Source organism: Rhodamnia argentea, chromosome 3 (assembly GCF_020921035.1).
Source record: "Rhodamnia argentea isolate NSW1041297 chromosome 3, ASM2092103v1, whole genome shotgun sequence".
In the NCBI taxonomy this organism is placed as follows: Eukaryota; Viridiplantae; Streptophyta; class Magnoliopsida; order Myrtales; family Myrtaceae; genus Rhodamnia; species Rhodamnia argentea.
Window position 1 is genome coordinate 18,424,970 of NC_063152.1, and position 138,139 is coordinate 18,563,108.

Here is a 138,139-nt window from a genome sequence, read left to right on the forward strand (position 1 = left end):
TCAAAATCAAACTCTAATGGTGCAATACGAGTCCTCCTGAATCCATTCTTCAGCTAAAAAGTCAATTTAGCCGACATGGTGATACTATGGCAACTACATATTCTAAAAACAAGGTGGAATGGGTCCAGAAGAGCAAGACCCAACTACCTATGTATAAATATACAGTTTACTTACCGAAACAATTCCAAGTTCAACTGGCTTGAGTATCAATAGAGACAAGACATGCAAAGACACAACTGAAGAAGTGGTTTCCATTTTCCTCTCAGCTAAGTCGTGACAACATCTCACCATTCTCTTTGAAACATGTACTCTGAACTAAGTTCTTGTATTGAACAAACATAGCTAGCATCATCAGAAGGGGCGCATGATTCTCGCACCGAAAGGCAAGCATGAATTATTGATACATGCTCCGACAATCACATGATAACAGCATAGGAATGTAATTCAGCATAAGAATGAAGACTGCTCCTAGTCTTCACTGGCATAGAAAGCTTATCTGAGCACGCATGGCCATATAACATCATGCAACTGGATCCCTCGAAATAAGACTACAATCTAGTCTTCCAATAAAATCTCATTTCAACGGCAATCTGCAACAGCCGCAACTAAAAGGACCCGTCGAAGGAGCAGTAGTCAAAAGAATATCCTAAATAATAACACAGTATCACGAATTCGGCTCTTATTCGTAGCTTTGAACGGTATTCATTTCCAGGTATAACAGAGAAAACCGCAGAATGGAAAGAGCAGTTGCTGTCATTCCTCATATATCAAGAAGTAGCCTTCGAGGGTCCTCCACAACGTCTTTGATACGGCGCAAGAAAAAGACAGCCTCTCTCCCATCTATCAGTCTATGGTCATAAGTTAGAGCGATGTACATCATTGGCCTGGGGACGACATTTCCACCAACAACCATTGGACGGCTCACTATGGAGTGCATTCCCAATATTGCAGACTATCCCAAAGGGAAAATTTATGTTAGATCTCAACAAAATACCAGAACACTACATGTAAAAAGGAGGAAATTACACTCCCAGACATCCACCCATCAATGTGCAAACTGAGTCATAAAAATTGGAGGGAAAATGTTTCATTGCAGAATTTCAGCATGAGTCAGTAAGGTGGCAAACCTGAGGCGGGTTGATGATAGGAGTACTCAAAAGGCTCCCATAGACACCACCATTAGATATTGTAAAAGTACCTCCTGCCATTTCATCAATTGAGATGGAACCATCATTTGCCTTCTTTGCAAGAGTGTTGATTGCTTTCTCGACATCAGCAAAATTCATCTTCTCAGCATCGCGAATTACTGGAACAACCAGACCCTGTGGACAAAAAGGAATTAACCTCAACCAACAATCTCTCATTAAACCCTCTCTACCTGATGATCAGAAGGCTGAGAGAAAATTATAAAACGGATTGGAAAATTATGTGGCTACTTGGTCGCTTTCTAGGGATGAAGGGATATGAATTGGTTTTTAGGGGGAAAAGGGCTACTGATGCTCAAAAACTGCGGAATTTAGCACCTCTCATGACTAAAATCATTGAATGACAGAGGCATCAAAATTAAAGACCGAGAATCCTCGCTCTAAATCATTGATCTCCACCCAGGTTATTTTCAACAACTTAATAAAAATATCAGCAGAAAAACTATAATAAGGTTACGAAACATCAACATGAGTGTGTGCTGTGGTCTAATAGACAGGTTTGAACAATAAGCTGGTGATAAGCATATAAAAAATCCTCTTTCAACACAGTGAGGAACGGTAAACCACAACGTTAAAATTTTATGAAGCTTTACATCCTATTTAGCCCATTACATAAAATTCGCTTTTTACTGAATTATCAGAAATTAAGGAATCACCATACTCTTACATTCGACTAAAATAAATTTTCATGAAAGGAAATGTGAAGAATCTCCAAAAAAAAGAACTTACAAACACCAAACTAGTATTGAAATACATAAAAGCAAAACTTCATGCATATTCTAATAAGGAGAGTTGGCGTATTATTTGAAGGAGACAAAAGTCAAACCTTTGGAGTACCAACAGCTATACTGATATCTACATAATCCCTGTAGATGATGTCATCCCCATCAATAACTGCATTTATAATGGGTTGATTTTGGAGCCCACTAACAGCAGCCTGAAATGTAAGTGACAAGCTATCAAGCAAATGAATAAACTAGGATATATATGTATGTCTGCAATCCATTCCACTTCTGAACAATTGCAGGCAAAGCATACTTTCACAAATCCTGACATAAGTCCAAGCTTGACTCCATGTTTTTCCAAAAAGGCATCCTTGTAATCCGACCGGAGCTTCATCAAGTTTGTCCTAAAATAAGCAACCAAAAAAGAAAATAAATATAAATAAAGCACCTAAGAACGTGCAACAACTGCAATATGATTGAAAGCATGGGTTAGAGACCAATGCTGGATGCTTCCAATTTCTGAGGATCAACTGTCCTCCGGCAAAACCATGTGAGCACAAAAACTCTAAGTTCAGATACAGACTAGAATCTGCTATTCTGGTAAAACATTTTATCGGCAAAATCCAAGCCGAACTGTCGTTCAGTAAGAGGGAAAAAAAGTTGACACTGATGGAGATAGTTAAGCATCCCCATCATTGTCAAAGTTTGTAAATTGTATTCTTCTCTCAGAGTCACAATTTTCAAGTCAATTTCAGCAATATTTTTCCAGCATAGACCTTTTCAACATGTCAGAGAAGGCAAATCGGACAAAAGTAAGGAACATCAGAAATCTATGCCTGAAACCTCAGTGGAGAGCTTGAAGAAAGTATGATTCTTTTTGCATATGAAATGCCATAGCAAAAATATAAGGGAATTAAGGATCTGGAAGTTGTGAAAAGGTAAGCTATAATAGGAGCCATCAGGAAGAGGGGTTGTTTTGAAAAACTCAGATAAATCAAGTTCAACTTCTTCCAGTCTGTCTACCCTATGAGATAATAAATATTCAAACCATCTCGATCTGTAAATTATGTAAAACTGGGTGAATTATCTTCCCTCTTTCGAATGAAGACAAGCAATCTGAGAATGATAGATGGTTTGATGGACATCCAGTAAGGTCTTTCAAGGAGAATGAGCTTACATATCAACTTCATTGAATGTTGTCAGCAAAGCAAATGTATTCTGAGAGTCCTTCAATCTTGCTGCGACCCGCTTACGAAGCCTTGTCATGGGAATCTGCATTTGCAGGGCTCACACCAAGTTAAAAGCTAGAATATTAAAGTGGAAGAACTTTGGAGGACGAATATGAATCCTGGAAGACCTACACGTCTTTCTCTTTCCTTAGGAGGAAGCTGTGGTTCTGTTGCAGACCGCTTGGCAGGAGGCGGTGGTGGAAGACTTGCTTTCGGCTTTTCAGCCACTGGAGCAGGTTCCGCTTTGGGCTTTTGCTTCTCCTCAACCTTTTCAGCAGGACGAGGTGGAGGAGTAGCTTTCTCCCCTGCACTCTCAGATGGAGCCACGTGCGTAGCACCTTCACCAGACTGGGAAATCACGGCGATCTTTGTTCCTGGTTCCACAGTTTCGCCTTCCTTGGCCACAAACTATCACTCACCCGACAGAAAAACCAAACTGAGAAATAAGAATAAGAAATATTCCCCAAACATTTGAAGAAAAAGAATTAGCTAAAAGGAGAAGCACTGCCAGATTCACCTTCTGGATGACACCTGCTTCTGGACTGGCAACATCAATTGTCACCTGAGTGATAAAATGCATGACAGTGGAAAGTAAATATATAATTTTGTATGACTAGACCAAACTGAAAAATAGGCATTAGTACACACATAGGGAATCAAATAGCAACACCAAAATATGCTCCGACCAAATCTTTAGGTTATATTAAGCAGACCTTATCTGTTTCAATTTGAGCAATGGGTTCATCCACTTCAACCCTATCACCAGGATCTGTCTCAAAAAGTCAGACATATAAAAAAGATGGAGAAAGAAACAGAGGCAGGAATATTTTAGAACAGCAGAAGAACTGATAGACAAACATAGAAAACATACTCTTCAAGAATTTTGCTAGAGTGCCATCAGTGATTGATTCTCCCATAAAGGGCACAACAGCATCAACCAAATCACCTTCATTAAAGAAACACGCAATAGGCACCAATCAGGAAAACTCTTTCAATCAACACCAGTAAAAGATCAAAGATGATTAAATCTTACACCAAATATGAATTATCCAATATTCATCAAGTCAAAAGACACATAGAACACAGTAAATTTAGCCATTATTTCACAGCTCTGCACTTGGAACTGTAAGATGAAGGATACACTATAACATAATCCAACTGTTCCTAAACATCGCGTAACCATGCAGAAAAATGCTTGGACTGAAACTCCAGGAAATACATGAATTATAACGAGCCATAAGAAAACTGCAAAAAGACAGGCCCTCTCTGCTAAAACGTCTTACTATCCAGATTCACTAACTAAAAATTAGAAACTCACTGCCTATTTTAAATGATAATCAATCAAGCATTGAAATTGGACATGCTGATGCAGCTAACAAAATCATGCAAAAAGATATCTATTCCAACATTTATGTTTCTACCAACTGTTGGTGAAGATGGATTTTACAACTCAAATAAGAGTCGTAAAAGGTCAAGATTCTTCTTCATGTTTATTTAGTAAAGGTTTCGATGGAATTTGAGTATTATTATTTTTCTAAGTTTCCTTATATAGTTGTATTATTAGGATAATATGTTTTCTATTTGAATTGTGTTTCTTATTCAGAGGTTTCCTATTTCATGTAGGAGTAGAACTTTTAAAATCTATAAATACAGTTGCAATTCTTTCATTTCAATAGAGCTGGTTAATTTTTTAATTTTGCAAGTATTTGCTTTGGGGTATGTGATGCAATTCCTCTCTTAGGTTTGATACTTAAGAAACCCTTAGTGTTATAGCTTTGGGTGCGATGCCTCAAGTATTTATTTTGGATTATAAGTCATTGGAATTTCTCTTCATATCCACATTTGATTTGGCTCACTACCGTGGGACTCGTCATCCTACATAACATGCTTTAACAAATTTCTTAACACACAAAACAAGCAAAAACCCTCAAAAAAGGCCCTCAAGTACCAATATAGATTTATGAATATCCTAAAACTGTTCGGGGCACATAAACAATGACATGCCTATCATATGATCTACAAAACACTAATTGCTATACCATTCTTGGAGAAAGAGGTCTTTCACTTAATTCATATAGCTTTTGAAAGGAACTAAGCAGATTCTTCAATATCCTGGTTGTAAACTCTTCTCATGCAGCATGTGAAAACTACGAAAGCTAGAACGGACAAAGTTGTTCTCCAAGTCCTCCTTATCAATTGCTGAACAAAATTCAATTTACTTCAACTTGTCAAAAGACAATTTCAGAAATGCTATCATAATGGCTTCAGGAAAATTGAAGAGCTATATTTTTTACACACGACTTATGCAAAAGGACATGAAGAATAACATAAAAAGGATTTGGACATCGCACCACTTTCCGTGGAAAACAACCTCCATTGCGGTAAGATTTCCACTGCTGGGTTATTGAAAGCAACTACCCTGTGCATCAAGCAAGTCATCTGTTCAAGACGCTTCACAGTATAAAACAGGGGATCGGTGCCCTGCCCTTGGGAGGGCTGAGGGAGAAAAATTTCTCAGGGAACAAATGGACTGTAAAGGGAGCTGTTTCAGGTGCTCTCCCGAGCCCGCAGATAAAAAGTTCCCCAGGAATCAAACCGTCAATATCACGAGATATTTCTGGAGTGAAAATTCAATAAAATACGAACCGAAAGCCAAATCTGAAGCCACAACTTTACCCCAAATAGCATATAAATCAAAGCATATATCCTGTTAACAACTCTAACAAACCATCGCCCCCACCCAAAATAACAAAGGCAAGGAAAAGAGCTCCTAAATAAACAGAATAGACAACAGAAAAACTCGCGGCAATACGGAATGGATTTTCATCCTCAGTGCAAATTTTAGTTGCATTGCTCTGTCACAGATTGCAACAATTACAGCACCAGCAGAAAACTCAACAACAAATACTTCAAGAATTTTACAAGATGAATAACGTCACTGACCTCATTGACCTCGAACCCACTGAACATCCTGTCGGAACAGAAAAAGTTCACATCAACAAATATAAAATCCTATTTCACAAAACACAGACAAATGGCTAAGCTCAAAGTGAATACTCCTCATAGCGACGTGGCAAAAGTTGCGGACAGGTCCGCATCCTTGAAAAAGAACCACTCGTTCATCCCCAACTGAAGCAATCCTTCGCCCCGACGCTGCGGATCTGGATTTCAGCAGCGACTGTCCTAAACTCTGTGAACATGAACAGAGTACGGCCAATAAGGAATTCGCCGCCAAGGATCGCCAGCCCATGCAACACAACGAGAACTGAAATCGAGAGCTCTAAAGACTCCATTACCGAAGCTGATGATGAGCCTCCTCCAGAAGCTAACCTTCGCCTCACGACACCCAACATCATGAACTCGATCTTTCTGCTGAAACACGAACGAACCCAGAACAAAATGTTCAGACAACAAACGACCCAACAACATAAATGAACAGAAAACAAACAATCAAAGCATCAGCTCGTGATCTCGCACCAATCCAACACCTATGTCTTCCTCTCTCTCAATCAAGCTTCACCGAGACCCACTGCTGAGAAAGACCCGCGATTCGGGGCGCTCAACTCTTTCTTCTCTGATTCGCAGTCTCGTGGCCGATCGGAGATGAGCGGCTGTGCTTGAGGAATTCCTGTGTCCTCTCTAGGTTTTTCGAGAGGAAAGCACGTAGCAAGCGAAATTGGCTAGATTAACGTGCAGAAGCTTTTCAGGAAGCTGACTTTCAAATTAGGAAGAAAAATGAGATAAAAAGGGAATAAAAGGAGTCGTGCGAATATAAGCCAACCGAGCTGCGGTCTCAATGCGCAATTACGGGTCTGCCCCTTAACCTTTACGTTTCGATGATGATTCAGACAAAAGCCAAGACATAAATCACCCTCATTTCATTTGTACCGTAGGTATAGTTCAGCCAAGACCAGGTCGCTCAAACGAAAAATGATCATGGTTCAAATCCAACATATGTTCGACGACGATGACGGAACTCCTATGATGATGCTATAGGAGTTATCCGATCATTCCGTCTTATTTATTTGTCAAGTTAAGACGGAAATTTTCTTGTCAAATGGGCTTGGGGTTCCTTTGAATTGAAAAAACACAAAAGAAAAAGAAATAAAGACGGGATATGCTGATACTCTTTTGAGTAGAATTGACCAAATTACGTTATGAACGATGAATCCAATCAAGAATGTAATCAGTTCATTTTTTTATTTGAAGCGTAACGTAATTGGTTTACGTAAAGAGTGTGTTTTGGCTCTTTAGTGGGGACATATGATTCGTCGTTTGCTCTTGATAGGCATTTGGCACCATGACTAAGCATAACTTTTTTATGTTTGTGCCGCCTAAGACAAATACCAGTGTTTATCCTTATTGATTCAATAGAAATCCGGGAGAGAAACATTAAACTGAGAAAGCAAGTGATCCGAAGAGAGAGAATCGGCTACTGGGAGACATTAGCGTGAATAGTATGTCAATACTCATAGCATTGGAAGTTCATGGATCACGTAACTTGTTTTCTTGGTCCAAAAAGTTCTAAACCTATTGCAGTTCTACCAATTCAATCATAATATTTAAGTTGGTCAATCGAGTCCTAAACCTTTTCGGGTTTGCCAATTCAATCATAAACATTTAATTTGGTCAATCAAGTCCTCAACCTTTTAAGGTTTTGCCAATTGAGCCTTTTTTTTTGTCGAAAAGTTTTTCCAAATGAGTTCATCCGGTCAATTTCGGCAAAAAATTGCTAATATGGACGCGACCTTCTTACATGGCACTATCGATATTGACGTGAACAAAAAATAATAATATTTTAATGTTATTTTCGAATTATTTATTTATTTATTTTATTTTCGCTTTTCATCCTTTTCTTCTATTTTTCTTTATGTTTTTTTCTCTTTTCTTCCCTTCTTCCTTCTGCCTGACCATCGATGAGCCCAGCAATGGTTGTTGAAGGTTGTCGGTCTCAAGCAAGGGCCGCCTTACCTAGCCCTTGGCAAGGGTTGCCCTCACCTAGTTTGCATCGACCGTTCTCGCTTGGGCTAGCGTGTAACGACTTCGGGATCAACCCGTTAGTTTACCCAATTAGATACCACTTGTTTACCAAATTGAGAACTATCACGGAAACGCATAGGTGGGTTTGTGTGGTAATAGCAGATGTTGCAACTTTCAAGATATACATAAATACAAATAATCCGACGTCATCATTATATATAGACACACACATATCATTATATCTTATATCACGTATGTACACCTTGTACGACCTTCTGTTCACTCTTTTGCAAACAAAATTCAAAAGAGGTTACTTACTCTCATACTCTCTCGGCTATCACACGACTCCACACCCACATCACAAAGCTCCACTCCCTCAACGTCACGATGTACATATGCATATGGTTAGGCTAGCCGAACAGAGGAGATCATGGTGAAATCATTAGTTTCCTGAAAAATGAAGGATGAGCACATAGTCCAATAAGAAAAAGTATTAGTTCCAAGATAGAGTAGAAGTTATAACATCCGACGTCATGAACCACTAAACTATTATGTGATTCATTACTCAAATTCATCAAGCACGACATTAATTATAGTAACAAAGATACCCTTTAATGAATGCCATAACTTTTCTTTTTACTTTCGGGTTTTCATTTCCCGAACCTTTCACTAATCATAATTCAATAAAAGCAATATACATTCTTTTCTTTTCACTTTCTTGGGCATCCTTTTTCCTAAGGTTGTAACAGGACTTTTGATACCAAGCAATGTCGTCACTTTATGTATTGGAGGCACATTAGTTCAATCACTTGATAAATGATGTCTACGCCATCGCCTCAAGTAAACTTTAGCGGATGACGGCACTCAATTCCGTTGTCGCAAGCGACAGCCACTTTAAATTACATCGTTTACCCCCGACCCCTACCCGATAGCTTTTTGAGCTAATGTAGGCAATCATTGTTTTTTAATGCCAATCACGTACTTGCATACGCATAATCTCTTAATTATTTTTTATTAAGATTATCATGCCATCACACATTTTAAGAAAATTCATATACCGCGTGCAACAAGTACCGATACACACAAGAATGAGTTGTTTCTTAATCTTCCTTTAGTAAGTTCATACACACGTTCTGACATGCATTTCATCTAATGCATAAAGGAATAACCATGCATCCTCTTCAAGAGGCATTAACTTAACACCCCTATTTCAAAACTAGAAATCCCCTACCTTTTTCGACGTAGAATTACCCGAGAACACACAAGGGACGAGTGAGATCGTAGCCGAACAAGTAAGAACACGTGAGAAATGAGAGGGCTAGGCATGAGAGGGAAATGGCATAAGGGAGGGGCAGATGGCGTGAGAAAGGAAAGGGAGAGGGAGAGCACGTGAGAAGAGAGAAAAAGGAAGAGATAATGGTTGGCTATGGGAATTTAATGAGACCTTGCCTCTATTTATAGTAGTTTTCTAGCTTCTTCCGCAAGTTTCTAATATGAAATGTATTTATTACATCTTGAATTTTTGTAACTTCTTTTTCAAGTTTCACTAATGAGCTTGCTTCCCATTGGTCCACTTGTTTAAGCTAGTTATCTTATATTTCTAGGCTGGCTACTTATCCTCATTTGATTGGTCCACTTGTATGGTTAATAATGAACCCTTTCTTTTGCTTTAATACTTGAAAGTGACATTGATTTTATCCTAGCATTAATTACTTGAAAGTGACATTGATCTTATCCTATCAATAAATGCTTGAAAATGGCATTTAGGCCGCGCATGGTAACCATTCTAATTCTGAAAACCGATTTCGATTAAAATGATTTTTTCTGATTCTGTTCCTAAATGAGTTTTAGAGAATCGGAATGCATTTGATAACCGCTCAAAATTTTTATTCCTGGAATAGAAACTCGTTTGATAACCGCACAAAATTTCTGTTTCAAAAAACTGTTTCTCTTCCTAATTTTGTTCATTTAAGTCAAATGAAAAAAAAATTAATATACATTATTTTTTTTAGCATGTCATAAATGAAATACAAATTTGAATAGACGACGTTTGAAGTCGATTGAAAAGAATAATTTAATTTTTTCACTTAGATTTAATTTTTCACTAAAACTAATGAAATCAACATTATGTAAGCCAAGTCATTTGCTCGGCCGTTTCAAATGTGCATACGAATGAAGAATTTGACAAGTATAATGGAAGGTGGATCCATTCTTGCACTGAGTAATATGGAGGAGGCGTTTAAACCCAAACAAAAGTCAAACATATCAAAAACTTGAAGCAAAATCATTAAATGCGGGTTCTTTGTTTAGCTTATTCGGCTTTTGGCGTCGTCTAACTACGGTATTAGCTACGTGACGCACATATTGTCAATGCCATGTATAATCAATTTTTTGATTTTATAACTATTATGAACTACGTAACTAAATTTTCCACTACACGGTAAATTAACTATTTTCCGTATCCTATGTATTTCAACTTAGAGCAGTGGAAAAAGTAATTAAAAAAAAAGTTGGACAAAGACAAACTCCATGGAAGTATCCTAAATTGACTTTCGTCGACTTTTTATCTCCTTCCACATTTAGGCACTCTACTCTATAACTTGATGAAACCATAATTAGTGATTTCGACATGTCTTTAGAGATTGGTTGAAGTAAATGTTTGAATACCTTATCAAGTCAAAAACCAAAGAAAAGAAAACAACCCAAATACCAACTTCACACAAAACTGTTTGAATACCCAGGAAGTGTTTCCCCAATCGACAATAAGATGATGGAAGCTCCTTTGAGATGGTGTGATCATGTTGAAGGACATTTGAAAACCCCGGTGACAAGAGGTGAGCAAGATATGAAAACACTGTTATAAAGGGCGAGGGAAGACCAAGAAGGATGTGGAACTAAAAGCGTTTAGAGAGGATCTAATACAGGATTGAACACAAGGATTCATATAGCCGACTTTGCTTAGATGAGTAAGACTCGGTTTATTGTGGTTGTTGCTGGGTAGATTAGTAATAGCACTCACATGTTTAAAGTTGGAAGTGTGGTAAATATGCGTGCTTGACGAGGAATTTTGCACAGTAAGAAACAATTCATGGCTATGGCACACACAAGCCATTACATAATGACAGTGTCACCCCGCTTCTCCATTTGTCAAGTTACTATCAAGTGAATTTGACTGGAATTAAATCCTTGGTGCACATGCATTCAATATTTCCTAGGTGCTTAAAAGAGTAGACGTTAAAAAACATTTAAGAAAACAGAAAAGAAGAAAGCAGAGGAAAAAGTATAAGCAAATCATTGATGGAGATAGAGAAATGAAAACAAAGACAATTCAAGCTTCATAATAAATGTTTTGCTTGCTACAATAAACATAAATCTTGCAAAGTTCTACAAAAATAAGATTACAAAAATAAGAAACACAAAGTCATGGAATTTCATCCATATCGTTGTCTCTTGCCATTTGATTTGCAATACTTTTCCTTAGCATGTTTATCTCGGAGGCCTCCTCATGAAAAATATCATCTGCAACCTCTTCTTGTATAGGTCCACATGGGTAGTCCGGATCACCATATCGGGAAAAGTTTTTGTCCATCTTGTCTTGGTCACGAATGTAATTATGAAGAGCACAACATGCAATGACAATACGTGCTTGCTTACGAATTGTAAATGGAGACTTATGTCTCAAAATGGAAAAATGATTTTTCAATGCCCCAAATGACCTCTCAATGACATTCCTTAGTGAAGAGTGCCTATGGTTAAACAATTCTCTTGCTGTTACGGGTCGTCTCCCTCTACCCCTATAATCGTTGATATGATACCGTTCACCTTTAAATGGAGTTAAAAATCCCGGAAGTGCAGCATAACCAGAATCTAGCCCGTAGTATTTATCTATAATAAGGTATATGAACATTTGTTATGATATGCAGTTACAATATAAATGTAGAGAACATTACTCGTTATGGACAAAGCAAATACCTGGTGGTGGATGAGGAAATTGTAGCCGAGGAGTCTCTAGTGCTGCCGAGAGGACTCGACAATCGTTCGCGGATCCTTCCCACCCAAGATACACGAAAGTAAATTTCATATCAAATGAACAAACACACAGCACATTTTGGGTGGTAGTCCCTTTCCCGCCTCTATACGGGATTTGCTTCGACACAGGGACACAAGCATTAATGTGAGTGCCATCAATAGCACCTATGCAGCCCTGCGATTTCATGAAAGTCTACTATTATGCAAGATTATCAACTATATGTATTTGATGGTGTAACAAAGTTATGAAAATCATACCTTGAAGTAGCGTCTATGGTTACGATCCATAAGAATCTCCTCCGGAATATCATCAAATGAAGGTGGTTTGATAATCTCTTTTGTCAGTTTCAAAAATGCTTTCAGCACATTAGTGAAATACGTGCTGATTGTTTGTCCCGAATGTTGGAATCTCTAACATAAATCTCTATTAGAGTTACCATGACCAATCAAAGATAAGAAAATCCCAACTTGTTCATCTATCTTAATATAACGGCTATCTTTCAACCAACCTCTTGCCCTCATCAAATCACATAGATTCAGAAAAACATGTCTCTCCAATCTAAAGGCTTCATATACTTTATCGGAATGTCCACAAAGAATCTCCCTTACCCATCTGCTCCTAACAATTGATTGTCTCTAATAGGTTCTTTCGTATGCATGGACATGTCCATTACAACAATACCCAACCATGCTAATATTATGTCAATATCGGTCTCATCCAAGTAATGATCACCTGGTGTTACTTGGCCATTTGACTCACTATTTTGTCCCCCTTCCATAGTACCTATGCCATCACACAAATACAAGAACACTAATATAGATATCTAGGGAAAAAAAACTAATAACAACCAATAACATAAATCGGAAAGCGAAAGCAAATCAAATATAACAATCACGGAAGGAAAATATCATACCCATACCACCATACAAGTAAAAGAGTCTCAACATGAATATCTTTAAAAACCAAATAACATCGTAACATAAGTCATAAAGTAAATTAAAACCAAACATAGAAATCACATGCAATTCTTAATACATTTTCTAACATCTACTGAAGACGTTGGAGAAGTCCATTTCTCAATTCGGTTGGAGTTTGGATGAAAGCCTCCCTCCATGTGGCACTATCCATTGCTCGTTCTAGTGCTTTGTGGTAAAGATCCACATCCAACTCAAGTATGCTAAGTAGGACATTAATCACAGCAGATATGGAGAAGGGGTCTACGGGTGGTAATGTGACTTGTGAGGTGGCAGCAGATTCACTTTGTTGACTTGCCCTGGATTTAATCATTTCTTGTAAGGCTTTGCATGTGTTGGAAATTTCACATGCTTTACTCTTTCTTCTCCTCTTAGTATTTGGAGTTCTATACAAGTTGTGCTGTCCACTTGTAAAGACTTCCTCATCGATGGGGTGTTCACCAAAGTCGTTTGGATCATCGTCCGCATGACCACCACGATCGCCACCTTCCTCTGACTCCACCAAATCTTTGGCATTTCCTAGTGCTTGCTTGCCAGTAGCATACGTATCACCAAATACAATGGATAGCGCGGAATACCGAGGAAATCCATCCTTCTTGAACTTTGCCCGATCGGCATTATCCCGCAATTTTCACAATAATGATATACTTCAGCAACACAAACAAACCTCTTAAAATACACATATGTACTAGAACAATATAAACAAAAGTTAAATGATACCTTGATGTGAAGTTCCCATATACTTGGATCATCCACAATAACTGTTTTATTCACATTATCCCAGCCAAATCCAGATTGTGTCAGAAGCTTCTTAAAGCTGCCAAATAATCTTCTCAATTTGTTCATCTTGTTCTTCATTTGTGACGACTTATATTGGCGTCTTGCCCGACTATTAAATTCAGCAAGTATGGTTTTCCACCCTGCTATGTTGAAAGTACAAGAGGTACGATTTCCCTTTTTTACCTCTTCTACCATCAAACTTATAAAAATGTTGGTCACATGGTCGGTCCACTTTACATTATATGTATCTTTCTCGGATGCCATGACTACTGCCATGGCTACCACATGTAACCATAACATAGTCATAACATTGTAACATAAATACTAGAACAATTCTTTTAAGAAAAAGGTATAAAGATTCAGACTTTGGGTTTGTATCCACCCACATATGTATTCAGCATTTACAAATTAAAGAAAAAAACACATTATACTCGCTGCAAAAAAGATGTCACGTAACAAAACTAACTTTTGTAACAAATTCTCGAAAAGGGATACGAGCACAACCCACAGCAAACAGAGACGAACACAAAATATGAGCATCATCAAGTGTTTCTTCTCTCTCTCTAACATGATTCATATCTCCCGCTAAGGTAAATATCCCCACCCGTATTCCCCTATATCGATAGGTTGTTTGGTTCAACAAGTAAGAAGTCAAGGTACTTCCTTGCTTCTTCCACAATCAAAAAGTCATGAAAAAGTTATACACGAATTTAAACATCAAGATGTAGATTTCATAACAGATTTGATAAATTTATGTGTCAAATAAATGTCAACTTCCAGTCCTCAAGAATAGAAGTGTAATCGAAATAGAGCAAAATCCATTCCGGAATTCCGGAGGGGGAATGATGGGAGGTTTAGTGGAGGTAAAAGTCCATGAGAGTCAGGCCACTAGAAGCCCCTGTTAATAGCAAAACGAAAGCTCTCCGAAAATTTCCAGACACTTATCCCAAAATTTATTCAATCGGTTCGGGTACACCCATGTCTCTAATTAGCTCCATGTATAAGGATTCTGGTCTGACTTAGCTACTCCGCTTGAGAAATGTAGAAGTAGACCTCATCTAGTCTATTTTCTTTTCATTTACCACAAAACTTAGCAACTAATTGCTCGCAATATAAGCACATTGCCTACTCTCCAGAATAAATCCCAACAACGATTCCCGACCTTATTGCAATATCTTGGAACCGACGCAATCTCATCGCTCCGATCAACATGCCACTACAACCTCACGATGAAGACTTCTTACGTCATCCGTGTACGCAACAAACCAACAGTTTATTTTTAAAGCCAATCTCACCCAGTAGCCCTGAAAAAAAAATCAACCGGACTATTCATCTTAACATCTAGTTGACCTCCAAAAGAAAACCTTTCGCAAAATTCCAGCTCAAGACCATCAAAGCTAGCGAGATCGAGTAAAATTGCAGAATCAAACTCCCAACAAGGAAAAAAAAGAATGAATAGATGTGGACGAGCACGAGGAAAGCGCACGAATGAAGATAAATACGACCACGCAAATAAAAATAAAAACAACACGGAATGAGGGCAACACTCGGCCGAGCTCGATTAGGGCTACCCTTGCCCGGATCGGCGAGGGCTACGCTCGGCCGAGCCCGATTAGGGCCTAATCGAGCTTGGCCGAGCATCGCCCTCACCGATCTCGGGGAGGGATGCCCTTATTGGGCTTGGCAAGGAGACAAAGAGAAAATTGGGTCGTGCGGAACTCACCGAAATCGTGCTACGAAGAGGCGGACAACAGCGGTTGAGCTAAGGGGCGACAGTCGAGCCGAGGAGCAGCGGATGCGGGAGTGAGTTGAGAGCTGCGACGGACAAGAAAGAGGGAAGTGTTGTTTTAGGTTAGAGGAGTGACGAAGAGAAAGGGGTTATATTGTGTTTTATCCCATTTTCCTTAACGTTTTGTAAAAGTGGTTCTTTCTGAAGAACCAACTTTTTTTTGCTTCTTTTTTTTTGGCTTTAAAATTGATTATGGGACCGGAACCAGAATCAATTTTTTTTGCGTTACCAAACGCGATTCTCATCCTTTTTTGTTCCCGGAATCGGAATCGGAGAATGAGAATGGTTACCATCCGGACCCTTATTCTATCTTGACTTCGCTTTGACTTATCGAATATGACATTATTCTTAATTTTTAGAAAATTGAATTACCATTGACTTAATTGACTTTATTCTTATCCTTTAAAAAGTTGACTTAGCATTGACTCCTCTATTTTATTTTGATTTATAAATATCAATTCAAGAACTATTCCTTAATATTATATTTTCTAATACAATTTTTCTGGAAAACTTCTTAAATAAGTTAAGTAATAGTTTTCTTGAGAAAATTTGAAATAATTTTCTTGGATTAACCTCTTCTAAAAATTTCTTAAAGAAAGATCAAGAAAATTTATTTTACTTTCTAATTATTTCTAGTGTGGAAAAATTCGGAATGTCACATGGCGAGGGCAAGCCTTGCCCGATTTGGCAAAGGGAAGAAGAAATGAAAAAAAAGTAACGGAAAACAGCGAAAAGGGCAAAAAAAGAAAAAAAATAGATAAACAATAAAAAAATTCAAAAAATATTAAAATATTATTAAATTTGGTCCACGTCAATGCCGCGCTACATAGGACAGTTGACATCCACTTCAATTATTTCCAGTCAAAATTAATCGAAAAGACTTAATTGGCAAAACCTAAAAAGATGTAGAGCTCAAGCGCCAAAATTAAAAGGTTTAGAACTGTTTGAACAATCCTTCCATGTTCTCTGAATATTCTTGTTTTGCTCATTTTAGGTCTAACTCAAACATCATCCGTATATTAATCATGTTGCAACTTGGAATAATTCGATTTTCAACAGGAATCCAATCCAAACATTTATAAAGGGTTCATATAATCGTTTAAGCTTTATGGAAATACGCCTTACTATGTGTCATGGGTCTGTTTAGCGATTCCGTTTTGCATAAGCATAAACTGAATTAGATATTGACTGAACGGCATCACGTGCATCATACAAGGAACGATGTAAATGCACGGTGGTAACTAAGTGCCCCACAGGACAAAGTGTAACATCATGGGAGCGACCTCTTGAACTTGGGCAGCACAAAGTGCTCGATGTGGAAGCCACTTCTAGAATTCTAGTCTCACGTCCAACCTATGTAGTCCTTCGCAATTTTAGCTGTATGGCATACATTATGTAGCACCGACACGATATGTCGACGAGTGATTTTTTAAAAAAAATAGAGAATTTTGACACACTGGGACACGTTGTATAGTAAATATATATTTTTTACACAGTAAATTATAATTTTTATAATTCTACAAATAAATAAATAAATAAAAAGCCTAGAATAAAAGAATAAAATTATCATTTTTATATTTTTTCCCTCAAAAAAGAATAAAATAAAAATGAGAAAAGAAAACTAAAACAGGGTCCTCCCACTTCAAAACCTAATCCACCCGGGTCCCAGGCGCGGCTCGATGGTCCTCGGCCCCTACCCCCTACTTTTCCTTTTTTTATTCAAAAAAAAAAAAAAATCGAAACCTCCTGCTTTGAAACCCTAATCGTCCACTCTACTTTTCTTTTTAGCCCCCACCCCCTACTTTTCTTTTCATTCCAATAGGCACAGCGCAGTGCAGCTCGTGATAATTCGACCTCTTATCCCCGGCTAAGTCCCTCTTTAACCTCATCAACCAAACCGATCCCAACTTCCTCTCCCTCAAGCTTGGCCACCTCCTCCACAACTGCCCCCACAACGAGCTCCGCGCCATGTTCGCCATCCTCCTCCGTAAGATCTTTAAACGAGGCCACTTAAGCGAGGGGAGGCAATGCGAGGTGAGTCCGCGGTGTCGTCGTTGTCCAAACGAACACATGAAATTTGCACTCATAGGAGTGTCCACGCTGCATAAGGTATACATCATTTGATAAAATTTGAGAAAAATTCTAAATAAGAACTTGAAGTGCTTTTATTGTTTCAAATAAAGGCTTGAAATGAATATTGTTTCAAATGAGAGTATGAAATGGCCATATGATTAGGGGTATTTTTATCATTTACTATTATTTTGAATTATTTTGAATTATTTTGAATTATTTTGTTTGTTTATTCTTCTTTCTGTTTTCTAAAAAAAATTAAGAAAATATAAACATAGGTTGGAGGGGCTACCTCTCACCTGTGGATGCCGCCCCATTGCTTGGGGGCAGCGGCAATTGCTGTCGGGGTTGCTGGCGCCTCGGTAGATCGGGCGACCCCACCGATCAGCAGCGAGGGTCTACTAGCCCTCTCTCGGCTGTGGCAAGGGGGCATTGATCGGCGAGGTCGAGAGCCCCCGTCGAGACGCCGACAAACCTAACGGCAACCGTCGCTGCCCCACCGACAATGGGGTGGCAACCATAGGCGGGAGGGCTGCCATCCCGCATGTTTTCCTCTTTTTTGTATTTTATTTTTATTTTTTACTTTTTGAAGTTAATTTAACTTAAAATAGAGTTAAAATTGTATTCTAATGAAAATGGTCTTGACCGGCCAGAATATTTATCCGGACGGTTGGTGAGATGAAGCTCTTATTTGAAATAGACATGACCACTTCAAACTCTTGTTTGAAAAAATGAGGGCATATTAGGCCCGTATTTCAAACAAGGATCACTTTAGGCCTTTAATTGAGAAAATGAAGGCACTTCGGGTACTTAATTGGAATTTTCCCTAAAATATGTGTGAGCAATCGTATATATTTACCATATCTGATCCTTAGCTTAATTGATGGACTTACGAAGTGTGAGATCTGCTTATTTAGTATAGAGACCGACTCCCTTACAATGTTTACGAATTGATTGATTTGACCACATTATGGGAGATTGAATTCCTGGGATAAAAGCCCTCGACGAAAATTACGTGAATTTCGAGGCGTTACGATAAATTTTGGTATAAGAGCTAAGTGAGTTTTGGAATGTTAAAGAGTGCGTTTATTTAGCAAAGTAGACTGCTATAAATAACCCAAGGACAAGACAAGGCAAATTAATACAATTGAAAATTTGAATTTCGAGAGATACATGACCCAACACAAGCTTACAAACAAACTAATTCACGCGACAAGCGCAAACGATTAAATACCTTAGCTCTACCTTATTATCTTCGCTAGAACGTAGACTGAATTTGGCCGACAATATTCTTATCAACTTGGAATGCTTTGGCAAGGATGTCCATGGCAATATCCGGATTTGACCCAAAAACTGCATTTGCAACGGTGATGACACCTGGGTTTTAGCTACCGAGAGCCGCAATGGCGACAGCATTTACAGTACCGGTATTTCTCTGGAAATGGACAAGTCCCTGAGGGAAGACGAAGACATCACCCTTTTGCAAGACCTTGGAGATGAGGCGATTGTCCGGGTTGGAGGTGATGAACCCGACTTCGAGGGTCCCTTCCAAGACAACCAAAATTTCGGTGGCACGTGGGTGAGTATGGGGCGGGTTGATTCCCCATGGTGCGTAATCGAGGCGGGCCAAGGAGATGCCGAGGGTGTTGAGCCCCGGGAGATGAGCTGCAAAGACCGGGGTAACCCTCGAGCCGACCGCGTTGGATGTGTTGCCTGGAAGATGGAGTCCACTGAAGGTGAAGTCATTTGCCTGAACCGTTTTGGGGTCCTTGCAGGCCAGGCCATTCACAAGCACTGCAAAATTCGAAAGAGAATACAACTCATTAACATGACGAGAGCAGTACTACTATACAAATCTTTGCTCTTTTGCTCTGGCCTCTAAACAAGTTTTGTGCAACATGATGAGTTGCAGGATTTTACCTGCACTGCCAGCTTGAGCGACGCAGAAATCTTGCAGAGGACTATGATCTGCAGCTCCAAAGGTGATCTTTGTTTAACAAAACACAGAAGAGGCAAATCAAGAGGACACTCTTCGCCATCTCCGAAATCAAAATCTTCACGGGATGATCTTTGCTTAGTTTCCCAAGTGCAAGGAGATTAGTGCTTGTTGTGGGTCGATAATGAGCCCAAGTATTTGTACAAGTGCGAGAGCAGAAGCAGACAAAGATTCAGATCATTTTAGAGTAAAACAAGAAATATTCGCGTGAAATTAGCAGGCCCGTCACTCTGCTTATAGAGTTATGTATTAACTTAGCCGCCAAAGGAATCTATGTTGTCGCCGGGCAGAACACGGATGTCAAAGGAATCTATATTAGCGCCGGCAACTTCACGCGTAAGAACCGATCAGCGACGATATATCTTGACCAAGTTTTATTATTTTGGTAACTTGTTGCCGAAAACGAGAGGGATGTGTTTATTCTCTTTAGCTTAGTCCACAGGGAGGATTCTGTGAGGGAGTTGAGAAAGGGCGTCCGATTGAGAGGGCGCTTGAGGCTTCCGAGGGAGGGAAAGCGTTCTGAGGGAGAATTCTGCGAGAGGAAGAGGGAGAGCGTTCTGTTCTGAGGGAGTTCTGAGGGGGGGGAGAGTTTTCGACTTTGCTATTAAAGTCGAAGGTGCTGCAGCGCCTGATTAAAGGAAGGGGAGGAAGGGGAGCAAGGAAGGGAGGGAGGGGGGGGGGGTGCGGTGGGGAGTGGTGCGATACTGTAAATGCCGCGCAATCCTCGCGCGGCATATAGACTTCCGAACGGGTGTCGTGCGGTACGACACCCAAAACGGTAAATATTTTTTTAACCTAAATTGGTAAATTATTTTTTCTACACCTATTTTGGAAAAAAAAAACCCGTATAATATTCCATGTAATCAATTACTGTGACAAGGGCTAAAGATGAGGGAGGCTAGTCTGAAATGATCCGGTCGAACGAGCAAATTTGAATGCACCATAAGAAATCAAGCCAAAGGTGGTGTTATGTAATATACAATTTAATTATTATAATTACCAACTATTATTTATCTTTTCTAACTACGGCCTATTTTTAACTTTCTCACAAACACCTTAAATTTACCAATTACAATGTGAAATTGACAGCTTTAATCTAATTCATTTATCTATTTTTCTCCAATTAGATTATCAACTAGTTCTAGATCGCTAACTCTCATTTGAGTTTGTTACGAACGATTATGTGGTTTCTATGGTTTACCTTTTTCTTGGGTTAATTGGTAATAAAGTTGACAAGTCACCAAATAAAGGTTGGTAGATTGAAATAAAAGTTGGTAAATTAGGTCGTAATTACAAAAAGATAAATAATAGTTGATAATAGATCAGAAAAGTCAACAATTAAAGAAATTAAACTTGGTAAGTAGCTTAAATAAGAATTAGTAATCCAAAACTAGTTGGTACCTTAATTAAAAAAAGTTGGTTAGTCTCTTAATTAAGGTTAGTAATTAAGAAAAAAAAAGAGAGAGTAAGTTCAAGGCTTTACCAAGAAATGCATAGTGGTAAGTAATCTAAATGAGAATTGGCCATCAATTACTATGTAATTCCAATGAGATTTCCCAACTAAGACAAATAAAAATTGGCAACTCAATAGAATAGGTGGTAAATAAGAAAAAGCAATTGAACGCCGATAAGTAACTCAAATGAGAGTTGATTATGCAAATCTAGTTGGTAAATTAATCTAACAAAAGTTAATAAGTCACTCTAATTAGTTTGGTAATTGCATCTACCAGTTAGTAAATTCGAAGTATTGGTAAATTATGCAAATTAAAGTTTGTAAGTTAAGTATAAAAATTGCAAAATCTCAAACAATGATTTTTTTACTTTTATTTTACCAAAATATTGGTGAGCTAAGTTCCTGAAAAATGTCCCAATCATATTTCTACTAACAGTTTTTTTTTTTTGTTTGACACTTGTCAACAACTATTGAAAGTTACCAGCATGGAAAATTGCTATTGTGCTTGCTCACTCTTTTTAGGGTTGTGTGTTTTCTTTTCCCGTTTTGATAAGCAAGAAATCTGATTTCTTAAAATGTAGACTAAGTTAGCTACAAGCTCATAGCAATCAAGGCAAACCAAAATAATAGCCAATTAGAAAAAGCTTCTTCTCTGGGCCATACTTGCAACTCTTCCGGATAAACTCTCCAACGAGACCAGATAATTTCAAATATCAGCTGACATACCGCTGAAAACACACCCTAGAAGAAAGATCAGTATTATGCGAGCAGAAATTTCTTAGCTGCCAAATCGAAGTCTCATATAGCTCTCGCTTTTAAATTGCATTAAGCCCACATAAAAGCTCCATAAAAAATCACTAACGCGAACAGAAACATTCCGATCTTTAAGATGACACTGGTGGCGGTCAGAGGCAGGCTATGTCGACGATGGCAGCTGCACGAGGTTGAAGGTTTTCATTTGACAACTAGTAAAAAGATGTTAAAGAGATTTTCAAGTGGAAAATGAGCCTTTTCAATAACGACAACTAAATACAGTGCAAACAACTTAAAAAACGGATCACATCTATTAAATAATTCAAGGACAATCCACGTAAATAGATTGCAATTGAATTTTCAAGGATCCATGACTCAACGCAAGCTTAAACAGACGAACTAATGCACTTTGCTATCCCAAACATCAATCATTGAAACTTCTCCATCGATCTCATGTCTAGAATTTAGACTGAATCTGATTAACAACACTTTGATCAACTTGGAATGCTCCGGCAAGAATGTCTGCGGAAACATCAGGACTAGACCCAAACACGGCATTACCGATGGTGATGACCCCAGGGTTTTGGCTTCCGAGAGCTGCGATAGCGAAGGCATTTCCTGTGCCGATATTTCTTTGGAAATGAATGAGTCCTTGAGGGAAGACGAACACATCACCCTTTTGCAAGACCTTGGAGACGAGACGGTTGCCGGGGTTGGACGTTATGAACCCTACTTCCAGGGTTCCTTCTTGGACAACCAAAATCTCGCTGGCACGCGGGTGAATGTGGGGTGGGTTGATTCCCCATTGTCGCGACCTAAAAAAAATAAACGAGTTAAATTTTCGGGCTAATGGATTATCAGGTTAATTAATTAACTAACCTAACTCGGACTCTCCCAAGTTCATACCAAATCGCAACTTAAGGTTCAAATAATTAACATGCAATGTGATTTGAATTTGGAGTCGCCACTAATCATTTTCGGTAGGTTGATTAGAAACCTAAATAAAATAGCGGGAGCAAACTATCTTATTTCCGCGAACCGGAGATTTTGAATTCGGGGATTTGGTTACGTCGGATTTCTCTAACGCCCTTTCGGTACCATTTTCATGAAAAATATTTGATTTGGCAATTTTGATGGATTTTACTTGAAATTCAAAGATGCAATTTTTTGGTTTTTTATCTTCTTTTTTATGAGAATGTAAAACATTGAACTTTGTGCGGTATACACCATGGATGATTTAGAAAGAAAGAAAACGCATCCAAGCACGAGTATTTACAGAAATAAATTAACATGTAATAATGTTAAAATTTGGAACACGTGGCATGTCTAAAATAAACAAACAAATGTTCAAACCAAACGATTACATTTTTGTAGATCGAGATGGAAAGGATTACCTTCTATTACACAAAATCTTACTCACATACACGTTATAGTTCCCTTCAAGATCTCGGAGCTGGAAGAACGCGGCTGTCGTCGAAAATAGCAAGCAATGGCGTTGTTGGGTTGCGAGGGGCGAAATATGTGTCGGGACTCGTCGAAGATGATGCTCGACTAAAACTCTTTTCTTCACTCTCGAATTTTCTCTTCTGATTTTTCTCAAGAACTCTCTTTTTCCTCTCTAAAAATTCATCTCAAAAACTCTTTCAAAACTCTCTCAATTCTCTTCCACTTCCCCCACTCTAACTCTCTCAATTCTCTATCACCAAAATTCTCCTCCTCTTTTATAGGCAAAGTTCTCCATCCTTCATTCTTCATCTTCACTTCTTCACCTTCCATTTTCATCTTCTCTTCTTTATCTTCATTTCTTCACCTTCCATTTTCATCTTCTCTTCTCCATATTCATCTTCTCTTCTTCATCTTCCCTTCACCATCTTCCTTTCATTATCTTCTCTTCTTTATCTTCTCTTCATCACCTTCCCTTCATCATCTTCCCTTCTTCATCTTCTCTTGGTATTTGCAATGCAGTCCCTGAAGTTTCAAGTATTTGCAATACAGTCCCCGAAGTTTTAAGTATTTGCAATACAGTCCCTGAAGTTTCAAATCTTCTCGGTGTATTTTTCCATCCCGTGCCTAGTCTAGACGCATGCTAAATTAAGTGTTCTGCTTGCCCAATTATATGCCAATGCAATGTACGCTAAAAATAAATATGTGAGATGATTTTTTTATAATTTTTATGCAAAAAATAGATTAGTCAAAATTTAGGCGTCAACAGTTGGCCCTCTTTGAGTGGAAGCTCGTAGAGGTTCTGCTCAAAGACAAAATTGAATCCTAAATTTTGACAAGGCAAATTATGGATGAACTTTTTGGCGGGAGTTTTAATCCCATTTTTATGAAGTGATGCATGATATGCAAGACTGTAAATAACATGTGCTAAAACTTCTCCTCCTCTTTTTTTTGTTAAAGAAACCTGCACATGGATCGCATACGAGAATACATGTTTTATCAAATACCTCGTAAGCTGACGGTTCTCTTAATTTCCAAGCTTCTTTTTGCGGATGCAAGGATTTTAAGGTATTTGGCCTATCCGTTATCGGAGACTTCTCCCTAATGCAAGACAGCGCAAGATATGTGTGTCGTTTGAGATCACAAGAGCTACGTCGTTGTGAGTCGAAAGAAGTGAAATCAAGTTCACAAGAGTTACGTCGTTGTGAGTTGATTAAATGTCGAAATCGCCAATGCATATGTCTTCACGATTCGATAAAGGGGAACCAAAATCATAAGAGCTACGTCGTTATGATTTGGTTTGGATCAAAATCATGGGTGCTTATGTCTTCATGATTTGATAAAGGAGCCGGAAAATCATAAGAGCTATGTCATTATGAGCCGACTAAAGGTCAAGATCACCGGTGCATACGTCTTCGTGATTCGAGATCGAAATCATAAGAGCTACGTCGTTATGATTTGATAAGATGTCAAGATCGCCGGTGCATATGTCTTCACGACCTGAGATTGAAACCATAAGAGCTACGTCGTTATGATTTGATAAGATGTCAAGATCGCCAGTGCATATGTCTTCACGACCTGAGATTGAAACCATAAGAGCTACGTCGTTATGATTTGATAAGATGTCAAGATCGCCAGTGCATATGTCTACACGACCTGACAGGAGAGGCATATTGCCCGATTTGAACAATATTTGAGAGGAGTACCACCGAATGGAATCGATAAGTACAAAAGGGGCATATTGCTCGAATTGAATCATAACAACTATCATCAGAAGAGTTGTTAATTTGAAAAGGGGTTCGGAAAACTTACCCGGGTTCTCCAAACGATTAATCAAGGAACGAAACAGATTGCTCGTATCGTACCTGGTAGGCATTTGCCAGCAAATCTTGCTCATTCAATAATCCTTGGATGAATTTCGAGACCTTGGGAGGGAACTCGAACATCGGGAATGTATTACCTATCATAGAATGTCAGAGGTAACACACACAAACATATTCAACAATGAGTATAATGCAATCACTCATACTATGGTTCATGCATAACCATTCTGTCAAGTTTGCATTACCAATTTTGTCCAGGGAGGTTCTCACATTACGAATACCTCGAATGTGAGCTGAATGGGGGGACTTCGGTCCGAAAGGGCTTTCTCTCACTCTCGAGAAAAGCTATTTATCCTGTCTGCAGGATTCAAGAGAAATCACTCAATCTTTCCATCATCGTATTCGATAAGGATCCAAGTAATCTCGCAATTGATACGACCGAGCCGATCTGGAGGTCTTGATTAGGACCGTAATGAGAGCTAGGTCAAAGGTTTACAAATGGGACTCTAATTGAGTCAAGGCTGCTAAAATGAATTTCTTCATCATCTGCTCCAGATTTACAAGTCAAGAGCCCCGCAAAAATGAGAGAGAAATAATCTTGCTCGAACTTCTTCGAGTGATGCTTAAAATCATTTAACTCTACGTTAACTCAAGTACCCTAATCAGAAGAGACTTTGGAGGGTTATAACATAGGCTAGGATTGGGGACCGAGGAACGAAAAGGCTCGTTTTGGCTCGGAAATTAAATGAGAAGGGGCTTGACGTTGGTGATCATCGTCGACTAGTCACCGATCTTGGTCTTTCGGAAATGTCTTCTTAAAGAATACCATCATTGAATGAGGGATGGTAGTTTTCTACTGAAAATTGCACTTTGCAAACTAATTTCTTGGGGAGTCTTCTTCACAACAAGTGTCTGTCAAGGATTTGCAAGAGACACAATGCAAACATGTACATGGAATTTACAACTTAACATGCAAAAATGTACATTCAAAATTCAGAAGTACTTTACAAATGAATGTGCATTGGCCTTACTTTTGGTAGGCACTTTGCTTTTCCTATGCTTGAAATTTTCATATGAGATCAGCCTTTGCTTTTCTTACTCCCGACTCTCATTTTTTTTCTTCTTTTTTTCGAGAAGAGATTTCTTTTCCTTTTTCTTTGAGAGCTCTTCGACATCTCTTTATTTTGCTTTTTTTTTTCGAGAGCGGGCCTTTCTCCTTGAAGCTGAGTTTGCCTCTCCTTTTTTTACAATCCCATGATTTTGAACCAGGAATTACAACAAACATAAACATTTACAAAGAAAAATTATGTAAACATAAAAAATCTAGCATACAAGAAATGAGTCCATTCGGGAATTCTCTGTTGACCCGACCATCTCCAATTCTAATCCTTGGGAAAATGCTATCTTCGTCTTTGGAATGAGCAAATGATCACCAACGGGGGTTTAAGAAATGAATTTGCAGGCTCAAGTGGGCTATGCAAAGAATGAAGTGTATAGGATAGAGAAATGAATGCTCTTCATCATCCTAAGGCACTTGAATTAAAATTCGAGTATAAATGCAAAGAAACACCCGAAGATTAATGTTAGTCCCAACAAGAAAATTTCTAACCATTTACCTCATGTTGTTGCTGGAATTAACTCGCCTGGACCCCGATGTGGGGTGGTTCTTGGCAGGGGTAAAGAGATGAAACCACCGCTTAAAAGGGGTAATCAATGGATAACTTGTAGTGTTTGGGATAGAGAACTGAATGCCTCTGTCATTTCGGCTATCGTACCTTTTGCGAGAAAACCTTTTACCTTGTGAAATGCGGAACTTAGCCACCGTTCAACTCTCCTGAAAAAATGGGACGTGTTTGAGAAAGGATTGCCTTTCATCATCCCGCCCTGCCCCATTCCATACATTCGATGTATCTTATGTAGTTCATGTTCCTTATTCAGAGTTGGTAAATTAAACATGAGGAACAGTCATGCGCAAACTATGCAATGTATGAGTGTTTTTGAGCATATAAAATGCAGCAACTTTTTATCTTGGTGGACAGAATTCTCAAGCACATAAGAAACTTCTTAGGGGCGTGGATTGGGAGTTTCCCTTGCTCATGCAAATGAGTTGCAAAACTTCATTATCTGGTTCGAGACATGAGATTGTCAAAAGCTCCGAGAATTTCTTATTTCATTAATTTTTCGGGGAGAATGGATACTTCCTTATCCGGAAGGGCAGTGACCCCTATAAAAATCAAAAAGGAAAGCGTCAATGTACGTTCTCATATTCTAAACGAGTTGAAACGATACCGCTTTACCCTTGTACGAATTTCTTGTGAACTTTGAATTGAAAAGATCAACTCATCTGGATCGGATTGTATGTCCGGGATGTTATTTCTCCAGGTTACGTAACCATCTTGGCTGAGCTTCAATCGGCATTGAACTGCGAAGCAAAAAGGTTTTGATTAATCTTTGTACATTGATGCCAAATCCCGGGATCGAACCTAGGATGCCTCGGACCACTGTCATTCCCCCAACCACTAGGTCGTGGTGATGTTGGCGTCCATGGTTGGTTCGCTTTTTGTTATATTGTTCTCAAAGCAGTTGGCAATCCCCTGTTGAGAATGAAATAAGATTAAATTAGAGTTTGAAACGACTAAGAGCCAATTGGGACGATACGGAGTTACCCATCTTTGAGCCCGCTTGGCCTTTTACTCGTATTCTCCCAAGTAAGGCTATTCGGAATCTCTCTTTACGGGCGTTCAGGGGCGTCATCCACAAATTGATTTGCTACGGGCCTAGCTTAACAAGGAACTCACGCATTTGATAAGAGAGGAGAAAATTCGCCCTTTAACTCTATGCAAATTCTAGACAGCTAGAAAGTAAAAAAATATCCCACGCAGGGGAACTATACATGGAATTAAAGGAGTATTCCTGCAAGATTGGTTCCACCTCTTTTGCTGGCCATTCCAATGATCGATCGATTTTGTCTTGGATCATACACCAACGATCGTTGTTTGAGGATCCATAATCACTTGCTTCGGATCACAACTCGGGAGGTCCTTCGGCTCCGAACCGGCTAATCAAGGTGGTGAGCTCATCATCAAAGTAATCTTCTGATTTTTCGAGCAATTGATACTCGAATTGGGCATTGTTACTTGCTAACACTGCGGCGATGATTTCCCACTTTGTTTTCGCCGTGAGCGATCTGACTCCTTGAGCTTGAGCTTCCGCCGTTGCTCCGGAACTTGTAGGGATGATCAACTGGTTTGCTGCTAGAACCACCAGCGGAAGGTTGGTATGGCCTGTATTCTTGATTGGGAAGTGGCCGAGTACCTTTTGCTCGGTAGGTTTTCCCGGTATTGATCTTCCAATCAACTTTGGTTCGGTCGCCTTGGTCCCAACCCGCATCGTGCTTCCTCAGCTTATCTCTAACCCTTTGAAGGTGATTCGTGACACTTTGCATGGTGAGTCTGTCTATATTCATTATTCTGTGTACAGCCATTGGTCGTGCCGAATTGATTCCTAGTCGTCGAACCGCCTCAATGAATATAGAATGAAGCTTGGCGAACCAAATGGGCCTTTTCTTTTGGACAAAATCGTTGTCGTCGCCTTGGTCGTAGTCTTTTTGTTCGAGTAATTGCTTCCTTACAGCATGCTGCCAAATGTTTTGGAGCACTTGAACGCTGATCGGTTTTCGTAGGACGTCTCGAGCACCATGCAATGTGGCCCTCGTTATGAACTGCCGATCATTACTTGCTGATACTACGATGACCTGTATGTCTAACTCAGAATCAATGATCTTTAAGAGATCGAAACCGTCCATATCGATCCCTACCACGGCTGTGACGACGATGTCAAACTCCTCTTTGTATTGCCTCAGCACTTCTAAGGCATCCGTTGCCTTCGCATAAGCAAAAACCCCGTACATGCAACTTCTCAGCATAGCAATGAGGATTGAGAGGGAAACGGGGTTGCCATCAATGGCCATGACTCATGAGATCCTCGGGATAGGAAGGTTCCCATACTTCCGCTTGGAATGAACGTGTTTTTCTTTTAAAACCTTCCATATGTAGACCGAAAATGGCTGTTTCGACTAGAGAGCGAGCTTTAGATATTCTCGGACTTGCAAAACAATTTGCCCGAAAATCACAAAGTGATGGTGGTCTTTCGTGACGAGTTCCGGTGGTCATTAGGTGCATGGAGACTTTATAAACTTTTCTGATCCGTTAGTCTCGCATATAGGTTCTTGCTTTTTCTACGAAAGATGACAGCTCTTTCTCTCCTTTCCGGTCTTAGTGCCTTGGATCCATTTCGTAATAACTCTTACCTCTCACTCAATCTATCAACTTTTTCTTTTCTGATATGGAGGAGCCCTCAAATCTTTTCGCTTTCTCTACGAACGAGGCGGTTATTTCCCTCCTCAAATCTTTTCGCATTTACCTACGAACGAGGCGATTATTTCCCTCTTCAAATCTTTTCGCTTCCTCCCGAGGTAGTTATTTCCTCGAATCTTTTTGCATCTACCTATGTGAAGGCTTTTAATGCTTTTCCTTTCGGCGTTCAATCAAATCTGACAAGGAATTCACGCATTTAAGCATGATGATATTCGCGGATAGTACTGTTCTTTGCCCCTTGATTAACTCTAGGCGTAAAAAGAAGAATATCTCACATGGGGACTTTGTGACAAACAGTACATTCATTCACGCATGTCTCTACTCCTCTTGAGGATTCGTAAGGGCTAGCTAGTAATGCTCAAAAGAGCGATATTTTGAAAGCCCATAATAAAAACTCAAACTTCATGTAGGCTACGGACTCAGAGTTCCATCGGCGTTGAATTGGCTGATTGTGACACCTGGGAAACTCCAATTGTAGTGATGCATGTCTCTTCCCTCGAAGGGCATCGGTTTTGCCTCCGCAAAACCGACTTTCTGGGATGCATCCCCAACGAAATCTGATTGTGTGAGAACCTGCTCTGGGGGATGAATTGACAAATGAGCATTTTCAATGCTCGGATGTGGCTCATCAAGGAACATGTCACCAAAGGTTATGGGGCTGCTACAAACATGGCAAACAGCGGTGTTAAGAGCATCTCTATACCTCTTGTTCTCTGCTCGAAGCTTTTTGTTTTCATCCCTCAGAAACGCAAGTTCATGACTTTCACTTTGAACCTTCAATCGGGCCCGCTTGTTTTGAAACCAAAATTTGACCTTCAAGGGCTCCATTCCTAGCTTCCGGCTCAATTCATTTTTTCGTTTCCCGTTCACGTAAGGGCACTCCTTGAAGGCATCTTCGAGCACTTTGATTTGATGTTTTCGGGGTTGACTACGGCTGCTGCTGCTATTGTTGTTGCTGTTATCGAGATCTTGTACTTCATCGCCGAGGGGGTTGGATTTTATGGCTTTGGCACTGGGTTCGACCTCGAAATCTTCAATGCCTCTCAGGAGTTCACTCTCCGGGACATCCAGGTTGGTTGCCTCCAATAAGTGCTGGTTGCCTCTAAACATGTTGGATTGGAATACCTCTTACTACCTTCTACTCTTCTTTTTTCTTGTGAGTAATCGGGTATGTTCCAAAGCCTCCCTTTTAACGTGGATGAAAACCACCAAGCCGGCGCTTCTCCCAAGATTTCGTGTTTCCCGCTCTGTCCTCTTCTTTTCCTTTTGACATGGTGGGACCCTCAAATCTTTTCCGCAGGTGTAGACTTATCTCTCTCTTAATTTTTCAATTATGGCGGGACCTTTAAGTCGTTTCGCAACTTTTCCAGATTTGTGAGGCTTGAGATGGTAGATCCGTGATTCACGGACGAAACGTCCGTAGCTTTACCCGGATAATTAACTCGGCCCCCACCGCAATTATTGATATGACTTTTTCTGCCCTTTAAATTAGGATTTAACGCCGAGACGATCATCGCTTTCATATCTTCATCTCCAACCTTCTAAGCACTCTTTCGCATCCATTCTTTTTCGGTTGCTTCAATAACAATGGCCTCCCTCCCCGCACACGTCTTCTCGGCCGAAGTTTTGGCCAAATGGGAGAAACTTTACAATCTCCTAGGCCAGGGCTACTCTTATATAGCCAACCACCCGGAGACCGAAGCTGAAATCCGTCTTATGTTTACGGATATGGACATTGCTTCTATTGAAGGCACCAAGTTAGAAGAGGAATACATGATCTTTCCTACTCTCTTCACTAACTTCCTGGAGGCTTACCATCTTGCTCATCAAGATGTTACCTTGGCTCATCTTGTGAGAGCTCGCTATCGGGATCGATCGGACAGCTTGGTGTTGGCCGGTCTTATAGCCGACAATCATAAGAAGGCCCTTGACTACGGTAATGATCAAGTCTCACTGCTGATTCGTGAGAGGGGGAACTTGGTGGAACGTTTGGCCATGTCTCGGACCATCTTTGAGCGTGATCCGCTCAATATTGTTTTGAAATTCCAATGCACATGGCTGGAAGAAAGGATGGATAATCTGACCCTGGATATAGCCCGCGGGAGAATGCTGATCCATGACTTGGAATTTGCTGTCGAGTATCACGAGGACAAGGTAGCCAAGCTTAAAGAGAAATGTGAGCTCCTCCTCTTTAAGCTGGCGGATCTTGATTCTCGGAGCGATCGGTGTAGACGGGGTATCAACCGTATGGAGAGTCGGTTGAACTCCTTTGTGATGCTCATTAGGGATCGGTTTGGCTTTACGTTCCCACCCCGCTGATCTGTTTGTAAGGTTTTCCGCTGAATGAAATGGATGCAAGTTTTTGCTCATTCGCATGTTGCTTTCGCATTATTCCATCTTCTATATGCCGACTGATTTTATCTTGGTCGTCATATTTTTTGCAAGATAACCCCTTTACTTTGTGGATATGTAAATCTCACGCTCCCGATGGTCAATTCAATTGGGCCGGAGAAACCCCCATTTGAAACAATCTCTCAGCAAATGAATGCCCGAATGTGAACAACTCGTGAATCTGTCTTAATATTATAACTCGATTATGAAAACATGAGAGTAAATCAAGTATAATATTTTTTTACAGCATCAGAATTGACTGGATTGGTAAAGACACGACCATCCATCTCGGCTAGAATCAAAGCACCACCAGGGAGCACCTTCGTTACTATATATGGACCACCACAGTTTGGAGCAAACTTCCCTTCCGGGAGTGGGACTATTGGCAACAATTTTCGCAAGACCAGGTCATTGATCCGAAAATATCGAGGCCGAACTTTTTTGTTGAATGAATTAGCAACCCTCTGCTGATAACACTGGCCATGACATATAACCTTAAATCTCTTTTCATCGATCAGATTCAATTGGCTCGTCCTCTGCTGGATCCATTCAGCTTCCGTCAAGATAGCTTGAGACAGTATACGTAAGGAAGGAATTTCCACTTCAACCGGTAGAACAGCCTCCATTCCATATACAAGAGAATACGGGGTTGCCCCCGTAGATGTCCGGATCGAGGTCCGATACGCCATAAGTGCAAATGGCAACCTCTCATGCCAATCGCGATAATTTTCAGCCGTCTTTGCTAAGATTTTCTTAATGTTCTTATTGGCGGCTTCTACTGCTCCATTCATCCGAGGACGATATGGGGAAGAGTTCAGATGCTTGATCTTGAATTCCTTGAACAATTCGTCCATTAGCTTGTTGTTCAAGTTCGAGCCATTGTCGGTGATTATGGCTTCGGGTGAACCGTATCGAGCAATGATATCCCGACGGATAAATTTCACGATATTTCGTGCCGTGATCGCTAAATAGGATGCGGCTTCGATCCATTTAGAGAAATAGTCAATTGCCACCAAGATGAATCGATGCCCATTGGATGCTTTAGGGTTAATAGGGCCGATAACATCAATGCCCCACATAGAAAACGGCCATGGTTCGGATAAGCGATGCGGCTCGTTCGGCGGGACACTAATCTTGTCACAATGAATCTGACATTTGTGACAACTCCGGACATGCTGAACCGGGTTGGAAGTCCCATCATACTTCTCGAAGTCGGGCATCTTGAACTTCTCCGGCACCGTGACCTTTGAAAAGATAGATAAGTCAATCTGGGGTATGTTGTGAGTCCCCTCGACCTCTCGGATCCTCTGTTCTATTTGGGCCAATTGCTTGGCCGTATCACCATTCAATCCGGGGGCCACGGGGCTGGCTTGGGGGATTGGGACTATGGGCGGCGTGTCCGAGCTCACACCTGTGAAGATCACATCTTCTAGCGGCATTGTCTGATAGGGAGCAGTTTCCGGGGCTTTACCGGAGTTGTCCATAGGAGGAATTAGAGCATGAACGGTTAGCGGTGAGCTGGAGGTGGATGATTGAAGTTTGGCGGTGAAGGCAGCCTTCATCTCCTCCATCTTTCGGGACATCATCCCTTCAAAGCGCTCGGTCAAGGAACCAAGTTTCTCGTCCGGGGCAGCACCGACGGTGGCGTTGATGTCGGCCATCCTTTTCGCGCCCGATCGAGTAATATGTGGAGGATTCGTGATAATTATCTGTACGCAGTAACAAACCCAAAATGAGTACAGGGAGCAAGAATAGCGAGCCGGCCCATGACATCCCTCTAGACTCAAATGAACAAAGTGATTATGACCAAAGGATTGAAACATGTAATTTTCAGTTTGTCCGCTTTTACGAAAAAATTCGTATTAATTCGTACGTTGATCAAAACGTGTCCAAATTTTACGACCTTGTAGGTGAGAAGGTGATGAACAACTTTTATGTTGGCCAATCGGACTAGAAATGCACGGATCAAATCAGTTTAACGTGTCTTTCCAAAATAAATCACGTTCAGAAAACTGTTATAACCGCATGTTGTTGAAAAAACGAAGGGCCATCTTAAATTATGAATTTAATTCTGAAATTTTGTAAGATATTAGTTGAAACATAGGTCTACAACTTTCGTGTTTGGCACTTACTCAAAGCTTGATCGTAGAATTTAGTAAAAATCGCACAACAGGAATAAGCCAAATTAGAATTGAGGACAACCGATAAAATTGTAAAAGCTGCGGAAGCAAAGTGCGAAATTGGAAATAAGACAATGAAACTTCTAAACAATCAACCTAAACCATGGACCGACCCAAAATAAAAATGAGATAACATGGTACAAGAGACAAGAAATTACCTCTCATACGAAGAAAATGCCAATCACAAAGACATGCGCATGAATTGTGAGTTTAAATCTTATTCTATCTATCCAAAAGGCTTTTGCAAAGTGAAATGATGAACGAAACGACATGTCGCAGCCTCGCGTACAGTCATCATGACTAGTCGCAACCTCGCGTACAATAGTCATGACTAGTCGGGTCCAATCACTTCGGCTTGGTTCGGTCGACAAGGGCAATTCTCATGCATCGTAGCCCCACGTGTATGAGAACGACCCTTGAGCCATTTTTTGAAAAAAATTTCGGGATCCGGATGGGATAACCTTTAGCGAAACCTTACCGCCAAGGTTAAAGAACCATCTAAATACCATCTTAAAACTATTAGTGTGACCCAGGTCCGGTCACGGGTTGTGTGCAGTGTAGTGCAAATACGATAAATCATGCACAACAATTAAAGGCAAACACCGCTTCAATGATTCAAAAGTTAAATCACAATTCCAATTCATCAAGCCCGCAAAACAAAGGGTTAGCCGATCACTCCTCCTCTTATAACTCCCAATCTGCAAAAATATTTAACACCTAAGAATGAGAATTCAACCAAAGTTTACCAAATCAAGTGATTTCTTTTTCATGAAATTATCTGGCCTAAGTCCTCTTTGGATCCATAGCGGAGTCGCCAAGCTGTCGCGACCTTCAAAAAATAAACGAGTTAAATTTTCGGACTAATGGATTATCATGTTAATTAATTAACTAACCTAACTCGGACTCTCCCAAGTCCATACCAAATCGCAACTTAAGGTTCAAATAATTAACATGCAATGTGATTTGAATTTGGAGTCGCCACTAATCATTTTCGGTAGGTTGATCAGAAACCTAAATAAAATAGCGGGAGAAAACTATCTTATTTCCGCGAACCGGAGATTTTGAATTCGGGGATTTGATTACGTCAGATTTCTCTAACGCCCTTTCGGTACCATTTTCATGAAAAATATTTGATTTGGCAATTTTGATGGATTTTACTTGAAATTCAAAGATGCAATTTTTTGGTTTTTTATCTTCTTTTTTATGAGAATGTAAAACATTGAACTTTGTGCGATATACACCATGGATGATTTAGAAAGAAAGAAAACGCATCCAAGCACGAGTATTTACAGAAATAAATTAACATGTAATAATGTTAAAATTTGGAACACGTGGCATGTCTAAAATAAACAAACAAATGTTCAAACCAAACGATTACATTTTTGTAGATCGAGATGGAAAGGATTACCTTCTATTACACAAAATCTTACTCACATACACGTTATAGTTCCCTTCAAGATCTCGGAGCTGGAAGAACGCGGCTGTCGTCGAAAATAGCAAGCAATGGCGTTGTTGGGTTGCGAGGGGCGAAATATGTGTCGGGACTCGTCGAAGATGATGCTCGACTAAAACTCTTTTCTTCACTCTCGAATTTTCTCTTCTGATTTTTCTCAAGAACTCTCTTTTTCCTCTCTAAAAATTCATCTCAAAAACTCTTTCAAAACTCTCTCAATTCTCTTCCACTTCCCCCCCTCTAACTCTCTCAATTCTCTATCACCAAAATTCTCCTCCTCTTTTATAGGCAAAGTTCTCCATCCTTCATTCTTCATCTTCACTTCTTCACCTTCCATTTTCATCTTCTCTTCTTCATCTTCATTTCTTCACCTTCCATTTTCATCTTCTCTTCTCCATATTCATCTTCTCTTCTTCATCTTCCCTTCACCATCTTCCTTTCATTATCTTCTCTTCTTTATCTTCTCTTCATCACCTTCCCTTCATCATCTTCCCTTCTTCATCTTCTCTTGGTATTTGCAATGCAATCCCCGAAGTTTCAAGTATTTACAATACAGTCCCCGAAGTTTTAAGTATTTGCAATACAGTCCCCGAAGTTTCAAATCTTCTCGGTGTATTTTTCCATCCCGTGCCTAGTCTAGACGCATGCTAAATTAAGTGTTCTGCTTGCCCAATTATATGCCAATGCAATGTACGCTAAAAATAAATATGTGAGATGATTTTTTTATAATTTTTATGCAAAAAATAGATTAGTCAAAATTTAGGCGTCAACACCCATGGTGCGTAATCAATGCTGGTCAAGGAGATGCCGAGAGTGTTGAGCCCCGGGAGTTTAGCCACGGTCACCGGGGTAACCTTAGAGCCGACCGGGTTCGACGTCTTGCCTAGAAGATGGAGCCCACTAAAGGAGAAGTCATTTGCTCGAACCATTTTCGGGTCCTTGCAGGCCAGTCCATTCACGAGCACCGCCAAGTGAGGAACATAATTGGAATGAGAAGACCTGGATATGGTACTTAATTGTAGAAAGTAAAGAGATAAAGAAAAGGCCGGTCTCAAGAACAAATAATATCGTGTATAATCACCAATGCCAACTTATGCGCCCGATCATACACGTTCAAAGTCCTAATGAAGATAATCCCAACTCATAGTTTAACTATAGTTATAAATGATAAATGCTCCGACCTAACGGAGAGACAAAAGAAAATGCAAGAGGCAAGGTCCTAGGTGGACGATTGTCCAAACATGTCGTTTCCAAGTGAGTGGTGCGATGTAGGAGTCGAGCCCGAATGTGCTTTACGCCCGAGCCACAATACGAACAAGTGTGCCCGTTCCTTGGCCATTCAGGTCACCCACGAGGTTAAACAATTGCTTCCTTTACAACCTCTTAGATGCTTTGAGAGGCGAGAAAGGCGGAATAGCTTTTCGGACAACTATGGAAACATTTCGAGTTAGTGTACCGGTGAGGTTCTTGTGTTCTCTTACCCGAACCGCCGGCTTGAGCGACGCAGAAATCCCGGAGAGGGCTATGATCAGCTGCAGCAAAAGCAAGAAGTAGACACGAGAAACCAACCAAGAGCAAACTTTTGCCACCTCTACACAATATTCAAACTCTCCACCAAAATGAATTGGGTTTAACTTGAAAGTTCTTTTTTTGTTTTTAGGGTAATGAAGTTGGTTTGTGTAGGTTGTTGTGGATGAAATGCTTGAGAAGATAGCAGGTATTTATAAACGTGGGCAACACCATGAATGAATGAAGTCTTGGATAAAGCTTGTCGATGAGCAGAATATTTAATACAAGTACTAAGAAAATGTTCTTACCAACGGGCGGACAAGTTCTATTGAAACGATCATATTGCGTGGCCGTCCACGAGGGTCCTTGGAGTGGTAATTCAGAATCTCAATGTCGCCAAGAAGAGACAGATTTGAGAGGGGGAAAAACAGCAGCAGAGGAAGAACAATCTATGTGCAGCCAAAAGCAAAGGTTAGAGAGTGAAGACAATTGGACACCCGAGAATGGGAAAAGTACACTAAAAGTGTTATAACTTGTGTACGGCGTTCACTTTAGCGCTATAACTTTCAAAACGTTCACTTAAGTGCCATAATTTTCAAAAATCGTTCACTTGAGTGCTACGTCGGAGCAAAATCGTTCATTTGAGTGCTACAACAACTTTTCCGGCGTGTCACGTCGGTTTTTCGGCGAGCTACGGTAGCTTTTCGGCGTGCTATAGTAACTTTTCAGCGCGCCATGTCAGCTTTCCGGCGTGATACAGTAACTTTTCCGACGTACCACGTTAGCTTTTCCGGCGTCCACGTCAACATGGCACTCAAGTGAATAATTTTTGAAAATTATGGCACTTAAGTGAACGTTTTGAAAGTTATGGCACTCAAGTGAACGCCGTACACAAGTTATGACACTTTTAGTGTACTTTTCCTCTTGAGAATTTGTGTAACCCAAGTTGTCCCTTCAATTGACCATGTACACACGCTTGCTGCCAAAATGAGGAGAGGGATGATGGGTTTTTTCTCTTTTCACATATTCTAAATGTTGAAACATATTTTGTTGCGATCCCTTGGGAGAGAGAAATCACCCGTCCCATACCATGTAACTCAACTTCATTTTTTAATGTAAGAATCATTTATACAAATTGTCGTTTTACACAACTGAAAGATTTATAAGTGTTTATGAATACGACACTTTATACGAGTCATGACAAAATTATTACAATGATTATATAAGTATTTGGTCCCTCTTGAGGGACGCAACAAAAATTGAGGGACCAAAGTCCAAAAGTAATTTAGACCAAAAAAAAAAAAGCCCAAAAGTAATACATGCAGATGAATAATTGCTTTAGCTCTTTTTTTTTCGGTAATTCAAGAGCATGAGCACAAAGGGTCGACTACTTGAAGGCCATGAAAAACTCTGGAGATCTCATGAACCAGTTAAATCTACTTACTCCGTGATTCTCAATCAATTGACATCTTGTTCCACAGCCAGAAATTCTCTGATGCCTCAATCACTTACGTCACCCACGAGCATAGCCACCTAAGCTTTTACCTAGATTGTCCCATATTGATATTGTGTGTTCTAATTCCCCATGCTCTCTTCTTTGTCTGTCCATGAATTATCCATCTTCACCTTCAGTTTTCAATCAAATATCACTATACATTGTAGGAGAAGCTATTTTCTAAGATGTGGCAATATGACATTTCTGATTACACATAGCAACTTCGAGTGAGACCCATGATCTAGTCAAAAGTACAATAATTTGGGGGAATGCCATCATCTATATGGCACAACAAAACATTGTCACCCATTATTCAGCGAAGTGCCCGTGATTTTTAAACCCTAAAGAGGACTACTTAATTGGCGAACAGATTTAGTTTTTTTTTTTTTTTTTAGTTATGGTAGTATTTAAAGTTATCTATCATCTGACATGGAATCCGATGTCTTACATATAATTTTTTGTATTGTACAATATGAATAAGCATGGTACTAGGGTAGAATCAAGAACCGGTCGGGTTTCAGATTTTAGAGTCTACAGGGTAAGTTTCGGATTTCAATAATTGGGAAACCTATACCGACGGGTAGATGGAACTTGAAACTTGAAATTTAGAACAAGTTTCTGAGTTTTTCTTGGTATATGTGCTCGCGTGATCTTATTAGTATTCTGCGGCGTCCCTAAGAATTGTGTAATATGAAACCACTAGTCTAAGTTTTCATTTCCAGCAATATTTATAACTGAGACTTTTACTTTGTTTTATTTTATAATATTCGTATATCTAAATATAAGTTGAGGTAATTGGATTGTAGCAATAAGTGGTGGTTATCAGTATACGTATGGGGACGCTCCAAAAAAAGTGTTTATGTTCCTAAAGTGTTCTGGAACACTATGGAAACAGAAACCCATATGGTAAAAAATGTTCCCAAGGTGTTTCGGGAACACTTTTAAGAAACAGAAATACTTTTAGAGTAGAAACAAGAAACAAAAAAAAAAACTTGTTTCTGTATTCTTGGAATACTTTTTAGAAAAACATTTGGAAGACTAGAAAAAATTGGGAAGAATTTTATTTTTAAATACACTCTCTTCTTTTTTGTTTTTGCACGATGTTGGCACCCGATATTTGATCATTTTATTTTAGAAAATTAATTAAAAATAATAAAATAATTCATAAAATTACAAAATCAACCTTGGAAGCTTTGGCCTAGCCTTTGAACCAATTTTGAATAAAAAAATATTTTTTGTAATTTTTTGACATTTTCTGATTTATTTTAATTATAAAAATAGCCGAAAATCAGGAAAAATAGTATTCATGGTCAGAAAAACGCACAAAAATAGTCCAATTTTTTTTAATTATGTTTTAATTTTGGCATCTTAAAGTTTTAAAATTTTAGTTTGGGAACACCTCTTCATTGAACATAATCCTAAATTGATTAAAAAAATTCCATTTTAAATCATTTTAGCCAAAATTTTGATTTTTAGAGTCATGACATGAGACTTCAATACCCCGCATCTCATTTCAGTCCTCATGTTTGGAAACATTGTACAATTGGGCTAAAAGGACCTAAATGCATAAATATTTTTCATTTTAGTCCCTGGTTTCACTCAAAGTGCAATTAATATTTTTCTGGGAGTCCCCGTTTAAAAGTAATCGTACTTTTAGTTACTTAGGAACATTTACATGTGACTCATAATTGTAATTTTTAACCAAACGCGTTTCTATTCTTTTTTTGTTCCGGGACGCGTATGGTAACGTTTCTCGTTCCGGAACAACTTTTGGAACAAAAACACTTTTTTTCTATTTCTGTTCCCGGCAATGATTTTAAGGAATAGAAACGCGTTTAGTGACTACAAAAAAAAATTCTATTCCTGGAACAAAAAAAGAACGTAAACGCGTTTGCTAACTACAAAAAAATTATGTTCCTAGTTTTTTCATTTAATTAAGCGGACTCTATATATATATTAAAATTAAAATGCCTTTATCTTTTTAACTTACTCAATCAAGTTGAATCTTATTTATTTAATTTCCTAAATCAAATTAGACCATATCGTCAACAAAATTCCTCCACCTGTAGTAACTTCCACACAAAATCGATCACGTTCATCTCAAACTTAGCTCATAGTCAGCACAAACCGAGCATCGACCTCCGTCGGCAATGGCGATGCTCGTGCGAGCCCACCTAGGCAAGCCCCGCCTAGATCTAGGCAAGCTTGCATAAGCTCGCCCACCGAGTCGAGTGCTAGTCGGTTGCTGAGAAGAGGAGGAATAGTTGGAAACTCACCAAAGAAGCATTTCCGTCGGCTGGTCGAGGAACACAGGAGAGGAGGGAGGAGCTACTTGTGCAAGAACAAAAGAGAAGAGAATGTGCTTGAGAACAAAAGTGTTCCCAATTATTTCTAAAAAAATGTTCCAAATGTGTTTCTAAAAAGTGTTTCGAGAGCACAGAAGCAAGTTTTTTTGTTTCTTGTTTCTACTTCAAAAGTGTTTCTGTTTCTCAAAAGTATTTTCAGAATACTTTGGGAACACTTTTTTACCATACACGTTTTCGGAGCATCACCACACGCAGTTTAGGCTTTAGAACTTGTGATATGATAGGTTCCGGGTTACATTATATACAAAAAGGTGGTGATTCACTGCAATCGTTAAGGTGGTGATTCATTACAATTGTTAAGGTGATGATTCACTGCAATCGTTCAATTTAAAATACAAGTAAAACTTGGGTAGACGTTGGAATCGACTCTAGAATTTGTGATAGGATACGTTCCAAGTTATAGTGTATGCAATATAAGTTTCGGATTCCAAAAAATGTGAAATCTGTTCCGATGGGTGGGTTCCAGGTGGACCTAGTACGAAACTTGGAACCACTCCCCTCCTATCGTACAACCCACCTCCATCAATGATTGATGTTGGTAGATACAATTTGAAAACTTGACCAACTATCCAAATCAATTGTAATAGATGTGGCACTACAACTCATGGTGACTTTAACTGTCAAGATATTTATCCCTGCAAGTCAATTTTTGTCCCTAAAAAGTTTTAGATTCAAATAGAATAATTGTCTCGAATACTCCCATTTCTAAGTGTCATTAAAGACAAATAGGAGGAAAATGAAGAACTAAATTATCTGCCTATAATCTTAGTAATTAGTCTTGTCTATTACCGACTTTGATTATAATATTTAGTTACCGTTTAAGTGCCTCAAGGTTTTTTAAAGCACACATGTGTCTTTTCGTAGACATATTTCCCTCTAAAAACATATTGAGAGGTATGTCATTTTCCCTTTAACATATTTTAATAATGTGCTTTACTAATTGCCAAGTATACTCGTACTTCTATTTTCGTTGAATTATGTGGAGGTAAATGAACCACAACAATTTTGAATTTGAGCTGATCAATTAAGTTTTTCATACTTGCATCCACAATTTCATGTTTAACTTTAAGATCAATTCTTATCAACCCAATTTTCGATATTATTTGTCTTTCAAAATTTAGTTTCCTTTTTTTGACTCGTATCATGAGCCACATTTCATGAAAGATGTAAATTAACAACGTGAAAATCTAACGTTAATATTAAGTAGGAAAAAAAAATAAACTTATAAGAAAATAAAATAAATAATTACTTCTATGAATCACAAATGAAAGATATGCTCGAAGAGAATTTACACATGTTTATAACATTCATGGGAAAAGTACACTAGAAGTGCATTAACTTGTGTACGGCATTCACTTGAGTGCCATAACTTTCAAAACGTTAACTTAAGTGCCATAACTTTCAAAAATCGTTCACTTAAGTGTTACGTCGGAGCAAAATCGTTCACTTGAGAGCTATAGTAACTTTTCCGGTGTGTCACGTCAGCTTTCCGACATCTACAGTAACTTTTCCGGCTGCCACGTCAACATGGCACTCAAGTGAACGATTTTTAAAAGTTATGGCATTTAAGTGAACATTTTGAAAGTTATGGCACTCAAGTGAACGCCGTACAAAAGTTATTGCACTTCTAGTGCACTTTTTCCTAGCATTCGTCAACTACTATATTATTTACAAAGTATGAAATCCAATAAAATATGTTTCAAATTTACGCATAGTGATGATTCCAATTGTCTTCGCAAGTACTGTCAATGATTGATGATTCTTCCTTCGCATGTTCCAGAAGTTAAAAAGTCTGTCCGTATGTGTAGCAATTGATCCGCTCTTGCGACAATCCTGAAAATCGGAAGTTGAGGTGCCATAAAGGGCGCACGTAAACAGCGGCAATTGAGTGCTGTGAAAGCCACACGTAGCGTGACGTGTCCTAGTATTCACTCAAATCCTAGGGGAGACTGTTCATTTGTTGGTGTATCAAAGAATTGTTAAAAGACATTTTCAAGTGGAAAATGAGCATTCTCAATAACGGAAATTAAATACAAAAATAACCAACTAAAAAAGCGGGTGAGATCTATTCAATAAAACCTAAATAAATCAACACAATAGGAATGTTGAATTTCCAAAGATACATGACTCAACACAAGCTTAAACAGACGAAATACTGCACTTTTCTATCAGAAACATTAATCACCAGAAGTTCTCCATCGATCTTATTTCTAGAATTTAGACTGAATTTGATTAACAACACTTTTATCAACTTGGAATGCTTTGGCAAGAATGTCTGCGGAAACATCAGGATTAGCCCCAAACACGGCATTGCCGATGGTGATGACCCCAGGGTTTTGGCTTCCAAGAGCTGCAATAGCGAAGGCATTTCCGGTGCCAATATTTCTTTGGAAATGAATGAGTCCTTGAGGGAAGACGAACGCATCACCCTTTTGCAAGACCTTGGAGATGAGGCGGTTGTCGGGGTTGGACGTTATGAACCCTACTTCCAGGGTTCCTTCTTGGACAACCAAAATCTCGCTGGCACGCGGGTGAATGTGGGGTGGGTTGATTCCCCATGGTGCGTAATCGACGCGGGCCAAGGAGATGCCGAGAGTGTTGGGCCCCGGGAGCTGAGCTGCGAACACCGGGGTAACCCTCGAGCCGGCCGCGTTGGATGTGTTCCCTGGAAGATGGAGTCCACTGAAGGAGAAGTCATTTGCCTGAACCATTTTCGGGTCCTTGCAGGCCAGGCCATTCACAAGCACTGCCATTGGAGGAACAAAAGTGGAATGAGAAAACCGGCATATGGTACTCACTAGTAGAAAGTAAGAGTGACAAAAAAAGGCCGGTCTCGGCAACAAAAAAGGCCTTTTAAGTGGTGTTCAAGCAGATGAAATCCTGCTTGTTCCACTCACGCAATGTCATTGGGACTACTATTTTTACATATAGTATGTTCACCGATACCAAAATTCTTGAAACTTGGTGCAAGATCAACCTATTACGGTAATGTTTTCTAAGTAATGGAAGTAATCCCCACTCATGGCTTAATTATAGTTATGAAATGATAAATGCTCCAAACCTAACGAAAAAAAAAAAATGAATATACGAGGCAAGGTCCTAGGAGGATGATCATCCGAGCATGCTTCGAATAGCCATTGAAACTTTTCGATGAGGTTCTTGTGTTACTTTTACCTGAACTGCCGGCTTGAGCGATGCAGAAATCCTGGAGAGGGCTATGATCTGCTGCTACAAAATCGAGAAGCAGAAACGAGAAACCAACCAAGAGCAAACTCTTTGCCATCTCCACACAATATTCAAACTCTCCACCAAAATGAATTGGGTTTAACTTTCGAAAGATCTTTTTTCTTAGGGTAATGAAGATGGTTTGTGTAGGTTGTTGTGGATGGAATGCTCTGAGCAGATAGCGGGTATTTATAAACGTGGGCAAAAGCATGAATGAACGAAGCTTTGGATAAAGCTTGTTGATGAGCAAATATTTTATACAAAGTACTAATAAAATATACTTACCAGCAGGCCGTCATGTTCTATTGAAAGAGTCATATTGCGGGGCCGTCCAGGATGCGTCTTTGTAGTTGTAATTCAGAATCTCTCTGTCGCCAAGAAGAGACGGATAAGGGGAAAAAAGCAAAAGAAGAAGAATCTATGTGCAGCCAAAAGCAAAGGTTAGAGAGCGAAGACAATTAGACGCTTAACAATTGGCATAAGCCTAGTTATCCCTTGAATTGACCAAGCAGACGCTTGCGGCCAAAATGAGTAGAGGGATGATGGGTTTGTTCTTTTTTCACACATTCTAATTGTTGAAACATATTTTTTTACTATCTCTTGGGAGAGAAGTTTCCCGTCGCATACATTGGCTCCATTCGGTTGATCATTTGCAAAGGATTTTCGGGTTTCAAAGTCCGTTGGGCAAATGCAATCATGTTTGGCAACAATTTTTTAGAGTTTTGAGAAGATGCAATTGTATCTCCAAAGCTTTCTAAAGTCCATTGGGGGAATGGAGCCTTGAAGGTCCCTTGGGAAGTTGCATTCTCGGCATGCAACTTTCTATTTTAATGAAAATGTGAAAATTGTCTATTTTACCCTCATTTATCAGCCGAAATTCCAACTTTGCCTTTTGTTAACCAAAACCCTATTTTCTCACTTTTCTCTCTAGTCCTCTTCCCTCTCTCGATGGCCATCCTATTCTTTTCTCTTCTCTCTTCAGTCCTCTCACCTCTCTCAATAAATACAAAAAACCCTCACCGCCCGCTCACCTATCTATTCACTCATACTCGCCTCTCGTCCCTCACGGCTGCTCGACTCTTTGCTATTGGTTTGTCCATTTCATTACTGTATTCAGCATATTCATCATTTATTTCAAGTTCTTGGGATGACGATCTTTGGATAACATTATGCAGCAGCCAAATTATCCACTAATTATGATCCGGAGTCTAATGTTTTCGATTTTCCTTTTTCATTTGTGCTTGTAGGAAGATATCTCGGGCGAGGATGAAAGTCTCTTCCACTATCGAAGTTATTGATTTTCGGATAACATTCTATAGCAGCCAAAGTTAAAGTTATTGTTTTTTTTTCAATTCCTAACAATTAAAATTAAAAGATTTACATTGATCACACCAAAGGACTTTGCAAATATGTGTTCACCAAACAACATTTTTTCCAAAGTTGTATCCCAAGGCACTTTTCAATTACAATTTACCAAACAGTATTTGCATTTCACTAAAGCCCTTTGGTCTAAGGCCTTTGCACTTCCCCAAAGATTTTCTGCAAATGATGAACCAAACGGAGCCATTGTAACTCAAGTCCATATTTCAATGTAAGAACCATATGTACAAATTATTTGTATCATATTGTCGTGACCAAAAATTAGCCTAATGGATTGTTAAGCTATTTATCTAATTAACCTAACTCGGACTCTCCCAAGTTCGTACCAAATCGCAATATAATGTTTAATCTTTAACATGCAAACGGTTTCAATTTGTATTCACCTTAATCAATTTACGGTAGGTTGATTAGACACCTAAATAAAGTATTTACGAACAAGAGATTAATGAGTTTGGGGACTTAGTTCTCTAATATTTCTATTAATGCCCTTTGGTACCTTTCCATTTTACGAAAAAAATTAAAGCAGGCAGATTATATTGATTTTGATCTAAAGTCATAACATGTGAGATGATCATGCGGGTGCGCAAACATTATTGAAACACCCAATAATCAGAGCATTAAATAAATTGCATGGCTAGGCAAAAGAGAAACGTACCCGGACGCCGTAGCCTAACCCCTAATGCTTTAATCCTAACCGCAAGACTTAGTCTAATGTGATTTTTTTTTTATGATTTTCAGTTATTTAAATGGTAATGCAAATGTAGTGAAATGCATATGCAATTACTCTAAATGATATGGCATGTGGGCATTTATCTGAATGACCTAACTATAATGACATGCAACAAATGAATTTAACTAGAATGACATGCGATTCTAATTAAATGACGTGCAAATTGGCTAAATGAGTCTAATCTAAATAGTATGCCAAAATGAAATTACTTTTAACCTAAGTGACATACAACAATAGGTCAAGTGTTCTAAACATGTAAAATAGATCAATCAATCTAGACATGCAAACTATATGAATGAACCTAGACATGATTCTAGATGACATACGAATTGACATTGCATTGATGACATGGCAAATGACGTGGCAAACTATATGACATGACATTTATGCATTCTAAACTATATTATATGCATATAAAATTAAATGACTAACCTATATGCATGACATAAAATTACCTAGGCCAAATAGTATGCATATGAATGAGATATTCTTGGTATTTTTTTTAATGAATTTCGAAATTAATAATTAACGCTATTAAAACTACCCAAAATGTTTAGGAAATAATTTCAATTATGTCCTAAAATTATCTAGGAAATTCTAAATAATTTAAGATAATGTAATCTACTTAAATGAAGATGCAATCAATTAAAATGCACCTGATTTATCGGACAAGATTTCTAAGAAATCATATCTTTCTAAATGCGAGACTATCCTATGAGATAAGATTATCTTATCTTGCTAAATTCAATTGAATTGATAAGATAATATTTTTTGCAACATGTTTTTGGGATTTTCTTAAATGAGGAAACAAATCAAACGAATACGCAATTAAAGATAATTCGTGATTTCAAAAATATTCTCTAATCCAAATTTGGTAACAAATTGAAAAATCATATCTATGTGGTTGTAGCGCGCAATTGAGGCGAGATCTCATGGTTGAAATTGACCATTGAATACACGGGTTGTTGTAGAGAAAATGTCACAATCCCCTAAGTTTGGATCAGTTTTCAAATCTAGGAAATATGCATGAAGATATGATTGAGTTCCAAGTAGGAACTATAATCAAATATTCACATGGATATCAATAAGTTCAAAATAGGTAACATTATCTAGAGAATCAATCGAATAATGGAAATTACCTATTTGAGGATTATGTAAATACTATATTTCCTAATTCAAATGCAATGGACTGGATCGAAATCGAACCCGCTCAACCGGGTGGCAGCTCGTGGGTGATTCATGGGTAGCGGCGAGAGCTCGGTTGGCCCGGACGGTTTTGGCCGCAGCAACTCCAGTGATTAGCCATACACAGCAGGACAATGCCTCTTGAGATAAGGTTGATCAATGGTAGCTCCGGGAGAAAGGGGTCGGCGGCAGCTCGCGGGGTCTCTTGAGTGACGACGATGAGAACGGCTAGCGGGAAGTAACTAGTTGACGGTGCAGTAATAGCTCACGAGGTAGCATGGTAACTCATGGACAACACCGGCGATAGCTTTACTAATTGGTGGTGCAGAATAGCAGCACCGAGAGAGATTGGCGACGCAGCGGGACTCTAAGCCATTCTTGGCTCTCGGCTAGTGCTTAGCTCTAGACAACGTCTCATGACTCACAATAGCTTAGCTTGAAAACATCATGGCTGGGACCGTCGGCGGGCAACAGCAAGGATCGTCGGAGGAAGACTAGTAAGGCATGGGGATGATAGCACCGATGGTGGCTTGCGACAGCAATCTGGGGACGATGGTGTCGGGTCGTCGGGTTGGCAGCAATGGTGGCACTGGCGGGGGGACTATCGCCCGTCAGGGGTCTCTCGACCGAACTCTCTCTCTCTCTCTCTCTCTCTCTCTCTCTCTCTCTCTCTCTCTCTCTCTCTCTCTCTCATTTTCTTTGAATTTTTCTGAATAAGATTGTCCTTTCTTAAACCCTAAGGCATAATGTCGTTTATATAGACGATGTCGTTTTAGGTTAGGTGCTTCGGGTTTTCAATATTTGTAAAATTGACCCGGGATCAAAATGCCACTTCAATTAACTCCCCGAAGGGCTAAATTTTGTTGAATTGAGCCTTTTGCTCATAGGAAAATTCGGCCAAGCCCGATATGTGGGATGGCCGAATTTCTCATGCCCTTTGTGGGCTTGTTTGCTCTTTTACAGGCTTAATTAGGCCTCTTCTTGATTGATTGATTTTAATTAAAACACATTTTTCCTAATATGATTTTAATGGGATGAATTAAGTTTAAAATAGGCCCTAAGGCCTAGTGAATTTCGGCATTCACTCTCCCATGTTTGGTTGAATTCCCTTGATGGGTTTTGGCTCGGTTTATGTCTATTTCACATCTGTTTTCGCTGCCGATAAAATTTAAATGCAAATGCATGCATGTTAAAGTTAGTTTAAATGAAAACTATATGAAAATGATTTAAATAGTTTTGGTAGGGACTAAGGTTAGTCCCTAATTTTTATGATATTAATCCTAAATGGTTAGTTAAAATTTAGGTATCAACACACTAGACCGAAAAGATTTTTAAGTGTTTATGGATATGACACTTTATAGTCATGAAAAAATTCAAAAAATTTGTCTCTCTTGAGGGATTGCAACCAAATTTGAGGAGCTAAAGTCCAAAAGTAATACACGCCATTCAATAATTGATTGAGCTCAATTTTTCTTTTGATAATTAAAGAGCATGAGCACGAGCACAAAGGGTCGACTACTTGGAGGCCATGAAAGACCCTATAGGTCTTATGAATCGATTAATTCTAGTTATTCCGTGATTCCGAATTAAGTGACATCTAGTTCCTCACCTGTAAATTTCCAAACAGCTACATCACTCACTACTCTTGTCGCTTAAACTTTTACCTAAATTGTCCCATATTGATATTGTGTGTTCTAATTTTCCATGCTCTTTTCTTTGTCTGTCCATAACTTATCCATCTTCGCCTACGGTTTTCGATCAAATGTCACCATACACATTAAGAGAAGCTATTTTCTAAGATGTAGCAACATAATTACTATTTTGTGTCTTAGACATTTATGATTAAACATAGTAATTTCGAGTAAGATCCATGATCTAAATAAAAGTATAATAATTTGGAGGAATGTCATCATCTACATTCGCAACAAAACGTTTCCACCCGTTGTTCAATGAAGTACGTGTGGTTTAAACCCTAAAAAAGATTACTCAAATGGCTGGCAAATTTATGGTTGGCTTTTACTTATGATACTCTCTAAAGTTATCTCTCATTTGAAATGGAACTTGAGGTCTTACATACAGTGTTTTATAATGTACAAGAAGAGGCGGCATGATTCTAGGATAGAATCGGGAACCAGTCCAATTCTAGATTTCAGGATATGCGGGGTAGATTTCAAGTTTCAATTATTGAGAAACTTATACTGATGTGTAGGTGTCGCGACCCTCTCGGAACACTCTCGAGGGCTGGTGGATCATCGTCGTCTAGCTGTCTATGAGTGTCAGAGGCGGGCCCTTCCCAAGGCCCATTGCCCAAATCGCAATGGAGGAAAAACAGGATGGACCTTTCGGTATGGTCTAGTGACATGTGCGTACGTATGCATGCCTCGGAGTCGTCTCCGATCATTTCTTGGAGAGTATGATTGAAAAACCCTATTGAATAGTTGCGAGTTTCTATTTGATTCTACGAGAACCAAAGTAGTGGGATTGGGAACTTAGTTACGCCAATTATCGTAATCGATGCCCGTTTGGTACCTAAGTTAAATGAATTTTCCAACCTGGGGATTTCATGCGGATGAGTAGGGGGTATGAATCATAAATCTAGAAGTTCGTGCAGATGGGAGTGACTACCCTAGTAATTACAATAAGTGAAATAAATGTGCAAATCAAGGAATCTATAATGTATGGACAAATCGCATCAAACCAACCATAGCATTCCTAGTAGAGTCCTATTGGCTTAGAGAATAGGTATTCGAAGCACAAGAAGAGTACAAGAGTAATTTGGAAGCGATTAGCCTATGAGAAGTGAAATCATAATTTTGAGAGAAATCGGGGGATAATTTGCTGAAAAGGATAAAATTGTCATTTTTGAAATAATCGAGAGTCCAAAGCATCCAAAAAAGGATTGGCCAGTTAATTGTGGTCATTTCATATTTTTCTATATTTTTTGGAATTTTTGCAGACAATCTACCCTTAAGGGGTAAAATTGTCATTTTTAGAAAGAGGAGGGACACGAAAACCCAAAAATAGGATTAGCCAATTGAACATGGAAATTTCCTATTTTTTGACATTTTTTGAAATGTATAGAAATTTTCAAGGACGATTTACCCTTAAAGGGAGAAATCATCATTTTCAGAAGGGATCGGGACGTAAAATCCCAAAAATAGGGTTGAAGAGTTGAATGTGGTCGTTTCCTAATTTTTGGAATTTTTTGAAATTTTTATTGATTTTTTCCATTTTTTTAAAATTTTTCGCAATTTTTCATTTCTTGGAATTTAATTATCCATTTTTTTTTAAAAAAAGTTTAAAATAGCTCCTGCAAACGTGGCACCACATCAACGCCATGTTGAGGTTGACGGGTTAACGGGTGTTGACTGGTAAGACCTCTTAAATTTGAAGAAAATCGACGGACGGCCGAGGGCTCTCTAGCAACGATCAATAGTGAGATCTTGCCCGATTTTGGATATCTAGGTATTGTTGGAATCGTCTTGACGTCAGCTATCACATATAAAAAAATGAGCACGATCCAACGGTGAAAATCAATATGAAAATAGCAACAAAAGATTCGGTCGCGATGCTGATCGGGTACACATTTTTCATGGATTCGATCGATCCAAAGCTACGACTAGCATCATTGGAGTTCATAGGTACTTACCTTATGATCCGATCGTTTTGAATAACATCGGTAATGAGCTTGACAGCTTAGGTGTATTCGACGACATGTGGAGGTCGACTATGGAGTTTCATGCAAAGTTGATGCAAAATGAAGATAAAATGAAGCTTAGGAAGGGTTTTAGACTCAATCAAGCCAAATAGAATTGAGAAATAACACAAAACTAAGGTTTAGCCATGGAAACTTGAGCTTGAAGGCGTGAATGATGTTTACCTTGATCGGCTATAAAATAAAGATCCGAAGAGTTCTTGTTGCTCGTCTAAACCTTACAATACTTTGATAAGTCACTTGGAAGCTCGAATGTAAGTAGGAGACCACCAGCAAAGCTCAAAAAATGTTTCTCCAGTTTCGACTTCAATGGCTACCTCTTGGAACTCACAGAGCATATTTTCTCCTTCAAAGAACTCTCTCCCTTTTATAATCAAATTTTCATCTTCTCTTCATCATCTTCCATTCTCTATCTTCTCTTCATCATCTTCCCTTCCGCATCTTCTCTCCATCATCTTCCCTTTTCCATCTTATCTTCTTTTGGTTATTTACAAAATAGACGCTCAAGCTTTAAGTATTTGTAGTTCGATTCCTGAAACTCTAAGTATTTGCAATCAAGTTCCTAAATTTCTAAGTATTTGCAATCCAATCCCCGAAGAAATATTTCTTTCAAGTCCAAACCTTCTTAGTGCATTTTTCACCTCATATCTAGTCCAAACGCTTGTCAAATTAAGCTCAAATGTTCTGCCGGTTCAATTGTATGCCAATGCAATGTACCTAAAAATAATATGCAAGATGATTTTTGTTTAGAACTAAAATTAGTTCTAATTTTTATGTAAAAATAACTGAAAAAGATTAGTCAAAATTTATGTATCAACAGTAGGTTCTCGGTTATAGGTAGGTGTGACCTGGAACTTGGAATCTAGAACAAGTATTCGTGTTTCTCTTGGTATATGTCTTCACGTGATATTACGGTATTCCATGGCGTCTGATGATGAGGGTATAATATGCGAATCATTAGTTTGAGCTTCCATTTCCAACGATTTTTTTTATTGAGTCTTTTACTTTGTTCTTGTTTCATATTTTGTGTGTGTCTAAATTTAAGTTGTGTTTAGTGGATTGTGGCAGCAAGTAGTGGTAATTAAAGATAAGGGATCACTGCAATCATTCAATTAAAAATACACGTAGGACCCGAGTAGACCTTGGAACCTACCCTGCATAATGGTAGATTCCAAATTCCAAAAAATGAGAAACCTAATCCGACAGGTAGGTCCCATATTTCAAGTAGAATTTGTACGGAATCTGAAATCACTCACTCTTACTATACAACCCACCTTCATCAATGATTAACTATCCAAATCAATGTTAAAAAATGTGGCTCTACAACTCAATTTCTGACTATTTTTTGTCTCTCAATATTTAATTTCCTTTTTTTCACTAATATTGGGCCACATTTCATGAAAGATGCAAACTAACAACGTAAAAATCATACGTGAATATTAAGTAGGGGAAAAAAAATAAACTTATCAGAAACATAAAATAAATGATTACTTCTTTAAATTACAAACGAAAGATATGCTTGAAGAGCATCTAGTTACATGTTATAACAGTCATCAATCGTTAATATATTTTACAAAGTATGAAATCCAATAAAATATGTTTCAAATATACGCATAGTGACAATTCCAATTGTCTTAGCGTGTATTGTCAATGATAAATGATTCTTCTTCTGCATGTGCCAAAAGTTAGAAAGTCTCTCTGCATGAATACCAAATGATATGTTGTCGCAACCTTCCAGAAAATCGGAAGTGCAGGTGCCATAAAGGGGGTACGTAAACAGTGGCAATTGAGTGCTATGAAAGCCACGCATAGCGCCAGTGCTAGGATATACTCAAATCCTGGAGGAAACTGTTCATTTGTTGGTCTAGCAAAGTGATGTTAAAGATGTTTTCAAGTGGAAAATGAGCATTTTCAATAACGGAAAGTAAATACAGAATAACCAACTAAAAAAGTGGTTCGCATCTATTAAATAAAACCTAAATAAATCAACACGATAGGAACGTTGAATTTCCAAAGATACATGATTCAACACAAGCTTAAACAGACGAAATAATAGACTTTTCAATTAGAAACATTAATCACCAGAACTTCTCCATCGATCTCTTTTCTAGAATTTAGACTGAATTTGATTGACAACGCTTTTATCAACTTGGAATGCTTTGGCAAGAATGTCTGCGGAAACATCAGGATTAGACCCAAACACGGCATTACCGATGGTGATGACCCCAGGGTTTTGGCTTCCAAGTGCTGCGAAAGCGAAAGCATTTCCGGTGCCGATATTTCTTTGAAAATGAATGAGTCCTTGAGGGAAGACGAACGCATCACCCTTTTGCAAGACCTTGGAGATGAGGCGGTTGTCGGGGTTGGACGTTATGAACCCTACTTCCAGGGTTCCTTCTTGGACAACCAAAATCTCGCTGGCACGTGGGTGAGTATGGGGTGGGTTGATTCCCCATGGTGCGTAATCGAGGCGCGCCAAGGAGATGCCGAGAGTGTTGAGACCCGGGAGCTGAGCTGCGAACACCGGGGTAACCCTCGAGCCAACCGCATTGGATGTGTTGCCAGGAAGATGGAGTCCACTGAAGGAGAAGTCATTTGCCTGAACCATTTTCGGGTCCTTGCAGGCCAGTCCATTCACAAGCACTGCCACGTGAGAAACAAAATTGGAATGAGAAAACACTTACTAGTAGAGAGTAAGAGTGACAAAAAAGGTCTTCTAAGTGGTCTTCAGGCCGATGAAATACTGCTTGTTCCAATCGCGCAATGTCATTGAGATCACTACTTCTTCTATATACACCATTTTCACCGATACCAAAATACTTGGAAACTTGTTGCAAGATCAAGCTATCACGGTATGCGATCGATCCTATATGTTCTGAAAATAATCCTGACTCTTAGGTTAACTATAGTTATCAGATGATAAATGCTCCAAACTAACGGAAAAAAAAAAAAAAAAGAAACATGCGAGGCAAGGTCCTAGGTGGATGGTCGTCCAAACATGCTGTTTCCACATGAGTGGTGCTATATAGTTATCGAGCCTGCGTGTACTTTACGCCTGAGCCACAATATGAACAAATGTGCCCGTTCCTTTACAACCTCTTAAATGCTTTGAGAGGCGAGAAAGGCGGAATAGGTTTTCAGACAACCTCTGAAACTCTTCGAGTTAGTGTACCGTGAGGTTCTTGTGTTCTTTTACCTGAACTGCCGGCTTGAGCGACGCAGAAATCCTGGAGAGGGCTATGATCAGCTGCTGCAAAAGCAAGAAGTAGACACAAGAAACCAACCAAGAGCAAACTCTTTGCCATCTCTACACGATATTCAAAATCTCCACCAAAATGAAGATGGTTTGTGTACGTTGTTGCGGATGAAATGTTTGAGCAGATCGCAGGTATTTATAAACCTGGGCAACAGCATGAGTGAACCAAGTCTTGGGTAAAGCTTGTTGATGAGCAGAATATTTAATACAAGTGCTAAGAAAATGTTCTTACCAGCAGGCGGACACGTTTTATTGAAAGAGTCGTATTGAGTGGCCGTCCAGGAGGGTTCGTTGGAGTTGTGATTCAGAATCATTCTGCTTCCAAAAAGAGACGGATTTAAAAGGCGAAAAAAAGCAGAAGAAGAACGGTCTATGTGCCGCCAAAAGCAAAAGTTAGAGAGCGAAGACAACTGGATGGACGGCTGAGAATTGGTATAACCCTAGTTGTCCCTTCAATTGACCACGTACAAGCTTGCTGCCAAAATGGGGAGAGGGATGATGGTTTATTTTCTTTCCACGCATTTTAAATGTTGAAAGCAGACTAGGTGCATCTAGACAGAAAGACCCTATGAAGCTTTAATGTTCCCTAGAATAGGCTTTGAAAGGAATGATTAGCCACATTGGGACTAAGACACAGCCCAGACTCCTACGGGAGGCAACAATAGGGTTACTCATATGATAATTGTCTGGGAAGCCATACTAAAGAAGGTTTATGATTCCTCGAGAGGCAAATCTTCCGTCGTATACATTGTAACTCAAGTCCATTTTTTAATGGAACCACCATACATACAATATGTCGTATCACATGATTGAAAGATTTGTAAGTGTTTATGGATATGACACTTAATATGGGAGTTATGGAAAAATTTAACTTTTATTACCATGGTCATATGAGAAATTGTTTCCTCTCGAGGGGTCGTAGCAAAAATTGAGAAACCAAAGTGAAAAAGTAATACATGCAGTTCAATTATCGGTTAAGCTCTTTTTTCTTTCAATAACTTAAGAGCATGAGCACAAAGGATTGACTACTTGGAGGCCAAGAAAGATCCTGCAGGTCTCATGAACCGTTGAATTCTACTTACTCCGTGATTTTGAATTAAGTGACCTCCAGTTCCTAAGCTGGAAATCCTATGATGTCCCAATCCTACGTCACCCGTGATAGTTGTTGCTTGACCTTTTACCTAAATTGTCCCATACTGATATAGTGTCTTCTAATTCCCCATGCCTTTTCTTTGTCTATCCATAGATTATCCATATTCACCCTTCAGTTTTCGATCAAAAGTCTCCATACTCAGTAGGAGAAGCTGTTTTCTAGCATATACATAATTACTATTTTTTGCCTTAGACATTTACGATTAGACATAACAATTTCGAGTAAGATCCATGATCTAATAAAAATACACTGATTTGGAGTAATGTCGTCATCTTTTTTCCACTCCACGAGAAAAAGAAAGAATCCGCCCGATTCGGATTTTTTGAGGAACCTTTCTATGTACAACAAATTATTATCCCCCGTTGTTGCGCAAAGAACATGTGATTTAAACCCTAGAAAGGACTTCTCAATTGGCGAACAGATTTAAAGGAGAGATGCTTAGGTAAAAAGTACATGTGACCGTCATCTTGCTAACAAGATTTGAACCTAAAACCAGAAAGAAAAGGAAAAACTCTATTGTCTTCTAAGCCAACATCTTGCTAGCAATTCTATAGCGAGTAGCGACTGCCCAATGCATAGCCAAAGTGCTTTATATGTGTCAATCGCATCAATCATCAGCCGTTACCTCTCATTTTCTTCATTAATTCCTTACTCGGCAAATCGATTTTGACCTTCCAAAGTTGTTCTATATATTGTGTATCTGAGCTCGTAGAAAACATTAAATATCGTGCGGTGAACTTGTTTTGAACATATTAGCAGGGAGGGACCTTGGGTGCAATTCTTTTCTTTTCCTTTTTTTTTTCTTTTGGTGGGGGAGGGTCATCAAGTGCGCCTTTCGTTTAATGTAAAAAATAAATGGGAAGAAAGATCATGCTGCCATGTGTATTTCATGCGTATATAACATACAAGTACTTACACATCCAAATTGGGTTACGATATATCGATTCAGGCTGCATTCTCATGTTCATGACCCTACTGATCTCAGGATTGCTACTAAATTTCGGCTTTGTCACACTACCATTTAAGAATTATGACGGACAGCAGATTAGCAATTTAAAAAAAAAATGCTAAACAGTAAAGTCACTGACAAAGGGAGTAATATTGTCTTAACTCCTTTGGTTATTTGGAAAAATTCTATCAATTCTGCATTGAAGTCCATATCGTATTTGACCGTAAAGATTCAAGCGTGTCGCCCTTTTTCACTCATTTCATGAGCCACAAAAATCCACTTCCCTTACCTACCCCTTCAAGAAAAATCTCATCTCACACCAACATAATCAGACAAAACATTCTTGAAATAGAAAAAGTAACAAATATGTCCATATGACATGTTGTCATTTTTTGCCAATCAATTGCAAGGACATGGACCCAACACAACAGATACGAACAGAAAAGGCTGAATTTCCAAAGCTACATGACCAAACACAAACTCAAACAAACGGACTCTTTTTTATCTCGTACAAGAAGTGATTGTCCATACTCTCCATTGATCTCATGTCTAGAATTTCGACTGAATTTGGGCAACAGCACTTTCATCAATTTGGAATGCTTTTGCAAGAATGCCAGTGGAGACATCAGGAGTCGATCCAAACACAGCATTAGCGATAGTAATGACACCAGGGTTTTGGCTACCGAGAGCTGCAATGGCGACGGCATTTCCGGTGCCGATATTTCTCTGGAAATGAATGAGGCCTTGAGGGAAGACGAAAACATCACCCTTTTGCAAGACCTTGGAGATGAGGCGGTTGTCGGGGTTGGAAGTGATGAACCCTGCTTCCAGGGTTCCTTCTTGGACCATTAAAATCTCCGAGGCACGCGGGTGAATGTGGGGCGGGTTGACTCCCCATGGTGCATAGTCAACGCGGGCCATGGCGATGCCGAGAGTGTTGAGGCCTGGGAGCTGAGCCACAGTCACTGGGGTAACCTTCGATCCGACCGGGTTCGATGTGCTGCCTTGAAGATGGAGCCCGCTGAAAGAGAAGTCGTTTGCCTGAACCATTTTTGGATCCTTGCAAGCCAAGCCATTCACTAGCACTGCCATGTGAGGAACAAAATTTGAATGGTAATTATTAGTAAACCATCTGAAGTGGGAAAAAAGTCTGCCTAAGCAGCGCAGCAAAAGACTTAGGTTCGAAAAAGAAAAAAATCGAGGAAAAAGGGCTTCTTTACAAATGTTCAGGATGATGAAAACCCACTCAATTGCAATCTCCTTAAAAATATATCTTAGTGACTTAATGTTTACAATGATTTTGGAAAGGTTTTTGCAGGACGTCCTATCGTGGTATTGATATAGATTCTGACTAATGAAAAGAACTCGTACTTAAACATGTTAGTTCCGCATACTGTACACGGTCGAACCTATACAACAAGCCTAATCTACATTACGTACACATCCGTGTTTGTTCATTAGCCACTAAGTTCACCCACTGGGTTAAAATTATTTCCCTTTCACTCTCTCAAATGTTTTCAGCTCTTCCAGAACAGAACAAACATAAGAATTCTGGACAAACCCGAAAGTTCATGAGGTGGTGGTGGTGCAACGTAAGGTAATTTTTTAATTTTTTTTACCTGGACTGCCCGATTGAGCAACACAGAAATCCTGGAGAGGGCTATGATCAGCTGCTGCTGCAAAAGCAATGAACAGACCCAAGAAACAAATCGAGAGAACACTTTTCACCATCTCTACACCCAAAATCTCCGCGAAAATGAAGCGCTTTAACTTCAATGAAGATGGACGACTTTGTATGGTGGTGGATGGAATGCTGTGAGGAGGTAGCTACTATATATACACGCTCGTGCATGGGCATAAGCAACGAAGATTCAGTAAAGTTGATGAGTACAGACATATTATAACTCAATATGAGTTGGCGGACTCGTGCTGCCAAGGAGTCATCTTGACCGGCCGTCCATGAGAGGTCTTCGGAGTTGTCTGCTCGTCGTCAAACGCACAATAAAACATCTTATATCTCCTTAATGGTAGTTCCTTCGAACGAGTCCTCGCTTGTTGCCAAGATGAACAGGAATGGGTCTTACCCGATTTTAGGTTTTCCATTCGGCGTTGTCCCATTAGGCATTAGAAAGATAGAATAACCAATGCTAGAGTAATAATAAGGTTGATTTAATAAATAAATTCAGTAAGTGATGTGGCAGAATTTGGATTACAGTCTGGCACGTCACTTTATAAACTGATTAAGTTAACGGGCCTTAATGTATAGAGGGGATGATTACCCAATTAATCCTAAACCTATCGTTCGCACTATGCTTGATCTAGCACCTTCCCCGGAATATGAGGTCCGAGAGAGAAGTTTGCTACGAAAGTGAAATTTTTTTGACAATTCGAAAATGCGATTGCAATTCTAATTGAATACGATGGAATCTCCGTTAATCATACTTTTTTTTTTCAAAGAAAGCGGAACTGATTAGATGCTTAAGTGAAGGTACTAGTCGTTTGTGAAAACCTAAGAACTACAGTCCCGGTTCGGTTACGTGTGGAGAACGATTAGGACCCTTTCCGCATCATGTTTGTTCAATGAAGTCGTTGAATGCAATTACAAAAATAAAAATAAAAATCCGGAAATTGTCAATGCAATTTGATTTTTTCGAGTACACAATCAGGAAAAATTCTCGCACCACTTCACATCTCGGCGTGATTCGATGAGATGTGTGTATTTTGAAATTATGCATTAAGAACATGGCAAGTGTGCAAAATTCCTAATTTGGATTCCTTTGCATGTGCAATTGACTAGATGATGTGTTATTTAATCTCCCCATGATTTCAGTTTTGAAGACGATATTTTCCGTATAAATATGACATGCGAGGGCCCCCGTTCATGATCCAGGCCATTAGCTCTCTAGTGTTAAGTCTGGCATATATTTCTACCTAGGTCGGTTACATGCAATGGGCTTTTTGTTGTAAAAAGTATCTGAGAAGATGGAAAATCAGAACAAAATAGCTTAGGCGTGCAAGCAATGTGATTAAAGATAATTTCGCCACTCAAAAAACGAAACTTTTTGCGACAGGTTCTAGCAGCTATTTTCTCAGGGTACAATAGATCTTTCTCTTTACGCCGCACAGAGTAATAGAGAGAACATCAAGATCAAAATTATAAGTAAACCCTAGCAAATAAATGGAAAGAAAAGAGAGAACTTTTCATATTATTGGTACGATTTGATTGTGAATTGGAGATTCTCTTTATAGGAAAAATAAGGAAAGGATTAATAAGAAACAAATAAAACAGGACATTCTAAAATTGTTACAAATTGAGTGTGATCAAAATTTCCATTAGAGCTGTTACTAAATACATGCTTTGAATCGTTGAAATATCTATCAATTACCCACATATTTCAATAGGGTCTGAAGAGAAAGTAAAAATAAAAGATGGGTTAAACTCAATTAAATGTAATGCATCGGAACCGGTGCATTTTGGGCTATGAACTAGACGTAGAAAGGATAAGTTATAACTCATGAAATCATTGGTGAAGTTTGAACCTTTTACGAACAAAAAATTTCTTTGGGAACTCCAATTCTCACAATCACATTACATCCCCACAAACTTTGTTGGTCAACGTGTTTTTTATGCTAATAGGCTATGCACATAGTTTGTTCATAAATGCTTTGGAGATTTTGCCAAAATTCTCATAGGAGCGGCTTCACTCCACACTTATATAGGTATTCCATCAAGTGTGTTCTGCAGTTTAATACACCCCCAATAATGATAATAGTATTCATCAAGAGCTTGGCTCAATTTTCTTTTTTATTCTAGTCTTGCATTATTCTCACCTTAAGAGTGACAATTTTTTTTTTTTTAATAATGAACACTAAATCACCAAGTGAACTGTTATTACCCTTTTGAACCTACTTCATGGGATCGCCAATCACATGGGTTGCGTTACTATCATTGTTCATTTTACTCAATTGGCCTTAAGTGACATTCCCTTCGACGTATAGTTAGAGGATTGGTCAAATTCACTTCTTACTTCATATAAATAATGGATATTGTTCATCTTTAAGCAAATGTTTTATCACATCACGTCTCAACTGGATGCGTCTCTTTCTACCATCGAGAATTTATTCTTTGCAATGGCTATTGTTACTCAGCAATGACAATGTTTATACACTTAAAGGTTTGGTTTCATTCCCTAGGACTTGAGCACTTCTCGAATCACCAAGATTAAAAAATTTTCCCTCTTCCCCTAACTGTAGCAGGATAAGGTATTTTGTTTGCACATATATGCTTGGTACCACTTGAGTCTACCATCCATTTTTTTGTATTGAACACAATATTAGCTTAGGAAATGACCGTAGTAATTACGCCATTAGAATCATCAGCTTCAACCAAGCTGACTTTAGATTTACCATGATTGTTATTTCCCTCACGATTTTTGTTTGGCTGATTTCTAAGTTAAAATACTTCCATCAAAGATGAACACATATGGTCAGTAGATTTGTCTCGTTTGAATATGAGATCCACTTAGCATCATTGTATGGTCCTAATACAGCGGGTAGTCTACTAATTTTTCGTCTCCCCGACAGAAAGATCCAGTTTTGAAGACAATTTCTGTATAAACATGACATGCGAGAGCCACCGTTCATGATCTAGGCCTTTAGCTCTCTAGTGCTAGGTCTGACATGACTAAATCCATATCAATCTATGGATGGGCTACATGCAATGGATTTATAGTTGTGACAAGTACCGGAAAAAATGGAAAGCAAGAACAAAATATCTGAGTTCAGGCATTGTACATAAGGATAATTGCGTCCCTTGGTGTACAAAACTCGGTGCGACATGCTCTAACGGTTGTCCTTCCAGGATGCAACACATGTTCCTCTTGGGTCCGCATAAAATGATAGAGGGAACTACAACAACAAAGTCATACGTGAAACCCCGCATTAACCGTAAAGAAAAGATAGAATTTTCTTATTATTGGTATGTTTTGATAGTGATTTGGAGAATTTTTTTTTTTTTGTGGGCAAATGAAGGAGAACATTAGTAAGAAACAAATCAAATCAGACGTTATAAAACCGTTACAAATTGACTTCGGTGAAAATTTCCATCAGTGCTGTTACAAAACAAATGCTTTGAATATTTCAAAACAAGTGAAATATCCAACATTTTTTGCTAGTACTAAAGCAAGTAGAATAACAACCTAGAAAATATAAAAAAAAATTAAAAATTCAGGTTGTTTCATCAGATTAACGGCTACAGAAGTATGTTTTGTATTTTTCCTACATTTATTTCAGCACTATAACTGCCTATGTATTTAAGAAAAACCTTTTCTTTTACCCGCATAATAACAACTAACATTTATTCGATTTTCTTTGCCAATTTTAGTACTCGAAAGGCTAATTTTATGTAGGAGATGGGTTCACAATCTTACCTCGATGTCGCACCGCCTTCAAGATAAGACCAAGATATCATTACCAAGCAGCTTAGCGAATTCAACTCTGTGTGTGTGTGTGTGTGTGTGTGTGAGAGAGAGAGAGAGAGAGAGAGAGAGAGAGAGAGAGAGAGATTTGGTGCCATTAAGATGAATGAAAATGTGAAACAAAGGTCCTGCATTCATATAATTCGAGTGACATGGAGAGAGAGACAACAGATTATACCTGCTGATCCGTTGACAATTAGACACACTTGAATCCTCGAGAGGAAATGCTTTGCGTAGTAATGATAAAGGTTAATGCACTTGCAGATACTCATCAGCTCTGGAGAGTTGACACTATTAGGATTCGGTACACAATCACAACGAAAGATGAAAAAAAAAAAAGCGCGAAAAAGAAATCTCGAGACAAGATTTATCCTAATTCACCCTTAAAGTTGAGCAACATTCAGCATAGATTTTATTGTAATTAGCACATCGCACATTTCTTTTACAAGTCTCGATTATAAAACAAAGAGATTATATATATCGGCAGCGGACCCAAGCCCAAACTACCAAGATAATACGGGTTCAAATTATAGGAAGCTCTTGGAGTGAGACTCGATGCTTTTTTGTCAATGAAGAGTATGAACCACACCTCCAATAGACACTTGAGAGTTCACTTGTTTTGTGTTTTGTTACCAGCACGATGGACCAAAACTGAATGGGACACAAACTTTACTCCATGGAGAAAGCCTTCAATATCCCCCATCGGCCGCCAATATTCCGACACGTCTGATGGAACATTGGAAGCCTCCGAGGGATATCGAGGACTTCACCAATTCACTCAAGGGTCCCATTCTTCTTCAGGAACATGGCGTAAGCATTCAAGTTCCGGCAAAGGCGTCCCGATATCTTTCAACCCATCTGTCTGAATCTCGGAAGCCTTCGAGGGACATTGAAGACTTCGCCAACTCACTTCACAGATATAAAACCCTAGATGTTCGGTGGTTTATATAGAGATCGTCCCCCTTGGGCTGATTGGAAAATCTGATCGAATCTCAACTTCGGATGGCCATATCGTTTTTATTCTGATTCTCGGTTCTATTCAGTGTTTCACACACTTTTAACATGAGGAAATTGCGCGACTCCGCCTGGAAGCGATACCAGAACATTTGCTTGACTTATGAGCTTGACATTCTCTCCGAGAATAAAGAGGGGCAATGGGACTCAATTCTCCACTGAAGAGCCAGGGGAAAATGTTGACGTGATTCCACCTTTTCCCGAGTACGGTAATGAATAATCTCATGGAAGTCCACTCCACCTCCTATAAAATGTTTCCATTCCCTAGCCTGTGGCCCTGTGGGGAATCCATAGCATGATAAAAGCCTTTTGCAAAAGTTGTTCATCCCTCATGTTTGGTGCGGAATAAAGGGGCTTAATCCATATGTGGCATGGTTCCACACTAGGCTATTTGATGAAATGCGAAGATTGGGTATTCGGTAGGGAATGCAGGAACCAGATGCCCCCTACGAAAGCATACACGTCAAGGTCGCACGATTAGTGCAATGACTATAGGGAGAAACTTGATTAAAAGGAAAATGATGAGAGTCTTAAAAATTGCTGAACAAGGGCTCGGAATCGTTGAACCATGTCCAACCATGGCTGTACACTGGCCAGATCGCGCAGGGACGACCCTCGCTCAACCCTTGATGCCCACCGGCGAAAAGAAAAGAAAAATACATAAAAGGAAAAAAAGAAAAAGAAAAAGAAAACTAAAAATTTTAAAAAATTATCCACTTCAGCACTAGCCTAGCCACATAGGTTTGTCGATGCGGACTGGATTGCAATGTCGGTGTTCTCCGATCAAAATTGATAGAAAACACTACATTAACAAATTGTCTAAAGGTTTAAGATTAAATTGACACAAGTACGATAAATTTTTTACTTTTCTCTTAGTTTTGCCCGGATCAGCATATGACAATAATTTAAAATGATTTGATATCTCTATATATCAAAGTAGATATAGGTCAAAATACAATTGTGGATTGACAATCTTAATTGGCCCAATCAGGAGCTTTCACAATAATTAAGGACTCCGTCCATGCTCTCTATATGTGGGAGGACTCTGTGTTCACTCTGAGACGGACAAGCAGAGGACTCTGTTGTAGATCTTCCTAAATGCTCAAAATAATTCACTCAAATAAAAATTGGTAAATTCATATATGAGGCAGTAAACTTAAAGCGTCAGAAAGAAAGATTAATTATAGGTTAGTAAAGACTAGAATGGTTAATAATTTGTAAACTGTCAAAAAGAGTTTGTATTCTGATAATAGTATCAAGAAGGTATGGACAAATTTCTGGATAATTCCAAATTTTTAGGAATAGAACACTAGAATCGTCCATTTTGAAAAAGTACTCTTACAAAATGGGACAAAACAGGCTCTTAAATGAAATACAAACAGGTATGTCTATGTGGCATATTTTCAAATTTTTCTTGGTTAAATTACCTTGGAATGATGATTTCGAAGCTCCGTAGCGGCCATATAACCGATATAATATGAGAGAGAGATATCAGAGTTGGATTTGGATAAAAATTACCACTAAATCGGGTTACAACTTCAAGGGTTCCTTCCAAGACTAACAAAATCTCGGTGGCTCGTGGGTGACTGTGGGGCGGGTCGATTCCCCACGGTGCGTAATCGATGCGCCCCATGGAGACTCCAAGAGTGTTTAGCCCCAGAAGCTGGGTCATGGTCACCGGGGTGACCCTAGAGCCGGCAGGGTTTGACGTGTTGCCTGGAAGATGGAGACCGCTGAAGGAGAAGTCATTTGCCTGAACTGTTTTGGGGTCCTTACAAGCTAGGCCATTCACGAGGACCGTATCGTAAGGACCAAAACTTGAGTTAGTGAAGCAGCAGATGGTATTTACTAGTGAAACTGGAAAGGTCAACAAATATTGAAAACGAACAAAAAAGCCTTCCCTAGAAGTAGTTTGCACACTAATTTTTCCAGGAAGCATTACGTCCTATGAATTACGTCGGAGCATGCTATTAACGGTTTATTTTCTCAAATGAAAGCCACTCTCGGATGGCATAACGGCCTCGTTTGGTTCAGCATTGGGGATGAACATTGAAACCCTAAAGTCCCTTAGCCAAATGCAAATGGTGTTTGTTTCGTTTTTTGGCTCACTTTGAGGAGATACACTTATATGTCAAATACTCTCCCAAGGGACGTTTGCCCAAAGTAGCTCAAGAGCTACTTTGGAAACTTGCATTCTCTCATTTAATGAAAATTTCTAAGCTTCCCCTTTTACCCTCATTCAGCAACCATAATTCTTGTTTTACCCATTTATCCTCAAACATGCTCAAACCCTAAAAAAGACACGACACACACGTATATGGCCCCTTTTCCTCACCCTCTCTCACGACTCTTCCCGTCAACCTCTCTTGCTAGATGCCACTGTCCCTGCGCCCTCAAGACGCCGATTTGTCTTCATCACGCACGTCTCGCACTCGTATCTCTTCTTAGGTAAAATTTTTTTGTTTCTTTGCCCGTGTTGCCCTCAATTTTTGGCTCGGCCGTAAGATCGACAGCGGATCCTCCTCTCTCTCTCTCTAAACCCTAGTATCTGAATATGGGTGTTTGTCTGTTTGTATGGCTTGTGGCGGTGATTCTTAGTTTTATAAGACTTGCCTATGTTGGTCGAGCTCAATTGGCTGTACCGTTGTGTGATGAATTGTCTCTGCATTTTATTTTAATCAATCGGGGTTGACATTTGATTGAATTTTGTCTAAAGTTTGTGGTTTTAATTTCTGAATCATGTTGTTTGTTTTCGGTGAGTGAAGATCATTCTGCGCTAGCATTAGATGGAGTGGGTAGTTCGCTCCAGATTGACATTCGGCTCTTTGTTGTATTTCTTGCGATTTATCAACCTTTTGTTCTTATTGTCACGCATTCTCGTTGAGCACAAACCAGTTAAAGTTTTCACTCCAGATTGTCATACTTTCCCCAAAGAAAAATTTTCTGGACTCTATGAAGTCTATTGCCCGTTGCCCTTTCATGATGTATCTACTGAAGATGAAAACTAAACAAAATCAAATCAATAGAGGTATCGCGGATTGATTTATGTAATGCTTGGATTGAGAGTTGATGGTGGCTCTTGTGTTTGGACTTGCTTAAGCATCCTCGGATAAATAGATTTGTTTTAAAGTTGGGTGATAGTTTTCTAAAATAGCCTCGAGAACTTCTATTCGTTGTTCCTTATCCTGACGAACTCGGAAGCCACATGTGGCTTGAATACTCTTTTTATGCCTTGAAGGGAGAAGATATTCATGTGTGCTATTTCTCTTCACCTACACGTTATCAAGAAGTGTTCAACCGCGCCCATTCATCGCTACGGTCAAAAATTGAGCGAGCCTTTGGCATATTGAAGATGAAGTGGCATATTCTAAAAAAAAATGCCAAAGTCATCCATATGAAAAGCAAGTGCAAATTGTCATAGCGACAATGGCTTTGCACAATTATATACGGAGAAATGTCGTAAAGGATATGGATTTTGAAGATGCGGATTTGGATCTCGAGTATGGATATTCAATTGACTATGATACTGTAGATGAGGGGGCTAGTGCTTCAAATACTAATGCATCCCCTAACATGGCTCGTTTACGTGATGAAATAGCCATGGGTTTAGTTAATAATTAAAGAGGTTTGTAATTTTTGGAGGAAAACTTATTTCTATCCTCGATGACTTATGCGGTCATCTTTGTAATTTTTGGAGGAAAACTTATTTTTATCCTCAATGACTTGTGTAATCATATTTATTATAACGATCTTTTGATTGCACACGTCATATTTTGACTTTTTTAACTTATAAATTTGTTAATGTGTCTTTTACGTTACTCACAATGAGAAAATATAAAAATTGCAGCCTTTTTTTTTCCTAATTTTAAAAAAAATTAAAGTTAAAAAATATTAAATTGGGACACCAAAGGACTTTCCAGATTTAAAAGTTTACCAAATAGCATTTTCTCCAAAGTTACATCAAAATGCATTTTTCAATTACAATTTACCTAACAGTATTTGCATTTCACAAAATCCCTTTAGCTCAAAGATATTTGCATTTCCCCAAACCTCTTTTGCCCAAAGCTGAACCAAATGGGGCCAACATAGACAGACTCATCCTACAATATTAACTAGACAGAAGCTGAAGTTCCGCCAAAAGTTGAATTCTCCTGGGGAAAACAGAAAAACTATCAAAACTCTTCTTACGATCACGCAAATGCATTAATTTCTTGAGCTGCCAGCTTGAGCGACACAGAAATCCTGGAGAGGGCTATGATCGGCTGCCGCAAAAGCAAATACTAGACCCAAGAAGCAAATCGAAAGCACACTTTTTGCGATCTCTGAAAGAAAAAATCTCTAGAAAATGAAGAGGTCGAGTTTAAAAAGAGGCGTCTTTTCTCTCCGAAATGAATCAAGATGGCTTGTGTTTGTGGGTGTGGATGAGATACCACGAGGAGGATGCGAGTACTTATGTTGGGAGCACACGGAAGAAATCCGAGGAGATCACTAAGAGAGAGCCCAAGTTCGTGCCCATCAACATATCCAGTTGGTCCTACCTTCACTCAAAAGTTTAAGCCAATGAGTTATGGGCCAACTAAGATATAATAGCCGCTCCACACCACATCGGTTATCCAACGTGAGACTTTTCTAACACAACTCACACGTGCATCATAATAATCTCCCCATCACGTGTGAGCTTCGGTGTTACGTCTGCTCCCCCTTAATCCAAGTATCCTTTCGCATCAACTTATCTCAATTTGAATCTCTATCAATGTCCATCGGGCCCGCATTGCTACACCACAACTCCCGCCAGCTAGGAAACTGCGTTGGCTACAAGATTCCTTTTTTGAGATATTCACCATGCACCAATACATATTGGGAGTGGGCAACCAATCAACCATCGACTCTGATAAAAATTGTTGTAATATTAATATAACATGCGAAAACTAATCAGGATCTTGCAAATAAGTCAATCCGAAAAGCCCGGATAAATAACGAGAAACGATAAAGGACACTGGAGATTACATGGGTCGGTCTATATATCGATACGTATATCCATGGGAGAGCCAACACGAATAATCTACTATAATCGGAGAATCGGAATTATAATCGAGCAATACGCTCATGTTTTTCACATCTAGATTATACCCAAACCTAAAGTGTTTACAAATAAACAACTTAATTGGGTATATGAAAACTCACGAAGCACAAATCACCGTTTTCATGCGTCAAGCACAATCGTTCAATATGGCTAAACCAAGAACTTCTTCGTACGACGACCTTCACTGTGCAACGTCTTCTTTGCTCTTCGTGCGTTCGCTCCCCGCACAGCTTCTCGAACAAATGTCTCATATGTTTTTTTTTTCTTTCTCGTGTTCTTTTCGCGGCGCGACTTCTCTTGTGCGGCTCTTTTTTAAGGAACAAGGTCAGAGTCGGAGAGTGGCCTTTTAAGGGGTCAACAAACCTAACTTTTAACTGGGACCCACATATTCCCCCACATATTCAAGAAAGAAGTGAACGAGCCTTTCTACTAAGATTTCTCATTCTTCCTCACAAATAAATAATAATAAGCATAAAATATGTGATCCGGTAGTTACACATAAGACAGCTTCTGCATTACTAATACTCTCCTTAGCAATGTTCGCCACTCTGCTTGTGGCTTTCTGCATCACTAGTGTTGATATACACTGTGATAACCAAGATGCGATATATCTGACGTATAATCCGGTTTATCACGAGCGAACGAAGCATATCAATATTAGGTACCACTTCATTCGAGATGTCTTGGCGAAGGGTAAGGTTGTTGTGAAAAAGATAGCGATGGCGGAGAACCCCGGCAAACATGATGACTAAGCCTGTAGAGAGTGAGCGCCCATTGGGGCATTGGGAGAGTAGCACGAATAATGAGCACTATGACATGGTTATAAACATCGAGCCAAGGTGAAGAATTGTTAAATTATGTCTTGAGTTTTTTAAACCGTTTATGGAACCGCTCCGAATCTATTAAGAAATAAATCCGAGAATTCGAATTGGGATTAAAATTCATATGCATGGATATTTGTTTCTATTAGAAGAAGATTCACCTCGTGCACTAGACAAGTTCTACCGCAAAATGGATATTGGCACTATAGGACAAAATAAGGGGATCACTTATTTTATGCTTATTATTATTTATTTGTGAGGAAGAACAAGAAATCTTAGCAGAAAGGCTCGTCCACTTCTTTCTTGAATATGTGGAGGAATATGTGGGTCCCAGTCAAAAGTTACGTTTGTTGACATGTGTTGGGTGGTTTTAGGCCTCTCTCATCCCAAAAACTAGCTATACATTGTTAACATCGGGAAATGAAATAATCGGGAATCTTGAGTAATCGGGTGAGCCGCTAAAGTAGCTAAAGTGGTGATAAATCCCGTTAGTAAAATAGGTCCTATGGAAAGTCCATCTATTCCCAATCTCCAGTAAAAACAAAAATGGATCCATTTATACTCCTCTGTTAGTTGGGTTAATGGATCATTCAATTGGAACCGATAAAAGAATGTATAGGTAGTTAAAAGGAGTTCTAATAAGCATATACATATAATGGACCACCTTATTACCTTATTTCCTCTATGAGGTAGAAAGAAAATTAGAAAACTTGCAAATATCGGTAAAAGTACAATTATTGTTAACCAAAGAAAATAATTCGTGGTAAAGACAAGATACACTTGGACAAAAAAAACCCATGCTTGATGAAGAAAAAAGAATAATTTGACATGTGTTGGGTGGTCTTGGGCCTTTATCATCCCAAAAACTAACTTAAAGGACGAGACTTTTCCTCACACTTACAAACCGATCACCAGCCCCTTCCACAACCGATGTGGGACAACTCCAACAATCTCCCTCTTACACATCGGGCCCTAGGTCTAAGGCAGTAACAACCCGCATCTCTCCCGTGTGATTGTTGAATTCAGATTTGTTGGTAACCCGAGCTCTGATACTAGTGTTGGGTGGTCTTGCGCCTCTCTCATTCCAAAAGCTAGTTCAAATGATGAGTCTTTCTCTCACACTTATAAACTGATCACCAGCCCCTTCCATAAGCGATGTGGGACAACTCCAACGACTTATATGCATGCAAGAGCAGAGGAGAACAAAGATTCAGATTTATTAAGGAGTACATATAAAATGAGGGGGAGGTCACTTTCTGGAGGAGTCTCATCTTGGTAATTGGCCGTCCCTTTGAAAGAGAAACTATGGTGTTGCCAAATGCTAAATGGACGCAATTCTTCTACCAAAGTTATAATAATAGCGTGTGGATATATTGAGAGAGAGAAGGCAATTTAACGCGCAACAAGAATTAATCAGCGAAGTTGTCCCTTGACCAAGTACGCGCCTCGCAGCCAAAATGAGTTCGCTTTTCAATTTCGAATTCGGCTTTTGTTCCATCAACACGCATAAGAACAAAGCATAGAGCCTCAACCTAAATTAATATGCTGCAGATATATTTTCTCTTTCTTTGTTTGTGCCATATATAGTTTGATGATTCTCTTCTCTCTTTTTCTGTCTTGTTGCGGCAGCTAATGCGTTATGAGAATGAGAATGGAGAGGCTTGATTGGGAGGCTTGTGCAATTCATAATAGCCATAGTTCAGGTTATCATTGCGTCATCGGTACTTAAATTTCTGCCCTTCGAGAAGGAAAGTCGGCTCGAACAATTGCGTATGATGGTCAAAACGTTCATTCCCTTATTTTTTTCGAAAGATAGAATGTCCTAAACACTTGGCACCTATTCCATCCCCATTGTCCATTGAGCCATCTCTAAATAGTCCCCTATTTGCCGGGTATGCTACTAGCAATATAGAAAATGAGTTTGTCATCTTGATATAGATGGTTTTACCTCGTTGAATATTTATTTAAATATTCGGAGAAGGAAATAGATATTGGATTTATTTGGCTTTTGTTGAATCTTTGTCAAAGGCTTGATAGATAATTTGATAAGCCAATGAATTTTTGTTTTTGTGTTCTTAATATAGTTAACCAACATGTTAGCTATTACGATAAAATGTATTGGACTTCACAATTTTTTTTTTTCTTTTGCAACCTCAACATGACATGAACTTGAAAGAAATTTAAGATCAATTTTTCATTTTATGGGGGCTAAAATCATTTATTTTTTCTTTTTTGATCTCATATTTATGGTGGATCTTGAAAGATATGAAAGAGATATCTTCCTCCGAGCCATATATATGACTTAGGAATATGGCTTTCCACCTAATTCGATATGTATCCATGAGATTGAGCTTAAATTTCTATTTACTCATGTAATCAGAGTATCTGTTTATCTCATTTTCCTACTAAGATTGAAAATCATGTATCTTACATACATATGTGATTGAGTCATTAGGTTTCTGATATAGTGTAAATATAAAATGTTCTTCGAATCATTGTTATTTGATGCAAACCTATTCTAAAAAAGTCAAGGCATTTCGAACCATTTGTTGACATGGACAAAGTCAAAGATAACCACTGAAACTATATCAATTGCAAGTGTAATAGTTATGAATTGCATGTCTTTAGAAAGATTATCTTTTGATTTATCGTAGCCTACTCTAATTCCCTTATGAAACTTTGTTTGTGGATTAGCAACAGAGTTCACAATTTGTAGTGGTTCATGTGGTATCATGAAATGCACTACAACGCCTTTGTTGACTAATCATTCACTCCAATAGCTTCTAGAGTTTCATGAATAATGTAAGACTACACAATGTTCTTGTGTTTATTGCCAAAATCAAAAGTAAAATTTAGTAAAAAATTTAATGGGAATAAGTAATCCAAAAATAGTTCATATTTTAATTGAAGAAGCGTTTGTAAGTCATACATTGTATAGTATTGGTAGAGTCAAACTTTTGTTAAGAAACGTAAATGAAGTTGGCTGAGACTTTTTTTTTTATAAGAGACAAGAGAAGTCGGTATATTATAGAAAACAAAACAAGCATCGATAACTAACTCAAAACAGGAGTTGGTATTGTAGTCGGAAAAAAATTGGTAGTCAGTCTTATTGAAGTTGGTAATTTCTATAAAAAAAAAATTGAGAAAAAAGCAAGTTGAAAAATAAATTGTGGTGACTTGGTAGAGAAGTTGTTTAATTTTTATAAGGAAATAAATGTTCTTTGATAAGCAACTCAAACAAGAGTTGGCAATTCAAAACTAGTTGAAAATTCAATTAGAGAAAAGTAATAACCTACTCAATTAAAATTTGGAAATTCCATCTAATAACTGGCAAATTTAAGATCCTGGTAAGAAACAATAGTTTGTAAAGAGTGATAAAAGGAGTTGGTAATTTCAAAAAAGAATATAAAAGTCGGCAGCTAACTAAAAAAAAATGTGTTCGACCAAAAACAAACTAAAAAGAATGTGGATTATACATAACCTATTGGTAACTTAACTGGGTAAAAGTTGGTAATCACTTGATAAATTCTAAAAAAGAGTTGGTAATTAAGGCAAATCAAATTTAGTAGCTCAACAGAAAGATAGGTAAATAAAAATAAAATAAATACTAGGAAGCAAATCAAATGAGACTTGATAAACCAGAACTGCTAGCAACCTAATGGGGTTAAACTGGCTAGTCACGCAAATCAAAGTTGATAATTCATATAAGAGTTGTAATATTCAAAGTGTTCTTAAGAGAAACAAATAAAAGTTTGTAAATGATAAAAAAAATTTGATAAATCAAAAAGAGACGAATTAACACTGGTAAAGAACTTGGATAATCGGATTCTAATAAATCAAAATTACATGGTGATTTAAGTACTAAAAAGTGGTAAGCCAATCCAATAAATATTGATAGATTCGTACATGAGTAGTAAATTTTAGCCATTAAAAATGATCAATTATAGCTAATCAAAATAAGAAAAGTCAATAATTTGTAAATTATTGAAAAGAAGCTTGTGTCTTAATGATAGTGTTAATGAGTTATGAACAAGTTATTGAGAGAAATAAGGGCTCGCATGGCAATGTTGTTGCTCAGAAATCAACTTATGCTTCTTAGCATAAGCTGATTTTTCTACTTCTGAAGAGAAATAATTTTTTTTTTAACTTCTTCAAGTTGCTTCACAACTACTTCTGAGCAAGAAAATGATCTAGAAGTAGAAAAATGAAGTTGCATATCCAAACAGATTTCTATTTCGAAGTAGCGCCCTACGAGTGATTCTAAAATTTTTTACCAATAAATTTTTTACACCTGCCAACCTTTTAAGAAATCTATCGGTACAGAAAAAAAAATCATTTCTTGGGCTCAAAGCGCAAGAATCCTCCATGCATAATAGGACAAATAGATGCTTTTAAAATAAAATACTAAAGTACGACTGTGTGGCCTATCTATCTTCAAATTTCTATAGTCAGATTACCTCATATTGATGATTCGGAAGCCACATGGCGTGGCAGTCATATAACAGAGAGAGAGAGAGAGAGAGAGAGAGTTGAATTTGGAATTTTGGTCAAATTAACTTTAAAAAATGGGGTCTTAACTGTAAATTACGTATCAATCAATGTCGAAACAGTAAAAATAAATAAATACAACGGTAAGTAATGGCGAGACACAAGGTTAAACAAATGAATCGATGGACTTTGCTTCTAGACAGCACTATCTCAAATGCTCCCCACTTGCTTGTTGCCTAAAATTTCGACTGAATCTGGCCAACTACAGTTTTATCAACTTGGAATGCTTTGGCAAGAATGTCTCCGGAGATATCAGGCATCGACCCGAACACGGCATTAGCAATTGTAATGACACCGGGGTTTTGGCTACCGAGAGCTGCGATGGCGACCGCATTCCCAAAACCGGTATTTCTCTGGAAATGGACAAGGCCTTGAGGGAAGACGAGCACGTCGCCCTTCTGCAAGACCTTGGAGATGAGGCGGTTGTCCGGGTTGGACGTGACGAACCCAACTTCAAGGGTTCCTTCCAAGACTAGCAAAATCTCAGTGGCGCGCGGGTGAGTGTGGGGCGGGTTGATTCCCCATGGCGCGATGTCGATGCGCGCCATGGAGATGCCGAGGGTGTTGAGTCCAGGTAGCTGAGCCACGGTCACCGGCGTGACCTCGAGCTGACGGGGTTTGACATGTTGCCCGGAAGATGGAGCCCGCCGAAGGAGAAGTCATTTGCCTGAGCCGTTTTGGGGTCCTTGCAAGCCACGCCATTCACAAACACTGCCATGGGAAGCACAAACGCATCTTCAGACTTCACATATGGAAAAAGAAGAAGTAAAACCTATCGAACCCCATCCATATTCAGACTGCTACAAACATATAGTCCTACAAATTCCCCTTCTTTTTGGAGCATATTTCTTACCCGAACTGCCAGCTTGAGCAACACAGAAATCCTGCAGCGGGCTATGATCGGCTGCTGCAAAAGCAAGAAACAGACCCAGGAAACAAGCCAAAGCCACACTCTTTGCCATCTCCGAAAACTCAACCGAGATCTTCGCCGAGGTTGTTAGTTGTCTGAAACGAAGTAGCTCAGGTTTCAACTTGGAAGTGGGACTTCGAAGGAGTAACCAAACTAGGGTTTTTTGAAAGTTTTGCTGTGGATGGAATGTGCTGGGAGCAGATGGGCAGTATTTATACACATGCCAGATCACAGGAGGAACTGCGTGAGAGAGATGATATTATATTGAAAGAGAATGTTGTAAGTTTCCACGAAAGGGCCATCGAGATTGGCCGTCCGCGAGTAGTACGTAGGGATAAAGGGCGACCGCAAATTTCAACGCGTGAAGAACCAATCAGCGACGGCGTCGCTTGACCGAGTACACGGTCGTCTCGTCGACAATTAGGAGGAAGGGAATGGTGGGCCAGGTGGGGTCTCGTTCTCTCCGGTCTCTTATTCGGCTTCTTCGGTTTTTGCTGCACGGGGCACCAAGGACGATATAATAAGCGTGAACAAAACATTAATATCGGCAATAAGTTTGAGTTCCTTAAGAATTATTATGAGATCCATTGTCGGTGTTAAGAACAATCAAACTCACAATTAGTTGATATGCGAAAGAATGTTGTTATATAACTAACTCCAAACACACATCACATCCATCTAATGGTGAATGTGGAAGTAATCATTTTTACGTCGCTTGGAACTAAGAGTAATCCTTAATGCAATATGAAAGGGGCAATTACCAAAACAAGTCTTAAACCTATTCTACCGATGCAATTTAATCATGAAGTTTGCAATTTAGTCGATTTATATGTCAACCTTTTGACGATTTATCAATATAGTTGTTCCGACCAATTTTGGTCGACAATCATTGAGGTGGACCGTCGACCATCTTACGTGGACAGTAATACTAACATGGATAATATTTTACATTTTTTAATTTTTTTGATGTCTTTTTATAAATTTTATGATTTTTTTCTTTTTTCTTTTCTTTCTTTTTTGTCTCTTTTTTTCCTTCTTCCATAGCCAATTACCGTGGCCGGTGTCTAGCCACAGGCGAGAGCAGATGAGGTATGGATCTAGCAAGGGCAAGGCTTGCCCTCGACCAAGGCCCGATTACTGATGGATGAAGAAGGAAAGAAAAAAGAAAAAATCCAAAAAATTAATAAAAACTTTTAAAATGTAAAGGAGTGTCCATGTTAGTGCCATCATCCACATCAGCAATTGTTAGGCAAATTTAGCGAATGACTACATTAGCAAATCATTAAAAAAAATTAAGACTAAATTGGCCAAATAGAAAATTTTAGAAGTAAATTGTCATTCATATAATAGATTAATGACTTTTTTCATTATTTAGATATACGTCCATTTCCAAAACAAAAAATGAAACTTTGTAAAATAAATTTAAAAGATTATACCAACTAAATTTACTTTTTTTTTAAATAGTAATTTGAATTATTTTGACCGCACTAAATATTAAGATTAATTTTATTTTTCAACAAATAAAATAACGTGAGACTCGAAGGCAAGAATTTTAAATTTTGAACTTTCACTCCCGCACGGGTGTTGCGCACTGCATTTTATCTTCTTTGGATTAAATGTTCTATATGTTACATTACGAATGAAGGAAATTGCTTACATCGTTAAATTGGCAAGCACAAGGATTCAGAGACGGACTTTTATTAACAGCTGAAGCAGGACAGAGCTCCTAGGTGGTGACATGTGCAATGATAAACTTGTTTAGTCACAAGCAAAATTAACAAATCCCCATTTGATGCAAACATGAGTCATGGACCAAAATTGTATTGGCATTATACTGCTAAGTTTGTTCAATTAGCCCTAAACTTATTGTATGGGTATTGCTGAACTTTTTAAATTTGTCAATTGAGTCCTAAACCTTTGCACAAATTTTCAATGTAATCGTTTTAATCAATTTTCCTTGGAAATTGCTATTGTAGCGGTATGCCACATGGGATTGTCGAAGATGACTTGGTCACCACATCTACGATTTTCGACGAAAATTAACTGGGATGATCACATTGAAATTTGAGGCAAATATTTAGGAATACATTAGAATTTTGACCATGTGTCGCTAATGTGGCTATTTGCCACGTAGGACGATTGGAGATGACGACCGCCACGCCAGCGATTTTCAGCGAAAGTTCCGTGGAATGGTTATTTTGGACATGAGCACAAATGTTTAGGAATAAATTGACGAAAAATCAGAAATTTTAAAACTAAATTGATATCCGTATAACCAGATTTATAACTAATTGGATAATTTTCACCAATATATCACATTTTTGTTTGAATCCAACAACTGAAGAACATGAGTAAATTTTCTTGCTATCGAAGCCAATACCTTATTAGCGACTATAGATTCATCCGTTCCTCCAAACTCAACACGTTTCACGATATTTCGATCTTATTTTTATTTTCTTTTAGAAATGTAATACTTCTTAACCGACCACGAATATCCATGGACAATAAAGTCAAGCTTAATAATCGCACTTCTAATGCTGCATTAACTTGGATAATTAGGAAAAAAATAAAGGAGAGAGGGAGAGATGACAAGATATTTTATGTAGCGGATACATCACATAACAATGATGGCATAACGTAGCCAACCGATTATTAATGCTCTTGCGTCCTCTGAATCTCAATCTAGTCGGTGTCATGTGGTTATGTATCGTCTGTTTAATTGGTCTGTTACCCCACGTGCGCTGTCACGTGATGTAGCCGTTGCATAAAATATTTAGAGAGAGATAGAGAGAGAGAGAGAGAGAGAGAGAGAGAGAGAGAGAGAGAGAGAGAGATTGGGCGGGCTTTTGTTTTTGGGCCTTTGGGCCTTCGGGCCTTCGGGCTTTCTTGACTCTTGACGAAAATCAACCCTATCATGTTATAAAGCGATGCTCCACTTCCACAGCCGCATCGAGCTGCCCAATCGCTCTGTCTCTCCCTAGAACTGTTTCCTGTTCTTTCATCTTTGATTTCTGCATCGACTCTGTATCGAAACTCTCTCGAGTAGCTGATTCGAGGGAACTCGACCGCTCGAGCTTGCGAGACTGTATGGTCTTGATCCCGTCTTGGCTGAACGCACAGAGCAGAACCTCCTCCCGAGCTTTTTTCGTGGGGTTTTTGACGATTTCCCTCGGTGGGCTCGCGCTGATGTCGCGGTTTCCGTTTTGATCCCACGAACGTGATGAGAGAAATGATGCGAGTGATGATAATCTTTTATCAGCTGATGAGAAAATGTCACTTCGCTACGTTCTTTCTGATTCGTGGGTTATCGGTAATTTTCTGTGGCGGTGCTCTCTCTCTGATTCACATCTGCTTTCGTCAACCCGTTTTGCATTGGTTCTGTCAGAACATGTTTCGATCGTAGTTGCAAACTGCTTTTGATTACAAATTGGTAAAAATCACGCAACTCGTGTTTGGTTTTGACCATTTTGGAACTAATTTTGATCGCTACTGTCTGATTCTACTTCGACACTGGTTTTTCTGCTCGAAGATCTTCCTTTCGCCGCGCTCGCATCGCTTTCTCGAGCCTTCTGGGTATCTTCGTCATCGACGAACCCTCCATTGCGATTGGCTCCTCGTCACGATTCCTCCTCCTACCGTCCCTAGTCAGCCCCCGCTGGTTCAGAGAAGCTAGTATCCTCCTCTCGTAGTCCTGCCTCCAATGCCCGTCGCGGTTCCATTGATGCATGAACTTTTCCACCTAATTAATAGTCAGGAATGGATTACAACACGTTGTTATGGCAATTTGTAACAGCAACACATGATGCAGAGAGAGAGAGAGAGAGATGAGCGAACATCTCGAGTAGACAAATCGCAAAGTGCCTCGATGTCTTTCTTCTCCGCGAGTTCTCTTGCAGCTTCCATGAGCGAAATGCATTGGTTGTAGCAGGCATTCTGAAAATCAATCGAAAGCAGAAAGCCATAAGTAAACTTGAAAAAAATGCAGCTTGGCAAGAGAGAAGATTCTTGTATCTTCCTACCGCTCCTTGATGCTCTTTCCTCCATGCGAGGATGAATTTGTACGCGTCGCCCTTTATTATTTCTATGTACATGAGTTCCTTCTCCAAAGAACTCAATTCGTTTTCGACTGATGCCAATTCTTTCTCGACGGAAGCGAATTTGGAGTTGAACGCGAAGTGCTGTTGTCTAGTTTTATTTAGTCCCTCTTCCATAAGCTAGAATGCATAAGCAAAATCATTAGCTAGCAAGGAGAAAAAGAGAACATTAATGAAGCCCTCAGTTTGAACATGAATATTCTCTGATTGTCTTTACTTGAACTTGGTTTCTTATGGTTTGCTTTGAGCCCAAGGAATCCCACATCTTCCCCTTGCAAGCAGCACTTGTCATGGCCTTCTCCCTTGCCAATTCAAGCTCTTTGATCTCATCCCTGATCTTCCTCTCCTCATCTGAATCGGGTCTCCGCCATTGCTTCGCGTAGCGCAACCTCCAAATCTGTGTTTTCGCGGATGCAAAGATCGGGAAACCAAAAGAAGTCGGGTCAAAACAAAGCCCTTTTGCTTGAACGCGAGTATTTAGTTCGCAGTACATCAGGGTCAAGCGTGGAATCATACCTTTTGATCAAATTCTTGCTTGGACATGCATGGATCTGCCTTCCTTTGGGCTTGGTCCGTCTTTCTTAAGATCCGCCTTTCGTCGGCCAGGCTGTTGCCTCCATGAAGCATTCCAAAATGCAAGCTCTACACCATTTTATCAGCCGAAGTAGAGTATCATATTAGCTGCAACCGGGGCCTTGCTCATACAGTCATTTTAAAGTACTGTGGGAAGAACTTTTAACCATGTCTTGCTCTTACTAACCAGATTATCTATCTCATCCACAGAAGAACCCGGTTTGATGGCTTTACAGAGGCTCGCCTTATTCGCGAAGCATAGCTTGTCCATGGATAATTTTAGCAACTTCAAGTCCTCTCTTCCCCATTGTTGGGCATGGTATCGCAGACTGCGCAACAAGGAGTACAGTCGGTCTCGATCCATCTGAGAGCCAAACATATATATCAGAGCATAATGGAACATTAGGATTGACACGGGATATACATTTGCCGTTATCGGCACGCTGAGTCGTTAACCGTTTGGGAGACAACATTCAGGGAACTTAGCTTTTCTTCTTTCTTGATGAGAAGTGGTCAGTCGGAATCATCTAAGATGCCAAAAAATGTTCAGACATACCAGCTTTTCTTTCCTCTTTTGGTCGATGACGAACCGATGCTGAACAATCTTGTCAGCCGCGACCAAGCTCGGGTTCTCGAAAGGATATTGTTTCACAAAGTAAAACTGATGGGCCTTTCCGCCGGCATTCTCTCTTTTGCCGGTCGCGCTTTCAGCTCGCTCATCAACGGCTTCGCCTTGTCTCTCCTTTTCGACAAGAAAATCATGTGTGCGCGAGCAATCAACAGCACAGAAACCGCCATGGTCACCCTCGGAGTCGCTTTCTTGGGACTTCATGTTCTTTTGTTTCGGCATTTTCCAAATGAGAACGACGCTCAAGTGAATGGGAGTCGGGACCAAGCACTCACCTTCATTCTTTTTAAAGGATAGAAACTTGTTTATCGTTCCCAGCCATTCTACTTAGCTTCCAAGCAAGAACTCTTGGAGCCCAAGAAAGGCCGCATAAGTCAACTCATCCCAAGTCAACGCCATGCGTGACGATTGAAGGGAGACGGATTGAGCAGGTCAACGTCCAACGGAGCGCTCATACGGGTTTGCCTGACTTTCCAAAAGCGGCTGAGGCAGGTCCTAATACTGTCCGAACCAGAGATGAGAAAAAAAATCTCGATCCACCTGAAACAACTGGATAGTACCCAACGGATTCATTTTGGGTGGTTCCTAATAGATATCGGTTCGGTTCCGATTCCAATTCACTAGAACGGCAGCTACCGGTTCGGTTTCTTATTCCATGTGGAAACCACCCACCCGGACCAACTGGATCAGGTGGCAAACTTATTTTCATGTGTGATACGTGATGTAGACTGTGGATGCATTTGAAAATGAAGCTTCAGAACTTTATGGCAAATCTCGTTGTCATTGTAAAATTATCTAATTTGCTATGTTGGATGATTTTGTTCCATGTACTTGGGTTTGGTCTTAAGGCAGGGGAATCAAAGAAGTTACATTAGTCGTTAGAGTCTGCTATTATTTTTTGGTGGTCTTTGTGTTTGTGGGGATTGCCACACCGTGACAATTTATTTCGGAACTCACATGTCGTGAGATCATTATGCAAATAGAGGTAATTTAACTTCTCACTTCAAAAATATAGCACGAGACTCTGTAGTTTTACTTCTCACTTCAAAATAGAGGTGATTTTTTCTATGAATTTTTCGTATAAATCAGAAAGTGCACCACCAACGCTCATGTCATCTCTTCATTCCATGGGAATGGTTTCATTGGTTCACCCGCGTACAGTCTTTTTTAATTGATGTTGGTACTCTATACTCGGTAGGGCCAATTCCATGGATCCACCGGGGAACCGGACCGGATTGGCTGTTTGATTCTTGGGTGGATCCATGGAACGAATGAATGGTTCACGGTTTCTATTTTGTGGAACCAATCCCTAGCAGTCAATTCTAGATTCTAGGGTGGGAACCACCCATCTTGAAACCAATCACCCTTAGTCCGACCCTTTTTCTTTTCAAGGAGAAAAGGATTCGCGTATGAATAATACCGCGGCATTGCTAATGTGGTGGTGAATAACACGTGAGAACATTAAATGTAAGCACTTGCACAAATTAAAACAATTAGAAAATTTGACTGCACAAAATAAACTTTAGAGGGCCAAAATTGCACAAATGTGGAAATATGGATGGCTTAATTGCATAAAATAAAATTTAGAGGATCAAATCACACAAATACACGTATATACATACATATATATGGGGAAAATTACCAAAAAAGTTCTAAACATTCTTTTTTGCCAATTCGATCCTAAATCGTTTATAATTATGTTAATTCGGTCCATTTGGCGGGGTGGTACTGGCATAGCAGTGCCGGTGCTAATGTGGACTTTTTTTTAATAATATTGTCATAATTACTTGAAATTTTTTATAATTTTTATAATTTTTTTCTTTTCTTTAGTTTTTTCCTACAACCTTAGGGTCGGCGAGGGTCACCTGGTGACCCTCGCCGGCGACAAGCAAGGGCGGCGATGCCCCGGCTAGATTTGGCCAGGGCGTCGGGCTAGGCGAGGGCGAGGATGTCCTAGCCCTCCCCCAAACTAGGAGAGAGTCAGCTGAAAAATTAACAAAAGAAAAAAAAATCATAAAAAAACCAAGTGCCATTTAAATTTAAAAAAAAAGTCCATGCGCCGATAGTACAACGTCAGCATCACCTTGCTAAATGGGCTTAATTGGCACAATTCCAAAAGATTTATGACTGAATTGACACAATTGTAATATGTTTATGACTTTTTTAAATAATTCTCCCAATATATGCGTGCGCGAGTGCCCAAGTGTCTCTTGATTCTTTTGCTTGCCACATCGGTTGAATCTTCATCATCATTCGATTTATGTTCTTCAAAACTCTGAATTATTCGTTCCCTCCTTCCGTAAGAGTAAGAGGACTTCCTTAACTTTCTTCTTCTTCTTTTTTCCACCATGTCGTCTCGAACCTCCCTCTTCTCACAGGGGAAACCCTAAATACGTTGAAGGAGTATAGAAAAACAATTGGAATGATTAAATTAGCCATGGAAATGGCCGATGTGCCACATGCAAAAGCTCTTGTTAGTCGCCAATGGATGAACAGGACAACGACTAGTCGCGGCGGATTGATTATTAGCGATGAAGTGTTCATCGCCATCGAGTGAAACTCAATGAGTATATTTTTTTTATCGGAAATAACATTTTTTTTATTCATTTTCTCGGGATACAAGAGAGAAATGTCGCAGCTCAACTGCAAATCAAAATACATTGCAAATAACTTCAAAATAAAACAAGTTCCACATAACAAGAGAAATTATCAGAATAAGGTAATGGGTTACACGCTTAAAGAGCACATGTATGATTTCTTCACACCATAATCGGCGGCCAATCACCGAACCCGTGTTCACTAATGAGCACAAATCGAAAACTCCATTTCTTGCTACAAATTTGTCTTTCGGCGGTGTGCTCCTAGGTTTGGCATCCCAACACCATCACCGAGTAAAGTAAAAAGGTTGAATGAACATAGATTTGACACTTGTGAGAGCGAAACCTTTATGAAGCTCCTATGATCTCCTTCGAAACTAGATTTATTCCCCAATGAAACTCAAAAAGAGCGAAACCCCGAAAGCATACACGCAAAAAATCTCAAATTTAAACTAGATCGGTATAGAAATCTCTAAAAAATGAGAGAGAAAAGCTCTCAAATGAGAGGAAAGTAAGAAAAAAATTGAAGATCAAAACAACTTAAAAAAAGGGAGAGGGGGCCTTTTTATCCCTTAGAAAATGTTACTGGCGGCCAGGTTTTTTTTTTTTTTTTTGTGTGTGGTGGGGTGGGTGTGAGAATGCAATATCTTCTACTTGATCAAATTTTTGTTGTTTATTTTCGCGAGAGCACATTGTTTTGACAGTTCATCTAGAATGGGAAGAATTAGATTCTCAGAATATTAACAAGAGAATAGATATGCTCAAGTATGGTACCTTTGTTAAGCGAAAAATAAATTATTTAAAATAAATTTTAAAAAATTACTTAAACCACTTGTAAAAATGTATGAACGAAAAATATTTTGGAGTCCACAAAATTATTTGGACGTAAATTGTTATTGAGATTACTAATATTACCCAATGGCTTCAAGCGAAGCGAGCAATTTTTTTTTTTTAAAAAAAATTGTACTCCAAATCATTTATTTTTTGTAAAACAAGCAAAGCCTTAACTTTTCGAGACATAAGATGATTGACATAGTATACCAACTAAGGAAATTTAATACAATTGTTCGAATTTGCTTTTGTTCCTTTCAGGTTCTCCCAATTGGTTCTTGGGTTCTGTTTTCCGTTCCAACAAATACACTAACGAGAAAATTATTGGTAGTGTCGAAAACGACGTCAAAGTTTGTGTCGAGATAAGTGATTGATTTCTTTTCGTCGATCTTTTGTTAATCGAGGGAAATTTTAACACCAAAAGACTGTACATTTCTACTATAAACCCGTATTTATCTTCTTTTTCGCCATAACTTCATTAGAATGAAACCTTCACCTAATATCCGTCCCCCCAAAAAAAAAAAACCTTCATCTCATAGAGTCTTTAGACACTTTGAGATTGAAGAAGTTTATGTTGTGAGGGACAAAATTGCAAAATTCAATGGTAGCTGCAAATGTTATTGTCATTAAGAGTGACCCAGCTCATATCAAGTAATAAGAGCTATTAACACTTTCGAAATACTCGTTCGTTTTTGAACAATTAGAATTTCCTTGCGTTAACCCATATTCAATTTAACTTGATTTTCATATGACAAGAAACTTTTCATCATAAAGATAAACTCCGAACTCATGACCATACGATATTAATTATTTAATTAACGATTTATGTCAACGAACACTTGACCCGGTCGTCTTTCGCGACATATATAATCAATTCTCGAATTTTAGGATTCGGATCTCGTGCCACTTGCAGTCCCATCTTGCAAGTTGCATAACATATAAGTAAGGACAGGCACCAAGCCCACATGCTTCAATTATTTAATTGGCATGTCTATGAGGCACCTGCATACAAACAACTCACCTCCAGCAATGTAACACTACATCAATTCTCAAGATCCGACATTACTTTACGAGCATCAAAGGCTGACCCTCCCTTGGTCTATCCCTCACATCCATCCATGTTTATGATTAGATTGAATTTAGGGATTTATTTTCCCGACGATGCCGATATACGAGAATAATTGTATCATCAAAAAGAGGGAAAAAGTGTCAAAAAAGTCATAATCCTATTGCATTAGTACCAATTCAATCATAGACTTATTTTTTATGTCAATTCAGTCTTAAACCTTTTGCATTAGTATCAATTCAGTCTTAAACCTTTCATTGATGTCAATTCGGTCCTAACCTTTTGCATTAGTGCCAATTTAGTCCTAAATCTTTTGTATTTATGTCAATCTAGTCAATTCAGGCAATTTTGATTGGAAATTGCTAGCATGGATGTCAATTGCCCTTCGTGGCATGGCTGGCGCTAACGTAGATATTTTTTAAATATTTTTTTGATATTTTAAATATTTTTTAAAAAATACTTAAAAAATTATTAAATTTATTAAAATAATATTAAAAATGTTCAAGTTAGTGCTAGCCATACCACGTAAAACAATCGATGTCCACATTAGATATTTTTGTCCAAAATTGACCGGATTAACTCAATTGGTATAAATACAAAATATTTAGGACTTAATTGGCATTAATGTAAAAGGTTTAGGACTGAATTGCCACCAACAGAAGGTTTAGGACTTAATTGTCACTAATGCAAAACGTTTAGGATTGAATGGACATCAAAATAAAGGTTTAGGACTAAATTGATACTAATGCAATAGGTTTATGACTTTTTTTACACTTCTCTCTAAAAAAGATGGACGTTCCTATAGTCCTCGGAAGGCGCCACGATCTTATAATCTTTCATGGTTGGATCGAAATGCAACATATCTCAGCCGTTTGACAGATCTCAACTAGGACGGTTATAGATACTTTGCATTGTCAATTGAATAGTGCAAATGCCTCCTGAGAACGCTTGACTCGCTCCCAAGAAAGGTATCGGTGTCGACGTCAAGAACCACATGAAGGCGAGGTGGATGCAGAGTAGCTTTTTGGTGGCATGACCCATCAACAAACAGCGCGGTGTGCCACAGATTTCACGTGATGTGACAGAGTGCACCACATAACTCCTTTGGGCTCACAATGCAAATGAACAAATCCAATGACAGTTCACAGAACAATGTTCATGTGAGATCTGTCTGTGAACAGATCCCTCGAGTTTCCTTTTGCGATGACCATTTCAATCTGTTGGAACCAATGTTTTATTCGCTTAATAGGATTTAGAAAGTCTAGAAAGTCGCTCTTGCCAAGATCAATTGTTACAAATGCCTCCATGGAGTCAAATTTGTAGATCAGATCTACGACAAGATTGACTCCATCCCAAGACCAACATAGGGGTGGAGACAAATGTTACTGGATCTTGGACAACAAGCAAGAGTTTTCTAACAACTACATCTTCTCCTGTCTGAGCAGAAAATAGGTGTACAAAAAAGCGCAGACTGAACCTAAAGATTTGGAACTTACGAGTAGGAAGTCCCATTGTACTACTCCACATGCCAAATGCATCGATCATATATTAAAGCGTAAAAGAAGGTTTCTAGCTTCCAACAATACCTCCATTTACTTAATAGGTTCCACAACGGCAGAAGCGCCAGTCACCGAATTGCAATACAGTAATGGACCACGACTTACGGATAGTAAAGCAATCTATATGGCAATTTCACAACATGACATAAACTCTGTCCAGAGCAGGCAACAATACTTGGAACAGAAAAATCACAACTCAAGCAGCAACCTCCTCCTCTTCCTCCTCGTACTCCTCCTCGTCATCAGCAGTAGCATCCTGGTACTGCTGGTACTCAGCAACCAAATCATTCATGTTGCTCTCAGCCTCAGTGAATTCCATCTCATCCATTCCCTCGCCCGTGTACCAGTGCAAGAAAGCCTTGCGCCTAAACATCGCGGTGAACTGCTCGCTCACTCGCCTGAACATCTCTTGGATCGAAGTCGAATTCCCGATGAAGGTCGATGCCATCTTCAAACCCTTGGGCGGGATGTCGCAAACGCTAGACTTCACATTGTTAGGAATCCACTCGACGAAGTATGACGAGTTCTTGTTCTGAACATTTATCATCTGCTCATCAACTTCCTTGGTGCTCATCTTTCCACGGAACATGGCGGAGGCAGTTAAATAGCGACCATGACGTGGGTCAGCCGCACACATCATGTTCTTGGCATCCCACATCTGTTGCGTCAATTCAGGAACAGTCAAAGCACGATATTGCTGAGACCCCCTGGATGTGAGTGGTGCAAATCCAACCATAAAAAAGTGGAGCCGTGGGAACGGGATAAGGTTGACAGCGAGCTTCCGAAGGTCAGAGTTAAGTTGACCCGGGAACCGAAGACAACATGTCACACCACTCATGGTAGCAGAGATGAGATGATTAAGATCACCAACTGGAAGCGCCAAAGTAAACAAACACAGGGTCAAATGCATGTCACTGGAATACAGTGAAAAATGCTAGCAGATCAATCAATAGATTTCATGGTGGCAAAGGAATAAGAGCTTAAGCAGCATGCTTTGGTTAGAAATCACAAGACTATTACATTGATGAATTGTATGTTAATCTAGCCAAAACAACCTTATTTAGTGGTCTATAAAAGGCCATTAAATGCTGAACTTACAGGTAGGGGTGGCAAGCTTGAGAGTACGGAAGCAGATGTCGTAGAGAGCTTCATTGTCCAGCACCATACATTCATCAGCATTCTCAACAAGCTGATGCACAGAAAGAGTTGCATTGTACGGCTCAACCACCGTATCAGATACCTTGGGAGAAGGAAAGACTGAGAAGGTAAGCATCATTCGATCTGGATACTCCTCCCTGATCTTGGAAATAAGGAGTGTCCCCATGCCAGACCCAGTTCCTCCACCGAGAGAATGACAAACTTGAAATCCTGATAGATGGCAGGACATTTAACGATGCACTGAGATAAATTTGATGAGGTAATATTACTTAAACATTAAATTGACGGTGTCTTTCATGAAATAACAAGGTTGCCGAAAATATCACAATTTCACACCAAAAGAAGCAATCATGAGTCCTACATAAGTTCTTAATCAAGCAAAGAACTCATTGCAGGAAGGACAAATAGATCAACGACACAGTGAGAAGTCAGCCACTAGGAAGGGCTTTCTCAACAGTTTATGAGATTTCATCAACGAAGTTCTCCTTAAAGAGCTTAAAAAAGTCCAAGTTATAAACATACAAATTGCTCCTCCACCAAAAAACATAACAATGTGAAGAATTAGATGTAAAACAGTCATGGCGCACACAGACATAGAGAAATGGCACTAATTTTCACCTTCGCAATTCATGATTTTGCATGTCTGCTTCTACATAAAATGGGAAAAATGTTCCCTCTTTTCATTTTTCAACTTATGAAGTTTAGGGGTAAACCAATTATCTGTGAAATTGGATAATTTAACCTGACAAAGCGACGACAACAACAACATACGAATGACATCCGAACCTCAATTTTTCAGATACAAAATATGTCTGAATGCTTACATTTCTACAGCCCTGTGAACCATTATATCCAACAAGGGTAGTCACACCTACGGGGTTCCCGATACTCCATTCTCAATCATGTAGAGGACGGTTTCATTTTCATCTTGTACCGATGAGATCTACTAGCATTTTCACAACAGCGAATTCAATGAACAAACAAGAGCCTAAATCCATCTTCTAAACTTAGAACAGGCAATATCAAACACAAATCCAATTGACAAACAATCACCACGGGCTGGCAAAAGCAAATAGTTCCACAAGCAATTACAAAAACGAAGATCTGGAAATCGATCAAAAGGAAGGGAATCATTACCCTGCAAGCAATCACAGTTCTCGGCCTCCTTCCTCACGACGTCGAGGACGGCGTCGATCAGCTCGGCGCCCTCCGTGTAGTGGCCCTTGGCCCAGTTGTTGCCGGCGCCGGACTGCCCGAAGACGAAGTTGTCGGGCCTGAAGATCTGGCCGAAGGGGCCGGATCTGAGGGAGTCCATGGTGCCGGGCTCGAGATCCATGAGGACGGCGCGGGGGACGTACCTGCCGCCGCTGGCCTCGTTGTAGTAGACATTGATGCGCTCGAGCTGGAGTTCGGAGTCGCCGCTGTACTTGCCGGTGGGGTCGATGCCGTGCTCGTCGCAGATGACCTCCCAGAACTTGGCCCCGATCTGGTTGCCGCACTGGCCGCCCTGGATGTGGAGGATCTCTCTCATCGTCGCTCGTCTCTGTGGTGGCGGTGGTGGTGGTGGCGGGGGTGGTGGGTGCGCTGTTCTTTAGCCTGTTTTTTTCCCGGGAAAGTGCGGGAAAATGAAGGGGAAGAGAGAGAGAGAAACAGAGAGGGGACGATCGAGCGGGTGTTAGAAATGGAGGGGTGAGAGCGAAGAGTGGGAGCGGGTATTCGCTGGTGGTGAAGGAGTCTCTCGGGTACGAAGTTACGATAGTACCCTTCAACAGGTCTTTAAGATATTTCCGCATTTAGTCCTATGTTTGTTGGCAAGTCTTTCAATTTAGTCCTCATATTGATGTCGACAGGTGCAAAACCTTCTCAATTTTGAAGATAATTGAGGGAAAATTGCATCGGGGAGCAACGCCTACTGGCCATTTGCATTGACCATTAATTGCCCACCAAACGATAATCTCCAAATCCGGATTGCTCATGCCGAATTTCGTATATGCAAATCATGATCCTTTGACGAGACGCGACGAGACAGTGATATCATAAGTACCAGAATTTTATCCCGTTTTTAATGAAGTATCTAAATCTTTCTTTTATTCAATTGAGTACATTGACTTTTCAAGTTTTGCTTAATTACGTGCTTACGTAAATCAAGTGTCATGTAGATGTATCTTCCTATCATGCAATGCCACTTAAGCGGTGATTGGGATAAAACATGAACCGCCACGTCATTTTTTTATCCCAACGAATAGACCAACCTTTTTTGCAATCATCCGCGATTGGCCATCCCCGCCCTTTGTCTCCACCGTTGACGTTGCCCTGCCACCATCATCCCCATCAGTTTCATTGTCGTTGCGCAACTCCATCACCGCCAGCTTCCTTCAGCTCCATCACCATCAGCTTTCTTGCTCTCTCTTGATCATCTAAGATTCGCACGAGATCTCGGGGTCTGCGATTTCGGAATGTAAAGATCTGAGGTATGCGAGACCTCAAATCGCAAGGACATGAACGGAGAGATGGTGGTCCTTCGTGTTGTTGCAGTGCGATCGAGAGGATGGGGTGGTTGTAGCGTTGGTCGTGCTCGAAACTCGGAGCGGGTGTGGCGGATTCTAGTCGTTGCCAACCATGGTGGTGGTGGTTGGGCGACTCAATCTACAACAGTGATTGGTGACAGTTGATGGTTACATTTGAAGTAGCATCGACACGCGACATGACATTCTGACACATCTTTTCAAAAGAATAAAGAATTTCGGTATGTTGATAGACGTTATATATTAAATGTATATTTTATACCTATGATAAATTATCATTTTATGACTATTTTAGTCAAATTAATTTGATTCAAGTTGATAAATAAATAAATACCTAAAAAAAAAAGCCTAGAATTGATCTTACATTGGTGGTGAGGGAGAGAGAGAAAAGCAAAATGACTTGAGAAGATGCGAGCTAAAGCATGATATCTCAAGATTCACAAGTCCTACATCAGTGGTGAGGGAGAGAGACAATTAGGAAGTCTCTTTAAGAAGCCAAAGATAAAACTTGAAGATTTACAAGTTGAAGGGAATCCCATATTGGCTACTTAGCGAGGATAACAAGTAAGATGACACTTTAAGATGTTAAGAATGAGACGTAGAGGTTTACTTCTCTCGCTTGTTTGGCTAAGATGAAGTGTGTAGTTTAAATTAATTTGTTTAGTGGAAAGGCTCTTTAAGATGCTTAACATGCGTGTCGCTTGCGTGTCCCGCGCATTGATCGTGTCGGGGCTTCTTAGGCTGCAGCAGTTCTTTTTTTTTTTTTTTTTTTGGAAAAATTAGGTTTAGATGATGAGAACGACGCGTGATGCGGACGCATCTTGACCGTCCATCTCGATCGAACGCCATTAAAGTGTGTCCATTTATGCATCAAAGGTGTAAAATTAATCGTAAACTAACGGTAAGTTATCCAACATCAGCTACCGCAATTATTTTTCTTTAATTTTTGTACCCAACTGGGCAAATTTGCTGAGTTTATCAGGCACTCAATCAAACAAAAGAAGTCAACAAAGTTGGTCGAAAAATTAAAATCTAAATACTTGTTGGCCATTACCCTCTTTGCAATTTGACCATATTACGTGGAAATGCTTCCCACGCTTGCTTGCGCCATACCTATTTTATTAGTCTCCAAAGTTTCCCTTGGGATTCATGGAGGACCGTGGACCGCCCATGTAGGTTATTCAAGCCCTTCATCCACTTCGATAACTACCAGTTATCAGTTTTTGAACATGACATTATCACGTTTTCTAGGGACGTTAATTGTTCTTTTGTCATTTTTTCTACATAGAACGAAACAAGAGAAAACTATCGACCTCATTTTTTTTCTCCTCTTCTCCCGAACGAGAAATCTAAGATGAGTTCTCTCTCAAAGGTTTCAAGGCGAACATCTAATCCGTGGAAAACAAGATTTGTCCGTTGGGTGACGCACTTCTCCGATCAATGATTTAAATTATGGGCACGTTAATTTTGTAATTCGTATGTGTAGATTAGGATATACTTCCCTGTATTGGTATCAGAGCAGTAGTCCTTGTTTCTTGATCTTGTGAAGATGTTTAAGTTTCATAATCGTGTTTTGCACAAAAGCCTGTTTTTGAACATGCTGTTCAATGTCAATCGACATCTTTTTGCCCAATAAAAGTAATTTTTGAACACATAGTCAGAATCGTTTCGAAGAGATGAGAAATTTGAGTGATCAACCATCGCTGACACCGCCGTATGCGGCGTCACAAGCACCACGCGCCGCGATAGGACCAAGTCCCTCGGAACCGTGACGTAATGCTACTTTTACATGCACTTTCTCTCAACGCAAATTGGTTTTGAGTATACCATTAGATTTGTCTCATTGATACGAGTCTTTTGAGGGGTTGCACGTTGCCGGAGGAAGTCGAACCGCGCCGCACACGCCATAGGATGCCGGTGCTCATGTGATTCACACGCCACGTGCGATGAACTGTCGCAACATGTGCTGACATCAACGGATGGGTTCCGACCCGATTTTCGACCCACGACCCGACCCGATCAACCGTTGACTAGCACGTGAAATGCAGGTGCAGAGACTTCTCGAGGCATTTACGAGGTCCGTTGGGACCGTGCGAGGCACCGTAGTGTCGTTTTGAAATTATCTTTGCTATGGTATATTTATATTGTATTCTTTTTTTTTTTTTTTGTGTAAGGTTTATATTGTATTCTTGCTGGCATTAAAATCGTAAAATGCATGAAACACTAATAATTGTAACATAAATTGTTTGAACGTTTTCAATTTATTTGTTGTATCATGGGTTATAAGTAATACTCTCACTCTATATTTGTTACAGAATGGTGGTACGAATGTTTCAAACTCCCAGAATTTCGAAGACCCAAGAACAAAGAAGGAACCTTGAGGTATTAAGAAGGGAATTGACCAATTAACGCTGGGACGGTAATGACAACTTGTTGGAGCATGTTAAGAAGGTCAATGGGAAGATACAACAATTAATTTGGAAAGGTTCCGGATTATTCGGAAGAAAGCTGAAAAGATAGATGCCTTGAAAACTCCTTACCTAGAGTTTAACATGAGATTATAAATGATCTTATGACTGTTAGAGCATACACTCGACATAGGAACCTGGTCTTCCCCTGGCTGTCTGGTTCTCTAGTTGAACTTCCAAAGGATTTTAATGAGTCTATCCCAAATCGTACGAGGAGGATTAGATAAGATTGTTGTTATTTCTTTAGGTCTGGTTGTTAGGTAATCTTTTCCATATGAATACATTTTTTATTATTCTTGTAAGACTCATCAATTAGTTGTTTTATGAAATATTGTATTATTCATGCTTTAATCGAGCGGGGAGCACTAGAAAGTGTTTTTATATTAATGATAATTTCAATTAGGGTTCTTAGATGATGATTGGGAACTTAGTGAAGTTTCGAATCTAAAACCTTATATGAAGTTATTTATTAATATAATTAATTTGTATAAAATAGATGCATAAATGTTAGGCATTAATAATTCGTGAATACATGCCTTAACAACTTCGTATTTAGGTACAATGACAACCGCTTCTAAGAACATAGTGGCTGAGCTCAACAAAGGCGAAAAGTTGAGTGGTGAGAATTACGAAATTTGGAATATAAAAATTCAGCATGTGTTGGAAGAGCTAGAAGAGGATCGCCTCCTGGCGACTAAACCAGAAACTGATATTTATTTTGCTGGTTTTGCTCACATAGAGCTTCGGGATTCAAGTGTAAGCATCCTAGTGGGTTCGAGAAGTATAAGGGGAAAGGGGTGGATTCTTCAGGAAGAAACCAAAGTTCAACATACATGGGAAAGGAAAGTGTTCTTTAAAGAACATTTCAAGGATGAAGTGTTTTAACTGTGGTATAAAGGGTCACTTTGCTCATGACTGTGGCAAGCAAAAGAAGGTAGAAACCCTTAATACACTTGAGAATGTTATTGATGTGTCAACTTCGGTATTTCTAATTGAGCCTCTTCCTTTGTGAACTATAGACTTAGGGACCACAAACCATGTAGAGAAGGACATGGATGCCTTTGTGAAGTTCCAACGAGTCCCACATGGAGCAAAATTGATTTATGCTGGGAACAATTATGGAGCAAAAGTTAAAGGGATTGTCACCTGTCAATTAAACATGCATAGTGGTTGCACCTTATTCATGCATGATGTGTTGTATGTACTAGAGATTCGTTGGAATTTGATTTCAGTATTGATTTTAATTAAACTTGATTTTTGTTTGAACTTTCATGACAGTGATGTCGACTTGTCTTTCGGAATAAGTCATTATGATTGTGCTTATTTTTTGGATGGTTTTATTGTACTAGCTATTGAAAGCAATAATATTAATGTTTGTTATTCCCTATTTATAGCTTCTGAATCTTATGACAGTAATGTGAATGTATGGCATGCTAGACTTGGTCATATTGAGCAATAACGAATGAATAGATTAACCAAAGAAGGCTTATTGGCTAATATTGAAAAAGTCGATTTGCTTATTTGTGAGCATTACCTAGCGAAAAAAAAAAAAAAAAAACCCCGAAAACCATTTGGAAAATGAACAAAAGCTGAAGTTCCTTTGCAATTGATCTATACGGTTATCCGTAGTCCAATGTATGTAAAAGTAAGGCATGGGACTACTTATTACATCACATTCATAGATGATTACACTCAATTCGGTTATGTCGATTTGATTTCTCATAAGTCCGATACATTAAGTTGCTTTAAGAAGTGCATGAACACAGTAGAAAATCAATTAGATGTGAAAATAAAAGCATTAAAATTCGATTGAGGTCAAGAATATTCTGATCGGTTCAGAAATTTATGTGATGAAAAAGGAATAGATGGACAATTGACTATCCTAATGACTCTTCAACAAAATGGTATTGTAGAGAGAAGAAACAAAACCTTAATGAAAATGGTTAGGTCTATAATGGCATAGGCTAAGAGCCCGCATGGCAACGATTATGATCCGAAAAAATGATTCTAATTAGAATTGATTTTTCTAATTATACTCCCTAGATGAGTTTTAGAAAATCAGAACGTATCCGATAACTACACAAAATTTCTATTCTTGAAAAAAAAAACGTGTTTTGTAACTGTACAAAATTTCTGTTCTTGGTAACAATTTCTCTTCCCAATTTTTGTTATTTAAGTTAAATAATTACGTAGTTACTTTGCGAAATTCATCCTACATTTGAAATTGATTGATTCATATTGATTCTCTTATATAACATATTGCATATAACTTATTTTCATGCTATTTCATCTAATTTTTCTGTCATAAAAAGTCATTTTAAGCTTAAAAAAAGAGACCATATCGGGTGAGTGTGTGATTTCATATTAGTTCAGTTAGTTATCTTTTAATTCTCACTTGTCCAAATATATTTTAGGCTATCATAAGTAATTCTAATGCGGTACAATTATTGAATGTGGCAACAATAAATAGGTCAATTATAGTACATAATTTAAATAGGGATATTGATTATATGTGTTCTTAGCCTGTTTAATCCCTACATTTAAAACACAAAAAAAAAATGTTTCTGAAAAGTGATTCTTTTTTCCAGAATCAACCTTTTATTTTATTCTTGTTTTTGCTCTGAAACTGTTTCCAAGAACAGAATCAAAATCAAAATCAAAATCATTTATGATACCAAATATGTTCATCATCCTTTTTTGTTTGATGGAGTGGAATCAAAGAATTAGAATCATTGTCATGCAGGCCCTAATTTACCAATCACCTTTTGGGGTAATGCTTTGTTGATTGATGTTTATATACAATCGCGTGCCTTCTAAATCAATTACTTCCACTCTATATGAATTATGGACAAGTCGAAAATCCGATTTAAGTTTTCTTAAATCTTGGTGTTATGCTGCCTATACTCACAAGTCCTCTCATAAATATGAAAAAGGGAAAAGTACACTAGAAGTGCCATAACTTTTGTACGGCGTTCACTTGATGCCATAACTTTCAAAACATTTACTTAAGTACCATAACTTTCAAAAATCGTTCACTTGAGTGCCATGTCGACGTGACGTCGGAAAAGCCGACCTAGCTCACCGAAAAAGCCGACGTGGCTCGCCGGAAAGCTTACGTGGCTCTTCGGAAAGATGACACAGTATGTTGGAAAACCGACGTGGCTCGCTGAAAAAGTTGTTATGGCGCTCAAGTGAACGATTTTGCTCCACGTAGCACTCAAGTGAACTATTTTTGAAAGTTATGGCACCTAAGTGAACGTTTTGAAAGTTATGACACTCAAGTGAACGCCGTACACAAGTTATGATACTCATTGTGTACTTATCCCTATGAAAAATTAGGTCCAAGAGGCAAAAATATTTATCTTCATAAGATACTCAGAGCACTCGAAAGAATATGTATTTTTAGGTAAGTAAGAAAGTGGAAGTGTAACTGAATTTGAATCACCGGATGTTATATTCATAGAAAATAATTTTACCAAAAAGGTCGAGATATGTGAAGACTATTCTTTGTTTGAAACTTTAGATTGCGATAATGATATTATTAAAGCATCTTATCCAAGTGGAACAATGTGATAAGTGGGGAATTGAGTTCAAATCAGTCTCAATTGCAACCACTTAATAAGAGGATATCATCATTATCTAATTTAAGTGGGAGCATAATGGAGCGTGATGTACCAAGTGTACAATCTCCTGTACGGCGAACGAGCCATAAAAGCATTTTCCGTCGACGTATTGACATTGAAGGGAATACTTTCATAGTCGCTCTACTAGAAGATGATGAGCGAAGGAATGTAAATGAGGATATAACTTATACTAATAAGGAAAAATGAATACAAGCAATGGAAGAAGAGATAGAGTCAATGGAAACAAATCAAGTCTGAGAATTAGTTGATCTTCCGAAAGGAGATGCAAAACCATTGGGAACAAGTAGATTCTCAAAATAAAGCATAAAGCTGATGCCCGATTGAAAGGTATAAGGCTCGCCTTGTAGCAAAATGGTATAATTAATAGAAAGGAGTAAATTATGAAGAAATTTTTTCTCCTATGATAAGATTTACCTCAATTTCATCTTATTATAGCAATAATAGCTAGTATGGATCTTGAATTACATCAAATTGATATAAAGATTGTTTTTCTCAATTGAGAATTAGAAGAAGAAATTTATATGGAACAATCCATTGGGTTTGTTATAGAAGGCCAAGAACAAAAGTATGTCGACTTTTGAGATCGATATATAGCCTTAAGCATTCTTCAAGACAATGGTATATACGTCTTCATAATACGATAGTGGCATATGATTTTAAAATGATTGATAAAGATCATTATATAGAATCAAAAGATCCAAAGATTAATTTGTGATCTTATCATTATATGTTAATGATATACTAATTACCAAAAGCAATACGGAGCTTGTTAGTACAGTCAAGAATTGATTATCTTCCAATTCTGAAATGAAGGATATGGGTGAAACTATATATATTCTTGGGGCTAAGATGTCAAGAGATAGTTCAAAAAGATCGTTATCTCTTTCACAAGAGACTTATATAAACAATTGAACGATTTCTTATGCAATGCTATAAACTCATAGATGCTCTTATTACAAGAGATGAAGGATTGCACGTAAATTGTGTCTTGAGACTCCACAAGAAAAGCATTAAATAAAAAGTGTTCCATATGCTAGTGATGTTGGAATCTTAATGTACACTATGATGTGTATAAGACCTAACATTTGTTATGCAGTTGGAATGGTATGTAGATATCAATCCAATCCAAGTCAAAGATTAGCTGTCGTCAAGAAAATCTTGAGGTATCTAAAGAGTACTACTAATTATTCACTAAGTTATCAAAGAAGATATCTGCGCCTTGAAGGTTATACTGACGCTGACGGGGGAGGAGATTTGGATGAAAAGAAATCTACATTTGATTTTGCGTTCTTACTAAACAATGGTGCCATGTAATGGAGCAGTAAGAAGCAAACGTGTATAGCCTTATCTACAATGGAAGCTGAGTTTGTAGCATTATTAGCAGTAGTACAAGAAAGTATTTAGATTAAGATATTTTTGGATGACTTAGGTGTTGTTAAGGATACTGTAAGTTCATTATTGGTTAATTATTATAGCCAAGAAGCAATAACTTACACTATGGATTCCAAAATTTCATTGCAAGACCAAATATATTGACACGGAGTATAATTTTGTAAAAGACATGGTTGCATAAAGAGATGTGAAAGTCCAGTATATATCTACGTATAGAATGATAACATATCCTATGATGAAACCGACATCTAGAAATGTATTCCTAGATCATCTAAAATCTTTAGACTGCGTAGAAGTTGATGTCTTGGATATTTGTATTTCCTTGTAGTTCCCATGTAATCGTATTTTCTATCATTGTTGATGCCTATGAATTTATCCGATATTTATGCATGTTAATGCTTAGTGTGTTATACTAAGAAGGTACTTCGGACGAATGAGAAATTAGCCCGCTTACACAAGTAATTGCCTCTATTTAATGTGTGATAAATAGATATGAGACAATTTTAAGCTTATTATCTATGTGATAATTGAGAATTCAAGCTTAAAATATAGATGTTGCCTTAACGGATTATTAAGATGAGGATATATTATTTAAAGTGTCCGAAATTGAAATGACCAACATATTTCATTTTATATGCCTTTAATGCCAGGTGTGAGTTATGATGGATTCTTTCAAGAGAATAGATTTGCGAACTCAAGTAAGACATTGGGAATATCTGAATTATCATGTGCACGGTATTAAGTGTAAAGACATACGCTCCATGGGAAATAAGAGAATACCATAATATGTATTTCATATTACGTATACATCAATGACCAATAAGAGTTAGCAAAAGTTATGACCTCAACCTTTGCGCCGTCTGAAACTCTTGAGGAAAAATGTTCCTTAGTTGAGTGCCCTCATGACTCTAACTTGTTCTCAAAATTTTGATTCGGTGTTTGCTATATTAGAATGTCACCAATGATCATGGATGATTCAATATAACGGGGCATTTCTAGAAAAGCGAATTGAATTGAAATTGAGAGATTTAAGAGAAGAGGAATATCAATTTGTTTTTTATGTCACATTCTATCTTTGCATTCACAGGTCGGCCAATTATGGTTATATCGAGTTTAATCATAATTGTGAATATAATGCATACAAAATGCTTAAAGATATCGAAAGAGATATGATGTAAATATGACTGATTAATCTAGGGTACTGCATACTAATCTACTTTATATATTAATATGTCATTTTTGAGCTACTATATATTCGTTGCGGATGTATGGCAACGAACTCTTGTAATATGTCGATTCCACAGATTATTTATTGATATAACTCTTGTAGAGAAGAGAGAGTTTTATATAGTCATTCATGGGCGAGTGGGAGATGTTGGGATTCATGGGGAGGATCGTGAATCGTCCATGTAGGCTACCCAAGCCCCTCATCCACCCGGAAGGCGCTTATTAGTTTTTGAACAATATATTATCACGTTTTTAGAGATGTAAGCTGTTCTTATGTTATTTTTTCTACACATAACGAAACAAGATAAAACTGTTGACATCCTTTTTCTTCCTCTTCTCCCGAACGAGAAATCCAAGATGAGTTCTCTCTCGTAAGCTGCAACACGAACATCTAATCTGTGGAAAATAAGGTATGTCTACCGCATGACATACTTCTCCGATCAATGATTCAAGTTTACTTTTGGACATGTTAATTCCGCAATTTGTACTATGGACTAGGGTACGGTTCCCTTGAGTTTCTCTCCAAAATATTTTATATAGAATGTCTTTTTGACAAGGTGGTCTCAATGTAAAGAGAGTTTTCATGGCAAATCCTTTTGATGCGTGTTTACAATTGGGTTTTGCAAGCTTTGAAAAGCTTTCTCTCTATCATGAGTAACTTCTATCTCGTTTCTTTACTAGTAAGGACATTTAAAGACTATGCAACATTCATTTGTCCTCTTTTTTGCTTTGATTCTAACGCATGGTGGGGATATGTTTTGAGTGACAATAAAAATTTTGATAGAAGATTATCACAAAAAAGGAGACGCCACTAGGTAAGGATAAAGATAGGAATTGATGAAGTTCACCCTCAAAGCCTAGAGGAACACCACCAGCCAAGGATAAAGGACTTCGAGATATAAGAAATTCACCCCTAAGACCTAAAGGAAAACCATCATCCAAGGATAAAAGAATCTCTAAGTCACCCACAAAGAAATTTGGATAAAGACCTGAAATAAGAAATTCGCTCACTTGAGGTCATGCATGCATGGTCAAATTCAAGATTGGTTATAGAAGGAATTTTTCTAAACTAAAGAAAATGACTCTTAGAATCCTAGAAAGCAAAATGACTCTTGAAGTATTAACATAATTAAAACTTTTGAGAGCGATATCATAATAAAGACTGAAAAAACTAAGACTAGCAAGCGACAATAAGATTTATGATGCATGATAATTGAGACTAAATGCATTTATCTTAGACCAAATCATATTAACTAACATAGACTCTTCAAATTTGTCTAATAGCCTTGGGAATTGAATAGCCACCCTAGCAGATGAACAAGCATCAATAGAAATCAACCAAAACAACCTCCAGTCATTTAGGTAGTCAAAAAGTAGCTTTGAAGTTGACAACAAACTTGTAAATCGACAACATATCTTGTGAGTAGACAATTAGCATGTAAAATCGACATCTTCAAACTTGGTCCCATTGAGTTACGATGTGGCCGAATTTTTTTTTCCTTATATGAGTAATGATTGAGTGGGATTAATCGATGAATTTGGAGTTAGGCTTGAGACTTGTTTCATCAAATTTGTAAAATCGACAACTAGTCTTGCAAATCGACAACTAGTGCGCTAATCGACATATTCAAACTCGAACCCATTGAATTTTGTTTATTTTTTGGGTTGCACGAATTATGATTGAGCAAGATTAATCAATGAATTCCCCAAGTTGATTGAGATTTGGGCTCAAATCTAGTGGGCTTTAATCTTCAAAATAAGGAGAAAGATCTCACACATTGAAAGTTACCAAGACGTCATATTCTTTAGGAAGATCAACTGTGTACGCATTGCCGCCGATTCTCTCGAGTACTTTAAATGGCCATCAACTCTAGGCATGAGTTTGTTTTTTTGGATGAGATGGAAACATCTCCTTCCTCAAGTGTATTTGATGTTGCTAGTAGAATCACCCAAATGGGGTGAATAGGTGAATAATATAGAACTTGATAAATTATCATGGAATTTAAACAACCAAGTTCAAATTAGTATAAGCACAGTAATATTGAAATTTATGTATATGCAAGAATCTTTAGATGCAATATCTAAAGTTCGGATATAGAGAAACTTGTACACAATGTTTATAGAGGTTCAGCTTCGGATCAAGCCTGCATCTACTCTCTATGCTAACAACCTACCGGCTGAATTTCACTATTCAATTGTCCAATGAACTCTTTTGCATAAAATTGCCAAAAGAAGATTAAGTAGACGTTGAAATTGAGATCAGAATCTCCCATATAATCTGAATCCAAGTTTTCATAAGTTTTTTTATTTTATTTGGTAAGGTAAGTATGTATTGATCTTCCAAAAAGCTAGGTACAAGGAAACCGGACACAAAAACCATGAACTCAATATGGCACATCAAGTGACATAGGGAGTTCAACGGTGAACCGGCCGCAAGATACAACCGAAAAATGGCGAGCAAGGGACCTAGAGACAAGAACACAAATAGCAAAGCTAAATGGAAACAAAGAAGAAAGGCATCCAGCCTCAAACAGCACTAAACAAAAGCTGAATAACGGAGGGGACATCAAAGCCCAAGCATAGGGTAGCGTCGGCAAGTCACCAACAACAAAAGAGGTCCACAAAGTAACTCCGGAAGGGAGAGTCGCCAGCAGATTGTTGTAGGAGCGCGAGAAGGGTGAGTGCAGCACGCGACCAGACGGGAGGAGAACCATAGCTGCGTCAAAGTTGATAAGGCAGTAGCAGAGGAGGAAGGTTGGTGAAGTAGCAGCCGTTGCGCAGACAAGACCCAAAGTGTTGCACCAACAAAGAAGCAATCGAGAGCAGCACCAGGGGAGGTCGGCGAGCACAGAGCGGCGGCGCCTCGGAACAACAAACCGTAACAAAGCACAACCGGTGCAAGAACAGGGAGAAAGGGAGGGGGAAGAGGAAAACACGAAAAGAAGGCCAAATAGGCGGCCGGAGAAAAGGAGAAGACGAACGGGACCAACGGGGAGGAGGTAAAACAGAAGCATCCATCTGCGTAGGACCCTGGTGTGTTACGAACAGCAGCAAATCGGTGGTGGTGTGACTTGTGCAGCAAGAACATTGCTAAGAAGGTTCATCAAAAATAGTGGCTGAGAGACCCCAGTTATTTTGGATGAGTCCATTACGGGAATGATCTCGAATATGCCCCAAAGATGCAACTTTATCCTTGACGAGTTTAGTAAGGTGGAAGAGCATTGTCGGGGGGAATAGTTGCTTGTTACGAAAGAGGATGTCATTCCTAGTGGTCCAAATAATGTGATAGAGGGCACCTAGGGCGAATCTCGCAATCCTATGGGAGAAGGAGGTGCCACCCAAGTGTGCTTTTGCCCATTTGATGAAGTCACCCCAAGGTCGGTTCCGCCAATGTAATAGACGGTTGGAGGCCCAAGTTGCGGCTAATTGACTAGTAATAGAATATCCAAAGAAGAGATGATTTACCGAGTCCGGTGTGTTGTGACAAAAAGCACATGAACCATCCTCTATTCTGCGATATTGAAGGAGTAGAGTTTGGGTTGGGAGACGACCATGCGAAGCTAACCACATAATAAAGGAATCCCGCGGGGCAAAAGCCTTAGTTATGTAAATTGAGTTCTTCATAATCTCATCTTTGCCAATCGATCAAGATGTCTTGCTGTGATAGTTAATAATCGAGGCTATCTAAATTAATTCTTTCTAGTGTATAAAATCCAAGTCAGATCACTAATCGTTATAAATACAATATGTGTCTAAGTCTGAACATAAGTTAGACTTTAGAATTGAGTCTAAGTTTGATAACTTCCTAAGTCAAATACCTTTGGGAATATACGTATCTCAACTTTTAAGCATGTCTAGGAAGACCGGCAATATTATCCTCGATGAATATACTAATCTAGTCCATAGTTATGTAATTTAACTCATAGAGTATGAAGTCACATACGGTATTGATATAGTTCCTTTCCTTATGAAGTTATCACTTGCATAGAAATACCTAGATGCATTTATCAACTTCAAATAACAAAGATTATTCTATCACTTATCAAAATCTATTAGAAGGTTTTCTTCAACAGTGTTCACACAAGATCACCCGACTGAAACTAAGCATTCTTCCTATGCTTGCTAGCTTTCTTTTACAAAGATTCATTTGCCTTTTCAATCTTGGATTGAATCTACTCATGAAACTTCTTCATTATCTTCGCTCTTCGTTCAACCTCATAGTTGACTTGTGAGTTGGATAGAATGTGAATCAAGCCGATAGGTGTGAGAGAGTTGATTCCATACACAACTTCAAAATGTGACTAACCAAGAGTGTAACTAGGTGATCGATTATAAGCAAATTCGGCATACGAAAGCTTTAAATCCTAGTTCTTCAAAGGTTTAGAACCAAATTTCAAAGAAGAGTAGTGATGGTGGGATTGGTCACCTTAGTTTGGCCATCTTTTTGTGGATGACAAGTTGTACTGAATAGGAGTTTAGCGCCAAGGTATAGGGTCTTCCAAAAGCAACTAAGAAACTTGGAATCGCGATCCGACAAAATGATCTTAGGAACTCCATGTAGACAAATATCTTCTTGAAATTCAACTCGGACACGCAAGAAACATCATTTGTTTTATGACATGAAATGAAATGTGCCATTTTTTAAAATCGATTAGCAACCAAGATGATGTCATCTTTCTTTCTCCGAGTTCCTCAAAGAGACGGAATAAAGTCTATACTTACATCCTCATAGGGTTGTGTAGGAACCGGAATTGGAATATAAAGCCATGATGAAAAATGACTCTTCACCCTCCGACACGTTGAACATATGGAAATGATTGCATGTACATCTCCATTTATCATTGCACGCTAAAAATGTTCTTGAAGGACTTCAAAAGTTTTGTTAATTCCTAAGTGGCCTACCAATCCTTCACCATATGCTTCTCGAACTAATAGCTCTATAAAGGAACTCTTTGGTATGCAAATTTTGTTTACTTAGGAATCCATCCTGGATCAAATAGGGACCATGAACTCAATTTTTTTTTCCGATAGTCGATGATGGACGAAAACTTTGGATCTACAGCACCGAGTTCTTTCGTCGAATTGAAGCCAAGGACCCCGGAGTCCGGAACATCGATTGTTGAGTATTTTCTCGACAATGCATCTACCGCAACATTAGTCTTGTCAACATTATTGTTGAATTTATGTCTCGAGTTTGAACCCAATAGATCGAACTTGATCCGAATTGATTTAGATACGCATGAAACTTGAAAGTCGAATCTTGCGGTTTCGGAAATCGCTTGAGCATTGGAGTCCACTTTAATTTTGTTCACGTTGGAGTCAAAGTGGATGAGAACTTTGACTATGGAAAGAAAAACAATAAAGTAAAGGAAAGTGGGGGCTTGTGGATGAGTCAGAAAGAGAAAACAAAAAATAAAAGATTCTGAAAAATCTTCTTTCCTATATGGTGGAATAATGGTCAGCAAAGATAAGAAGAAATCAAATATCTTATCCCTACGTAAGTCGGTTTTGGATTTCCTAGGGCACAGTGCATATATAGGAGCCACAAACAACGTGAAGAATATAGAGCGCCGGTTGTTGATCCAAGGAAGAGGAACTTCTTGAAGCGCCGTTTCCAAGTGAGTGTTTGACATTGGAACTTCGTTTTGTTCGTGAAATTACATCAAGAACTCAAGTGTCGAAGCCGATTAAATCTTGAGGTTAGATTTGTATAATTCTTTTGTGAGATTGAGAGATTATTTCGCTAGGAATTGAGGGCTAAACATTGTGAGTGTTCTTGGATGTAATTGGGGTTTGGGAAACACCGAGAGTGTTTGAGTTACTCGAGTTTGGTTTGTAATCTCCGTGTATCGCTCGTTCTATAGTGGAATTCATTACTACTCTTCCCGTGGACATAGGTCTCTATGATCGAACCATGTACATCCGGTATCCGATTTATTTTCTTGTTCTGTCTATTTATTGTTCGATCGCTTGGTTCCGAGTAACAATTGGTATCATAGCCAGGTTTATCGAGTTGAATCGAATCGATGGTGACAGAAGAAGCAAAAGTGAAAATCAATAGATTTGAGGGGAAGGACTTTGGTTTCTGGAAGATGAAAATTGAAGACTATCTACATCAAATGAAGCTACACTTGCCCCTATCCGGGGAGAAACCGGAGACGATCAAGCAAGTTGATTGGGAATTGCTAGATAGACGAGCGCCGGGTGCTATTCGGCTGACGTTAGCTCGTAACGTCGTGTTTAATATCGTTAAAGAGAAAACCATTGCGGGTTTGATGAAAGCCCTGTCGGATATGTACGAGAAGCCCTCTGCGATCAACAAAGTTTATTTGATGCAACGTCTGTTTGATTTGAAGATGAGTGAAGGTGCGTCGGTTGCTAAACATATCAATGAATCTAATGTGATCGTTAGTCAATTGAGTTCAGTTGATATTGATTTTGAAGATGAGGTATGTACTTTGATTCTATTATCCTCATTGCACGATAGCTGGAATACTATCATTACTGCTGTTAGTAATTCCTCTGGGTCAACAAGTTTAACGTTTGATGGTATTCGAGATTTGATTCTAAGTGAGGATATTTGTAGAAGAGAATCTGGCGAATGCGTATCTACCGCTTTAGTAGGTGAAAATAGAGGAAAAACTAATACTCGTGGTAGTAGAAGTAGTATGAACTCAAATAGACGCAGTTAGTCGAGGACTAGTGGTGTTATCTATTGGAATTGTGGCAAGAGAGGGCATCTTAGAAGGAATTGCTTAAAGCTGAAAAGCGAGAAAAGTAAGGAAATTAGAGTTGAATCTGCAGATGATATTGCAGCTATAGTAGAAAATTCTGATGGTGTTAATGGTGTCTTGTCTCGTCTTGAGAATTCGTCATTTGACGGATGGATTATGGATTATGGTTGTTCTTTTCATGCTACACCAAACGAGAACTGGTTTGCTACTTATCGGTGCACGGATAGTAGTAAAGTGTAGTTGGGGAACAACGCTGAATGCGATGTTGTGGGTGTTGGTGATGTTAAAATCGGGATGCATGATGGTATTGTGAGGACATTGATCGGAGTAAGATACATTCCGGAATTGAAAAAGAACTTAATTTCCTTAAGTGCTCTAGATTCATTTGGATGCGGGTATTCTTCACAAGATGGAGTTCTGAAGATTGTTCGAGGTGCCCTGGTGATAATAAAAGGAATCAAGTATGGTGGCCTGTATGAACTTCAAGGTGAGACATTGATAGGTTTCGCTCCGGAGACGTCGACATCCGTTCGAGAGTCTAACAACTACTCAAAGAAGACTTGGGTGTTCGTGCCGGTGCACAAGTTTGATGCTATTGTCGGAAATACGCGGTTGAGAGCTTTGATCGAGGTGGAGACTGCTATGTCGATCAAGCATTTGCAAACCGACAGTAGCATGGAGTTCTACTCGAAGCTGGTAAATAAATTCTACATGACAAAGGGCATAGTGAAACACCGCACTAGTGTCAGTAGACCACAACAATTTGCAGAATTGATGAGCAGAACATTACTAGAGATAACTCGTAAAATAATCTCTAGTGTTGGTATGGCTAGAAGAATTCTAGCGGATGTGCTTGGTATGGCAATCTACCCGATGAATAGATCTTCATCAACTGCGATAAGATATCGGACTCCCGAAAAAGTGTGCTCAAGTAACGTTGCTAATTATTATACTTTTATAATGTTTGATTACCCGTGTTATTATCGAGTAAGTAATAGTAAGCTCAATGTGAGAGCAAGGTGCATATTCCATGGCTATGCACGAGGTGAATGTGACTATCAATTGTGGTGCCCGAATATAAATTCGCCTATTCGCCACGGAAAAGTTACCTTTGATGAGTCTCCAGTACTTCAAGCTAGGTATGATTGTAGCGGTGTTAATACGGATTTGGACGTATTCAGCTTGAGGTGGAGTTGCAACCAGAAACTCCCGAGGTAGTGGATACTAGCGCAAGAATCGACACAGATGGTGCTTGTAGCGAAATGGAGCCTGTAGAGCCGGCGATTGCTGTAATTGCTTATATTGATAAGGTACATGTTCGATCTCCCGATAAATATGGATGCAATGGTGGTTTTGCTTTATCCGCAATTAAGGAGCTTGTGTCAGAATGTCCTTGTAGAGCCGTTAAAGATGCATGTTCGGTTGGTATTCTGATGAGGTCCACGGTTCTGGCGAAGTTCAAGCGCGGCTTGGACTTGGATGATATCCGTGGCGGTTGAGCCCATAGGGAATGTGGGAGAGTAGTAGCAGATGATGTTCGGATTATAGCGAAGCAATTGTGACATGGCTCAAACGTCGAGCCAAGGTGGAGATTGTTGAATTTATGTCTCGAGTTTGAACCCAATAGATTGAACTTGATCCGAATTGATTTAGATACGCATGAAACTTGAAAGTCGAATTTTGCGGTTTCGAAAATCGCTTGAGCGTTAGAGTCCACTTTAATTTTGTTCACGTTGGAGTCAAAGTGGATGAGAACTTTGACTGTGGAAAGAAAAACAATAAAGTAAAGGAAAGTGGGGGCTTGTGGATGAGTCAGAAAGAGAAAACAAAAAAATAAAAGATTCTGAAAAATCTACTTTCCTGTACGGTGGAATAATGGTCAGCAAAGATAAGAAGAAATCAAATATCTTATCCTTGCAGAAGTCGGTTTTGGATTTCCTAGGGCACGGTGCATATATAAGAGCCGCGAACAACGTGAAGAATATAGAGCGCCGATTGTTGATCCAAGGAAGAGGAACTTCTTGAAGTGCCGTTTCTAAGTGAGTGCTTGACATTGGAACTTCGTTTTGTTCGTGAAATTACATCAAGAACTCAAGTGTCGAAACCAATTAAATCTTGAGGTTAGATTTGTATAATTCTTTTGCGAGATTGAGAGATTATTTCTCTAGGAATTGAGGGCTAAACACTGTGAGCGTTCTTGGATGTAATTGGGGTTTGGGAAATACCGAGAGTGTTTGAGTTACTCGAGTTTGGTCCGTAATCTCCGTGTATCGCTCGTTCTATAGTGGAATTCGTTGCTACTCTTTCCGTGGATGTAAGTCTCTACGACCGAACCACGTATATCCGGTATCCAATTTATTTTCTTGTTCTGCCTATTTATTGTTCGATCGCTTGGTTCTGCGCAACAATTATATTTCAAGACAAAGAAAATAGATTGCAGGAACTCTACCCATTTTTTGAGTTTGTCATAGCACTAATATATTGCACAAACTCATGATCATCGTGAGGAACAAATTGTTTAGGCCTCAAGTAATGACTTTAGTGATCAAGAACCCTTATGATTGCATAGAACTTCTTGTTGTAGGTAGAATAACTCCACGTCGACCCTATTAGCTTTTCACTGAAATATGCTAGAGACATGTGGGCTTGGGTGAGACCAGCTCCAATGGCGACTCTATTTGCATTGCGTCCAATCTCAAACATTTTATAAAATTCTGGAAGGGCAAGTAAAAGAGACTCGAAATTTCCCTTTTTCATGCATTCAGCAATGTCGACTGTTGACATCTTAGTAATCAGTCGACAACTAGTCTTGCGAGTTGATAACTAGAACGTAAAATAGACATCTTCAAATTTGGACCCATCGAATTACACTATGGCCGGAATTTGTGTTTTGCTCGCATGCGTAACGATTAAGCGGCCTCAATCAATGAATGTGAAGTTGGGCTTGAGAATTGCTCCATCAAACCCGATGCTCTGGCATCAGATTCTCGTACTATCAATCAGACCATAAACATCCATTGTCCCTTTCTCATCAGAAAAGAGGCACTTCCCATCGTCTCATTTTTTTTCCCTATTCAGACAGATAACTCTTCATGGCGTGTGCCTTTCCTCTCGTCTCTTTCAAGAAACGATAAGCTGATTTTGCCATTAGCTTAGGTCACAATTTTTCACATGGGGCCGCACAAATTTGTCTATTCTTCTTTTTACTTTAATTGGGATATCATTCTCAGTGGCATCGAAGTTCCAAATACCAAGATCAATCTCCATCCATGAATTCTGACACTCAACTCATCAATTATTGCCTTAGCAGTGCCAAATTGAACCCAAAGGAATCCCAATATATTCATCAGGTCATGAGCATTCTCATCTGTAGCTGCGAACGATGAAAGGAGTCATATGTAGGAAGATGGTGAAATGCCATTGATTCTGCCATCTCTAATGGCTTCAGATATCAGCGGAGAAGGCCCATCAAGCATAACAGTGAATTGAAAGAGTGAGAGAGGATCCTCTGGCCTTAGTCCCAAACTAGGTTTAACAAAACCAGCTTCTTTCCCTGTAGTAACACAAGCCCATATAGGCTCACATCCTACAAAGCTTGTTCGAAAGAATCCTATTTGACCTAATGTTAAGCAAATGATAATAGAGGGCTCATTGTACCGCGAGTTTTATGTCGAGCTGAGTTCAAGCGCGATTGTACCTGTCCCAAAAAATAAATAAGAAAAACGTACTTTTAAAACCTAAAATTGAAGGAGGAAAATATAGAAAGAAATAAAGTACCTTTGCATCAATGAACACCACCCCGATTGCAAGAACATTATCCAAAAAGTCCTAAATCTATTGCAATTTTACTAATTCATTCTTAAACTTTTTAACTTTGTCGATTCAATTCTAAACCTTTTTGTTTTAAAAAAAATTAAACATTTTCACTTGTTGTCAATTAAATCCTATTGGTCGAAAATCGCTGACATAGATGCTAATTATTATGTGGCACACCTTGTCCGCGATCGGCAAGGTGTCATGGCCCTTGTAATTAATTAAGCTAATCCTCTTTGATAAAACAAAGAACATTGAAAAGGGGCTAGGGGCTACCAACATACGATAATCAGTTAGGAAACTTAGGGCGACCCAAATTAGTCAAAAATATGTATTCTGGTTGAAATCAGGTGAAACGAAATAACCTAGATTAGCTAATTCTCATACCACGATCAATCACCCAAGGACAAAGAAAACGATTTCCGGGAAATTATTTTTCAGAAACGGTTTGTATTCCTTTGTTTGGCGATATGTAGCCGGAAATATTTCCCAGTGTTTGAATCTCACTTGAAAAATAATTTCAATCTCACGACTTTATCTCGAGGCCAAAAGATCAAATGCTAAATAAATTTTTTTTCTGTTATATAACTTTTTTATGTTATAACAATTATTTTTATATAACAAAGAGATGAGATGTGCTAATTACTTGTGGATGCATAATTTATTCATGACTGAACATTTGGTAATTATGGTTAAGATACATTTTATTTTTCGCTTTATGTTGAAAAGGCCCATCTTAGATAAGTAAACCTAGCGAATATGATCTTTCAAGGAACGGTTCTCATATAGCACGTAGCAATGATGTACATTTTGTGAAAACTGAAATGCAAACGAACTTTAAGATACAAGTACTAGACGCATTTTTAATGACCCAGTGAGATCCCCTTTTTCCTATTGGGGGTAGAACCTTCTATTCCCATTGTTGTAGTTTAAAGCCTCTCCAGTCTCCTAAGCCAAGTAAAGCACATGGCTAAACTCGATTGGATGATCCAAAAAAAAAAACATGATGAGATTGTGTGCATTCGATGAAGTAGAGAAGTGAACCTTTTTCTTCTTCCTCTGCAAGGTCGAGCCCGTCGGGATCTAGAGAGGTAGCCAGCAAGGCTCGATCTCATGTGGCTCATCGCTGGCCATCGCCGAAGCTCATTGGTCAAAAGTGTTTTCATTTCTTTAGATTACGAATTCACTTTCTTTATTTTATGCATTAATTTTCCGTTGACTAAGTCATTTTCAATTAACCAAACAAGTAAAAGTCCGAAAAATCAATTCACATAAAACACTTTCACTAGGGAGAAGAATACCAGGAGTACTAAAAGTTGTGTATGATGCTCACTTTAGTGCTAAAAGTTTCCCTCAAATCACTTAAATGCCAAAATTTTTAAAAAACGATCACTTAAAAGTCAACTCCAATTTGCTTGCCCGAAATTCCGACGTGACTTTTTTAATTAATATTTGAAGCCGATGTCGCACATCGGAAGTCCCATCGATAATAAAAAAAGAAGAAGATGAAAGTTGAAAAAATATAATAAAAATTAAAATAAAAACTTAATTAGATTAAAAAAATATAAAAAGCTAAAAATTAAAAAATTTAAATTATATATAAAATTAAATCTAATACTTCCCTTAATTTAAAAAAAAATGAAAAAACTAAAATTAGATTTAAAATTTGCTAAAACATAAATTTTTTAAAATAGAAATTTTTATTTGAATTAATTTTTAAAAATAGGTTTAAAAAAATTTAACAAAAAAAGGGGCGAACCAGGCGGCAAGAAATTTATTTAAAATATTTTACCTTTTTTTAAATTTTTAAATTTTAAATTTTAAATTTTATATATTGAAATTTTAATTTTTTAAATTAGTTTCCCTTTTTAATTTTTTTAAAAAATTATAATTTTTCTGAAAAAATAATTTTTTTTAATTTCCTACCCCCTTTTTAAATTTTTAACCTATTTTTTGTTAAATTTTTAAGCTTATTTTTAAATTTAATATAAATAAAATTTGTCTTTAAAAATATTTTAGCAATTTTTAAATCTAATTTTAATTTTTAATTTTTTTTAAAGTTGAGAAGCTCACGTGGGCTTATTTTTTTTTATTTAAATAATGCCACTTTATATCAAAAATTTAATTATAAATGCCACGTATTAATTTTGATTGAAATATCTCGCCGGAGGTAAGTGATCTTTTTTTTTTTTTCCCTTTTTGGCACTAATTTTGACCAAAGTATATCGCCGGAGTCAATTGATAGTTTTTTCTCCGATTTGGCACTTAAGTGATCTGGCGAAAATTTTTAGTACTAAAGTGAGCGCCATATATAATTTTTGACACTTCTAGTATTTTTCTCTTTTTTACTGAAACAAACACAGGCTAATATATATATTTTCAGCATCCAGATATAAAACTCGTGTTGATTTGAAATCGGTTGCTAGAAAAATTGATACATGACTCTTCCCAAACAGGAATAAATGACCGACGATTTCCATTTAAATCAAATTCAGGCACAAAACATTTTCATATGGCCCCGTGACTAAGTTGAACACGTATTAAAAGTTTAGAGATCACATTGAATAATTTAAAAATTCAGAAACGGCAATGCACGTTGGGCTAAATTTGAAGAATCACATTTCGATGTAGCTAATATAATAAACATAACTTAGAGATTACTGGAGATGTGTCACGTCATGATTGATGTGCATGTCTGTCTTGCCACATCACTTAACCCTAAGAATTCATAACCAACTTTCTTTGGCGCATTACATTAGATTATTTTACGTAATCCATCTACTAGATTTCGTGCTCACGCTAAATTGCGTGTTTACAACCTAAATTGTTGGTGAAGGTCTAAACCAAGTAAAATAAGATGTGAATATATTAAGAAAAAATGATAATGAGAAAAATGAACTGTGAAATTAAGTAGTAAAACCAGCCAACTTTGTTTAGTGAAAGTGTTTTCATGAAATTGGTTGTTCGGACTTTCATCCTTTTAGTTCGCCGTTAATGACTTAGTGAGTGAAAAACACTTTCCGATTAACGAAAAATTCATCCATACAATCAAGAAAGTGAATTCCCCAATCTAAAGAGGTGAAAACACTTTTCGGAATTACTCATCTCGATTTTTTAATATATATTATAGTACTTTGATATTATTTTTTTAAAAATTTAATATTATCTTATTTTCTTGTTCTTTTCTTTATATTTTTTTTTCTTCCTCCCTCGAAGTCGCCGTTGGCTGCAGTCGGCTAGTTGCAGTGGAGGAGAAGAAAAAAAAAGAAAGAAAAAGAAGAAATAAAAAATAAAAGAACACCAAAAATAGTTTGATAATTTGATTTTTTTATAGATAAAATCATGAGATTAAAATCATTTTTCAAATGAGATCCAAACACCGAAAAATATTTTTGGTCACATATCACCAAACAAAGAAAAAGAATTTCTGAAAAATAATTTTTTGAAAATCGTTTTCCTTGTTCATGGAGTTTTCCGCCAAACGAACGACCCTAAAAGTTTGAAATTTACAAAATTTCCTCAAATTATAGATAACTGGAGTAAGATATTAAGGGAACTTGAGGAAGAATAAAGGGAATCAATTGCCTAAAATGTGGGAACCTCTCCTCTTTATAGAATAGATAGTGCAAAACCGGATGCTAATGCCAACAATAGGTGACATGTATATCTTGAACTACGGAAAAATAGTTTTCCAAAAGGCTACAAATGAGGCACTACTCTTTGTCGGCTCCTACCACTCGTCTCTCGTTTGCTCATCGAGTGCGTCCCTTGCCCTCAAATTGGTTGTTTAGGACGCATAACGTTTCTGATTCTATGTTTTTCTATTCTTTTTCTGTTTGTTTGGAAATGTAAATTGATTTTTGTTCTCATAAATAAAAATAAGAAGTAAAAAAAAAAACTTCTTTATTTTCAAGAACAAAAAGAGAAATAATGTCATTTTAGAAAAACAAGTTCAATTTAACTTAATGCTCATCTTTACAATCATGAGTCTACTGCCCTTGCCACCCATCGCCGATCGCCACCGTCGGTCGCCGCAACAACTCACAGGTCCCCATTGCCTCCACCGACAATTTGATAATCAAATAAAATGTTGAGAATTTGAAATTTTTAGGATTGTACTAAACACACTTATGTTCTTTTTCTATTTAGACAATAGAAATTTTGTGCAATTATCAAACACGCTCTTCTGCTCGTAAACCGTTTTCAAAACAGAATAAAAAAAATTATTTTGCTAAAAAATTGTTCCCATGAATTGAAACGTTACCAAACGCACCCTTCATAACACGCACGAACTTGAAGGTGAAAAAGCAAGCAATAGAAGCCATCAATCAATTCAATGATGAACTAGTGCGAGGAAAAGATAGAAAATAATAAGATCCAAGATTTATTTGACATGGACTCATCACAATAACTAAGAGGGGGCGGATCGATTGTTTATTGAAACATTTGAAAGTTTTTTACGTGGACACTATGCCTAAGTGTATTGAAAGTTGCGTGATTAAACAAGTTAGATTCTTCTACTATAAAGGGAGAGAGAGAGAGAGAGAGAGAGAGAGAGAGAGAGAGAGAGAAGAAGAAGAAGAAGAAGAAGAAGAATCAAGATTCCGACGTACGGTGGTTCGACTGATCCACTTGCCTACTCCACTCATCTAGCTTTAACAGTCCCAATCAGACTGAAATTCATTATGCAATTACAAGAAGCTTGGTCGCTTGACTGTGCTTTCTTCTACTCGTAGCTATTTCACTTCTACGGATAGAAACAACAATGGAATCAGATGACACCCGGGAGAATTACCGAAACAATCCTAAACTTATTTTAATTTTGCTAATTCCGTCCTAAACTTTGTTATTATTTTTTTTACCAATTCAGGCTTAAACATTTTACATTTGTGCTAATTCAATCAATCCGATTAATTTTGACCGGTCAACGCCGACGTGGACTCTGTTAAATAATATTTTATTTTTTTCTTTAGATTTTTTGTTTTTTTACCTCCACCTGGGGCCAGGATGCCCTCACCCGGACTAGGCAAGGGCCAAGATGCCATCACCCGGGCCGGCGACGGCCGCAGTGCATTACATGATATGTCTATGAATATACATCAAAATCGATTTTTCTTGTAAAGACATGTGAATGTTGATTCTTCTGCAAAAAAATCTATCCATTTCATCTATTACAAGTACTTGCAATGACAGAGAGCGAACCTTCTCCCCATTATTTTCATCAGCGAATAGATGTAGTAGAGGAATGTTTTGACTACCAAGCCTACGTATCACCTCCGCCGTACACTTCAGTACTAATTCGAGGTTTATAATAGTGAGCCTATGTGTTGTTCAACATCTATACACACACACACACACACACCACGGTTGGCCAATGTTTTGCTCTGTCTTGTGAACTATGTTCGGTAATGATGTCACAAATAGAGAATTAGTCACAACATTTAACCACACACTTGTACCCGCTTTTGCAAGAATGTTAGTGACATATATCAATCTATTCTCGGGACACATCATAGCAAAACCGTGAATCGGGCCAACTAATCTCATGTCATTGCTTGGAGAACGGCTGTTCAGACATAACCGTTGGCGCCAACTCGAAGGTTGCTGTTTTATTTGAATAGTAATCCCACGTTCTTGGAATATAACTGGTCCTAGAACATGGCTCTGCTTTCAAATCTCAAAAACCCTGATTTCTTTTTCTTTTTAATCTGCATCGGACATCAGATTAACCAATATTTTTATCTCCTAATCACAAGTGTCGACCGAAACATATGTCGTTATTTGAGGAAAATCCGAATAAAATGGACACGATGGTCGGGCCATCAACTAATAGATCCCAATACGCGAACAAGATATTCAAATTCACCTTGGAGGGACAATGAACGGTTTTACTCGAGCGATGAATCGGTGATTAGGAGTTGACAAACCACGTCATGCAAACGCAAGACGACCAATCTGATTATAATGAAAGTGACTTATCACATTGATATCCTACAAGTGATGTGATAAACTGTTACCGAATTACAATTGCTACTCGCTTACTTAGATCCTAAGCATCCGCTTGCAGCATGCGAAGCTATGTCGATCATGATGGCAGATCAAACATCGCTCTCTCGTGCAGCACATATATTAGCATCTCATTAACAAGTGCACAACGAACATTGTTTCATTCAATTACAAAAAAGCAAAGCTTTGATTTTCGGATCATTTCTTACGTAGGACGAGAACAACAAATCTTCTTCATTTAATTGCTTAATAAGTGTTGACAGCTATCATAATGACATTACTTTTCGATGATTATCCGCCATAAGCATAAAGCACAACGAAACAAAAAAATATTGCACAAGATAATTAAATGTAGAAAATATCTAAGGAAAATTTTAAATAAGGGTCGAAGTGCTCTTATTTTTGTCCAATAAGTGCTTGAAATGCTCTTATTTTCTCAAATAAGGATATAAAGTGAACCTTGTTTCAAATAAGAGTTTGAAGTTGCCATGTAGTTTGAAAAAATGACCCGATCTTGAGGGCATTTTCGTCCTTTAATTTTTAATTTTTCAATTTTTTAAAAAATTAAAAAAAAAAAGAGCCCACGAGCAGGGGGGTTGGCATACCCTCGCTAGAACCAAGAGAGGGCCATTTGCCGGACTTGGGTGGGGGACTGGCGACCCTCGTCCGGACTTGGGCGAGCCGGTCCGCAAGGTCACCGGCGATCTCGCCTCTATGTGTGCGTGTATACGTGTCTCCGTGTGTGTGTGTGTGTGTTTTTTTTTTTTAATTTGTTAATTTTTAATAAAAATAGAAAAAAGGAAAAAAATAGAAAAAAATCAAATGACGAAAATGCCCTTCGGGTGAGATCCTTTTTTGATACTATTTGATCACTTCATACCCTTATTTGAAATTGCTATGCCATTTCAAGTCCTTATTTGAAATAAAATTTATTTTATATTTTTATTTGAGAAAATAAGAATATTTGGAGATCTTATTTGGAATTTTCCTAAATTCCTATGCTATTAGTCTCCGAAAGGCCCGGACAAGTTTTTTCGGACGTAACTCCGGTGTGCGAACTTTCCAAAAGCAATTCCGACCCAAAAAAAAAAAAAAAAAGCTTTCCAAGAGCAACGGTCGTTTATCGTTCATTGATCGGTCTACTCGGGTCCGGGGCAAGAATTTGTCCGCTCCGGGCCCCGCGGACAAAAGTGGGCCCCGCCTTTCCGACCAATCACCTTCTAGACATGTTTCACGTCCTAAAACATCGTCAAATTGCTTCCGTCCAAGCAAATCCCCGAACGAAGGCACACCGTTTTGGGTTTTCGCCTGTTTTTGAGTGGCCGAGCTGTGCGCGAGTTGGGCTCGCCAGCCTGGCATCCGTGTTTTTTTTTTTATTTTCAAAACGAGAAGGGAGGGCCAAAAAAAGGGCAAAGAATCCAACGGTATCTGCTTCGTCCTGATCCCCTGATGCTCGTTCGAAACGGACGGCCCAGATTTCATTCGGCTCGCCCACTTAAATGTCCCCCAAAAATCTCGCCCTCTCTCTCCGTAAGCCCACCGTCGTCCATCCATTCATAACTTTCTCAGGGGACCCAGAAGAAAGTGCAAAGAAAACCGCGCGCGGACAGACGGGCAGCATCATCATCAACAGCGCGACGACGGGGAAGCGAGGCGACGCCGTGCTGCTTCTGACGGTGGTCGCTGTGTTGGTGCTGGGGCGTTGTTCTTCTCATTTGGGGATTTAGATCCGACCCTCGTTGCGTCGGGTTAGTCTTCGTGCTTGTTTGTTCGTGTTTTTGCGGCATTGCGGTTTTTGTAGATCTGGGTTTCCTCTGGATTCGAGTTTGTTGGCTGAAACTCAAGGAAATATATGAGTGACTGCTAGAATTTTTCCTCCCGATGGTGTTTAGCGATGGCACATTGCGTTGATCGAGGTTGAATTTGAGGCTGCGTCCGTTTCTGGGTTTTGTCTGACTGAGCTATTTTCCTTGATTTGGGGCTTCGTTCTCGTTCAGATCCGATCTAATGTATAGTGTTTGCCCTCACGAAGGAAATTGCTTAGCTCATTTGGGGTTCCGTAGCATGTAAGGCTTTCTTACGTCGATGCTGACTTTTTCTTAGGTGAAGTATGAGTGTTGGATTTGAAGTCTTTGGGAAAGGTGCTTTTCTTTTTCGCATTTGAATTGCAGTTGGGCGGATCGCCTTTTTCAATGTGGGTCCAGCTGTAGAAGGAAACAATGTTTATTCTGTTGCTTTTTGGGTGGATTTGATGATGCACGTCCAAGAATAGATTTTAATGTCTTAAGCTAACGTCAGTACATGAAGATTTCCCATATAAAAGTGGCTTCCTTCACCTACAAGATGTTATTGGTGGTTTAGCCTTTAAGAAGCTTTTTGTTAAAAGGTTTATGTTCCTCCGGTTGTGCCAGTGGATGATCTATGAGAAACAGGCTTGCTAATATTCGTTTATCACTACCTGGGTAGATTCCTTGCCAGTCAGATAATGGATCTGTTGCCGAGTTCAGAATATCAATCCTTAACTTTATGTTATTCTTTGTTCGGTGTTACCTTTTTTGATAAGAGTGAAATATTGTCAGTGTAGCTTTCTTCACGTTGAAGCATCAGGAGATTGTCCAATGCTTTTCTTTGTGATCATGCTAAGCTAAGGGGAATTGGGAATGATTTGCAAAGCCATATTGGAAGATGGATTGATAAAGCCATTCTCTGAGTTGTTTATGATTTATGATCTCTTGCCAAATAGACTGTTTGATTTATGTTTAGAACATAAATCAAATTTGTTGCTGCAACTTTCGTGCAGTCATTTGCCTTGGTTCATTGCGTATGGCGTAGTTCACCTTAAGACAGGTTCACACGTTGTGAACATTTGATACCAAGGAAAGTTAGAATGCCATGACTGTATTTATGCTTAGAGAAATTCTTAGGTTGCTATTTGCAAAGCCATATTGGAAGATGGATTGATAAAGCCATTCTCTGAGTTGTTTATGATTTATGATCTCTTGCCAAATAGACTGTTTGATTTATGTTTAGAACATAAATCAAATTTGTTGCTGCAACTTTCGTGCAGTCATTTGCCTTGGTTCATTGCGTATGGCGTAGTTCACCTTAAGACAGGTTCACACGTTGTGAACATTTGATACCAAGGAAAGTTAGAATGCCATGACTGTATTTATGCTTAGAGAAATTCTTAGGTTGCCTTCTGCTTTCGTTTGATCTGATCCTTCCATTCATTTTGCAGATTTCTTGCAAGTTCTCCAACATGGTTGCTCAGGAGTTCACTGTTGATCTGAATAAACCCCTCGTTTTCCAGGCATAATACTAGTACCCATTGGCATACCCAGCTTTCTTCTGATCTCTCTTTCCCTGGATTTCAGAAAAGTTTATTGAACTTTGCTGTCTATACATTTTAAGTCATGTAAGTCAGTCCTGTAGGAATGCAGTAACTTGACTGAATGTATGGACTGTAGCGTCATGGTCTCGGATGTAGCACTTGACGGACCATTGAGCTCTAATTATCATAAATTTCCGTCTCATCACCTTGATTTTCTCCTTTTCCATATTTAGAAATTTCTTCCTGTTGGGAGACTCCCCTGCCACAGTATTCTCTTAATATTGGTATATTTTGTTCATATGGTTTCTTCGACAGGTTGGTCATTTAGGTGAATCTTATCAGGAGTGGGTCCATAAACCCATTGTGAGCAAGGAAGGGCCTAGATTTTTTGAAAGTGACTTTTGGGAGGTACTCCATGAGTAGCGGATGGCCTATCTTTAAAAAACAAGCTGCTAAGTGCTATTAAATCTACTAACAGATCTTTGGCTTCTTTGAAACAGTTCTTGACCCGTACTCGATGGTACGCAGTTCCTGTCATTTGGCTTCCTGTAGTGTGCTGGTGCATCTCTATGTCTGTGCGTATGGGCCACTCAGCTCTTGAGATAGGTTTACTAGTGAGTATGGGCATCTTTGTCTGGACATTTCTGGAGTACTCTTTGCACCGTTTCGTTTTCCATATAAAGACGGACAGTTATTGGTGAGTGCCCTCTCTCTCTCTCTCTCTCTCTCTCTCTCTCTCTCTATCATGTAGGAATATGTTTTTCTAAATTTTTTTGGTGTCTTTTCTGACTTTCTTTCTCCTCAACCACACAAAGTTTTTGACATCTCTAAGAATGATTTAGGTGGAACACCGTACACTATCTTATTCATGGATGCCATCACAAACATCCTATGGATGGCCTGCGGCTTGTCTTTCCGCCAGCAGGAACAGCTGTTCTCTGTATTCCTGTATGAGTTTTTCCTTTGTCCTTACCATCATCCGGTGTTGTTACCTTACTTTATGTTTTCTGCTAATTGAGTTCTTCTAGGATACTTAGCATATAATGAGCTACATCCTAATTACTCCCAGGCGACGGCATGTTAACTTTCTTATTGGACTGAGTACTCATGGATCATAGCTAAAAGATTATAGTGGATGGAGCGTGACTAAAACATTCTGCATGTCTGTTCAAATATATATTGAAGTTTCGTTCTATTGTCAATTACTCGTTTGCAATTAATCCCTATTAGGTTACAAAGTCTATTAAAAAGCTTTTGAAGCTAACAATATATCTTTTTCAAATAATTCTACCAGTGAATTTAAGTGGGAACTTCCAACATTCATTAGTAGAGAACTACAGAATATGCCATAAAAATTGTCCGTGAGGAAACTTAGATTAGCCGGATTTGGAGGTTGGTTGGATATAAAATTTCATAAACGAGTGTCGGTGTTTTGCTGCAGTTGAAAGCTCTCACAGGGTACGAAGTCTCTATCAAAATCAAAAGTTACTGACCTCATAGTGAAGATTTAACATTTCCCTGCCATTGGACATAATTTATCTTTATTGTGTGTTGCTCCATTGAGCATTAATTTGCAGTAATGTAAAGCATTGTGACAACTCCTGGACTCGTTTTGCATTGTAATGATTGAATGTAATGTGGATGATAGAGGCTTGAATTAGCTGGGGAGAAATTATTATGTTTAAGTCGGAGGGGATGTAGTGGATGATGCAGCTTCAGTGGTAGTTTTATGAAATTTTATTGGGTGTTTTGGAGCAACGTCGCAGCTGCTTAAGTTAACAGAGGCACTGTTTCAGCTTTGTCTTTTTTTAAGAGTACACACATCTAAGTTGCTGCGTCAAATTTATATCATATATTTGTGTGCGCTAAATCTACTGAACTTGTGACTCTTGCGATATGTTCTTGCCAGTTCTGGAACCTGGTCAAGCTCTTTTCTACGCCTTCTACCACTCCAGCATTGTTTGGTGGCGGTTTGCTGGGTTATGTGATATATGACTGCACTCATTACTACTTGCATCATGGACAGCCATCCAATAAAGTGCCACAGAATCTCAAGGTAATACTTGCGCATATGCTGCTCTTTTTGCTTCAATCCTTAATCCATTGATCCTCTTCATTTTCTTCCCTCTATTTCCATGGCTCGGCTTCCATTTATTTTCGTTTTTCGTCTTTTTCTTCCAAGAGTTGATAGAGGGAAGTCTGGGTTGTGGGTTATTCAGGATCTGATTCTTTAGCATGTGATTGAATTCGAAAACTCACATAGCATGTGCTTATTCTCTACCGGTAATTCCTTACGTTTTGGGCAGTTCTTCTCATAGTTAACCAAAGCTATGTAATCGGCATTTCTTATGCAGAAATATCACTTGAACCACCATTTCCGTGTACAAGACAAAGGCTTCGGGATCACTTCAGCGCTGTGGGACAGAATCTTTGGAACGCTTCCTCAATCAAAATTGGCAGAGAAAAAAAGATAAAAGGCAGTGACGCCATTCGCTATTTGTTAATTAATATCTAGCAAGTTTAGGGGCGGCTGAAAGATATATCTTAGCCAAAAAAAAAAAAAAAAAAAATTTCTTTCTTTCATCTACCCATTCATTTGGTAAGATATTGCCCTATTCTCTTCGTGCTTTCAATCATCATGGGCGTGTCGTGTTTGTCCATTCAGTGTTGTGAAGAGTTCTGTGCATATGGCTGTTCTATCATGTTCAATCAAGAAAGTTTCCAGCATTTATCCGGATGCAGTCTTGTTTTTCACAGAGCTAATGCACAATATTGGTTTGGTTTTGCATCTTTGGTGTAACCTTGTGATTGCAATTATTGAAGAATGGATTTTGAATTAGGTAAGCTTTGTTTACAGATGTACCCCAGCCTAATATGTTAGCTTCTGGGTTGAGTAACTACACCAGTCCTTTGAATTTCCATCTGATGTTCAATGCGTCCCTGAAACTTGTTTGGTAAGAAATAGTTCACATATAAGCACGTGTTCTGCGAATGTTTTTCTTGTAGTAGGGCAACAACGTTGCTGCTCTCTATATGTGATATAACTTAAGCAGGCAATCATGTCTAATTGGCATCGCATGACCTTTACTTTTTCCTAATGTCAATCCATCGTTACCTTAGAAACCAAAATATCCTCTATCTTGGTCATTCCACGGCCTTGCAAAGTCCTCACCTGACCAGGTTTTTGTGAGAGGCGATGAGGCCTTTGCTTGTGCTGATGGTGAAGGAGGAATAGAGCCGCCGTGTCCTCCGTGGCAATTCCATACAGCTTTGCCTCGCCTGACTCTGGCGTCATTTGTTTAGACGGTGTTGCATCTTTCTTCCGTGAATGCATGCTGCGTTTTGACGTGCTTGAAGCCAATTATGATCAATATAACCACTTAAGGAGAAAAAGAGAAAGAGCATGCCATGTAGAATCATCCTACCAGTGACGGAATTACCTACACATAAATTGAAAGTTTGAGAATTTAATTGCACTTTTGAATTTCTGGAGATTGGCCAGGCTTTTCCTGTTGGGCCATTGGGCTCCCCAAACTCCGACAGAAAATCAACCCTTTGCAACAGAGGGGCACGATCTGGTTTTGGTTGAAGAGAGAGGGACAGAGTGAGGCAAGGGAAGACTAGACACCATGGCCTTTTGTGGTTGAGAGCCGTCTTTGCTGGCGGCTAGGGAGTTTGACACTCCGGCCACGGTGGTGTGGTGGTAGCTGCGGCAGCTCTTAAAGGCAGTGCCGGTGGCCAGTCAAGCTGAGAGAGAGAGAGAGAGAGAGAGAGAGAGAGAGAGGGTGCGAGAGGTGGTTGAGTTAAAAGAGGTTGGAGGTGAAATGCACGTAATTTGCTGATGCGGCTCAAGCTAGAGAACTGCCATTTGCCGATGATGTTTTGTGCATGCGTCTAAAGTTCTAGTTACTAACATTGTCATTTTTCTACGCTATTACGTGCATCGTAACCGATCGTAAACACCACTCATTTAGCACATGTTATAAACCCTCTTCGTCGGAAAGAGACTGGACAAATGAAAAGATGGATCTTTTTATTTTTCTTGTCCGCTACATTAAAAACGTTATTCAATCGCAATTTCCACCCGGTCCACCGAACGTCGTGGCGTATCCCGTGACGCCTCCCAGATCCCCTTCATCGGTCACGTTGTAACAGAGCGGGACGTCCACGTGAGTCGCAGTGCCGTCCCGACTTGGGGTCTCCAATCGTTTTTGGCTGCTCCTGTAGCGAATAAGTCGGATGTAGCTAGAGTGGGTGAAATCGTGGTCCGGGAAGTGACCGCTCCCCATCGGAGGGCTCGGGCGGTTGGGGGCGCGGCCTACTTGCCCTCCGAAGCTTATCCTCGACGCGCCGCTGCTGAAATATTGGAACAAATTTCTGGGCCAGTAGCCAATTTCGTCTCTTTTATCACCATAAAACAACCACCAAGATCCTCTGCGACGCTGTCACGAAAATCCTCGGTCAAAATGGAAGAACGGAAAATCTGATCGCAGATTGTTGCTTGATCACAGACGAGGGCTATACCTGACCAACTTGAACAACAATATCGTATGGAACGTGACCGTAAACACTAAAATTTCGCAACACGAATCCAACGGGAATCCTGGGATTGGTCTGCACGAAACCTGGACAAGCCATGTCGTAGCATCCCGTTCCCACGCCACCACCTCCCTGCGAGAATTAGAATCGTTTTCTACACCTTGAGAAAATAAAGCATGAGTATCTTAATGTAAGTAATGTGCTAGGGCTTCTATTTTGAAAATGGAAAGGCTTTTGAACTTTAGCCCAATGTTCAATGTCGATCCCCGGACTTTTGATTTATTTAATATGGTCCCTGAACTTTAGCTCAATGTACAATGTGATCCATGAACTTTTAATTTGTTCAATGTAGTCGTTGAACTTTTGTTACATATTCACATTAAACATGTGCTACAAGTCTAGAGACCACATTGAACATTAGGCTAAAGTTGAAGAACTACATTAAATAAACTAAAAGTTAAGGAACTATATTGTACATTGAATCAAAGTTTAGGAATCATTTACGTCATTTTCCCTTTGAAAATTTCATGATCGGGGGGAAGCCTTTCGCTCCACGCGAGCCACTCGCGAGCTCCTCGAGTTCGACCGGCCGGTTCTAAACTTGTAATCCGGCTTGACCAAGTTCAGGCGAAGCTCGAGTAGCTCGAGTGTCTAGGTGCGTTGAGGTGGAAGTGTAAGACAATAGTCGACATGCCGATTACGGCTTAATTACCATGGCCTTTTACCGAAAGAGAAAAGGGTTTACTTAGTCCAAGCTAATGGTAACTCTAGTTTTAATTGGGTTAGAACATTGGCATGAGATGGAGACTTACTGTCCAACGAGTGAAGAAATGAGTGAGATGGTCGCCGTAGAGATTGGGATTCACCTGCAGTGTCACAACACATCACTCTTTAAGCAATCGAAACAGCAGAAAACATGAAGAAACACGTCAACAGATGAGCACATTGTCCAAAGGTAAAGTGCCTTTTTCTTTCTTTCCTTCTTTCATGTTCTCCAATTCCGGCCCGGGCAAGGTAAAATGAATAAACTCATTTTCTTTAATCTAAAATGTATTTTTTTCTTGGACCGTGTTTTTTTTTTTTTTTCCATTCCTGATTCTTAGGAACTTAGTCAAGGGGTGCTTCGATTGGTGAGTTATGATCATGAATAGCGCCCATATTCACAAGAAAAAGGAATGATAGAAGGAAATCGGAGATGAAGGAAAAATTTTCGAGTAATTGCTAGTTTCAAGGCACACGCCATGTGGGTACCCAAAATTTTCAAAAAAAAAAAAAACGGTTTAGGTTAAGGCTTCGTTTTATTCACGTAAACCGATCGATTTGAAAAATATTTTTTGAAAAATAACAAATTGCATCTCTTACAAAAATAAATGAATGATTTTTTTTCATCGTCTATAAAAATATTTGAACATAAATTATTGTTGTAATTATTTCAAACAATATAAGTAATCATTTTCAGAAAAATATTTTTCGAATCAGTCATTTTTTCATAGAATAAATGGAGCATAAATATGATAGAAAGCTTCTAGACATAATTCTCCACTTGTTTTGATTTGGGTTTGCGCAATTTTTTTCTTTCGATGGTTCTTTTCAATGCACGATGACAATCAATTAATTAATTAAAAAAAAAGGTAAATTAGAAAACTACCATCCACCCGGCTTCGATTTTGCTGGCCGATAGTTCCTCCGGGCCGTCGGTAATCAAGATTTGACCCGTGCTGAATTGTCCAGCTTCGACGTTGGGATTATAGACATCGATGTATCCTTCCGCCGTAAATAGAGGACCTCGCTTGTAGGCCTCTAATGACAAGTACGCGAACTGGGACACAACAAAACTTCTCCAAAATGTCAAGATTTGCTCCCCCGGAAACATTCAGTAACATGCGAATTATCGAACGAAATTCGTAGGATTTTCTATTTACGGACTCGAACGAGACGATGCTCAAATTGTAAATTAATTGCTCATGATTCTCAAGAGTTGGAAAATAAAAGGGTATTATTGTTAAGATTGTTTTTGGTTTTGGTTGAAGCCATGATTGTTTGCTTAGTTTTTAAGTATATAAATAGATGCGAACAAACATATGTTGTTCACAATCAAATGGTACTTTGTGATGTGTATGCATTCTTCAACTTAATGATGACCCGACCATAATGTCATCTTAAATTTACGAGGATAGTACTGAAATTAACAAGTCACATATCTACCTATTGAGAAAAGGATACTATAAGAACCATAACTGTCTGTACGGAATCACTATAAGAGTCATAACTTTAATCGATCACATGAGTGACATAACTTAAAAAAAGAAGTTTATCCGACCATTTTTCTAAAGTCGAGTGAAAGTTTTTTAATTTATTAAAACTTATGACACTCAAGGGACCGATTGGCATTTAAGAGCCATAACTTTAATTGATCACTTGAATATCATAACTTAAAGGAAAAAAAGAACGTTTATCTCAACATTTTCCTAAAGTCATGTGAATTTTTTTTTCTAAAAAAAAGCTAAGACACTTGAGAGACCCATTGACATTTAAGTTAACATATTTTAAAATTCATGGCATTGTAGTGACTGCACCGAGAGGTACCACACTCAAGTAAATTATTTTTAAGAAGTTATGGCACTCAAGTGATGAAAAAAAAAGTTACAGTTTTATCCCTATCCATGCTTCACATGAATTTCTTAGTATTAAAATTGTGATTCTTGAGCCACACATACTTGTGCACTATTGCTCCATCTAAAAGTTAGGAACCTTTATGAACAAAACTTAAGATATTACACTCAACTAAGTAGAGTCTAGGTTGGAATGCCTAATAACAATTCCATAATGACCAGTGTAAACATCTCTCTTAAGAATGAGGTTATTGAGTAAATCAATTTTGAAGAGACTTCACCAACCATTGCCGACCTTACTAAAATGGAAGGTTCTTCATGTATATGAATAGATGAAAGTGTAATCAGCGCGTCGGTCTATGTTTATCGGCTTAAGTTTCAAGAGCAGTCGACTATTGTCGTCCTCCGACATGAAATCACGAAATTACTTACGTGAGTAAGTGGAGGTGCCACCAACGAAGAATTGTACTTTGGCACGTACGTCTTTCCATAGAAGTGGTGTCTTATTAAATCCTCTTTGGTTGTCCTGCGAATAGGAACGGTTCCATTGGGACATTCGCCCAACAAGTATGGCTGCTCAACCGGAGTAGCTTGTGCTGTTCTTTTCTTCTTGACTCCAAGGGGTAAAAAGCTGGGCTTTATCTGTTAAAAAGAAAAGATTGAATTATTCTCTGGCAATCTTATAGTGGACAAAAATGAAATAAATTAGAAGCCAACACCAAAGAAAAAGGATATCTAAATATACAGCAGTAGATTTTCTACACGTAGTGTTTAAGAGAAATTAATTTATTTATGTTAATTAGTTGATATTTCATATCGTTTATGTTTTCTACAGAAATATTTTAAGCATTGCTTTGTAGTATCTCGAGTGCATTTACTTCTTACAGTATCTTAGTCATGGACGACCACTTCATACGAATTTAAAAAAAAAAATTGTTAAGTAAGGAGTTACAAATAAAGTGAAGAAATAATGAAAAGACAATAATGTCCTCATTATTAGTGTTAAGGCCGAGAAGAAATGTAAAATTGCCATCCAAGCATAATGGAAAAAGAAAGAAAGAATGGTGTACAACTTGGCCTTATTCCCTAAAAAGACACCAATTTTAGGACAATGCCCAAATTTTATTTGTGTCCTAATTTTGATTCAAATAATGTTTTTATCTCATAAAAAAAAACCATCTTTTCGGATTCTAATTTTGATTCGAACTTTTTGTTGTCACATAAAAAGCACAATCTTTGGTTGGTGCACAAACGTAGCGTGGAGTTGGTACAAGACAAAACGGTTAACTAAGAGTGTGAACACAATGATCATATGATTGCACGAACCACTTAAAGTTTTTAAACTAAAATCACATCTTTCTTATCATTCAATAGTCTAAACCAGATTCCATTAGTATGAACACCGAGCGTATTGACAATGAGAAATTCGATAAACTCTATAGTATAAGACACTTATTAATAAGTACCTCGATCTTGTGGTTTTTAAGTAAAGGATGATCAAAAGCAGGTTGTTTGTACATGTCGATGCAGTCTATGATGTCTCCATTGAATGCCTGCATCAAATAAGAACCAAGAATTTCGTCTCTTTTTAATAAGTGGTAACGTGAATTTAAATGTAATATTACATAGGATAATGAGAAATTCGCACATTCGCCATTTCTGAAAATCTACTCTCGCATCCTACACATTCCAGTTGAAATTATCATATTGTGAGGCTCTTTTGACCTCCTATCATTTCGTCCAAACTGAGAAATACACATCACTAGAGATGTATCCTGAGCGATACTTTGACACAAACAGATATGCAAACCACAATCAATTGGTGACGACGGCAAATGTCACACCTTTAATGTCCGAACGGGAGGTTTATTGAGGGTCTTGAGCCGCGCTTCGAGCTCCGAGTCTTCTTCTTTGGTGAGAGGACCGTGCGCGGACAGTCCGTGGCCGGGGTAGAAAAGGGCCAAGCAGTGAATCGCGAGCAATGCAATTGCTTTCATCTCCATCATCTATCTCTCTGGATGGATTTCCTGAGGATCTGTTCTTGTGATGATAGCGTAGAAGCACCCCTTTAAAAGGCGTTTCATTGCAAGCAAAAAATCAGCAGACGTTCCTTAATAGGGAAGGAAAAACAATAAATCCCACAATAAATTAGTTGCTAAGAAACGAAACAAAAGACAGAGAGCAGATAATGCTGAAGGTTTCCAGATAAAATGAGACCCTTGAGCATAGAAGGAAATTTTTGATTGGGGTTTTACCCTAATACCAAATAAGAGAGACTTTCTTTCCCTATCTGCAAGTTAAGACACATAACATACACGCTGGAAAATTACCAAAAAATTCCTAAACTTATTGAAATCGTGCCAATTCTATCATGAACTTTTTTTTTTATCAATTCAGTCCTAAACCTTTTGCATTTGTACTAATTCAATCTATCCGGCCAGCTTTGACCTACCGATGCTGATGTGGATATCGGCACTTATGTGGATATATTTTAATAATATTATAAGGTTTTAATATCTTTTTCTTAACTTTTCTTTTTTCCCTTAGACTTTAGGGCCGGCGAGGGCCACGGCGCCCTTGGCCAATGCCGACAATGGCATCCCAGTCCTTGCCTGTAGACAGCCAACGACTCTCTTTGGCCCTAAAGTCTATGGGAAAAAAAAAGCAACGAAAAGAAAAAAAGTACAAAGATTTTGACAATATTATTAAAATATTATAAAAAGTTGTCACGTCAATGCCGTCGCCGCAACATCAACATTGCCCTACCAAAGCGGGTCGGATAGACTGAATTGGCATTACAAGAGGTTTATGATTCAATTGGCTACAAAAAAGTTTAGAATTGAATTGACACAATTGTAATTGGTTTATGACGTTTTTGGTAATTCTCCCTATACATGCACTCACTGATTCTATGTGCATAGATTTGTTACGGCATCTATATGTTACACGGTGCACACGCATGTAAGAGCATAAGATATTGTGTAGCAAGATAGCATGAGTCTTGTACTCATATGTTTTTAGACTCCTTATTTGCCTCTTAATTATATATTTTTGCGTTTTAGTTTTAGGTCAAATTCGGGCCAATGTGCGGAGGCAGTATTAGAATGCTTAAATATTGAGCCATGCATTCATCTTGACTCCTTGTTGTTGCTTTTTTGATCAACTTTTGTTGTGTTCAGAGTTTTAAGGAAACACTTTGACATGGCAATATTTATACGTTTCAAGAGGTTTCAGGTTTTCAATGACGCTCAAAATGCAAATTATTGCTAAAGACATGAAACAACGGTAAACGGAAACCTATTTTTCTTCTGATTTGTCGGTTCAAGCTTTGTGATCGGTTGACTATTGTTGTCCTGCATCGTGAAATCTAGAGCAAGTAAGATCTCTCTTTATATGTTTGTTATAAGCTTCATCTTATACGAAATTACATATATGAGTAGTGGAAGATATCGCCAATGAAGAATGGTAGTTTTGTACGAGAGTCTCCGTATAAAACTATTGTCTTGTTAGACCTTCTTTCTCTATCCTACGAAGGCTTGACAGAAACGGTCCCTGAACTTGGACAGATTATATAACGTGGTCTCTGAATTTTTAATTTCTGTAATATAGTCCCTGAATTTTAGTTGAATGTACAATGTCGTTTTTGAATTTTTAATTTGTTTAACGTGGTTCATGAACTTTTTGTAAATGTTCAAAGTAATCCCTTTACTACATGATATATATGATGTTGTCCTCGATCAAAGACAACAGTGTTCGACCAAAAAAAAAAAAAAAGGACAACAATGAACATGGAATCGACCGATTCTATAAATTCCATATGCCCCATGCTATTTGGGTCGGAGTGTAATATATTCATATAGTATAGGGATTAGTTTGAACATATATAAAAGTTTAGCGACTACGTTGAACAAATTGAAAGTTCAATGACGATATTGTATATCGAGTTAAAATTTAAGGACCATACTGAACAAATAAAAAATTAAAGGAGTACTATCTATTTGATTAAAGTTTAAGGATCATTTATGTCGTTTCCCTTATGGTTTCATACATTAGGCCACACGTATGGTTGGTCAACTGGAATTTAACTTCTGCCGTTCTTTCCTTCTTTACTTCCATTTGGTAAAAAGCTGGGCGTTCTCTGTTAAAAAGAATTGAATTGTTCTTTAGTACCCATAAACCGGAAAAAACGTTAAATAAATTAGAAGTCAACACAAAAGAAAAAGAAAAACTGACATCTTTCTCTCTCGGACTACATTTATTGCAATTTTCGCGAACTTCTTTTGAAACCAAAAGCAATAAATTATAATAGATGACGATTAAATACGAAAATAATTTAGGTAAGTGCATTGAAAGTCCTAAAACTTGTCACAAAAGTACAAGTTAGTTCTAAAACTTTCAAAAAATGGAATCAAATCCTAAAATTGTCACGAAAGTTTAATCGAGTCCTAAAACTTTCAAAAAATGCAATCAAGGGAAGGAGTTGATTTCACCAATTTGATAAGTTTTAGGAGTCAATTATACTTTCATGACAAATTTTAGCACTTTCAACGTACTTACCCCTAAATAATTTATGTAAATATTACTTCTCTAGCCACATTATATCCACCTTACAGACTTTCCTCTGAAATATAATATAAAGACGACTAAATGTACAAATATATAACTAGCTGTTAGAGAAACTAAGGCATAAATTAATATTAGATGATGTCTCAGATTGTTTATTTTCCATAGAAATATTATTTTACATGCCTTGTATATCTCAAGAACATGAATGTCTTAAACTATTTTACTCTTGTGTAGTTTTTACATGCAAAAGATAATATTGTTAAAATGAGGAGTTACAAATAAAGTGAAGAAATGATGGAGATTTTATACAAGGAAAGGTTAATAATGGGGTCATTAACGTTAAGTGAGAGAAGAACTTTAGCAATGCCATCTAACCAAATGACCTAAAAGTGGAGTAGAACCCTAAAGTTGCTCAATTGGCTTCCATAAACATATTAATATATTATACTCGGCGGTACGCCTACTCATCGTGCATGATTTCTACCAAACTAAATAAAAAGACAACTAAAACTGCATATATAAATCTTCTACACGTAATATTTCGAGAAAACTAACTTACATATGAACGCCGAATGATGTTTTGTATTGTTTATATTTTCTCCAGAAATGTTGTATGTTTTGTTTGGTATATCTAAAGTACATTTGCTCCTTATGGTATTTTAGTTCTGTATTTTTTTCTTTCTTACTTACAATAAGCTAAAATAAATCCTAAATGATGAGTTACAAATAAAGTGATGAAATAATAAAGAGAGTGAAATAAGGAAAAGATTTCGACCAAAAAAAAAAAAAGGAAAAGATCAATAATGTGACATCCAAGCCCATGAAGTTTCAAGGCGGTTAGCGTGGACTGGTAAGGTACCCATATACCTTAATGAGAAAGAGTTGCATTGAGATGGACCAAGTCCAGTCCACTTTTGAACTTGAAATTGATTGCATTTGCCTAGTGAAACTAGTACAAAAATTCAATCACTTCGTTTGGGTTGGACACAGACAAATCTCAATTAAGCCCATGATATATAAGTTATGGCACAAAATTCAGACTAAATCCAAAATAATAAAATAAAAATCGAGTGGTTCATGGTTGGTTTAAGACACAATGGTAAATTGAAATCGCCAACACAACAATCATGTTATCACATAAATCTCTCAAAGGTTCTAAACTTAAATCACATCTTTCCTACCCTCCAATTATTGTTTCGTGGTGAATGGGTGATTTGAAAAATATTTTTCTAAAGTGATTGTTTATATCGCTTAAAATAATTAGTCAATGAAAATTTATTCATTCTCGATAACAATTTATATCTAAACATTTTCATGGAAAATATTGTTCTTTTATTCATTTTTGGAAGCGATAAAGTAGAATCGATCATTTTACAGGAAAATATTGTTCAAATCATTCATTTTTGCGGGCCCCAAGGGGCATCCCACTTTTATGGAAGGGAGAGGACCTATGCAAAGCTAGGTTGGCCCATACGCGCCCGTCAGCTCGGTTCGGGCCCGAGGTTGGGGCTTCTTATATTCCATTTTTTACCCACCCATCGGTGGCCGCGATGGTTTGAGCCCGGTTCCTTTCACGAGAGGTCCTGAATTCGAAACTTGTAGGCGTCGGTGATTTAAGTGGAGGGTCGTGGCGGTAGGATGTTGCGCTAGCCCTCCCGAGGAATAGTCGTGCTCCACCGCTGGTTTGAGCCATAGCTTGCCGGCTGCGTAGACACCTTGATTACAAAAAAAAAAAAAAAATCATTCATTTTTGCGAAACAAACGGAGCCTAAATCCTACTTCGTTTTCCTTCGTTAACTTTCTTATTTCGTTTTCCATTTTTGCACACAATTGCTAATGAAAGAATGGCAAATGTTTATGATATTCCATGCCAATAAAGAAAAAGGTTATTTGCAAGACGGGTGCTGGTTTAACTTTTACTAATCAAGTGTGTCATTGAGATGAAACGAAGGATTGAGTTCCTAAATTTCTGGCTGATGGAGAACAATATAAAAGGTCAAGTTATATAGGAGGCAGCAATATCTGAGTGGAAGAAGACGAGGACTTCCTTATGAGTATATGGACACTTATCAACCAGTCCACGAGCAATAGTCCACCATATATTGAGTAATTCCACCATCTTTTTTGGAGGTAAGGTATCATTCACCAATTTGATCACCAAATGTGAAAATGAGTGAAAACGCTATCACATCATCAAGATGTATGTGCTGATAATGGGAAATTGCGCATATCAACGATAAAAAGATACTTATTGATATGATCATGAATCTTGTGATTTTTGTTGGGAGTACGCAGCAGAAGTATGATACATTTATCCGGGGAGATCGACAAGAGGGAGCCCAAGTCCGAACCTGTCAACATATCCAGTTAAATCCACATTCTTTCAAAAACTCAAGTCAATGAGTTATGTGACAACTTGGATATATTAACTACTCCACACCACATTAATTCTCCAATGTGGGACTTCTTTAATACAACTCACACATGCATCCTAACAATTTTTAAGTAAATGATAATCGAAAGCTGGTTGTTTGCATATGTCAATGTGGTCTTTGATATCTCCATTCTATGCCTGCACCAAATAAGAACCAAGAATTTCATCTCTCTCCGGAAGCGATAGCTGGTGACATAGATGTAAATGTAATGCTATTTAAAGATAAAAAAAAATTAACGAATTCCCCTTGAGAAAAGGATGATTGTCCTCTACATCCTCCACACTTTAATTGGGAAAATTATCAAAAAAATTCAAACCTATTGTACAACAATAAACTTAATCATAAATTTCTCAATTTGACTAATTTAATCTTAAAGCTTGACGGTTTTTCAATGTAGTTCATGTGCTCAATTTAGCTGGGAAACTACACCGGCCTTCCCACATGGCATAACCGGTGCTAATATTGAATAGTTTTTGCAATCTTTTTTTTTTTATTTCTAAATATTTTCATTCTTTTCTTTATCATTCTTTTATGTCGTAATTTTCTATCCAATGAAACCATGGGGAAGGGAAAGTGTGAAGCTTGATCGACCATATGGATATTGCCCCTTTAAGAAATTTGACAATTGGGATGGAGCTTGGAATGGGGTTCTGCGAGCAAGCAAAGGAATTAGCCTCCTAAGGCAAGTGGGGGGGGTCAAATGAGCGACTTATTGGCCAATTATTCATATTCCATGATGATGGCAAATATCGTACCTGCAAAGTCCAAATGGGCACCTTTTTACTCTATTCTGTGATGGTGTTGGGGACGCCAAACATAAGCGTGTACCGTCAAAAAACAAAACCGTAGTGTCGGATGAAGTTCTCGGTGTGTACTCATTATTGAAGAAGGATTCGATAATCGGCCGCCAATTTTGATTTAAAGAAGTCATAATTAGAAATAAAACTGGAACTTGGTGTGTTCTCGGTGTGTTATGATGATTTCTATTGTTAATTGGAACTTGTTTTGTTTTGAAGCTATATGGGATTTATTTGGGTTTGACGTTCTACTATTTGAACTGAGATATTTTTCTCTTATATTTTCATCGAGGAAGTGAATGAAATGTTGTTTTGATCCCAAAAAAAGGTCCGAACGGGCTTCTTATTAATGGCCCAATGCGGCGTTTTGAGATTTAAGTCGTCCGCTTTAGCGAGAGGACCGCGCGGGGAGAGCCCATGACCGTCGTAGAAAAGGATAATGCAGTAAATCGCAAAGCAACACGGATGCTTTTAACTCCGTCGTATACCTCTTTGGATCATCGATTTCGTAGGGATATGTTCATGTGATTATAACGTAAAGGGACCCTTTGAGAAGGCATTTAGTCAGCAGAGTGTATGCTTCTTTTTCAGCTTTTGCTCGTTCCACTTGGGGATATGAAAGAATTTGCGAGCAATCACGGAAGGAAAAGAAGCTTTAACTTTTTTAAGGTTAACAGTAAAAGAAAAGGGCTCTTGTCTAGCTTATTACTGAGCCCACAGTATATAGTAAGAAAAGCAAACGCGAAAAGGTAGATCAGGGAAGTATAAAATGCTGATCAAGGATTCCCTTCCAGACAAAATGAGAGTTTTGAGCACAGAAAGAAGTAATCTGGTTCGAGATTTCAATCTGTTGACACCAAAAATTGACCAAATTCTGATTATAATCGACAAGTGACAAACTTAGTCGATAGTAAAATTGACAATGGTTCCATAAGATTTTTCAAATATCTATCTTGTACGCGTTGTATTTTTGGGTTCATCGACCGTCGACTCCCACTAGTTTGGGATAAAAGTGATGTTGATGTATCTTGTACGTACTGGAATTGCATCAATTTGGTTGGTTGTGAATTGCCATACGCATCATATCAAAGAAGCAACATCTTGCACGTTTATTATAGTAAAAAAGAAGAATAAGGGTTTTGCTAGCATAATAGGTTTTAAGTGACTGTGAAAATAATAATATATTGTGGACAAAAAATTCTTTGAAAAAGTGGACCCCACAACAATATCTAATCGAATTTTTTGTCCAAAATAGGCTGTTAATCTTACAGTCATCCAAAGATTGTTATATAATCAATTCTCAAATAGGAAATAGCTACTAGCGAGGGAGAGGGGACCGGATTGTTAATGGCAAAGCCGCAATGGTAATCGGCAACTAGCTTTTAGAAGAATTACTTTAATAGTAGAAAAAAATATTAAACTTAGTTAGTAGGGTATCCTAACTAAATTAAATTTTGCGTGTCAAAATTGGCGTCCATACTCTATTTCGAAGAGAAGATTATGAATGCATCATCGACATCGTTTTGCCGGGGCAGTTGAAATGCTAATTGTCCTCTCTCTTTTGGCTCAAACCCTTTTCACCAACTCTTTGCAATTCCATATCTTGCGTGCCTTCGCGTGGACGACATATACCATTCCCAAAGTCCAACTCGAGCCACAAGTGCCAAAAGACATTTGTTCACGTTAATCATGTCCGTGAAGTCAGACGATCACTTGGGATTTTGTCGTTCCTCAACTACCAAACCAACCGTGAGTTTGTCCTGCTATGTTTGAACTTTCGTGAACCTTCATCGTGGGTTCTCATGCCCTATTGCTATAATAACACTAAAAATCTGTTCCTACTTCCCCGAATTATTGCTCAATCAAGGACTTTAGCTCCCGACCCCTCGTGTAGATTAGCCTGGCACAGTGAAGCTGGGGTTTGTTAATGATATCTGTCGGAATGCTTTTTGGTGATTGTTTCCACCTACTGGATTTTGTACTAATCTGGCCTTGGCCCTTTTTCAATTGAGTCTTGTTAACGAGCGCACATGGGACACTTTTAATTATATCCGTTTATTTCACAAAAAACAACTTTTAAAAAAAATTAAATTTTAGATTTTTTAGAAAACGGTTCACGGAAGATAAATGAATTAAGGAAAAATATTTTTCATCAATGGAAAAAAAAAAAAAAACACATTCAATCGCTACACTCCTTCCCATTCCTTTTAGTTTAATTATTTGTTATTTTTCTTTTTTATTTTTGGTTTTGAGTTTTTCATTTTTTATTTTTCTTTTCTTTATTCCTCTGTTGATTGCCAGCCATGGCAACGACCGGTGACCAACCACGACGAGGGATGAGCTCACTAGTTTGGAGTAAGGCCGAGCCTTGCCTATGGCCGATCGTCGCCGACCGACAGAGGAAGAAAGAAAAGAAAAAATAAGAAGAGAATAAATAGAAAAGAAAAATGAAAAAATTTAAAGCAGATCGTGCCACGTAGAATAGCCGAATCCATGTTAGCAATTTCCGAAAACAACGCTGCAAAGAATCAAGCGACAGAAGGTATTGTCCTTGTTGAATGATGAAAAATATTTTTTAATTTATCTTCAGATTTTCGCCAAACATAAAAAAATAGTCATTTTCTTGAAAAATGGTATCCCAAAAAACATTTTTTAGAAACATCACATTTTCTGTGAAACAAATAAAGTCTTAATGATCAAATGCTATTCACTGGCGATGCAGTGATTGCGCATAACACGAGAAAGGTGGTATTTCGAAAATGGCAAACTTTTGTTGTTTAAATATTTGTCAACAAAATAGTTTTCATTTTTAGAACTGTAATAATGGGCTTGGATTGATAAGAGACAGGAGCCTCAGGTTATGTAGTCCCCGTCAATCGCAGGGCATACTTTTAGTCAATAAAATCTTTCTTCCCATGCTTTAATTGTCTATAATAATAGACACTCAACTGCTTCGGTTCTCGTGCGTATGCTCCTAGTTGATCGGTAAAGTGACTTCATGCAAGACATCATGTCTCTCTTCATTTAGTAAAATTGAACTTAGTGATTCAATGCCCTCAATTCGACATATGGAATGCGTTATATGCTACTAGTTTTTTTTTTTTTTGGGGTTTTTTTTGGGGGGGAGGGTGGGGGGTGTGTTGTGTGTTTCAAAAACATATGATACTGGGATTTGGTTGGAAGGATATGAAGGGGATACGGAAACCGAGTGTTGGATGCCCTTCGTCCCTTCATGTGGCAAGAGACGTTTTATGGATCAATCAAGGGGAGGCGGGCCGCTAGCCCTCGCAATGGCAAGGAGAGAGCGAATGGGACCTTGTTAGGCCTCCATCATCATATCTAGGTAAGCACGACTACCTTCAGATTAGTAGCTACAAACCGCAAGGGTTGAGCGACCTCGCCCGGCCTCTGGCGAGGGTCGTCCACCCTCGCAAGTGCCAGCCTTCCTCTCACCCCTCCTCCATTTTGAAGCTTTTTCTATATCACGGTTGTGGTGTGCCACCCCAGTCCCACATCACAATTCTCTTGGCATTGATAGTGTCCTGCTAACATAATTATTTGAGTTGCTGATATAAGGTATTGGATTTCGCATTTGGCAATAGTTAGAAAACTCCATTGGATGAATGACAAGAAGATAGAGGACTCCACAAGAAAAAAGTCAGGGACCTAGAAGTGCAAGCGTGCCTAACCTAGAAAAGAATTAAAATTGACTACCCTAGAAGCCATCCTCCGAAAATTCATCATATGAGTGCCGGATTACAAATGCAATCTCCAGGGAGTTAATTGAGTGGTCAAAAATTTCATCCGAATGCGACAAATCCACTATTTATATCGTGCTAGGGTTGGTGAATGAAACCTTATAAGATACACATAAATGTCGCATCGTGTATTTAGAGAGATTGTGTTTGTCAAAGATCCCGACAATCGATCCTCATTCGCCCGAAATCAAAATAAAAAACTCTATGATATTACTCATCAAAAAGTAGGTGGTCCTAGGACTAGGAGAACTAACGTTGGACAAGCAGAAGAGATGCGAATGACTTCTCTACACTCACATAAGCATCGAATGAGTAGACGTAAAGGTGGCCACAAGGTTTCCTCACTCCTCACACTCACATGGTAACAGCAAACTGAAATGGACTGACCACCTCCCACGTCCCCGTGATCTCATTGGACGAAAAAGGGTAATAAATCCAAACAAAATATGATCAATGTGAGAGTAAATGAATAAAAACTCCCTCTTCATGACGTGGGCAATGGAATAGTGCCCTTCATGTGATTCAACTACATCATTTCCATGTCATGATATACAAATTGACTTTGCCCACATACGCCCTTAGAAAAGGATGGGATAATTATCCAAAAAAATTTTAAACTTATTGTACGACGACCAATTAAGTTCTAAACTTTACAATTGTGCCAATTTAGTCCTAAGATTTTTAACAATTTGTCAATGTAGTCTTTTCGTCCAACTATCCAAATAATAGGATTATGATTAAATGGGCAAGACTTCAAATGACTTATGACTAAATTGATAAATAGTCAAAATGTTTATGATTGAATTGGCCAATCATGAAAATGTTTAGGACTAAATTGACACAATTGAAATGTTTAAAACTAAATTAGTCGCTGTCTAATAGGTTTAGCATTGGACAATTTTTTCAGGCATGCGCAACCTAGATGCGGTAGACTATTAGTATTCGCTCATGATGCTTGTGAACTTACTCTGGATGGACCACATCTCCATCCTGAAAAGTCAAGAAATTCGGAATTTGCTGCTTTGGTCCAACCACAGAACGAGATGAGGGGGTGAATTAACCAGCAAAATGCACTATTGGCTATTTATTCAGTGGCTATAATTCGCTTGGCGGTCAAGAAATTTCCCCGTGCGTCAAAACCCTAAGTTTAGGGTTTTGGATCGTGGAACACGTGGAAACATCAGACAAGATGATGTTGACGCCGCTTCATAGTCAAATCTTGGGAGACATAGATAATGCTGGTTCATGTTCGAAAATGACAGCCACCCCTGCTCTTCGCCATCATGTCCCTAAGGCATTTTTGAAGCGCTCTTCATTGGA

General features: G+C 38.6%; 11 protein-coding genes, 1 non-coding gene and 2 pseudogenes across 15 annotated transcripts; 2 read left to right on the plus strand and 12 right to left on the minus strand.

Annotated features, from left to right (window-relative positions):
• Positions 1 to 371: 371 nt before the first annotated feature.
• On the minus strand, positions 372 to 6,881 carry LOC115729441 (dihydrolipoyllysine-residue succinyltransferase component of 2-oxoglutarate dehydrogenase complex 1, mitochondrial-like). Of its 4 annotated transcripts, none has more exons than XM_048275825.1 (14): positions 6,690 to 6,881; positions 6,456 to 6,528; positions 6,217 to 6,349; positions 6,103 to 6,130; positions 5,511 to 5,578; positions 4,031 to 4,105; positions 3,873 to 3,928; positions 3,677 to 3,721; positions 3,292 to 3,567; positions 3,108 to 3,202; positions 2,244 to 2,334; positions 2,032 to 2,142; positions 1,128 to 1,322; positions 372 to 952 (listed from the first exon to the last, which is right to left on the minus strand). In XM_048275825.1, exons 2-14 carry the CDS (start codon positions 6,513 to 6,515, stop codon positions 761 to 763), a joined length of 1,425 nt encoding a protein of 474 aa, XP_048131782.1. In that variant the 5' UTR covers positions 6,516 to 6,528; positions 6,690 to 6,881; the 3' UTR covers positions 372 to 760. The 4 variants fall into 4 exon arrangements, with proteins under 4 accessions (XP_048131782.1, XP_030515883.1, XP_030515884.1 ...); XM_030660023.2 differs by having other exon boundaries at positions 6,637 to 6,881; XM_030660024.2 differs by having other exon boundaries at positions 6,456 to 6,531; positions 6,637 to 6,881.
• A 4,631-nt stretch (positions 6,882 to 11,512) lies between these two features.
• On the minus strand, positions 11,513 to 13,003 carry LOC125314259 (putative nuclease HARBI1). The gene is made up of 3 exons (XM_048276160.1): positions 12,427 to 13,003; positions 12,112 to 12,343; positions 11,513 to 12,024 (listed from the first exon to the last, which is right to left on the minus strand). The coding sequence occupies exons 1-3, from the start codon at positions 12,454 to 12,456 to the stop codon at positions 11,561 to 11,563; spliced, it is 726 nt and encodes a 241-aa protein (XP_048132117.1). The 5' UTR covers positions 12,457 to 13,003; the 3' UTR covers positions 11,513 to 11,560.
• Positions 13,004 to 13,075: 72 nt separating this feature from the next.
• Positions 13,076 to 14,181, minus strand: LOC115727125. Its single transcript, XM_030657285.2, has 2 exons — positions 13,864 to 14,181; positions 13,076 to 13,765 (listed from the first exon to the last, which is right to left on the minus strand). Exons 1-2 carry the CDS (start codon positions 14,116 to 14,118, stop codon positions 13,217 to 13,219), a joined length of 804 nt encoding a protein of 267 aa, XP_030513145.2. The 5' UTR covers positions 14,119 to 14,181; the 3' UTR covers positions 13,076 to 13,216.
• Positions 14,182 to 19,040: 4,859 nt separating this feature from the next.
• LOC115727116 lies at positions 19,041 to 20,513 on the minus strand (annotated as a pseudogene).
• A 1,846-nt stretch (positions 20,514 to 22,359) lies between these two features.
• On the minus strand, positions 22,360 to 38,266 carry LOC115727115 (putative germin-like protein 2-1). Its single transcript, XM_048275610.1, has 5 exons — positions 38,249 to 38,266; positions 37,472 to 37,608; positions 37,135 to 37,241; positions 36,422 to 36,617; positions 22,360 to 22,799 (listed from the first exon to the last, which is right to left on the minus strand). Exons 1-5 carry the CDS (start codon positions 38,264 to 38,266, stop codon positions 22,442 to 22,444), a joined length of 816 nt encoding a protein of 271 aa, XP_048131567.1. The 3' UTR covers positions 22,360 to 22,441.
• Positions 38,267 to 43,230: 4,964 nt separating this feature from the next.
• On the minus strand, positions 43,231 to 44,303 carry LOC115727122 (putative germin-like protein 2-1). The gene is made up of 2 exons (XM_030657281.1): positions 44,195 to 44,303; positions 43,231 to 43,766 (listed from the first exon to the last, which is right to left on the minus strand). The coding sequence occupies exons 1-2, from the start codon at positions 44,301 to 44,303 to the stop codon at positions 43,231 to 43,233; spliced, it is 645 nt and encodes a 214-aa protein (XP_030513141.1).
• A 9,008-nt stretch (positions 44,304 to 53,311) lies between these two features.
• On the minus strand, positions 53,312 to 54,560 carry LOC115727119 (putative germin-like protein 2-1). The gene is made up of 2 exons (XM_030657279.2): positions 54,452 to 54,560; positions 53,312 to 53,898 (listed from the first exon to the last, which is right to left on the minus strand). The coding sequence occupies exons 1-2, from the start codon at positions 54,558 to 54,560 to the stop codon at positions 53,363 to 53,365; spliced, it is 645 nt and encodes a 214-aa protein (XP_030513139.1). The 3' UTR covers positions 53,312 to 53,362.
• A 2,602-nt stretch (positions 54,561 to 57,162) lies between these two features.
• On the minus strand, positions 57,163 to 58,344 carry LOC115727121 (putative germin-like protein 2-1). The gene is made up of 2 exons (XM_030657280.1): positions 58,233 to 58,344; positions 57,163 to 57,698 (listed from the first exon to the last, which is right to left on the minus strand). Exons 1-2 carry the CDS (start codon positions 58,342 to 58,344, stop codon positions 57,163 to 57,165), a joined length of 648 nt encoding a protein of 215 aa, XP_030513140.1.
• Positions 58,345 to 73,732: 15,388 nt separating this feature from the next.
• On the minus strand, positions 73,733 to 74,518 carry LOC115727114 (annotated as a pseudogene).
• A 3,157-nt stretch (positions 74,519 to 77,675) lies between these two features.
• On the plus strand, positions 77,676 to 77,769 carry LOC115727127. Its single transcript, XR_004013653.1, has one exon. It is a non-coding gene; the product is annotated as a small nucleolar RNA R32/R81/Z41 (small nucleolar RNA).
• Positions 77,770 to 77,857: 88 nt separating this feature from the next.
• Positions 77,858 to 80,164, minus strand: LOC115727118 (proton pump-interactor 1-like). Its single transcript, XM_048275941.1, has 7 exons — positions 79,690 to 80,164; positions 79,321 to 79,497; positions 79,077 to 79,202; positions 78,778 to 78,957; positions 78,486 to 78,680; positions 78,301 to 78,399; positions 77,858 to 78,205 (listed from the first exon to the last, which is right to left on the minus strand). The coding sequence occupies exons 1-7, from the start codon at positions 79,981 to 79,983 to the stop codon at positions 77,966 to 77,968; spliced, it is 1,311 nt and encodes a 436-aa protein (XP_048131898.1). The 5' UTR covers positions 79,984 to 80,164; the 3' UTR covers positions 77,858 to 77,965.
• A 5,661-nt stretch (positions 80,165 to 85,825) lies between these two features.
• On the minus strand, positions 85,826 to 88,662 carry LOC115727117 (tubulin beta chain). The gene is made up of 3 exons (XM_030657276.2): positions 88,110 to 88,662; positions 86,913 to 87,182; positions 85,826 to 86,684 (listed from the first exon to the last, which is right to left on the minus strand). The coding sequence occupies exons 1-3, from the start codon at positions 88,501 to 88,503 to the stop codon at positions 86,011 to 86,013; spliced, it is 1,338 nt and encodes a 445-aa protein (XP_030513136.2). The 5' UTR covers positions 88,504 to 88,662; the 3' UTR covers positions 85,826 to 86,010.
• A 27,603-nt stretch (positions 88,663 to 116,265) lies between these two features.
• On the plus strand, positions 116,266 to 120,956 carry LOC115727126 (dihydroceramide fatty acyl 2-hydroxylase FAH1). Its single transcript, XM_030657286.2, has 7 exons — positions 116,266 to 116,529; positions 118,020 to 118,091; positions 118,428 to 118,520; positions 118,613 to 118,809; positions 118,955 to 119,060; positions 120,022 to 120,168; positions 120,467 to 120,956. Exons 2-7 carry the CDS (start codon positions 118,041 to 118,043, stop codon positions 120,584 to 120,586), a joined length of 714 nt encoding a protein of 237 aa, XP_030513146.2. The 5' UTR covers positions 116,266 to 116,529; positions 118,020 to 118,040; the 3' UTR covers positions 120,587 to 120,956.
• A 1,223-nt stretch (positions 120,957 to 122,179) lies between these two features.
• On the minus strand, positions 122,180 to 127,266 carry LOC115727112. Its single transcript, XM_030657272.1, has 7 exons — positions 127,108 to 127,266; positions 126,730 to 126,816; positions 125,696 to 125,905; positions 124,300 to 124,470; positions 123,464 to 123,517; positions 122,637 to 122,783; positions 122,180 to 122,554 (listed from the first exon to the last, which is right to left on the minus strand). The coding sequence occupies exons 1-7, from the start codon at positions 127,264 to 127,266 to the stop codon at positions 122,180 to 122,182; spliced, it is 1,203 nt and encodes a 400-aa protein (XP_030513132.1).
• Positions 127,267 to 138,139: the final 10,873 nt, after the last annotated feature.

Excerpts from the sequence above, each read along its gene's own strand:
- LOC115729441 (XM_048275825.1), bottom strand. The coding sequence starts at position 6,515 with ATGATGTTGGGTGTCGTGAGGCGAAGGTTAGCTTCTGGAGGAGGCTCA. Across the intron at positions 5,579-6,102 it reads GTGGGTTCGAGGTCAATGAG|GGTAGTTGCTTTCAATAACC; the intron begins GTCAGTGACGTT and ends CTTGATGCACAG. Across the intron at positions 2,335-3,107 it reads ACATTCAATGAAGTTGATAT|GACAAACTTGATGAAGCTCC; the intron begins GTAAGCTCATTC and ends TGCTTATTTTAG.
- LOC125314259 (XM_048276160.1), bottom strand. The coding sequence starts at position 12,456 with ATGGATCGTAACCATAGACGCTACTTCAAG. Across the intron at positions 12,344-12,426 it reads ACCATAGACGCTACTTCAAG|GGCTGCATAGGTGCTATTGA; the intron begins GTATGATTTTCA and ends ATGAAATCGCAG. Across the intron at positions 12,025-12,111 it reads ATTTCCTCATCCACCACCAG|ATAAATACTACGGGCTAGAT; the intron begins GTATTTGCTTTG and ends ACCTTATTATAG.
- LOC115727122 (XM_030657281.1), bottom strand. The coding sequence starts at position 44,303 with ATGGCAAAGAGTTTGCTCTTGGTTGGTTTCTCGTTTCTGCTTCTCGAT. Across the intron at positions 43,767-44,194 it reads CGCTCAAGCCGGCAGTTCAG|TGCTTGTGAATGGCCTGGCC; the intron begins GTAAAAGTAACA and ends CTCCAATGGCAG.
- LOC115727119 (XM_030657279.2), bottom strand. The coding sequence starts at position 54,560 with ATGGCAAAGAGTTTGCTCTTGGTTGGTTTCTTGTGTCTACTTCTTGCT. Across the intron at positions 53,899-54,451 it reads CGCTCAAGCCGGCAGTTCAG|TGCTTGTGAATGGACTGGCC; the intron begins GTAAAAGAACAC and ends CTCACGTGGCAG.
- LOC115727126 (XM_030657286.2), top strand. The coding sequence starts at position 118,041 with ATGGTTGCTCAGGAGTTCACTGTTGATCTGAATAAACCCCTCGTTTTC. Across the intron at positions 118,521-118,612 it reads TTGAAAGTGACTTTTGGGAG|TTCTTGACCCGTACTCGATG; the intron begins GTACTCCATGAG and ends TCTTTGAAACAG. Across the intron at positions 118,810-118,954 it reads ATAAAGACGGACAGTTATTG|GTGGAACACCGTACACTATC; the intron begins GTGAGTGCCCTC and ends AGAATGATTTAG.
- LOC115727125 (XM_030657285.2), bottom strand. The coding sequence starts at position 14,118 with ATGGTAGAAGAGGTAAAAAAGGGAAATCGTACCTCTTGTACTTTCAAC. Across the intron at positions 13,766-13,863 it reads TATGGGAACTTCACATCAAG|GATAATGCCGATCGGGCAAA; the intron begins GTATCATTTAAC and ends TGAAAATTGCGG.
- LOC115727112 (XM_030657272.1), bottom strand. The coding sequence starts at position 127,266 with ATGGAGATGAAAGCAATTGCATTGCTCGCGATTCACTGCTTGGCCCTT. Across the intron at positions 126,817-127,107 it reads CTCCCGTTCGGACATTAAAG|GCATTCAATGGAGACATCAT; the intron begins GTGTGACATTTG and ends TATTTGATGCAG. Across the intron at positions 123,518-124,299 it reads AAATCGAAGCCGGGTGGATG|GTGAATCCCAATCTCTACGG; the intron begins GTAGTTTTCTAA and ends GTGACACTGCAG.
- LOC115727115 (XM_048275610.1), bottom strand. Across the intron at positions 36,618-37,134 it reads CGTCGCTCAAGCCGGCGGTT|CGGTGCTCGTGAATGGACTG; the intron begins CGGGTAAGAGAA and ends TTCCTCACTTGG. Across the intron at positions 22,800-36,421 it reads ATTGATTACGCACCATGGGT|GTCGCGACAATGGGGAATCA; the intron begins GTTGACGCCTAA and ends TATTTTTTTTAG.
- LOC115727117 (XM_030657276.2), bottom strand. The coding sequence starts at position 88,503 with ATGAGAGAGATCCTCCACATCCAGGGCGGCCAGTGCGGCAACCAGATC. Across the intron at positions 87,183-88,109 it reads GAACTGTGATTGCTTGCAGG|GATTTCAAGTTTGTCATTCT; the intron begins GTAATGATTCCC and ends GCCATCTATCAG. Across the intron at positions 86,685-86,912 it reads CAAGCTTGCCACCCCTACCT|TTGGTGATCTTAATCATCTC; the intron begins GTAAGTTCAGCA and ends TGGCGCTTCCAG.
- LOC115727121 (XM_030657280.1), bottom strand. The coding sequence starts at position 58,344 with ATGGTGAAAAGTGTTCTCTCGATTTGTTTCTTGGGTCTGTTCATTGCT. Across the intron at positions 57,699-58,232 it reads TGCTCAATCGGGCAGTCCAG|TGCTAGTGAATGGCTTGGCT; the intron begins GTAAAAAAAATT and ends CTCACATGGCAG.
- LOC115727118 (XM_048275941.1), bottom strand. The coding sequence starts at position 79,983 with ATGCCGAAACAAAAGAACATGAAGTCCCAAGAAAGCGACTCCGAGGGT. Across the intron at positions 78,681-78,777 it reads CCATAAGAAACCAAGTTCAA|CTTATGGAAGAGGGACTAAA; the intron begins GTAAAGACAATC and ends TATGCATTCTAG. Across the intron at positions 78,206-78,300 it reads GCGATTTGTCTACTCGAGAT|GTGGAAAAGTTCATGCATCA; the intron begins GTTCGCTCATCT and ends ACTATTAATTAG.